Raw genomic sequence first — 105,922 nt, 5'->3', positions numbered from 1 at the left:
ACAATAGAAAATTTTTGTTGAGAGTGGAAACATTACTATAGCCATGACTGTAAACATGATTTCTAGTATAAATATCATAACATGCAAGGTTTTTCTATGAATACTTTAAACGAAAGACGTGTAATTGTTGTTTTCTCAACCGGACCCCGAGGATTTTGACCCCTCTCCCCCCAATCACGATGGCCCTGTTCATATTTAATAGCTGTACAACACATTAAAATAAAATTGTATTCTCAGATTTCTAAAAATTAACTGTGTCGGAAACTTCTCCAGATACTAGGATGTCTTAAGAATGCTTCTGCATGAAAATCACATATGAAATGTTTTTACATGCTAAAAGAGATGGGAAGTTTTGGAAGACGGAAAAAAAAAACACAAAGTTACACATGTGGTGATTAGCTGCGACAAACATCACACAGTTTGTTTATCAGCAGATAAACGACAGGAGATAAGGCACAAGCGGGCATACAATTTATTTTTTCTCATAAGCACATACAGCAGTAGCTTCTTTACTTCTCATTAAAACCTAGCCTTCATTAGCTGTTTTTGTTGTGTCATTACTCATTCTTTAGTGTAACTTTTGTTAACTGCCTGACGATGAATGGTATTATCCACCTAGTTTCTACTTCGCCCGCAGTACACGCTGGAACATCGTCGTGTGCCGTCACCACTTGATGCATCTTCTCTCGGCCGTCCGTTCCACACGCACGGCAGCACGCTCCATCATGCACCAGCCTAGACTCACTCATGTTTGTCAATTATTTATTTATTTCTGCTGGTGAACAGCTTCAACGAATGAATTACACAAAAACACAATACAAGAAACTGTGTATAGTTCAGGGATGCAACAACAGGGGGGGCAAGGGTATTTTGCCCCCCCCTCCCCCTCTGAAACCTTGAAGTGGGGGCAAACGGGGGCAAAGAAAGTGCTGTGCAATCAATTTTTAGATAATAAAACTGCTTAAATAGCACCATTTTCCACCTTGAAATACAAATTTTCCCGGGGGAGGACCCCCGGACCCCCCCACTTCAATAGGGGGGATCGATGTTTCTTTATAAAAAGGTATATCGACCCCCCTTTGGAAATTTAGTTGTTGCGTACAGTTCATACTTGAAAGTAGGAATCAATGACCCATGACTATGCAAAGAAAGTCTTAATATGGGCGGGAACTAAAATCTTATATAGCAGGATTCGATCCACATGGGTAGCATCTGTTTGTGCACAAATTTATGAGTCACAGGGAGTTGGTTATGAGATCACCACTTACCACATGAGCACGATGCCTTGGAGATCACAACTTGAGACTGATTTTTCGCAAGTGGTGAACTTGGTTGGTGTAGTTTTTAACTGGCAGGCCTGCATCCATTCTCATTACATCATCCACTCATTGTTTCTAACGACAGTGTTGACAAAATGTTAAGACCTAATTCATTCATTCATTCATTCATACAACTTCCGAGAACCCTTGCATACAACATAGAGGACCTTTATAAATTCTCCTACGGTCATCTAAACATTAATAATTTCACCCCAATTGACTATAAAATGGTTTTTGAAGAATGTAGTAACTACTGTCTCTGCACCCATGTTTGAGCAGTCTATGAGACGCCACTTTACAAGGCAGATTGAAAATACTTTTGCTATGGTGTATCTCAGTCTTAGTTTGCGGCCTCTTAAAAAGCCACGGAAAATCAACTGTGTATTTATTTATCAGTAAAGAAAATGAGATTTGTCTATGCCCGTTTTTGGCAAAAGATGCTTAAAGACATTTGATTAACTGCAGACTAAGTAATTTGAGTTTCAATAGTTTATAAATCACTGATTATGGCCTTAGCACTGGCCACTCACTCAGAGTTTGGCAGGAGCACGCAAACATGACCGGGCGCGGAAAGGGCGGAAAAGGTCTGGGGAAAGGTGGCGCTAAGCGTCACAGGAAGGTGCTGCGTGACAACATCCAGGGCATCACCAAGCCGGCCATTCGTAGGCTGGCCAGGCGCGGTGGAGTGAAGCGCATCTCGGGCCTCATCTACGAGGAGACACGAGGCGTGCTCAAAGTGTTCCTGGAAAACGTGATCCGCGATGCTGTCACCCACACAGAGCACGCCAAGAGAAAGACCGTCACTGCAATGGACGTCGTGTACGCCTTGAAGAGGCAGGGCCGCACTCTGTACGGCTTCGGAGGGTAGGCCAGCTGTGCCACACCTGCAAAAGTTTTTGCTTACTTTAGGGATAAAAGGTCATTGATACCCTTTAAAGTACCAAAAAATTAGGCAGATGTCAAATACTAACAATAAAGTTTAATTAAAATCCAGTTAATATTTTGTCAAATTCAACAAGGACCAAAGTATATATTAGAAAAGAGCTTGTTTGAGATCTTTCCTAGGTCCATGCAACTTCAGAATGTACATTAACTAAAGATTATTTATGATTTGTAATTATAAGGGGCATTGCCTCAATTGATCATCACGAGTTTACTGTACCAGTGACTCAATGAAGTACAGTAATACCTTGACTTATGCTACCCCGCTGGAGTTACGTGATTTTTACATTTTTACATCTTCTTGTCGATTTGTTTGTCTTTTGTTTTAACTTCCCACAACTCTCAATTCTCCACTCTGTCCACACGTGCTACAAGGAAAATTTGTGAGAAGAAAAAATATTTGATCCGTCAGACGACTTCGTTAAATTTTATGAAGCCTTCTACGAAAGTAACAACAGTTTACGTTTTTGCAATTCATAATAATATAATTTATTTTATTAGTTAACATTTCTTAGATTTTTTCTAAATTATATATTTTTTAGTCTCCGGTCCAAACTTAACATAATTTATAGGTATGTATTTATGTGCAAAATTGTATCCAGACTTAAGCAAATTCGACTTACATGGTTATAACTCGGACCCACCTATTGCATAAGTTAAGGGTATTACTGTACCTTACATTTGAGCTTGGACAAAACAATTACAATAAATATCACATTCTAACTACATCTTTGTATGAACCAAGCTTCGGACATACAAGAGTACAAAAAAATTCATGTTACAACAGGCATGAATGACACCTGATTCATACCATAATATGCTCATAGTTCAAAATATAATAGCTTTCTGAATCAAACAGTTAAAAATAATATTTTTACTTTGAACACAAATCACATCTACCATAAGAATGTTTGTTCATCAAGAGACAGCCTGATGTTTTTGGCTATGAGCTGCTGCTGTCACTGAAAAACACCTCCACCTTTATAAATGGCTGATATATTGAAACATGATTGGAAAGAATAGGACCTTAGGTAATTGATGCACTTACATAACTGCATTTGAAATGGAAGAATTTTGAGACTCACACAAGTTAATTCTGAATTTTAAAGTCAGGTCGTCATCAAGTAAATCTTCAACCAATTCAAAGTCGACACAACAACATTTTTTGCTGTCGATAATTTGGTCGAAGCTCACGGTGTCTTTGTGGGTCACGTTGACAAAATCGACCCACTGCTTGCCGTCGGGAGAGAAGAGGAACACCTGGTACCTGTACTCGGAGGCACGCTTCTCGTCGCCGACGAACTGCACCGCCACGAACACCCTGCGCTTCTCCGCGTCGCGCCTGAAGTGGTACCAGAACAGCTGCCCAAACGCGTCGATGGCGTCCCGCTCGTAGAAGTCCGAGGACAGGTCGAAGCGGTCATAGTAGAGGTGGGGGTTCTGCGCGGTCATCCAGGCCATGCCGTGGGACCCCTTGAGGTGCTGCAGCATCTCCGGGGCCCGGCCCCGCCAGTCGCAGTCGGCCCCCAAGCAGTCGTACAGCCGGCAGGGACACTCGGCGTTGTGCCGAGCCATCGCCCGCAGCTGGAGCTTCGCCCGGCAGCCGGCGTCCTCGTTCACGCACGGGTACATGAGCTTCTCGGCCAGCTCCTCCGCCACGTAGTTCCTGAGGTCCAGGCAGGTCTCCTTGCAGGTCGGGCACACACTCAGCTGCGGCCGGCACCTGCTGCACAGCTTGTGGCCCGTCTTGCACTGGAAGATGGGCGGGCTCATGTACTCCGTGCACACGGGGCACTCCAGCACCGCCAGGATCGCGTCGTTGAACGAGTCCAGATCCCCCATTTCGAACCAGGGGGGGGGGGGGGGGGGAACTGAAACACATCACCACCTAGTTGTCATTTAGAGTCCCTTTACCGTAACATATTTGGAGGAGAACTTAGATGGAGAAGGTTTACTTTTTAATTTTGGCAGCCCTGCTTACAAGCTACTTATTTTTATATCATTACCTTTCCACACACACTCATATAGTATTAACATACACTCTTAAAAAAAATTGGTTGTCTGTAAAGTCGGTTTACGGACGATAGTTTAACGTGACGTCATAACAAAACATTGATGAAATGATTGATCCAGAAGAAAAGGAAATATCATATTCGGCCTGAGACTGAGCCGTAATAGGTTTTTGCAACCAAACCAGTTAGGCATTAAAAATATTAGGTATATTCTTTGAGGAAGAATTTTTTATTAAATTTTCTATCTTTTGTATGATAAAATGTACCTCTGCATACTTTTACGAATAAAATGGAATCATTTTTATTGAATTATCACTATTTTTTATGGATACAAAGGAGTGAAATGAAATGTATAATTTAATTAATAAATTTACTTTTATTTGCATTCGTTAATTCAAATATATTTATTACTTTTGAAATGTTGCGTGCGCCGTATTTAATTTTACAAGTACTAAAAAAATTTCGCAGCTGCCGGGACTCGAACTAACAGCCTTTCGATTGGAAGATAGCAACGCTGACCGCAAGACAGCGAGGCCATACTTCAAGAATAATAGTTTCAGATGTTATATACATATTTATATAAATTTTGTTCACGGTAGGGGAATAATATTATTTCGTTTTTATAACACGATTTTATAACAAATACGCATCCCAAATACACCAAACTTATTTATAATGTGTTACAATATTTTTTAAAACATTGTGTAAAAGATCCCGGGTGTAATTTGAATTATTATGTGTGACCGTAAAACACCATTGTTGGTTCAAAACGGTTTTGAATATTCAACATTACTTTTAAATAACCGTACCGATTGTGCTGAAAATCGATGGACGATCGTTAAATTACATAATATTAATAGTTCAAACGACGAAAATATGATTGAAAAGTCAAATCGATGGTTGTTCCAATCGAGTGGAAGAGAGATGCCACGCATGCGTACAATGAGCAAACAGGACACATCCGTAGTGGGACATCCCTAGTGGGAAACTTTTTCGTGCGTGCAGCCGGCGTTCATCGATTTATTAGACGTTGTCACGTCAAAATTTTTTTACTCCTTAAACTTTTTTGGCTGTTTGATTGGTACAATAATGGTTTGAAACAGCCATCAGGATAACATGCAAATTGTTTAACAGTTTCAGATATGAGATCAGAATTATGATGCAGAAGTCCATTCAATATACAGTTATTCTCATAGACAAACTTTGAAAATGGTGGAGATATGCTGATCTTCTGGGAAGGGAAGGGACATAAAAAAACAGTAAATCAAAAAAAATTTTTGTTTTGAAACCAAACACTAATTATTTCATTATCTGGTAGGTTGTGATATTCTTAGTAAATTTTCACCTATCTATAACTGTTAAATATTTCACAGTTGTTTGATCCTGTATGTTCACCTCATGGATGATACTTATAAGTGAAATATGAAGTCCTTCACGCCTATGGTGAGAAGTCAGTAAAGTATTAGTGCCAACACTTGCAATAATTTCAGACCTTTTTGAAATTCTTATGTTATTTCTTACCGAGGTCATGCTAGTATAAAGGCAATATTTACACTTTATAGAAAGTAGCCTAAAAATTTAATTTCCTTTAATATTTATTTTGTTTAATTACATTTTATTCCGTATGTTTATATTTGTAATCTATGATTAATTCAGACTGTAAATTTCTTTGGTTATCGTTTTGTCTATGTATTACTCTATGTTAATTTTTATTTTAAAATATTGTCAAGGCTAGCATAGCAGTATTTTTTGAAACCACTATGTCAGTAATGGTTAGTAATTTTACTAGTTTTTGTTTTAACAACAAACTAAAGAAAATCGTTTACTAGTGACGGGGAAAATATTCTTTTAGAACGAATTGAGCCTTGATTAAGACAACAGCTAGAACGCAACGATTTTGACATTAATTTATAATTGAATATTTTATAGAAGATTGAAAATGGTTATTAATGCCCATATTAACTGAGATTTTGAAGAAAATAATAATTTTAATCGACGAAGATAAGACTCAGACATCAAGATTTTAAATAATTACTTAAGAAGAGAAGTCGACAAATATCCATGTTCAAGAGATCGTCAAATGACTTTAATTTGCTTTGAAACTACGAAGATTAAATGCCGTTTACAATTCTGAAGAAAGAAGAATCCTGTCGAAGATTGAAAAGTCGCAGTTCGAGCCCGGGAAGGATGACCGTCGCGCAGTCTAGCCCAGTTGCAGCCCATAGTCTGAAGGATGTAGTCGTGACGGCGCGTATTCCTGCCGCACGCTAGAGGACGGAGGAGCAACACCAACATCGCAGTCCTGAATGAGTCGAACCAAGGAGTCTCCGAGAACCTACACGTCTCGTGGGTATCCTGCAGCAAGGTTTGGTCTCTTACCCCATCACCCGAAGACTCGCTGAATATAGAAGTACCCTAACGAATTACAATTTAAACAAGACGAACATTTTTCGCAGAACTAGAATTTGTTATAGTATATAGAATATTCTTTGTAAAGGAAACTGAATAACTTGTTCATCTTTAGATTTACAAATCAAATTACGGAATCGCGATCCCGAACTAGATAGGTAGTAGTAACTAGTATAGATGGAATTTGATATTGGAATAACGTATTGATATTTTGGTTGACTGGTACTGCAAGTTTCGTACCCAGTAGTCCAAGCTCTACCGGACTGAAGTTAGCTAAAAAATAAATAACATCCAAATAATTTACATTTGATAGTAAAGATAATTCACTCAAGTGAAAGAATTGTTAAATGCTTTGAAGTTGAGAGTAATAACAAATTCCATCTGTAGTCTAAAATAAATTATTTTAAGTTAAGTTTACTTATATAAAGTGTGATTTTGTGCATGTCGAAGTGTATTGTCACCGTCGTCACAAACATTACACACAAATATAAACCGTACAGTTGAATTTGTTTACATTTTATTCCAAGGTCTAGTCACGATATTAGTATTTAACATACTTTTGACACACTTTACCTTGACTTACAGACACAAGCTTCTAGATACAATTCTTAAAACTGAGAGAGGTAGGCTAGAGAAACCAAAATTATTAAATACATTTAATAATTTCAATATTTGCACCAGCTGACTCCACACTAGTTCATATTTTGCATTTTGTAAGCTTCAGAAATGCTTTGACTGCTCCTCAGGAAGTTATACGCAGTATGTTTTTAAGAGCTGTGAATAGTATCTGCTTCTCATTTTAATACAAACTGTGTAATTTAATATTAATTGTCACTATACTATTTAATGCTTGCAGGGACAATCGGGGAACTGTGGTTACGTAGTCTTTAAGCTACATTATTTGTTTGGTTTTAAGTACACTTTATTTCTGTCTATGTAGTATTGTAAATGGATATACATTTTTAGATTTCATCTGTTATATAAAAAAATGTTAAAAATGTACCTATACTTTTATAGCGAGACTGTGTGTGTGGACAGGCGCGTGGTAAGGGGGCTAACCACTGTTGAGCCTAGCTCCAGTGAGGAGTCTGAACTGTGGATAGAACAGACCTTTTTAAGTGCGAGTGATTGGTGATCAGACATTGATTAGTAATGTAATAAAGCTTAATTGGGCTATCCCTTATGACCCAGTTACCCCACATTATACTCTTAACAATACTAAAAATGTCTATGCTCAACAAAAAAAATATTATATAAATATATATAAATAAAAAACATAACCATTTAAAAGTTACATAAAAATGAACTATGAACTGAAATTAAAAGTCTCTCTTTCTTCACTCTTCCAGATCATTCCAGAGGGTTTTCAGTTACCTATTACCAAATTCATATATTAAGAGCCAAATTTACCATAAGTAAATAAAATTTAATAATTAACAAATTAACTAAATAAACTAAATTATAAACATAATTAACTAAAACTAACACGACTAAATAATCACAAAATAAGTGCAATAATTATGAAATAAAATACAGTGGCAGGCCCATACCACAAAGCTGTAAACTTTTTTTTTTGTAAATAACATGTTCAATATGCTCTACATGACTATTATGCAGGGGTGCCCACAAGGGGGGGTAAAAGACGAGAAAAATGTATATATTATTTACATAATTATAGCTTCTAATGTGAAAATATGTTTCTGGTGCTTTGATAATTGAAAGGGATCTTGTAAATCAAATTGGCAACCCCACACTTTCCTCAACAAAAGCAGTTTGGCATCTGTCGGTTCAGGATGGAAATATTACCTAATATGACCAAAATTATTATTAGAAAATAAGTTTTAATTAATGCAAAATGTGATAAAATATAATACTAAAAAAGTATAATATTATAAAATAATTGAGTAAATCATTGAGAAAATGGCATAAAAAATTTCGCGGGGGGGGGGTGAGTCATAGTGTTTGGGGGTGGGCACCTCTGTATTATGTATACTAACAAAGGTATTAATTCGGTAAATATTTACTTGGGCGGTATTTCCGAAAAAAAATGTTAAAAATCCGAAAATACCTTTAATTTATGCTCTTCAACTTCCTCTTTTCATTAAAAGTGGCGGAGGTAAGAAATTCCAAATACTTTAGGAGATATCAAATTTTTAAATGTCATCATATGTAGTTGAGCGGTATTTGCGAAAATAAATGTTAAAAATCCGAAAATACCTTTATCATATGCTCTTCAAATTCCTCTTTTCATTAAAAGCAGCGGAGATAAGAAATTCCAAATACTTTAGGAGATATCGAATTTTTTAATTTTGCAATACAAGACCTGTGGAACCATTCGAGCGGCGCCATTTTTGTTATTTTGCCGTGTGTTCGTGAATACGTGAATTGTGAATGCGTAATTAATAAAATGGTTGATTAGGTCAGGTCAGTTACATTATTAATACTTTCAAACTAAGCCAACATTAAAAATTATTTTGTGAATTAATTTTAATGGCTGTTTAGTTTTAAAATATTTATAATGTAACTGACCTGACCAAACAAACCCGGACAGAGGGTAAACAGTAAACTAAAATGGTCGATTAGGTCAGGTCAGTTACATTATAAATACTTTCAAACTAAGGTGATATTAAAAATAATGTGAATTAATTTTAATTATTCTTTAGTTTTAAATTATTTATAATGTAACTGACCTTACATAACAAACCCGTAACAAAGGATGTACAGTAACAACTCACGTAAATTTTTTTGTTACTTATTACTTGCGCAACAATATCAAAATAACAAATAAGACTTTAAAATTAGAAACGTTAAAAACTCACCTAAGTTGGAGGCGGTAATTAAACACCGTTTTAAACAATAATTGAACTAAATAATCACGATTAGTTCATTTGAATTCTGGCCTATCACGAACAATCACGTGACATCATTATCCAATAAAAAAATAGATACTCGTATGTAAACAAGAAACAATGGTGCACGCACGCCACAGGAATGCGCTGGTTTTGTGCTGAAATTTAAAAATTCGATATCTCCTAAAGTATTTGGAATTTCTAATCTCCGCCGCTTTTAATGAAAAGAGGAATTTTAAGAGCATATAATAAAGGTATTTTCGGATTTTTAACATTTTTTTTCGCAAATACCGCTCAACTACATATGAAGAAATTTAAAAATTCGATATCTCCTAAAGTATTTGGAATTTCTAATCTCCGCCGATTTTAATGAAAAGAGGAAGTTGAAGAGCATAAAATAAAGGTATTTTCGGATTTTTAACATTTTTTTTCGGAAATACCGCCCAAGTAAATATTTACCTAAATATAAATTAACTAAATAAAAATAAAATATTTTGTTTATAAATATTATAAATATTAAAGTTTGTTAGTAATTAGTGAGTAATTATCTTTACAAGTTGTACTATGTACTGGATTCTACAGTTCACCTAGCCTAGCGTCGTCACATGCGGCTAAGCACTCCCCACTCTTCGAGCTCAATCTCAAGAAGGGTTAAATGTATAAAAATATTGCCCAAGATCAAATTTATAGAGAATTATATGCTCTACAACTTATCTTGTAACTTTAAAAAGTCTCGAACAGCACAGAAAACAAGATATTGACAAGAAAAAAAAAAGTTTTTGCGACCTCGATACCCAATAACCAAAATGTACGTACCAAAAGAACACAAGACAATAAACCTTTCGATACGACTGCTACTTACATAATCTGAAGGGGAAGTCCAAACTACAAACCACACTACTGTTGTATATTTTTTTAACAAACACAATATGGGTGCATTTAACTAGCAAAATATAATTAGCAATATTGGATCCATGCGTTTTTGATACTACGCTAATAAAATATAAAAGATGCCGTAATATAATAACTTTCGTTGAAGCATTTACATACAACGCTCCATCTTCTACCCCTCCCTTATCAAAAACATACCTAAATGTCGCCAAATTTGTAAAACTAAAATTCCCAAGACCAAATAAAAAAAACCGCTATTAACCACAACAAAAACAAAAATTTTTTACCTAAAAGCTGTTGTCCTAACATACATTTAAATGGTCGCTAGCAACATAACATCTAAATATTGGATTTTTTTTTGGTGATTATATGGTTATCGGCCTTCGCCCACAACCAGCACTAGATGCACACAAGGTCGACAACTTCGTAGAAAATGCTAACCATGAGTTGTTAAGGGCGCGGTTCAAGTATGAAAAATCATCACTCTTTCATATTTTAATTTTACTGTTACAGGACGATCTTCAAACAAGCACTTTCACTCATAGGATGAGGTCATGACCAGATACAACCTATACTGAGCAACGAGCAATTTATTTTGTATATATATAAAAAGGGAAAGTGTATGGATACCTGAAGAGAACTAACGATTATCTGTGGAGTGGGATCATTAGTATATAGAACTGGCCACTATAGAGGGGGGTCGCAAGGAAAAGTCATAAATTAAATATGAATGTCATATTTTAAGAAATAAATAGAGAGTACCTACTATACAGACCTCATGTGTGGACCGGAAGAGAATTGAGGGGTACCCAAGTGGAAAATACAAAACGAGAGCACCTAATATAGGAAGAGGTTTTGTCTGGATGGGACAGTAGGACATTCAAACCTCAAATGATTAACATCAATCAGGATGGTGTCACAACCACAGGCAGGCGGGTCCTGGATGCCAAGTTTACGTAAATGATCGGGGATGTGTTGTGTGTAGTCTGGAAGTGGAACGATAAAGCTGCAATAGCGCGGGGCTGATGGTCAAATATAATGTTACTGCTCATGGCGCTATCCCCACATAGTTCTGTATATATTCTGTCGTACTGGCGTACTTATCCTTGCCACATCATAGCCCATTCCTCCATGAGTAGTGTCTCTAAATAGTGTATGAGTATGTTATATGAAATTGCCATCACCCGACCTCTGATTAAGGCCCAGGAGGTACCTGACAGGCGCTACGGGCGTCGTGGTGCTGCTGATGTCCGGGGTGCGCCAGGCTAGTGCGATACTAGGCCGTTGATTGTGGGTCGTGGGTACTCTGCCCCTGCGTGCCCCGCCAGGTATATGGCTTGAAACCTGTTCCTGAGTTGCGGCGCTCGGCCGTGTGGAGGACGGAAGGGTGCAGAATTACGGTAGACAACACAGTTGATATTAAACAGTGTTTAATTCATGTACTTTCCGGTGGTACGCGTGGGTACCTTGTACGCCCTACACGTACACTATGCGGTACAAAGTTGCTACACAAACCACGCTAATGTGCTGTGCGGCATCTACGCCGTATTACATTTACACTTTAAAACAAAACACAACACTACAACAACCCTTGGATTTTACCGCTGCAGTCTCGCGGGAACGTGATTGATGTTTGCTGGAAACGGCCAGCGCCGAGAGTTAACGAGTCTGGGAGGGCTCGACGAGCGTGACCCTGAATTAACTGTAACATTGACGTCGACCCAAGTGTCTCCTTGGCTCCTTCAGGCCATTATGCCTCGTCAAAGTCCTCTCTTGCAATACCAGTGCAACCTAAGTGCAGTGCTACGAGCAGGGACGAACCTGCGTGCGCCCTGGTACGTCAGCAGACATCACAGTGTATAAATAGTTATGTTTTTATGCCTTTTCTTTAAGTGACCACGAGTAACCACGAGTGTGTAAATGTTGTGTAAATACTTCTTTTGTATTAATTCTTTAACTCATCCAAGTGCTGTGTCATATCATGTAGATCGGCAAACCTAGCCGGTCGCGCGAGTCGCGTCTTCCCCGCCGGCCCGTTTCCCCTTCCTCCCCTCCGCAGCCGGCGCGGGCGGGCGGCAGAGCGTCAGTCAGTTGCCAACTGGGAGTCGCACGGAGCGGACCTCCTTCGCTCCGCCACCGCGAGAGGTAGTACGGGATCCGGGTCGCAGCATGGATGAAACATTCGTCTACCGACGTGGTCGTCCAGGCTGTGACAGGATTCCTCACGATAAGCCTCGTTAACAAGATCGCGTCTTCGTAACTCCGCAACTCATTCCGCTCGAGATGCACGCGGTGCTCGTCTGACTTTTCTACTTTCTTAATCTGTATATACCGTCATATAGTCGTTTACGCATATGTCACGAGTCGCGTACGTGCTACGAAGCACCAGTGAACTTTTCGTAACCGGTACGATTCGCTATGGGTCTGCATTCGTTTTACGCCAGTTCTCATTTTGTCTCCAAGTGTTAGTTTCCGGGAGTCCGGGTCACGGCAGAGGAGGACGCTCGTTTCGCGATGTGCCGGCCAGGCTGCGACAGGCTCTCTGTACGGAAATAAAAGGAGCTGGTGAAAACGGACATCATCGCATTATCCTTACTACCATCTACCATTCCTTCCACATACGCATAGTTCCCTCCTGGTCCCTTACTTTCCGGTCCCGGCCACGTTGGCCTGAACTCACTTTCTCATCGACGAGAGCTACATGGGCAAAACAGGACATTTTCGCAAACAGAAAATCAGGGACCATAGGCCGAGGGACGTCAACATTTAAGTGACGTTGGAGCCGGCATGCGTATGCGCGGAGAATTAACTAAAAAACACTGTGGTTGGAGTCGGCCAGTACCATAAGTGGCGTGATCCACGATGCGGTGCGTAATCACTAAAAAGACGTCGGGATAGGCCCGGTTCTGCGGAATACACGCCGAGTCGACGTGAGCAGCAGCGAATTAGAAGGTTATGTGATTACATTACTTACAGAAGGAGCGATCGGTGAGCACAAAGGTGAAGGCTGCTCACGGACGAACACGTCTTGACCCGGCGCAGAGTGGTTCGAGACTGCCGAACATGGCCGCCTCGCAAGAGGGGGGGGGGGGGGGAACTTTCACTTCCCTTGTGAGACGGCGCCAAAAACTTATATTATATTGATTGGTTGAATTATAACAATAAACACATTCCAGGAGCTTAAATAAAATCTAGCACCTGGTAATTGGGTGCTTAAGGCTTAACAACTGTTTTGTATTATTTAATGATTTGAAATGTCGCACCAAGTTGACGACTGTCAATATAGTGACAAATTGTCTCCGTGTAAATTTTTTAGGTTGGATTTCTCATAACCTGACTTGATCAGGTTCACGGGCTCTGTAATTAAGGACAGTGGCCGCGGAGACTGGTAATGAGGTTCGTTGCCCACTCCGTGCTGCAGTGCTCGCACGGATTACCTACGACGCACTTACTTAATGCTTATGAATAATTACTATTGTTTAGTGTCTCATTCATTGATTGTTTTATGAATCGAGTCCCCGGGGTTTCGTGTCCTGAAGTTTATTCGAGTTTATTGAGGTCACGCCCGGGGCGCTCGTTTGACTCATTCCGGCTGGGCTAAGGGTGCGCTCCGAAAACGGGATCTGGTACTGGCGGTGCGGAGCACGGGCTTAGAGGCCATGGTCGGTACGACGTCAAAATTGCTGTCACCACCGTGCCTGTGTAGAGCCATCTCATTAATCCGAATTCCAATATGACCTGGTATACATATAAATTGTGCCACAATATGCAATTTGGACAATTCCATACATATGTGGATTAAACTATACGAGTCAGTAATAATGATGGGGTGTTGTATGTTTTCCCGCCAGACATACAGCAAGACTTTATATACCGCATACACCTCAGCATAGTAAATGGTGGTTATAAGCGGCAGCTGATATATAACACATAAGTTTTTTTATAACTATCATAAAAGGCTGCCCCAACACCAAAGTCCATTTTTAATGCATCTGTGTATATTGTTATACATGAGGGTCAAATTCACCATCCTATGGAGATATTGTATGGTGATACCGGAAACTGCTCGCTGTGCATAATTACCTAAACAAGTATGATGTTTATCATACAATATCATTTATTGCGAGGTATTAATAAAATCCAATAGTTGTTTCCCAGCAGCATCACTATATGCATTCTCCCAACTAGTGTGAAATGATTACCAGGGTCCAAAAGTGGCCAAAAAAGGTCTTCCAAGTATCAGCATGCAGGTTGGTATTAGGATGGACATACAGTGAAACCATAGTACACACAGAATGTAAATAATGTACCGATATAGCTATGGCCTCAATATTATCAGCCTCCGGCCGATAGTCTACATCAATCGTCTCGACAATGTACTTCTTATGAATGTAAATAGCTGTAACCTGGTAAACACTATCGGATCTGTAGGTACAGGACATAATCTGGAAACCTATTCGGAGAAAGTCGTGTTTCACAAAGCATGATAATATCTACAGTATGTTGTCGTAAGTACAGTTCAAAGGGAAATTGATTAGCCCCCAGAGATCTGGCATTCCATTGAATCCTAATAATATTATAAACGCGAAAGTTTGTAAGTATGGATGGATAGATGTTTGTTACTCTTTCACGTAAAAACTACTGAATGGATTTGAATTAATTTTGGCCTACAGCTAACTTATAACCTGGATTAACACATAGACCCCATATTAATATGAAATTCCATCCCTAAGGGAGTAAAAAAGAGATAATTTCATTTTATAACAGAAAAAAATCATAGGTCATAGACATACAAATAGTGAGTGAGTGTCATTTCTCTATGTCTGACACACGATCATACACATAGTAAGGTCTGGCAAATTAATATTTTTCTCCTTGGTGAGACCAGCCCGCTTAGTGGAGCTCGCAGCGGCTAGCAAAATAAAGACGTTAATAACAGTTTTTTTCTTAAATTCGTCAATAGATAGAGTTGCCTTGAATTTTAAACGCACCATCGTTTGGTGCGTTTGTCATGTCTTTAATTTTCGTTTGTTTGTGCCGTATGCGTTCCTATACCATTCATCCGATTGCGATGAAATTTTGGTGATTTGTTATGCGTATGCCCATGAAGGTTACTGAGACGGTATAACCAGTGGCGTAGCCAGGATTTGTGTATGGGAGGGGTTAAGACGCATGGTTCCTCCCCCCCCCCCCCCTAATAAAGTGAGGGGTCCGGAGGTGGAAAAATTTGGATTTTAAGGTGTAAAATAGTGCTATTTTAGCAGTTTTTAGTACTTAACTTTAAATATTGTAATGGTAAAAATATTATTAATTTTTTAATAAAAAAAATTGTTTGAGTAATTAAGTAAGAACATAATTAAATATATTTTTATCAATAAAAGTGCCTTGTTTACGTCCACTCAAAATCATAAATCATGCTCGAAGCTCGACAATACAAAAAAAATGAATAAAAATGGTTGGGTTTCGGCAGAACTGATCTATTCCTGGAAACAATTAGCTTTAGCTTGAGGAGTTACATGACACCATGTCGTCTCAATTCTATACACACACAGCGATCCTTACACTTTTGGAAGCCCAGTCACCACCTGCTTATAATTACCGCGCTGGTTAAATACAGTAGGTGTAAGATATTTGAAAACTTGGGACCCGTCACGGCGTCATAACCTTATAGCTTCTGCTCGCGACAGGAGTAGGGGAAGGGAAGGAGAATCGGTAGGGCTCGCTTAATCTTCCCCTTCAGTGCAGTGGCCGGTGATAGCTTTTAGCTAAACTGCTTTCAGTTAAGAAACAATAATTTGTGCTCAGGGGGGGGGGGGGGGGGGTTAGAACCCCTAACCTCCCCCCCCCCCCCTGGCTACGCCCCTGGGTATAACTATTTTTCAATAGTTGGAGCACGAATCGTGTCAAAAAATGTGTTTATTTCATTTTATGTAGCGGCACTTCGTCTGTTTTTGTTGTATAAGTGCGCACGCATGACACAATTTATTTAAATATAAAAAAGAGACAGAGATAGAGTTGTGTGTATAGTGAGATAGAGACGGAGAGATAAGTTGAGATAGAGCGAGGTATAGAGTATGAAATGGGTTAGATAAAGAGATATACCTATAGATGTATAGAGCTATATAGAGACTTATATATAGAGGATATAGAGATAGTGGGAAGTAAATATGTAGATATAAAGAGATAAATAGAGATAGAGAGATACATAGATGTGTATAGATGTAGATAGAGATAAATATATATAGAGAGATGGATAGATGATTTGTATATGTGGAACTACATCAAACATATTACAAAACAAAAAAGAATGAGTCATTGCAATGCATGCCGAGCATTAGCTAGATAATGGAATCTTTTCAATATCAGTAATCTCTTATTTTTCAGCTTTTTTCTATATTGCTTTATAAAGTCTAAATTACATACAGACCAGGTAAATAACTATAAACTGGCAGAACATCGTCTGTCGGGATCTGAAAATGATATAAATAAATTTTCACACTTGACATTCAAATTAAGAAGACAATTACTTACTACACCCTGTGCTCAGCCCGGGCAACGCCGGGTATTGCAGCTAGTTATCTATACACAGGAAAGAAGAGGCATCGTCAGAACAGAATTACTTCAAAATTTGGAGAAGTACCTTCAGCAGTGTTTCTTTATTTACTAAAAACGTGTGATCAGATTTCGCTGTACTAACCAATCCTTCTATCATGCCTGCTTGTCAGTGATGTCAGACAAGATGATACCCTGTCCGGCAGTAAGTCATTCGTCGATGCCGTATGATGAAAAGTAACAGGTCGCGTTAAATTCACTTTTGGGTATCTCTTATTATTGGGCAACACTTATTATAGGGCATGAAACTATCACATACTTAATGGTCAGTGTACATGTAGGGAACTTTTCAAAGGGAAACCTTACAGCCAGTAAATACGTATTTTAAATTTTTAAGGTTTAATAAGCCACATAGTGTTTGGGTTATTTTTTGGTCCCATTTATTTTCTATCAAAGAAAACTGCAAAATTGAGAGATTTGTGAAGAGGATAAACTATCACTATATGATATGACGATGCAAATGTTGGAATGCCTAGTGTGTTACAACACATGAGCCCAGCAATCTTCCAGTGTAAAATAGGCCACGAGATATGCAAGAACTGCCAACCTAGACTGAGATGGTGACAGACTTGTGAGCAGGAGGACCAGGACTCGAAGAACGCATGATAGTTTTGCATCCCGCATGAAAGTGTCCAGGGTTTTCTCTGTATCCATGCAGGTTTTACCTGGGCCCAACTTATTTGGTTTTAGTCTAGAACAGTCAGAGAGGGGAGTTAGCCATGTCTGGCCAATCCCCTCCTAGCACATGATGCATATGTTACCCTTCCTGCATGGCTAAAACCCAGCATGAGAGCGGATAGGCTTCGGCCTGAGACGCACTTAGGTCCCTCCCTAGCACGGATCCCTCCCGCATATACACTTAGTTTTAGTTAGGTTAGAAAAAAGTAAAAAAAAACCTCGGCCTATCACTGCGCATCTACCGAGGCTATACACCAGTATTGTTTTTAGCAGTTTATATTTACGATACAATCCCGGGTCATGATCACCGAGTGAAGAATTATATGGATACACACTTAATGCATATTAACCATAAAACGTTCCATCACTCTTGATACAAAAATCCTTCAGGAGTTTTCCCTGACCGGTGAATTCAGGCGCATCCATATCCGGTGAAGAAACAAGAAACTCGCCGATCACTTCCGAGCGATTCCGATCTGCGCCGAATTCTCCCGTCTAATCCCGACAGCAAAAAAAAAAAAAAAAAATTGACGTGATAATGTCTTATAAATCGATGAGCGCCGGCTGCACGCACGAAAAATTGTCACGTTCCGCCTGATCCGAGCGTGAAAGAACCGGCCAACCACCGTGCGAGAAAATCTTCTATAATATCAAACAGGTTAAGGCGGGCTTTTTAATTAATTGTTCGTAATTATATTAAAACAATATATTTAAATTAAATTTGCAAAAACTGTAAATAATATTTGAAAATTAAAAAGTATGCAATTTTTCATCAATGTTTTCTTATGACGTTATCATGTAAAATTATCGTCCGTAAAACGACTTTACAGACCACCCCCCCCCCCTTTTTCTTTAGTTGCAGATCGCTTGTTTGGCCAATGAGGTGAGCGCCTGGACACCGGACACTTGTAGCCCCGCGGCTCCCCCCACGCTGCGACGGGCCCCAGGCGGGGAGACGCGGACCGCTCAGTCGCGCGCGGGGCAGACAGCATGAGGCTGGGCGCCGCTATCCCCGACTTTCCCGCGGACACCACCCAGGGGCCCATCCGCTTCCACGACTGGCTGGGCGACTCGTGAGTACACCACACCTCACCTCCCATTATTGCGAACATAGGACTGGTTCTAATATACATCTGTCTAGAGAAGACGGAACTGACATCCGCCACAACGATATTCTAAATGACGAAGGGCACACGGGCGATTAAAGAGGTTACAAGAGTTAAATAACTAAAATAATGTTTATATGAATGTCGTGTGTGAAAACATTTTATGTGTAAAAATGAAATTATATTTGCATAACTTAAAAAATAATCACTCATCGTTTATTACATTATGAAACAAATATTATTGTTCATTTAGATTTATATTCATTCAAAAAATTTAAAAATGCACAAATATAACAAGTTCAAAAATTCCATCCAGCACTGTTTAGTTTAAATATTGAGATAAACATTTGAAGAGTTTGAGATAGCTTTGGCCAAAAAAAATCTTTGATAGCGTGACAGAACTTAAGACATTTGAGGTGATCTGTTCAAATATCCCTATGTGATGCAGAAAATTGGAGGCAATTTTCCGTCCACTACTACCTCTCCAACTCTATTGTCAAATACATCGGAGACAAACATTCGACAGTGCGACAGGGCCTTTACTACCAACACCAGTTATTGTCCTCAACATCGACATGTGCATTTGTATACCAATTTACCCAACATGGGCGTGGCCAGGATTTGTTGTAGGAAAAAAAAAGGGGGGGGGGGGCAAGAGAAAGGAAGCTGTAAGAATAAATTGCTAACGGCCTTTTTTTTTTTAGGGGGATTTGCACCCTCAAGACAAGAGGGCTTCCGTGGTCCTATCTGATGAAAGTCGATCCTTACAATATGATTAAGTTCTTATACGTGATTAAAGAAGAGGCTACTCTCTAGTTTTGTATATTAAGTGGCCAAAAATGGGGGCGTAATTAGTCCATTTAAGTTTGTTAAGGAGTTGCTTCAGAGGAGAGCCGTTTCCCCTCACTGCCCCTCTCTGACTATATATGCCCTTAGAATTGTTGAACGTTGAGGAGTGATTTGACGCAGAGCATATATGTGGACTGCGTGTGAATCTGTTTGAATTAGAGATAATCTTATCGCAGCAGTGTTTACTGGCGTATACCAACTTTAGAAACCAATTATAACGTAGGTTCCTACATTACGTAATTTATATTTCCTGACATTTCATACTTTTTTCACATTTTAAAACAATGGTAATTTTTAACAATGTAAATACTATTTACATGTGATAAAATTAAACGTGTATGGAAATTTCGCCATGTCGGAAATGTCCCGATTTTTTTTTTCTGAACACGATTCTAGTTGATTGTCGTGTTAAACATACGGCAAATGTTAGATCCTATTCAATGCCCCTCCACCCCCCAAAGAGAACTCATAGTATTGAACCTTACACATACATACACACACAAACACACACAAATACACAGAGGTGCCCACCCCCCCCCCCCAACACTATGACTCACCCCCCCCCCCCTCCCCAATCTAATGTTGACCCCTCCCACCGCCGGAAATTTTTTATGCCATTTTCTCAATGATTTACTCAATTATTTTATAATATTATACTTTTTTAGTATTATATTTTATCACATTTTGCATTAATTAAAACTTATTTTCTAATAATAATTTTGGTCATATCAGGTAATATTTCCATCCTGAACCGACAGATGCCAAACTGCTTTTGTTGAGGAAAGTGCGGGGTTGCCAATTTGATTTACAAGATCCCATTCAATTATAAAAGCACCAGAAACGGATTTTCACATTAGAAGCTATAATTATGTAAATAATATATACATTTTTCTCGTCTTTTAACCACCCCCCCCCCCCTGAAATTTTAATGACGCAGTCTGCGTCGTTACCCCCCCCTTGTGGGCACCCCTGATATACATATGGAGCTGTGTTAGTGACATTTTCAGCGACGTCAATACAAACTGTTTGAAGAGAAAATGGACATCATGGCAGAGTCTCAATGTTAGGCTCCATGCGCTATGTTTCGGGTAGTTTCAGAATTAAAAAAAAAAAAAAAAAACACTTTCAAAGTGAGATTACAGAAGCAAGTCTGTACGCGTGACCTAGCCGCGGAAGTGACGGACCGCCAGGTAAGGAAGACTAGTGAGCGACCGCGAGGCTAATGGCGGGCCGCCCAGAGAAGCCAGGGCCGGGAGCGAATCATATTGTCGGGGCCCTCCCTGTTATTAATAAAAACAGTTCATTCCGCAACTAAAGACTGTCAACGTGGGATCCCCCACCCGGGGGTGGCCCAGGCAGTTGGACAGGCTAGGCTCGTGTCTGCAGGTGTGTGTTGTTCGCGCCTCAGAGCTAGGCTCGTGTCTGCAGGTGTGTGTTGTTCGCGCCTCAGAGCTAGGCTCGTGTCTGCAGGTGTGTGTTGTTCGCGCCTCAGAGCTAGGCTCGTGTCCGCAGGTGTGTGTTGTTCGCCCCCCAGAGCTAGGCTCGTGTCCGCAGGTGTGTGTTGTTCACCCCCCAGAGCTAGGCTCGTGTCCGCAGGTGGTGCGTGCTGTTCGCGCACCCAGCCGACTTCACGCCCGTGTGCACCACGGAGCTGGGCAAGATGGCCGCCTACGACCGCGACTTCCGGGCGCGGGGAGTGAAGCTGCTCGCGCTGTCCTGCAACAACCTGCGGGACCACTCCTGGTGGCTGGACGTGAGTGGCCTGGTGGCTGGACGTGAGTGGCCTGGTGGCCGGACGTGAGTGGCCTGGTGGCTGGACGTGAATGGCCTGGTGGCTGGACGTGAGTGGCCTGGTGGCTGGACGTGAGTGGCCTGGTGGCTGGACGTGAGTGGCCTGGTGGCTGGACGTGAGTGGCCTGGTGGCTGGACGTGAGTGGCCTGGTGGCGGGACGTGAGTGGCCTGGTGGCTGGACGTGAGTGGCCTGGTGGCTGGACGTGAGTGGCCTGGTGGCTGGACGTGAGTGGCCTGGTGGCTAGACGCGAGTGGCCTGGTGGCGGGACGTGAGTGGCCTGGTGGCTGGACGTGAGTGGCCTGGTGGCTGGACGTGAGTGGCCTGGTGGCTGGACGTGAGTGGCCTGGTGGCTGGACGTGAATGGCCTGGTGGCTGGACGTGAGTGGCCTGGTGGCTGGACGTGAGTGGCCTGGTGGCGGGACGTGAGTGGCCTGGTGGCTGGACGTGAGTGGCCTGGTGGCTGGACGTGAGTGGCCTGGTGGCTGGACGTGAGTGGCCTGGTGGCTAGACGCGAGTGGCCTGGTGGCGGGACGTGAGTGGCCTGGTGGCCGGACGTGAGTGGCCTGGTGGCTGGACGTGAATGGCCTGGTGGCTGGACGTGAGTGGCCTGGTGGCTGGACGTGAGTGGCCTGGTGGCTAGACGCGAGTGGCCTGGTGGCGGGACGTGAGTGGCCTGGTGGCTGGACGTGAGTGGCCCGGTGGCTGGACGCGAGTGGCCTGGTGGCTGGACGTGAGTGGCCTGGTGGCTGGATGTGAATGGCCTGGTGGCTGGACGTGAGTGACCTGGTGGCTGGACGTGAGTGGCCTGGTGGCTGGACGTGAGTGGCCTGGTGGCTAGACGCGAGTGGCCTGGTGGCGGGACGTGAGTGGCCCGGTGGTTGGACGTGAGTGGCCTGGTGGCTGGACGTGAGTGGCCTGGTGGCTGGACGTGAGTGGCCCGGTGGTGGGACGTGAGTGGCCTGGTGGCGGGACGTGAGTGGCCTGGTGGCTGGACGTGAGTGGCCTGGTGGCTGGACGTTTGTGGCCTGGTGGCGGGACGTGAGTGGCCTGGTGGCTGGACGTGAGTGGCCTGGTGGCTGGACGTGAGTGGCCTGGTGGCTGGACGTGAGTGGCCTGGTGGCTGGACGTGAGTGGCCCGGTGGCGGGACGTGAGTGGTCCGGTGGCGGGACGTGAATGGCCCGGTGGCGGGACGTGAGTGGCCCGGTGGCTGGACGTGAGTGGCCCGGTGGTTGGACGTGAGTGGCCCGGTGGCTGGACGTGAGTGGCCTGGTGGCTGGACGTGAGTGGCCCGGTGGCTGGACGTGAATGGCCCGGTGGCTGGACGTGAGTGGCCTGGTGGCTGGACGTGAGTGGCCTGGTGGCTGGACGTGAGTGGCCTGGTGGCTGGACGTGAGTGGCCCGGTGGCTGGACGTGAGTGACCCGGTGGCTGGACGTGAGTGGCCCGGTGGCTGGACGTGAGTGGCCTGGTGGCTGGGTCGTGTCCACAGCACCGCTGCCAGCCCGGGCCATGTAGCATGGCCGAGTGTAACGTGTCAAACACTACATACTTCATCCCCACTAAACACAAGGCATTTGACTACTGTGGTTTTGATACAAAAAATATGTTAATATTGAGTACTGAATATTAATTTTAAAAATTGAACCAATTGAACTTAATTTTTACAAACCGTATTTGTAATATTACTGCATTCATTCTATTATTTTATTTGTATTACTTGTATATGCGTGCAGAAGTAAAGTGAGAGTCGGGAAGGGCTACAAGTGGTCGAGGTCGCTGACTCATTATGCCCGGGCGCAAGGGTGGCGGGTTCCTTTCCAACCCCTGGCAACCCTCAGTGGCGGGCCAGAATTACCCCCCCCCCCCAACTCACTTTATCAATGAAGTTATGATTAAAATACGCTAAACCTCGGTGAAGGCAGTAATGTTATTTCAGGTGATACAAGGCGAGCTGTTACAACACCTGGAATCACAATGCAAGTTGAGAATGATAATGTAACTGCGTTAACAAATGTCGATATAACAGACTAGTCGGTGACACGCGGGCCCTGGAGACCTCTGGACTCCAGTGTCTGCCACGCAGTTGCCCGCTAGTGTCTGCCGCGCAGTTGCCCGCCAGTGTCTGCCGCGAAGTTGCCCGCCAGTGTCTGCCACGCAGTTGCCCGCCAGTGTCTGCCGCGCAGTTTCCCGCCAGTGTCTGCCGCGCAGTTGCCCGCCAGTGTCTGCCACGCAGTTGCCCGCCAGTGTCTGCCGCGCAGTTGCCCGCCGGTGTCTGCCACGCAGTTGCCCGCCGGTGTCTGCCGCGCAGTTGCCCGCCAGTGTCTGCCGCGCAGTTGCCCGCCAGTGTCTGCCACGCAGTTGCCCGCCGGTGTCTGCCGCGCAGTTGCCCGCCGGTGTCTGCCGCGCAGTTGCCCGCCAGTGTCTGCCGCGCAGTTGCCCGCCAGTGTCTGCCACGCAGTTGCCCGCCAGTGTCTGCCGCGCAGTTGCCCGCCAGTGTCTGCCGCGCAGTTGCCCGCCAGTGTCTGCCGCGCAGTTGCCCGCCGGTGTCTGCCACGCAGTTGCCCGCCGGTGTCTGCCGCGCAGTTGCCCGCCAGTGTCTGCCGCGCAGTTGCCCGCCAGTGTCTGCCGCGCAGTTGCCCGCCGGTGTCTGCCACGCAGTTGCCCGCCGGTGTCTGCCGCGCAGTTGCCCGCCAGTGTCTGCCGCGCAGTTGCCCGCCAGTGTCTGCCACGCAGTTGCCCGCCGGTGTCTGCCGCGCAGTTGCCCGCCGGTGTCTGCCGCGCAGTTGCCCGCCAGTGTCTGCCGCGCAGTTGCCCGCCAGTGTCTGCCGCGCAGTTGCCCGCCAGTGTCTGCCGCGCAGTTGCCCGCCAGTGTCTGCCGCGCAGTTGCCCGCCAGTGTCTGCCACGCAGTTGCCCGCCAGTGTCTGCCACGCAGTTGCCCGCCAGTGTCTGCCACGCAGTTGCCCGCCAGTGTCTGCCGCGCAGTTGCCCGCCAGTGTCTGCCGCGCAGTTGCCCGCCGGTGTCTGCCGCGCAGTTGCCCGCCGGTGTCTGCCGCGCAGTTGCCCGCCGGTGTCTGCCACGCAGTTGCCCGCCGGTGTCTGCCACGCAGTTGCCCGCCGGTGTCTGCCACGCAGTTGCCCGCCAGTGTCTGCCGCGCAGTTGCCCGCCAGTGTCTGCCGCGCAGTTGCCCGCCGGTGTCTGCCACGCAGTTGCCCGCCAGTGTCTGCCGCGCAGTTGCCCGCCAGTGTCTGCCACGCAGTTGCCCGCCAGTGTCTGCCGCGCAGTTGCCCGCCAGTGTCTGCCACGCAGTTGCCCGCCAGTGTCTGCACAGTGCCGCCTCTAGTGCCACAGCCGCGAGAAGCACATTGTTGACGATGACTCGACTGAGTGAGGACCTTGAGTCTGGTTTGGGAAGTGGACGTGAGGCACTTTATCATCCCTCTCTTGGTTTTGAAATACTGCCGAGGTCATTCCAAGTTCTTACAATCCAAGTTCTTTTACGGAGAGCGACCTTGAAAATTTGCCGAGTCAGAGGCCTCAGTTCTTAAGTATCAATGTGGTCGGAAGACGTCGATTTTTTAATTTGATAAATTAATAGGGATAAATCGGAAATTGTTATTTTAGGGAAGCTGCTAAACGATATTTATGTGTTTTTCAATTATCCATGGTTTTGAGTTATCTGCGGCATTAAAGCTTGCGTTACTCAGATCTGAAAACTTGAATAAAACTAAAAATTTAACCGTGATTTTTAGTCAAGCATTGTTGTGGTTTAAGATACACCTACTTTTCTTGGAAACTTAAAGGTAACTGAAAGGGGAAAAAAAGCTATTTATGAAATTATGAAAATAGTTTGGCGGTTTCGATATAAAAAAAAAGTACAGAATTTTGTGGAGAGGGGAAGGACGAAATGAAATAACTAATTAGTAGGGGGCAGTTCTCCGCGGTTCGAGTCACTGGTAATTACACGTCTTAGATTGTTTCGGTGCAATGCGTATTTGTGGACAAACTCGATGATCATGTTATTTATGCTTTATGTTTTTGTGGTTACAAACTATTTATAAGAACATTTTTTTTTCAGTAAAATATTTTAAAGTGTCTAGTAACTTAACAACCATTTATGATAAAGATTTTTTTTATTCTTCTTTGAAACCTTACATGGACGATTTGTTTTATTTTATAGAAGATCAAAAATCTGGGCACTGGTCGTATGAGTTTTATTTTAATGCGATGAATATTAAGACATCTTAAAATATACAGCAGCAGAATTAAAATGGAAGATGAAAAAAAAAGGACAAAGGAGAACAGACACACTTATAATACACTTATAATATTCACATAACCCTACACAGAGACACACATAAAAAAATATTATCTCGGAAACCTATTTTTTCACCTTCAAACAATAGGCCGTTACCAAGCCCATTTTGAAATGCCACGTCTTTGAGCGTGAAGCGAGGATTATCTGAGATGAAGTGTGATCATATTGAGCCAGATTCTGAGAGCTAGATGCTTTTTACGAGGCGTCACATCATCAAGGTTTTATTTATTTATTTCTGGGTTTAAATTAATGACTGAGGATGTGAAACAAATGCCTTAACCAATTCACATGCGATGACGTATTGCAAGGTAGGAAGCTAAACAAAGAAAGGATTCAAAATAACCAAGTCGCTTCTCTTTAACAGAGTGTACACATCTTGACCAGGCACTTCACTGCCAGCAATACCATCACCACGGCCGTGTCTTGCGTCAGCCACTCGTCTCTCGCTCGCGGCTCTGACCTTGAACGGCTCTGATCTTGAACGGCTCTGACGGCACGTCGCTCTTGTCTCTCGTCGGCGTCAAGGGGCCCGCCTCGTCAGGGGCGTATCTGTGCTAGCGAGGCGGGACTGGCTGGTGCTTCTAGCGCGGTGTCTTCTCTGGACTGGCGCGCAGTCTTCTCCCAGTGCACAGGATAACTGTGATATTTGAGCGGTGACCGTAACATTATATGGCCGAGAAATTATGATAAAGGTGTAATGCAAGTCCCTTAGGTGCTTTCAAGAATCTGCACTGGTTGTTTTACGCCTAAAAAAAAAAAAAAATACTCTGAAAAAATCCGTTTTAGCCATTTTAACTCTACTAAAAATACAGTTTAAAAACTTAATCCGGAATCAAAAGTACTTTTCGGCCCTCGGCGAACTTTAAAATGCTTTTCGTGAGCAGACCCCACGCGGACATCTCGAGTGGTTGTTCCTGAAGCTCTGCGCACCGCGTGTGCCCGGGTAGCTCCGTGCTGGTAGCTGTATCACGCTGTTCTCGACGGGCCACTGAGTAGTTCCCCTCGTGTCTGTTCTGGCTGCGAGCCCGCCCCGTCGCCATGATTACACGAGTTTCCAACCTGCCTGCCAGGCACCTCAGGGAACTATACTGTACAAAATAAGTGTGTCTACTTCTGTAGGCGAGTTTGAAGTTATATATACCTATATATTAATTTAAGACATTGAACTCTTTTGAAATTTAATGTAACAAAAATTAATTAAATATTCAATTCATGTGTATAAAATAATATTATAACAATACCCCCCAAGCACCAAAACCTTAAATAATTTCTTATTCATCACTCAAACAAATTTCATATTAAAATTAATAAAAATAGCACTATTTTACACCTTAAAATCAAATTTTCCCGGGGGAGGACCCCCCCACCCCCCACTTTAATACGGGGGGCTATGCTTCTTAACACCCCCGATACACAAATCCTGGCTACGCCACTGTATTTACTTAAAGAACAATACGTATAATCCAGTAATCTGTAAATTTAAAACAGTTTAAAAAACCACCGCTGCGAGAGATAGATAGAGATAGAGAGGGATCCGTGTCTGTGAACTTTGCGTGGAATTGAGTAGATCTGTTGAGTAGACTTGGAGCAAAGCGAGCGGAAACAAAGGCGGGCGTCCCGTCGGGATGGGATACTTGTCGAGACAGAGAGTGTCTGAGTGTTGCTATGACAAGTTATTATCCTCTGCAATTCAACAAGCTCCGTTGGACAGTTTTTTTTTTCTGGATGTTGTAACAGATCGATCAACAGACAGACATCAATTTTAACGATTGTGTATTTGGCCTCTGCATCACTTCTTCTTCTCAATTCTACCACTATGTTGAAAAGTGTTTCATGTACACACAGGAGTCACCAGACACGCCAGGAATGACCAGATTAAAAAAAAAAAATGGCAATTTTCAGTTAATAAGATTAAATAAATAAGGAGCTAATTATTAGCTGGTATAGATGCTGTTTCGTGTAATTTTACTTTATTTCATTTATATTTGGGTACAAATCATTTCATTTGTATTCTATCAAGTCATTTCGTTTGATGAATAAGGTTTCGATTCATTTCGGTTTATCTGGTTGTATTTCAGATCCATTTGTCAACGACAAATATGCCATTTTTTTACTTTCCCCCCTGGGTTTCGGAAATTTTGATTTCAAATGACAACATTAATCCATAGTCGCTGTGTCGTGACCAGTGGCGGATCCAGGATTATGGTTTGGGAGGGGCTCGACCCAGCTGAGGCTAGGCTTCATCAAGGCAAACACTAAAACAATAGTGGAGGGGGCTTGAGCCTGTATGCGCGGGCGGACTGCCGTGCTGCAGGACATCAGGACCTACTGCCTGGACATGCCGGAGGAGTTCCCCTACCCCATCATCAGCGACGAGCGGCGCGAGCTGGCCGTGCTGCTGGACATGGTGGACGAGGAGGGCAGTCGCGACCCGGAGACCGCGCTCGCGGTGCGCTCGCTCTACGTCATCGGGCCGGACAGGAGGCTCAAGCTGTGCATGCTGTACCCCAACTGCACCGGCCGCGACGTCGAGTGAGTGGCGTGGCCTCTGGCCCAGCACCAGCCCAGGACTGGGGCCCTTCAACTGCATTAGGCTTTCACAGCCACTGTCTGAAGTAGCTTGGCTTCTGGGTTGTAGCCGCGTCCTTGGTTTCGGGTCGAGACATTGCAGTCGCCATCATCAGGGAACAGTTACCTGACAAGTACCTTACAGGTAACTGCTCCCTGACGATGGCGACTGCATTGTCGACCGAAACCAACCAAGGACGCGGCTACAACCCGGAGGCCAAGCTACTTCACTTGCCCTGCTGTTTTCTCTCAAATTCTGTCTTATTGTTGCTGGGAATGGTTTATTTGTTAGGATTAGGGTGTTGGTTGAAGAGGGGGGGGGGGGTTAAGGTAAAATCAAAATCATAAATTCTTTCGAATGATATTCAGTCCACGTCATTTATTATTTAGGTGATAGAAGTTGGTACTGAACTGACAATGCAGAATGTCCCAGTTATAAATTTAAATAGCATCAACTATAAGAGTTTTTGAGCTTTGGTTCAAGATCACAATTAAACAGTTTTATAAAAGCGCATGCGCGAGCACTGCTTTGTTGTTTGCTCGCTCGCAGCGCCACCTACGCAAAATGGCGATAAGTAGAGAGTGAACCTGTAAACTTTATTCGGCAACAGTATAGAGTCCCTCCCCATTGGAATCTCTTTGCACGAGAGTGGTTGAACGTCCAAGTCCCTGACCGTTGGATTGGTCGTAATGGTCGAGACGACAGAGCTCTTTTCCGCTGGCCTCCACGTTCACCTGACATAACTCCATGCGAGTTTTGTTTTCCTTTGAGGGTTTATAAAAGATCGTGTCTACGTAATGCCGCTGCCAGAGTCGAGACACAGAACCAGGGTCCCCACATGGCCGGTGCTACCGTTGCTATGGCAACGGGGCCCATGGGTCTAGGGGGCCTTCGAAGGAAAGAAAAAAAAACTTAAAACAAAAAAAAATAGACAATTATAAATAAATCATGGAAAACAATTAAACAGTAAGGCCTAAATTTAGTTACCGATGAAATATTACACCAGAGTAATATTATTCGGAATATGCTGTGCGTACAGAACGTGTCTGAATCTACAACTGTGAGTAACAAAACCACCACCACCAATTGACGTTTCACCATGTTGACAGTGCAGAACACTTACACTCATTTATTTGCCATTATTCAAAATAAATTTACGTTGACAATCGAAACACTGACTTAAAACTAGTTTTAATGTGTTTTAAAAACAATTGTAAAAAGGTTAAAAAATATATATAACTAAAACAATGTACATAAAGGAAAAAACGTTTTTTTATCTCTGTTAGGAAAAAAAAGGCCCGGGGGGGGGGTCCATCATGACTTCTAGCAACGGGGCCCACAGAATGACGTGGGGGGCCTGCACAACACTGAAGGAGGCTACTGCTTCCATTACTCCGGACTTGTTAACCAAAGTGTGGGAAGGTTGTATGTGCACATGTCGGACATGGACATGCAGGCGCGACATGCTCGTTGTTGCAGCGAGATCCTGCGCGTGGTGGACTCCCTGCAGCTGACGTCACGCCTCAAGGGGGTCGGCACCCCGGCCGACTGGACGGTGGGTGCGATCCGGCAACACCGCACCGACACTGTCTCTGCTCGTGGAGACAGCTGTCAGGTTTCGATGGGGAATCCTTCTTTTCACAGACGAGAGAGACAAACGGCCGATCGTGCATCTACGGTTTTTTTTTGTTCATTGTAAATAAATATGGTGGTGTTGATAAAAGGATACTAATGGTCAATTAGGTTAGGTTAGCTACATTATAAATACTTTAAAACATTGTGGACGATTGATTTGGTTAGGATAGCTACATAAAAGATACGGGAAAAAAAGCATTAACTTCGGGTTTTGGCTCTCTCGTCTGTGAAAAAAGGGCTTCCCGTTATAATTGAGGATGTGCAAGGGCGTCGCCAGCCGATGGCCATGGTGGGGTTGGGGGGGGGGGGGCAAGTTGTGGGAAAGGAGTGTATTTTTTTTGCATTTGGCTACATTTTTTTGAATCTCCAGGGCTCTGGGGGGGGGGGCAACTGCCCCCCCTACTTCCCCCCCCCCTGGCGAGCCCTTGAGGATGTGTGGTGACCCTGTGGGTTGCAGTCAGGACCCAAACCTGCGCCGTGAAGCGTGGTGGCAGAACGTAGAGGCCGGACCGAGCCCAGGAGTAGGAGTGTGGACAGGGCTTGTCCGTCCGCCATCTTGGATTGTGACGTCCCGGCTGCCATATTGGACTCACAATCCCTCAAAATTACGAAAAACTTCCCCTACTTCAAGGGAAAATTTCCCGTTTTATTCTTTAAAAATTCGAATTTTGTAATACCGCAGATTACTTTTGCCTTGGAAAGAACCAAAATTCCTCATGACACCAATCCCAAAATTTGTTGAAAAGAAAACAAAAATTTATTATTTTCAGCTGTGGACAGGCTTAGAACCCACGAACGGTTAATCCGTGGGTTGACGTCATCGAAGACCCGCGCCTTAATCCGCTCGGCCAACAAACCAGCTGTCGAGGTTGTATTGTAATAATACTAACACCCCGAGTGCTCGGGCTGGAAAGTAGGTAGACGGTACGCATGCGCCGACTGCACGGTTGTCTCACTTACTCTCACACAGAGGCTGGGCGAGGAAATTATTTAAATCTGTCGATCCTAATCAGGATAATGAGATAAACTTATTAAATTATGGTATTGTCACCGGTCCTTGATAAGTGTACGAAGTTTAGATTAAATCTGTCCTTTTAAAGTGGGTCAAAATCGCACCTAAAGGAGTCGGTTACAAACATACAAACAAACATACAGGTGAAGCTAATATAAAACGTGTAATTACATTCATACCATATCCAATACGTACATTGAAATTAATAACGCAAATTTTTCACACTTAATATCAAGCTAAAATCTTTAAGCTGTGAAGGCCTGTGTAATTTGGAAATATCTACACATTTGAGACTATGAAGTGTTGTTTTAATTAATTTAATAAAAATAATTGCATAAAATTAGCTGCATCATGCTATAAAATAATAATCTACATCAGCTATACTAGTTAGAAAATAACTTTAGAATCCCTACTAATACTGATAATATTATAATAACCCATACTGATATTATAAATGCGAAAGTGTGCTTGTTTATCCTTCTTTAACGCAGGAACGGAGCCACGGATCGACATGATTTATTTTTTCATATAGATAGTTTATGGGCCAGAGAGTGATTAGGACTACATATAATTATTAAATACCATCCCCAAAAGACTGAAAAAGGGGTAAATTAAGTTTTATTATAGAAAATCATAGGAGGTAGTATATAGACACGCAAACCGTGAGTTTGTGTCATTTCTCTATGTCCGCCACACAGTCATATAGTAAGGTCTGGCAACTTCCTATCTTTCTCCTTTGTGAGACCCATCCGCTTAGTGAAGCTCGCGGCTGCTAGCGAACTAAAGGCGCTAATGACAGTTTAGTTTAGAACCTCGTCAGTAGATGGCGTTGCTTTGAATTTGTAACGCGCTATCGTTTGGTGCGTCCGTCACGTCTTGCCTAGGGGTTACCTGCCTTCACACGAACTGAAGCTGAAGATTGGCGTCCCGGTTTTGCTGATGCGTAGCCTTGATGCACCGAGATTGTGCAATCAATGGGACTTTTAAAAAAAAAGATATATATATATATATATATATATATCCAGTCATGGGGACTGTCAACAGAAGTGAAAACTTAAAACTTTGTTTTTAAATGTGTAATATGACATCATTTCTACGTCAAATTTACGTAAGAAAATGATTTTGGTATTATATCAGTACGATGTCAGCATGATATCATTTATCCTTACATAATTTTTTAGTCACAACAGATTTCAGTGGTATGTCAAAATTACGTAAAAATCCATTACCTGGCTATGGCTTACCAGTGATGTCAGACCTAGGTCATGTATGTATTCACGTGGTCAAATTAACTTCACTCACTGCTACTACAGCGTGTCGGCGATGCAAACTCACAAGATTTTTACCCGTCCAAAAAACGAAAGTCCAACACGCAAAGATACAGTCGAGTATATACATTGTATTAGTGTATGCATGCGTATACGTGTACACAGGGCCGCTGCGATTCGCCAGTCTGGCGCAACACGTCACTAGCATGTCGGTGACGCGAACCCATTAAGGGGCCCGCCTACCTGGGCACACATACGGTGTGCAGAGCTTCAGGAAAAACAACGCGATTTCAAAACTACTCAAGATATCCGAGTGGGGCCTATTTACGAATAGCATTTAAGAGTTCGCTGAGGACCGAAAAGTACTTTTAATTTCGGATTAAGTTTTTAAACTGTATTTTAAGAAGCGTTAAAATGCCTAAAACGCATGTTTTCAAGAGTAATTTTTAGGCGTAAAACAACCAGTGCAGATTCTTGAAAGCACCTAAGGGACTTGCATTACACCTTTATCTTCATTTCTCCGCCATATAATGTTACGGTCACCGCTCAAATTTCACAGTTGTCCTGTGACGACGAGAAGACTGCGCGCCAGTCCAGAGGAGACACCGCGCTAGAAGCACCAGCGAGCGTCGCGCTTATCATCCCGCCTCACTAACACACATACACCCCTGACGAGGCGGGCCCCTTAAGTTTCGCCCCTACCAAAAAAAAAATCGCTCAAAGCGGCTAAAGAAGTTTCCACTTCAAGAGCTTGTCCCGCAGACGCGGCAGTGCCGTGTTTGGCCCGGGCGACGCCAGTGTCTGACGGGGAGGTGGTTGTCGCAGCCGGGAGCCCGGGTGCTGGTGCTGCCCGAGGTGGATGACGAGGACCTGCCCGCGCTGTTCCCTGGGGGCGTGGACACGGTGGCTCTGCCCTCGGGGCGTAACTACCTGCGCACCGCCGCCGACCCCTGCTGCCATGCGCACTACCTGGTGCCGCGCGGCCCGCCGCCTCTCTGATCACCACAACAGCACGGCAAACAACTCACGACGCTATTGTGTATTATTGTTATCATGGTATTAAATTTAATGTTTTCCTCGATGGATTTTTTTATTTTGTGGAATCTCTGTGAAAAAAAAAAAAAAAAACTACTTACTTTCTTGAGGAGTGTGTAAAATACCGGTCCGAGCTCTGCAGTCGGAGATAGGGACCCGGAGCCAATGTCCGCCATCTTGGATCGTGACGTCACTGCGGCCATCTTGGTGTCAAAATTTCCTCAAAATTCCTCAGAGATAACTGAAAATCCCTCAAAATTAATATAAAAATTACATATTTCGGGAGAAAAAATTCCATTTTAAAGGGGATATTAATTTTTTCATTCCTCAAAAAATCCAAATTTGGAATGCCCCAAAGGACCTTTGCCTTTCAAAGAACACAAATTCATTAAAAAAATGGAATAGACTCCTAAAAGGAAGTTGCCATAAGCCTCCGAGGTCATGACCTTGACCGTAAACACTTAATTAATATTATTTTTTGACCAAATAAATAAAAAAAATGTGTACTTCAAATGATATATACTCAATCCATTCCAGTCCTCGACTCGATTCCCGGCGAGAGTAAACACGTAATATTAATAAAACTTACAAAAAAATTATTAAATTTAAATAAAACTATAATAAAAATTTGCTTATGTCACACCTGCCATCTTGGATTCTAGAAATGTTGCAATTTTAATTACGCCCGCCATCTTAAAAATAAGTTTAAAACATAGCATCTCGTTAATGACTTGATGTAAGTTTTTGGACATACGCCATTGCTAAGAACTTTTTCTGTTGAAGAAAAACTAATAAATAAAATAAATAAATATTTATTTTATTTATTTTATTTATTAGTTTTTCTTCAACAGAAAAAGTTCTTAGCAATGGCGTATGTCCAAAAACTTACATCAAGTCATGCACTCCCATTGCACAAATCTTTTAAAGATAACATCTCGTTAATGACAAAAAGCCGGGATAGGAAATAAACTGTGTGTAGCACCGTCAGCGTTTCACGCGCCTGTTCGTTCCTAGTTGGTATTTTCTTGTCCAACCTTTTTTTTCCTTTTTTTTAAACATAGCTCAGGCAAGCGCGAATAGTCTATAACGTAGCCAATGACAGTCTCACACACCTGATTCAAAACATAAAATATCCAGTATATTCCGAGGAAATATTTCCATGTTGATGTGAGCAGGGAACACGACCTTAAACCAGCGGTTATTATTGCGTTAACAGCTATCGAATCACAGACCATCCGGATGTTAATTACGGCTTGTAAATTTCTCTGTGTGATTATCGCCGGCGCTGCAAATTACGTTCGGGTCGCCTTCCTGCCCTCGGCTCGATAGGCACGAGCGTGCAGCGCAGCGAACGGCAACTGCACCGACTGCAGCGCGCCAGTCCGTGACGCCACAGGGACCGAACTGCAGCCTGACTGCGCAGTGAGTTGCAGCTGCACTTGGCAACACTGTGCTCACGTCTGCCTCGCTTTGCCGTGATTGCTGGCTGCCGGCTGCTTGCCGCTATGTGACGCTATCTGTTGGGTGGGTTTAGGTTAATAATGTTAATTTATGTACTTGACGATTAACTGCTTAGTAATCGCTATTTAGATTTTTTTTCCTAACCTAACTTAAAGCTATGAGAGTACGCGAGAGGTCTGGATAGGGAAGACTCTAAGTGCGTCTCAGGCCGAAGCCCATACGCTCTAATCATGCAGGGTGTTAGCCATGCAAGAGAGGTAGCATGCATCGTGTGCTAGGAGAGGGATTGGCCAGCCATGGATGCGATTGGCGCCATTACTAAGTCCCCTCACTGACTATTCTAGACTATAAACTAGATAAGTTGAGCCCAATGCCATCTGAGGTTTTTGCTGGCAAATGTTTATATAATTTAACAATTAAAAATTGGGCTGTGTTTGAACATAGAATGTAATTAGGAGAATGCTGTGTTATTTATAATGTCGGACAGCTACAAATAGTTTCTCCTTTAAAATAATTATTGGTGTTTAGCATTGATTATTTTTTTCCTTCAGAATAACTACACGTGTAATAGTACTTCAATATACACCATTTTATGGTCTTAGAAAATTAAAAAAAATAGTAAAATTAAAAACACTAAAACTTATAATAACTAACGATGGTATACAAAATAAGATGTTGGATGTCGACAAGCCGAGCAGTGTCGACTTGGCAACAATGGGCGCAGTCTACTGCACACTACGCGTGAGACACACTATAGCCCGTATGGCGACCACTGCTACGCGACAATATAATCCGGGCAAGCCAATAATTAAAGTATCTATGTACTTCATCGCTAATTTAATTTTCAACAGCAGAAATGACACCAACGTCTTATTTTATTTAAGTAAACATAAATTAGTGTACATTTCGATTGCTGTACAATTTTGAGTTGCCTATAAAGAGTTTTTAAGTTAATAGCATCTAGTTTTATTTTTATCCGTTATTTTTGACGTGACATCGTCTAATAAATCGATTAACGCAGGCTGCACGCACGAAAATGTGTCCCGTTACGCACATTATCCCGTTACGCTGTGTCCCGTTACGCTCATTGTACGCTTGCGCCGCATCTATCTATCTTCCACTCGATTGGAACAACCATCGATTTGACTTTTTCGAGGCACATTAAACTTGAAACACTCCCATTCGTTTCCTACTTTTCCTATCATCGTCTAATCCTTAACAGAATAACACAGATTGGAAGAAGTTAAATAGCAAACATGTATAAAAGTTATAGTTAAAATATTCTCTTTGTTAAAGTAATAAACATATTTGAATTAATTAGTGCAAATAAAAGTAAATTCATCAATTAAATTGTAGATTTAATTTCACTCCTTTTTTGTATCCATAGAAAATAGTGATAATTCAATAAAAATGATTCAAGTTTATTCATAAAAGTATGCAATCATTTCATCAATGTTTTGTTATGACGTTGTCACGTTAAACTATCGTCCGTAAACCGACTTTACAGACAACCAATTTTTTTTTCTGTGGTAGTGCTGTAGCGTTAGTGTGATTGGGTGATTCATTTTAATTAATTTTTATCTGTTATTATTATCATCACCAAGTCAAGATTCTTTGACGGCATAGCCACATTAAAAATGGCACAATCGCCCGCACTACAGGACTGCCACGTGTTCTTGCAGACATGGCGGCGCTGCTGCTGCTCGGGCTGTGCCTCGGGCCCGCGCAGGCCGCAGGGACCACGTGTCCCGTCACGTGGTTCTCCCCGCAGGGCGCCGACTGCTCCCGCCGCGGGCTGCGGGGGGTCCCTGCCTGCCTGCCGCGCAGCCTCACTGCGCTGCTGCTGGAGGGCAACTCCGTGGCCCCTCGCGAGGACCTCTTCAGCAGCTTCAGCCACCTGGCCGAGCTGTCCCTCGCCAACAACAGCATGGCCGCGCTGCCGGAGCGCGTGTTCAGCGGTCTGCAGCTGCTGTCCTTGAATCTGTCCCACAACAGTCTCAAAACATTACACTGCAATTTGTTCAGTGGCCTGAATCAGCTACGACAACTTTCCCTGGCACACAATCAACTTTCCTTTCTGAATCCTAAACTGTTCAATGAACTTAAGAATATCAAGTTGGTCGACGTCAGCTATAATAAGCTAATTATCCTCAAATGCAGAGTTTTATTTCAGTCATGTCCGTTACTGGAGACTCTGATTGCTTCTTTTAACCACATAGCTTCTTACAGTCTTCCCAACTCTGCATATAATCTGAGGCGTATCGATCTGAGCCATAATAATATAACCACTGTTTATCAACTTAGATACTGGTATTTAGAATACGCTGACTTTTCATACAATGCCATCAGCAAAGTGTTACTTTACATTTTTGGGGGAGAAGTTAAAGTAATTAATTTCAGTTACAATAATATAAGTTTGATTCGTGTTGACCTTAACCTAGACTCAATAGGTTCTAATCCAGTTTCGTACTTAATGTCGACTGCAAATCTCCTGCTAGCTGGAAATCGCCTTGAAGAAATAGACACGATGCTTATTGCTTCAGCCCGAAATTTTATAGAACTATCCGGTAATAACATCTCAACTATTCATTTACGCTCTGAACAACAGGGCATGGGAATAAGTGTGGAACACATTGATCTCTCTGACAATCCCTTCTTAACGGTGTCGGCAGATGTGCTGAAGGAACTGGTGAACATCAAAAGAATCGACTTGAGCGGAAACAAAATAGGTCTAAATAATCTAGCGATGTTCGGAGATATCGTCGGTTCAGCAAGTTTGAACCTCTTGAACCTCGCTGACTGCCTTCTTTGTGAGTTTCTTCCTGCGAACTTCTTGGCCAGGTACTACAATGTCACGGACAAAGTGCTGATTTCTTGTTTTTCTGGTGAACATTCCCGTGGCCATATGGGTGACCATCGTAAGGTGAGTTATGACTTTCCTCCTGACCTGTCGCTGAACAGCAGTGAGACGACCGACTGTCAACCAGACGCTGACGTCGACGCTTCACCACAGACCCTGTCTTGTCCGGGAGAGTGCATCTGCGCAGTGTGCGGCAGACGAAGTGGGGTGTGTCTGCACTGCAGTCACTCTGGAGTCACGACCATGACACCGGTCACCACAACCTTCACGATCGTCTATTTCAGTTACAATGACATACGGAGAGTGGACCAGGAGTTCTTTGTCAATCAACAAGGCTTACTCGAGCTGCACCTGAACCACAATGCCGTCGAGGCTTTGGCCCCTGGCATCTTTGGAGGACTTCACGACCTGATGGTCCTGTCTCTGAGAAAAAATCAGTTGCAGACGATACCGGAGGGTTTGTTCTCGAGTTTGAGCAACCTGGAGTTCATCGATCTTGCCGAAAACAGGATTAAAACTGTCGAAGCAGGCGCCTTTCGTGGACTTGTGAAACTCAGTGTGTTAAACATGGGCAACAATAGCATCGCAAGTCTCCCAGGTGAAGTGTTCGAACATACACCGCACTTGACCGGCCTAGTTTTGGAAAACAACAATTTGACGTCACTGAGCGCACACCTTTTCAGAGGCCTGCGCAGACTTGTAATTCTGTACATGTCGAACAACCCTGCTGGTGACATTCCCGAAGACCTCTTCAAAGACCTGAGGACACTGCTGGAGCTGCGCATGAACAACCTGAGCCTGCGAGCGCTGCCCGTCGGCGCGCTCTCCCCGCTGCGCGGCCTCAACGTGCTGGACATCGGCCAGAACCAGATCCGCTCCCTCACTCGCGCCCACTTCGCGGGCACGCGGAGCCTCATGGACCTGTTCGTAGACGTGTTGCCCGGCGTCGACGCCTCGCACGAGGCTGCGCTCGCCTACAAGAACATCACGCTCGTGGACTTCTGGTTCCAGAGGCCATGGTTTCAACATCTCTATCTCTCCGGACACCCGCTATGCCGGAGTCCAGAGCGAGAAAGAGTTGTAGATTACCTGTTCACCTCGGAATACCAAAACGTGCTGTGTTACTAGCATCAATAGACCGTAGCCAAAATTTTGTGAAGGACCAAGATTTTGTGAAGAAGGAGGTTAAGTATACCCAATTAATATTTTTTTGTAATTTGTCTTCATGACTGAGTTATAAAAGAAAATCGATTGTCACACTAACATCTCATGGAATAGTATACTTTTAGAACTCCAACGTTAACACATAGAAATTTAAGTATTTATATTGCCTGAGAAAAGAAAACTGAACATTATATATTTGTTTTTTATTTAATTGTCTTAAATACTTTGTTCTTCGATACAGTGTTCTATTATTTCTTTAAAACCATTCATCAATACATAAATGTATTAATGTTATTAAATACAAGAAACACACATGTCAAGTATGTATGAAAAACATGCTTATAGAGTAAAACGTATGTAAACTGGTATTACACACAGACTTCTTGTCTTGGAAACATAATTCCTGCTGATTTTGTGTATGAGGCATGTCGGGCTATAATGGGGGAGAAAATACATTATTGTAGCCTACTGAGGATTACAAAAATCCTTCAAAATTAATTTTTCTGTAACATTATGTAGCTATTAATTTTCTTACCCTGTCTTCATTTTTTTAATCCTGGAGGGGAGGGTACTACCCCATGAATCTCCCTCTGGCACGTCCCTGATTTAGGTAATTAGTTAGCCAATTTTAACTATGTTAAAAAAAAGGTCCCATTGAGAATGTTAGTTAATATGCGTATCCTTCCGCCGCTGTTATTTTACCAACAGTGCTTGTAAAGAATTTCCAATGTTCGTAAGCAAACTTCATGTGTTGATCTGCAGTGTCATTGGAAAAGTAAACTATCGGCACTACATCGGAGACAGGTCACAATAAAAAAACACTTTAACGATCATATGTAAGCAGATTGAAAAGTATATAAAGGAAAATTTATAAATTAAACATTTTCCCGTCTTGAAGTGTGTATAAGAATTTTTTTTATAGTTTGTAAAGTACAATAATTTTAAATTATAAACTCAACCTATTGACATAGAAAAATTCAGTTACATGATATACCACATATTGTGCTTACACGGTTGATGCGAGAGACGCACTCGAGCATAGCCCAACAGATTAGCTGCTGCGAGAAGTAAACCCAAGCTGTGTTTGAGGTTATGTCTGGCCGGGCGGGCTACAGCTGGTTCCGGGTGACCTTGTAGATGAGGTCGAAGGCGGCCGCCGGCTGGTCGCTGGGCACCATGTGACCAGCGCTGCGCACCAGCACCTCCGACATGTTGCCGGCCGTCTTCACGTACCCGGCCACTCGGCCGTGCGCGCGCCACGTCCTCCTGGGCGCCATCTTGTACTCGCCCGCCGCGCCGAAGCTCAGCGCCTCCGCCATCTTGACGGTGAGCGCGTAGCCGCAGATCACGTCCAGCTGGCCGTTGTAGAAGACGACCCGGTAGCCGCTGTCCAGGAGCCGCTCCACCCACGGGCTGACGGACTGCATGATGTCCGCCTCCAGGTGGTCGTAGGAAGCCACGCCGTCGTCCATGAAGGTCTGGTTGCCCACGTGCAGGGCCGAGCGCACACTCGCTCCGTTCAGGAACTCCACGTAGCTCTCTTCTGACTCGCCGGAGGCTTCGAGGATGTTGTACGCACTTGCGCTAGAAGCCTTTTGGTAAATATCGATGGCTTCGTTGGACGCCTAGTTGTGAACAAAAATAAATGTCAATTTTCTTAGCTACTATAATAAATTTAATGGGGTTTTACAGAAAATTTTGGAATTCACATTGGCCTGTTATAGATGGCAAAAACTAGACAGTGAAAGAAAGTAACCTCTCACTGAATAACATGATCACATTAAAAAACTTTTTTACTCCATACATCCAGACAGTTTGAGTCTCGCAGAATTTTTAGTTAATGGCTATTGTGACGTGTTTGTTAGAAGTGCTGATTAATATATTACTTAGTCTTCAAAGTCTCATGGACGCCACATGGACCAGGGATGCTGCAGAAGGAGCCTCTCATGGCCTGCGATAGTGACCCATCCCATCGGATCTTCGGAGTGGCTATGCAATACCATGGGAAACCAAAGGAAACCAGAGAAAACGAGGAAGACCGGGCGGTATTCGAACCCGATACCTCCGGAATGCGAGTTGTGTGATCACCGCGACCCCTCACTGGCTTGAGAGCGCGTGTCAATAAAAAACAAGTACCTAGTACATATTGCTCTCTGCTGCTTATGAGAGTTAAATTAGGTGATCCACATTTAAAAATTAAAATATTTTGGAATCAAATGCAAAACAAAACAAAACCTACATATCAGTATCAAATTCAGAATTTTTGCTGCTACTAAGTTGACTAAATAGGTAACATTAATTTAGGAATATTGGGGTAGGTGGTCAGGCCCTTGGTCTCTTTCCATGGCTCACACTACCACTTTAGTGACACACATGAATCAGAAAGAAGAGAAAATCACCATCAAAACTTATTGGCTGATAACATATGATCAAGCTGTAACTGTTTGATTTGGGACCCAAAGATAAGGATCACCCATGTGTACAGGAATCGACAGTCTAGTAATTCAACAAACTACAGCGCAAATTTGTACAGGTTCTTACTTAATAAACATGTACTTGCATCATTTGCAGCAACGAACTCCCCCGCGGCAACCAAATGCAGAGCAGAGTCTTCTTGTTCTTGCATGCGCCTCCACGTGGAGTTGTCGACCAGACCCCACTGGTACACTATGTCGCTGTAGCGTATCATGTTCACTGGGTCCACGTAGCCGTCTCCTATCGCCATACCTGCGGAGATTACATAGGAATTTTCATAGCTGTTCTCATTTATTATCCATATATGAGTTGAAACTGTATTACCAAGCGCAGCTATATTGCAATAGAGATTACGAATAAATGAGAAGAGCGCCTGAAGGCAAGTAACAGACATTGCGTATAGCTGCCCTGGAGTAAGACGTGTTGCTCAAGGGCGTATGTATGGGGGGAGGGGCGGGTGAACACCCCTTCCCCGCTACAATTAAAATAAAAAAAAATTAGCCAGTCATGGGGACTGTCAACAGAAGTGAAAACTTCAAACTTTGTTTTTAAATGTGTAATATGACATCATTTCTACGTCAAATGTACGTAAGAAAATGATTTTGGTATTATATCAGTACGATTTCAGCATATCAATTATCCTTACATCATTTTTTAGTCACAACAGATGTCAGTGGTATATAAAAATTACGTAAAAATCCATTACCTAGCTATGGCTTACCAGTGATGTCTGGCCTAGGTCATGTGTTCACGTGGTCAAATTAACTTCAATTACTGCTACTACAGCATGTCGGTGATGCGAACTCACAAGATTTTACCCATCCAAAAATGATACAGTCGAGTATATACAATGTATTAGTGTATATATGCGTATACATGTACACAGGCCACTGCGATTCGCCAGTCTGGCGCAACACGTCACTAGAATGTCGGTGACGCGAACCCTTAAGTTTTGCCCCTACCAAAAATCGCTCAACGTGGCTAAAGAAGTTTTCACTTCAAAAATTAAAGTAATAAGTACCCCTGCTGCAACAGTAAGTAAGCAAGATTGGTCTCAGAACCCTGCCATGTTCCTTGTTGACCTGGATAACTGGGTACCTCACTCTACAATCGAAACAAGAACTAGTGGTTCCATCTCAGCCCCCGGCGTGACTGCTGCTCATGTGTGGGCTCATACATGAGCGCCTTTGCTGTATGCAGTGCTTCGCAATCCACTGTAGTCATAAGCGATTGTTTCTAATGGGCAGCAGTGGCTGTGGTTCACATTGAAGCTGTGGCCTTTTATCGAGTTTACTCGTCGTTACACACAAGCGATCACGCCAACGCGTGCCTCAAACCACATATTGGGTGCTTACAGAGTTGTAGCTCACCTTTCAGATTTATCTGAAGACTTGCAGTTGGGTTGTTCATGTGGATAGCATGGCCGAGAGCTGGGATGTATTTACCTGCAAAACATGTGTACACTTATCAATGAACGAGGATCAATATAATTGTGGCTACTACTCACACCGCCAGTAAGTAAGCACAACCCCACACCCCGCCAGGAGCAGCATCTATTATTTGCGACATTAATCAAAATCACTTCAAAACTCTGAACCCGCTTCAATTTCTGGACTCTGGGGTCCTTGCCTATGCCACAACAAATCTAGAGCGGAATTAATGTATTTTGCTTTAATTTTTTGTGCTTTTAATATTATTTTTGTAGTTATTTTAATATGTTTTAAGGGCAGCTCTAATAAGTTAGTAATTTAAGAAATGTTTGCGGCAACTTTTTAAATAATTAGGTAGATATTTATTTTATTGTGTATTTTTAGCGATGGACAACAATGGAGAATGAGCAGGAAAGTATGTTTGGCATCTGCAGGGACGACACAAGCCAAACATGATTTTTTTTACATATCTTTAAACATCTGATTCATTCTCTAGTAACGGACTCTTGTAAGAAAGTTCATGTAAGAATAAATATTCAGTATGCATGCAGATAAAAGCACCACTTTCACCATTAGAGAACCAGTAACCTAGATCGAAGGAATAGAGTATAGATTTAAATAAAATTATTTATTGAAACAATTTATAATTTTCAATAGTCAAAGTATGGATGTCAAAGACTACACTGAACAGAACAGCTTACTTTAAAATACCTCGTATTACAGTTACCCTATCAGCCCGCGAACAAGGCTATTAGAAAAACAACAAAGTTAAATATTGTACTAAACAATGTCAAGCGGAATGCACAACTCACCAGCATAAGACTCCCCGGAGATGAAGAACTCGTGATCCTGCAGCTCCGGGAACAAAGTGAAGAACTGCAGCATAGCGCTGTACAGGTCCCGGCCGACATCTTCTTCGTTTTTCGTGTAGCCGAGGTAGTTCCCGGTGTAGCTGAACCCTGGGGCGAATAACCTCGAGATTGGAATCATGGCACGAACGTAAACTATTAAATTAAATAAGAACGAACTTACAGAATTCAAACAATTAGAATAAGATTTCTGTATGTGAATTATTATGGTTTATTACAAATGATCAGACACATGTCAAAATTTGGCTCTTGCACAATTCTGGATTTGTTCTAGTTCCCACACCACAATTGCTTTCCTGGAAGGCTCCTTCATCTTAGGTTTTCATCTCACGATAATGGATGACCAGCACACACTGAGGTAGGTGTTGAAACATGCACATGGCTACAATCCCCAATCGAAACTTCTTTACCATACATCAACCAACCCTGAAGTGTCCTAAAAAATATAAAATTTCACACTAACGACACTCGTGAAGCAACAACCACTAAAAAAGCTTATAATGACTTTATTATAAATTATTTTAATTATGATTTTATGAAAATTCTTTTGTTGTGGAAACATGCAGCAACAAAATGAAAATAGAGTTTTGTGAAGAATGCTGAGAAGGATAATTTATCTTTGTGCTTACACTTGTGGCTGTAAAAAATAATATGGCATAAAACATCAAATGCAACTCGAAAACATTTCAGAGCTTTTTGATTATAAAACTAACTCTGGACCACATAAAACTCAACTAATGAGTTGCCTTTATATGAAAGTGGTTTACTTTTGTACATTGTAGGACTGCATTTTTAAAACCATACTTCAGAAAAGAAAACGAATCTAGCGTCCATAATTATTCTTTGAGAATAACCCATTGCTTTGTATTTATTGAGAATATGAATATAAAGCCAGTTCTGACAGTTAAAATAACGTGCCATATTCCAAGTAAAGTAGCAGTGGTAGGTGATTGCCAAACAGAAAGTAAACTGGTCTAACCATGTAAAAATTCTGTTTTCCAAAAGCTACAAATTGGACCAAAACCATAATTTAAGCTGGTTAGGAACTCACCAATTAGGGACAAGGCTGACTACAGGACAGTGATCACGAACTTACATATCAAGTGTAGAGCTCTCTCAAGAAGTCCTCATCCAGCGATGGTAGACCAGAAACCAATGAACCCAGGAGGGTTTAGACTGCCGACTCACCTCTCTATAAAGCAATCTGTGTTCATCACCACCGGCCCTTCCCAGACTTCCAGAAGGCGACATTGCTGGGATTCTCGGGGTGCTCTTGTTTTCTCCACCCACGGATTCCTTGAAGCCTTCTCCTCCTCAGTGGTTCATTTCAAATTTAGGGGCGAAGAATAGGTGCCAACTTATGCTAGTCTTAATTCGTCATTAAGGTGCAATAATCATTCCATATGCATTCATAATACATCAAAGAAACTCTGGAAAACTTCACATTAGATTTTATTGATGAATCTGGGAAATTTATATATGTGAAAAGCACGGGGCTGCTACTCACCTGTTCCAACAGGATTGTCGATGAAAATGAGCGAGTGGTTCTTGTGCCAAGAATAAGGATTCTTGACAAGAGTGCGGCTGTCATTGGCCACGAAGAATGGACCCATCTCCGTGAAGAGGCCAAACATGGATGAAGAACCAGGGCCTCCTTGGAGCCACAGAAGGACAGGGGCATTCTCGTAGTCATGCTGGAAACACAAATTTAAAAAAAGCTAAAACTAAAAAGAAGTCTTCATAACTATTAACTTAGTTAACGGACAGATCATGGAGATGTATCCAAAGAGGGTCAAGATAAATCGAAACAATGTGATTAAGAACAATTAGGAAAATTTGTTCTTAATCAAAAAAGGAAGTATTTACTACCAAAACTTTATTATTATATAGTTGCAGGTCTTATTCCAAGTAATTATAAGTTATAAGTTTGATATTTTATTTCAAGTAGTTTCTATGTATTTTGTATTGTAGTTTTTAAAGGCTATCATCTCACTTTGTGTGAGGATTTACAATCCAAAGTTTTAACGAGGTGTTCAGAATGGTTGTACATAAAATTTCCGCGATGCCTGCTGCATTGTGAAGATGAAAGTATCGAATCGACACCCAGTCCTGAATTATATGAATACAATTTTACAAAGTGAAAATCCCGAATCCATGCTGAAAATATAACCAGCTGGTAATCACCAGTATGAGTTTAAAAGGTATGTGAGTGGGGGTTCGTGTGTATTCTGGACAGTGGCGGTGGCTACCTCAGCAGGGAAGAACCAGAAGAAGATGTTGGAGTCGTACTCGCTGTTGACGGTGAAGAACCCCGAGTAGCTGGGGATGTCCTCTGGGAAGGGTCCTCCCGTCACCCTGGAGAGGTTCCTGGCCTCCTCCAGCCTCCCTTCCCCCAGGTAGCCGGTGAGGATCAACCTCTCGCCGACAGCGCCCCGCACGTCTGGGACCTGCTGCTGGTGCTGCTCGCTGTACCGCCGTCTCAGCCTGAAGCTGGGGTACCTCCGGGTGAGTACCGGGCCGGCGAGCAGCAGCAGCAAGAACAGTCTCTCAGCGGCCATCGTGCTCTGCGAGGAGTGGCGAGTTGGGAGCACATAATACCTATTATATAACGGGATGATAAGAGTTGTCTGGCTGATAAAGTGGACATACTCGATATGCACGTGTGTGATGATGATACGCAATAAAGTTGAGTTCTTTTTATCTTGGGGCTTATAACCTTTGCTGTTAGAAATGTTTATAACAAAAAAACACTCTCACGTCTGGACGCTCGATGGCTGGTTTGATTATCAGCCGTGTTAGCAGTTTTGCGGGTTGAGATACTTCCATCTCGGTATAGAAGACAGAATGAAATAATGTCATCCTTCCACATATTTACCACGGAGGACAAGGATAAACCATCTTTTCAGGCTAGTTGACCAGGACTTTTGAAAGTTATGGAATTGAGGAAATTCTTAAGGAACTACTTCATCGTTCGCCTGAAATGTTTACTTAAAAAAAAACACTTGGTAAATACACACCCCTAAAACCACCATTACTTCTTAAAGGCGTATATTTGTAAACAACCTGGGTAAAAACAACATACTGGTTTGGTCAAATAATATTTTGCTGATGTAAATTATACTACTCAAAATCATGTTTTACGAGTTATATAACATAGAACAGTGTATCAGAACATAATTCATATAAAGGGAAATAAATATAACATGGAAACTTTCATCAACTGAGGTGTAATTCTTTGGCTATGTTTCTTCAAGATGCAGTAGTTATAGCAAGAATTATTGTACATAAGTAAGACTGCATAACATAAAATTTATTAATCAAATGTTGATATAAGTTATCAATTCGTAACATAAGGTTATGTTGCATTAAAGATTCAAAATTAAAAAAAAATTGTAATTGATTGAACACTAGAATGTTACCAATCAACATCGATGATGGGATTGCACCCAGGAAACCCACTGATCACTGGAAACGACCGCTACGTTTCCCGCCAATGAGAATCAGGGAAAACCGCGCTGGAAGACAAGCCTTACTGCCTTGAGCTCATTCTGAATACTTAGATTTATATACTCCTAAAGCTTAACGCATTAAATTTTTAAAATGCCCATTTAGTGATGCTATAAACTCAATCAATAGTCCTTTTTAAGTTTTATTAACCACTCAAGTGTGGTTATTTAGTTAAGAAGAAAGGTGTTTTTACCTCTCTGAACCTCTGTATTTATTCAAAATAACATTTTAAACATAATTATGTCATAAGATATCCGGCATGTAAAATTAAAAACCTCTACATTATTTCTCAATGTAGTTTATGTCCACATTAAAGTTTACCCACGCTTTTAAAATTTAACGATATCTTTTAGCCTTTACACTGTATCTGATAGAGACATTTCCAAGATAAAAAACAACTTATGTGATAATATGAACCTTTCGTGATTGCAAGTCATCGTCCGAAGAATGTTTTAGTGAAGCTCACTCAAATATTTAAATAGTAAGAAAATGAAACACAACACAAACTTTTTTTTTTTGCCATTTTTCATTCGTTTTCTCTTCAAAACTTCTCAAGTTTACAAAACTTAAATGTTTGATAAAATTATATGTTAAAAATCTTCAAAAGTAATGTCGGTACTATACCTACTGTGTTGCGTTGTGTTGAACAAAGATAATTTCTAAGGAAAATAGACCAGATATGCAAGTAGAGTTATGCAATTAGAGCTATAAAAATAAAGGATCGATAAAGTGGAGGGATTGAGTGACTTAAACAAAAGTCATAAGTGTATTCGGTTGCAGATAAACATTCACAGATGGTTCCATAAAGGGATCCCAACTGTAAGCGTGTTTTTTGGAGAAGGAATGGGTTGTACGGAGGGACTGATGAATGAGGCACCGAGGGGTTGAGAGACTGAGTGACTGGTGGATTGAGGGACTAGGAGACTGATGGACTGATGGACTGATGGACTGGGGGACTGAGGGACTGGGAGACTGATGGACTATGGGACTGGGGACTGGAGGACTGAGGCATGGGAGGACTGGGGGACTGAGGGACTGGAGGACTGGGGGACTGGGGGACTGAGGGACTGGAGGACTGGAGAACTGAGGAACTGAGGGACTGGTGGACTGAGGGACTGGGGGACTGGGGGACTGGGGAACCAGGGTACTGGGGACTGGGGAACCAGGGTACTGGGGACTGGAGGACTGAGGCACGGGGGGACTGATAAACTGAGGGATAGAGGTTTCGAAGGACTGAGGGATGTCTAAAAACAAATTGAATGAACTTGGAAAATAAGTATTAAGACTTCACAGCAATCTGACGATCTCAAACAAGGACAAAAGGTGACTTTTAATATGCTTAAACCACAGGTTGCTAATACGTTAATTCTGAGAACTTTTGCTTATCAGAACAAAGGCCATATCGTCAGAAAAAACTCTTGAACAAAAGGTATTTGCGAGGCCCGCGGCATTAACACCAAATCCCTTCATGAATAATTCATGAGCACCGAGATAATTCCAAAGTCGTCCAAAGGTCAAACTTTATTACCATCACTTTGTGTTAATCAGCAATAATAATGTACCTATATGTAGTGTGTCATTTTTACCTTCTCGTATCTGAGCGTCTCGACACAGACAACACAACAATGATGGGAACCGCAGTGTAATTAAGTTTGGATTGGCTTAGAGACTCCACCGCGAGTTCATAATTTTTGACGTCAACGACGGGGAGGTGGAAGGAAATCATATAATCATGTCACCTGAAACTACTACGATTATTATTTTAATTATTAGTTTCGCTATACAAATCTTTAATTTTAATGTTCGGTCTTGTTTTTATTTTTTTTTAAGGAGTTTATGTTTTGTTTAGTTGAGTGTTGGCCGGACACGGCGCTGAAACGGTCAACTCGCACAGACGTGCGACTATCCCGCTCAAGTGCCTCTAATTGCGTGACGTCACCGCCCTGAATTGGCGAGGGAGGAGGCCCACGCTCATTGGGGCAGTTGGCGCCACAGGCAGGCAGTTTCTCCCGAAAACAGCTGCTGGTGGCGCTGCCCGCGGCCAGAGCAGAACTGACCGCGCCTCGACTGCAGCGGGGTCGATGTGTCTGGTCTCTAGTCCACTGAGCACTGAGCGAGTTCCCGGCCACTCGCTTCATGCAGGGGGGCAACTGAACAGGGGGGACACGGCAACCAGACACAGCACCGCCGGCTACTGGTGGCGTTTCTATGGTTTGGAGAGCGCCCAATAACCTCATTGATGACTGTCATTCCTGTCTAGTAAATATTACTGGAATCAATCGAAACAACCGTTTCAAGTGGACTTATCCTGGTTTAGTCTCTGCAAGACGACCGGTCCCTCACTCAGAGGAAGTACTGATCCCAGCATTTCGCAACCTTTCTGAGGACGAGTGTTGTCTCTATAACACTCTTCTGATACTAATGAAGGTGACAGTGATTATGAGATGGATGTCAACAATTCCTCAACGTTTCAACCAGTATGAGTTAAATGACCTCGTCAGAGATTTTATCCTGACAAAAGAAGCTTCTGAATTACTGGCTTACAGGTTTAAGGTAAATAATATTACTGGAACAAGGAATCAAAATTACTTTTTACATACATGAGAAAAGGTTCTACTACCATTCTTCACTCAAGAAGAGAATCTTGTATGTTGTCACGATATTAGAGGACTCCTTGAAAAAAAAAAGTCTTCCTGAATATTTTCCAGCTTATTGGTGCCTATTTATTGATAACTCAAAGCAAGCTCAAATGTGTTCCTCTACACAATGGGAACAAATATGATTCAATACCAATTACTCACTCAACGACAATGAATAAACATATACCACAATAGCTTTAGTCTCGGAGAAGATAAAGTATATTTAACATCAATGGGTGATTTGTGTGGACTTAGAAAGGTAAACTTTCTCCTCGGATAGCAAAGGGGCCACACCAAATATCCTTGTTTCTTATGCCTCTGGGATAGCAAAGATAAAACACACTACTGACAAAAGTGGCCTAAGAGAGAAGATATGGCCGTTGGGAAAAAAAAAAAAAAAAAACATTATTAACGAACCCTTAGTTGGACGAGAGAATATCATCTTTTCTCCACTGCATATAAAGCTGGGCCTTATGAAGCAGTTTGTAAAGACTCTTGATAAGGACGTATCATGCTTTGCATTTATAAGGGGGAAATGTCTCACTTGATTAAGGAAAAAATTAAAGCAGGAATATTTAACGGCACAGAAATAAGAAAATTCATTAAGGACCAAGCTTTCGTAAATTCCACGAATGAGGCTGAGCGAAAATCCTGGACTTCATTTTTTTCAACTGTGGGAAATTTTCTGGTTCAAAGAAAAGCAGAAAACCATGTTGAAGTGGTGAACAATATGCTTAAAAATTTCAAATCCCTTGGGTGCAACATAAGTATTAAGGTGCACTATTTACACAGCCACCTGTACCGTTTTCCTGAAAATTTAGGAGACAGCAGGGAGGAGCAAGGTGAAAGATATCGAGATATTAAAATTAAGGAGGACCGCTATCAAGGATGATGGGTTACGCACATGATGGCAGATTACTGCTGGAGTTTAAAAAGGGACTGTTCCAAGATATATTCAAGAAGTCACGAAAAAGTAGATTCCGAAGAGTTGAGTGACTAGTTAGTTCCATCGATGACTTGGTGGTATCTTTGTGCATATATATATACTACTATCATTTGTATAATATAATAATATCAATGTATATATTTGTGTAATTTAATAATAATAATTTCATGTTTATTTTTTAGATTTGATTCATAGATTTAACATAAAATAAACACAAAACGTACATTTCACTAAAACGTAATATCTTAGAAATTTGACCTCGTAGGCAATAACTAATGCCACATTTGAATTCAGGACAGCAAATTCATATGAAATCAGCTCCAAATACCCCGGCACCAAAACTATTGTTGACCTGTGTCATAGGCCAGATTATTTTCCTTCGAAATCAGATCATCTTACAATGCTTTGAAGTTTGTTTAGTTCTTTAACAGCTTCCGTTAATTTTTTTTTTGACGTGATAACGTCTTGTAAATTGATGAACGCCGGCTGCGCGCACGAAAAAAAATGTCACGTTCCGCCCGAGCCGAGCGCGCAAGAACCGGCCAACCACCGTGCGAGAAAATCTTCTAAAAATATCAAGCAGGTTAAGGCTGTTTTTTTAACTAATTGTTCGTGATTATATTTTAAAAAAATATTTAAATTAAATGTTTGCAAAAACTGTAAGTAATATTTGAAAATTAAAAAGTACGCAAATTTTCATCAGTGTTTTCTTATGACGTTATCACGTGAAATGTATCGTCCGTAAACCGACTTGACAGACAAGCCCGGAGACGCCGGAGAGCAGTGCGCAGCGCGGGGAATGTCGCGCCGGCGGGTTGGCAGCGCCGGACCGCGGCAATTGGCGCGGCGCTGGGGCCGGAGGTCGCCCAGACGCCAGAGATGAGTCCGCGCGCCGCGACGCTGCTGCTGCTGGCGGGACTGGCGGGGCTGGCGGGGCTGGCGGGGCTGGCGGGGCTGGCGGGAGCCGCCTCGCACGACCCCGAGGGCGCGCCGCTGCTGCTGTCGCCGCTGCTGGCGGCGGGGCGCGGGGCGCAGGCCCGGGAACTGGCCCGGGTGCGCGGCGGGCCCTTCCCCGCGCACGTGGCCAGCTACAGCGGCTTCCTCACCGTGCAGCCGCGCTTCCGCTCCCACCTCTTCTTCTGGTTCTTCCCCGCGCAGGTGCCCGCCACTCTCCACCAGCCTGCTTCTGCCATTGGTCCGCTGTTCATCTTGGAGGACTGGGGGGCCAATTAGAGACCCTCACTCACAGGCCACCCAGTCGAGACGACTCACAAGTCAGCAGCCAATGTACAGTTGGCATTTGCCCGAGTGTGTAGAGGATATTGGAGTCCATCCCGGAGGTCATTGAACCCGCGAATTTTTCCTGGTCTCTAACTTATTAGTATCCACATTAACAAAATATATCTAAATAAAATACGCATGCTTTCAATAAACATGTCATTATTTTATATCATTGTTGACTTAATGTTAGATTTATTTAACTACGTCTTGGCTTTTTTTTTTGTTTAGAGGAGGGGGGGGGATGAGATTTCATTCGAAGAAATAATGAAGTGCCCCTCCTTCGGAATTGGTCTCAACCCAAACAAGTTGGAAAATCTCTGGCCCTGAAAGCTCACGATCTAGATTTATTTAATTGACGTATTATTATTGTTTGGTTCGCCGTGAAGAGGGCGGTGTTCCGGCGCCTCTAGCCGCACGAGCGAGCGACCTTGTACCGCGGTGACCCGTGTTGCAGACCGGCTACCCGGAGGCGCCGGTCATCGTGTGGCTGCAAGGCGGGCCCGGACAGCCCTCGCTGATCGGCGTGTTCATGGAGGTGGGGCCCTTCCTCGTGGCCCCCGACGGCGAGTCCCTGGAGGACAACCCGCACTCGTGGCACCGCAACTACTCGCTGCTCTTCATCGACAACCCGGTGGGGGCAGGTGGGCGCCCCCTTGCCTGCAATCATTATAATAGAGTAGTTGGGATCCACGAACCTCTTGGACGTCAACAGCACAGGTGGTAACTCGTGTGCACCTCTTGTGGATGTTTACGCGAGAATACAGAAAAAATATCGTTCAATGCTGTCACATCGAGAACTGCACATATTTAATTTTCTTCTAAACTGATTCAGGTATTGCAAAATAGTAATGACGTAATGAGAAAGAAAAAAAGTTAAGTATAATTTTTTTTTACTTTGCTGCAGTCTAGTCTATCTCGATTGGCCCATTTTCGCTTCAGCCATGTTGCGTGACCACGCCGCAGCTAGTGCTGGCGGTCGCAAGATGGCGGGTGTGCAGGTTTCAGCTTCACGGAGGACGAGCGGGGCTACGCGCGCAACCAGAACCAGGTGGCGCAGGGCCTCTACAGCGCCGTGCTGCAGTTCCTCGCGCTGTTCCCGGAGCTGCAGCAGAGCCGCCTCTACGTGGCCGGCGAGTCGTACGGAGGTAACCGCCACCGGCTCTGACACTGTTACCCATTACCTTGTCCTGTGAAGAAACTATTGTTTAGGCTATATATGTACTCCATAAAAACTTTACAAATGTGCAGATCGATGACATTTCGGCTGTTGTGGATAAAGATGTGTCGATTGATGCGAAATGGGCAGGGTTATCACATACACAAGGAGTTGAAGAGGTTTGCAAATATGACAATATCTGAACCTTTGGGACACTAAATGTAGAGTTCGAAATGAAAAAAAGGGGAGTTGTCCGTAAAGTCGGTTTACGGACGATAATTTTACGTGATAACGTCATAAGAAAACATTGATGAAAAAATTGCATACTTGTTATTTTTCAAATATTATTTACAGTTTTTTTTTGCAATTTTAATTTAAATAATTTGTTTAAATATAATCACGAACAATTAGTTAAAAAAAAAAAAGCCCGCCTTAACCTGTTTGATATTTTTAGAAGATTTTCTCGCACGGTGGTTGGCCGGTTCTTGCACGCTCGGCTCAGGCGGAACGTGACAATTTTTCGTGCGTGTAGCCGGCGTTCATCGATTTATAAGACGTTATCACGTCAAAAAAATATTTTGGCGCTCTATATTTACTACGCTCTGGTGACTGCGTTGGAAATAAGTAGATACGGACATCATACATGCAAGTATGCTGTTTTCCGTGCAACAATGTAGACGGAAGGCTTTGTCATACTAGCGGAGTGATACACCGCGGAGATACAGACACAAACAAACTGGTTGTAATATGTGTTCATTTAACATGACCCTGAATATCTGCGCAAATTAGGCTAGAGATAGCAGTGAAGTGAAACTGTGCAAGCTAACCCATCTTTGTTTTAATGTTCATCTCTCTCTCCCTCCAGGGAAGCACGCCATTTCGCTCGCTCACTACATACACAAAGGAAATCCTTCCGCAAACATCACCGTTAACTTGAAAGGTAAGATTAAATTTCTTAATACCTAATCCTTTCAGTATTCTTGTCCACTGAAGTGGACAATTTATATCTCAAGAATACATAGAGTTTATCAAATCTTGAGTTGTGGGTTAACGTGTACCTACATTCTACTAGACATCATAATCTGTGGCTTTAAAATAAATTTTATGTTAGTTTTATTAATAACTATAAAATAATTATTCATTAGTATTATTGTAGTGTAAAATTATTACCACACAAAAAAGCTTAGTTACAATAAAAATAAAATCAGGTATATTTTAAGAATCAACAAAGTATGGCCGAAAGTATTACATTGAAATTAATGTTATGATATTAATAAATCACGTTTAACCAGTTTTTTTTATCAACAGTTACTTATTAATGTCCAAATATTCTTGCAAACATTTACTGTTCCCCATTGTAAAAAAAATTAATTTTTTTTATTGACTATTGACTTTTGTTTCATTTCACTATAAAAAGGTTTCACATTTCAGAGCACTTTGTAGGACAATCAATATATATTCGGCAATATGCATATGTAGGCCTAATATAGCGAGAACATCAATGTGTTGGCTCTCTATGCTGTTTTATGTTGTTGTCAGTACTCGTACACAACATCGCATGTTTGATTACACATTTGTAAAACCTGTCTTGGTTTGGAAAGTATTTCCAGGATTTTTTTTTTTTTTTTTTTTTTACTTTTGCTTGGCATAAACAATTTTTACATGTTAAAAACTATTTTACGTTGACTACTTAAGAATTATCAATAAGAATTTATCTTGTCGTGTTTAACGACAAAACCATTACATGCACTTGTATACACAGTCATGTTTTGGGGATAAGACTAATTTTCACCATTAATTTTAAAGTAATCGTAGACTAGCCTTCAGTCATTTTATAAACTTATTTTTCCATAGGTAAGATATAAATTTTAAAAAATAATTAGTGAAACATTTGTGTGGTTTGGACCTAAATATTTTTACGTTCTTTAAATGATTCATGCAATGGAGAATTTTTATTTAACACAATTTCTTGGACATACGCCATTGCAGTTTTGCACGGTTTGCCATGGGAAAAATTATGAAATAAAAATAAAAACATAAACCCATTGAAGAACAAGCCTAAATCAGCTGATGCCAAACAGATAAACCCCAATGACGAAACCAAACGGTTCCCAAAATGTCGCAACAGTTTTTTTTTTTCATAGTAAACCTACTGTGTTCGTCGGTGTTGTTTTTTTGTGCATGATATCCGTTTATCTTCATTGTTGTGTTCTTATATCTGTCCAGGTTTTGTTGTCGGCCTGCATTCACTGTTATTGTTGAAAATGTGTAATCGTTGTTGGCCCACTGTGCTGTTATTATATATTTTCGTGACTAAGTTCCTCCCACGGAATCCTGGTTCTGTCTGTGCTGTTGTCGTTGTGACTTGATGTAAGCTTTTGGACATACGCCATTGCTAAGCACTTTTTCTGTAGAAGAAAACTAAAAAAATACCCAAAATACAAAAACACAGATTAAGCAAAAAATTGCTGTTGTCAACAGGATATAAACACCACATAATATTCCATAACAGGAATATGGTCAATAAACAAAGAAAAACAAAGAAAAATGGACTAAGAGAACGAAAAAAAAAACCACAAATGATGACAGCACAAAAATATTGAACCCAAAAAAATTCAGCACAACAGTTGAAACGAGACAAAAACACGACAAAACGAAAAGACGAAACAAACACAATAGTTTTCCAAAACAGAGACAAGCGACGTTTCGGGAACTGCTATTTGCTCCCGTCCTCAGGCAGATACGCACATGGTACGAAAACACAGGTGCGACTGAGTAAGGGCTGGAAAAATGAGGGTGTTATGGAATATTATATGGTGTTTATATCCTGTTGACAACAGCAATTTTTTGCTTAATTTGTGTTTTTGTCTTTTTTTTTTTTTTTTTTTTTTTTTTAGTTTTCTTCTACAAAAAAAGTGCTTAGCAATGGCGTATGTCCAAAAGCTTCCATCAAGTCATGCACTCCCATTGCACAAATCTTTCAAAGATGTTGTCGCTGTGTTGTTCATAATGCCTGGTTTGGCCCGCGCTTGCCCGCAGGTCTGCTCATCGTGAGCGGGTTCGTGGACCCGGTGAGCTGCCTGCACTACAGCGACTTCCTGTACCAGGTGGGGCTGGTGGACTTCCGGCAGCGCGGCGAGATGCGCGCCAAGGAGAAGGAGGGGCGGGAGCTGATCCGCCGGGGGCGGTACCACGAGGCCCTGCGCGTGAGTACCGCCCCGCGCGCCGCCGCCGCCACTCGTTACCGGGGTGGACTTTGTCACAAGCACTTACACCGCATCCGGTTCACTCGAAGGAAGTACGAATAATTACAATGTTCCGGAACAATAAACAATACGGTAGATGAATCCTTTAATGATAAAAAATAACCTTTAAAATTACATTTTATAATTACTGAACGATTTTTAAAACTTGATGGTAGCATAGAATAGGGGCTCCTTCGCCTGGCTTCTGATTAAGGTGCCGACCGCCATCTTGGATTCTGATGTCACGGTGGCCATATTGGATGGCCTTGACCTTGACCACGGCGGCCATCTTGATCCAAATCAATCAGTATATTTTTTGCAGATTTTTAAAAACAAATTTTGGGATTTTTTTTTTCGAATTTATAGCTAAATAATAACGAATTTCCAAGATGGTGTCCAAATTTCAAGATGGCGGGCGCCACAGTAATAATAAATGATTACTGAACTCTAGCAGGTAAAACTTAAACTAATATGGCGGTAGCGCACTCTATTTGACGAAAACAAGATATTGGCCTCCAGCAGACGAAAACAAGATGGCGGGACATGATGTCATACTAGCTGGCGATGGGAGGTCAGTTTGCCGGCGGTTTCCGTGGAGAAAGGATCGGTCGCCATTTTTTTATTTATGCCTTCACCGTGTTCGAACCGATGAATCCATGATGTAAGTGCGTTATTAAATAGTATTTTATGAAATTTTGATTAATTGGATTTTTTTTATAAATTTTAAAGTATTTCCCACAAGAATCTGATAATAATTACCGATTTACAAGATGGCGAGTGTGGCATCATAATCGAAGATGAAGTGTTTTTATTTGCATTTTTATTCAATTTTATAAATTTAATTATTTTTTTCGATTTTCTAGTATTAAAAATATAGATTTTCAAGATGGTGACCAAATGTCGAGATGACGGGCACCACAGTAATAATAAATTATTACTGCACTCTAGCAGGTAAAAATTAAACTAATACAATGGTTATGCACTCTAGCAGATGGCATGTGTACTACATGACACTAGTGATCCTTGTATTGATTACTGAAAACAAGATGGCGACATCGCTCTCTAGCAGACACTATGTGTACTAATAACACTAGTGCTCCTGGTAGCAAGTATTGAAAATAAATATGGTAACTCGGTCTCGAACAGGCAATGCTATTATTCCTTCAAATTAAAAAAAAAAAATACAAGTTCGATAATGTGTGTTATTTTTATATACCTTATTTAATTCTCATTCTGATAAATGTCTCAATGGCTGAGCGGTTAAAGGTGTATGTTTTCCAACATAGAAGTCAGAACTGCGATGGTTCGAATCACAGCACTTCCAATGTATTTTGTATAAAAAATTAAATTAAATACATCGATAAGGACCATATCAGCTCTGGTAGGTAAAAAAACATCGACCTTATGTGATAAGACAGAGCGACACTAGCGCTCTCTAGGCATAAACAACAGAAACGAAGCTGTCAATATCCAAGATGGCGGCCTCCAGCGGAATTTAAAAACACAAGATGGCGGATGTGTCGTTATACAAGATGGCGGATGTGTCGTTATACAAGATGGCGGCATCCAGCAGACGAAAACAAGATGTCGGACATTATTTCAGAATAGAAAAAGTGGCTGTGAATTCAGATCCAAGATGGCGGATATGTTATTATAATTCAATATTTCGACCATAACGAAAATTACAACGTTCTATAGTCCAAGATGGTGGCTGAAACGAAAATTTCAAGGATGACATCCTTCACACCCAAAATGGTGTGCATAGCAAAATGTGCAGCATTAGTGAGCGGGGCATTTTATTTAAATATGGCGGATACAAGATGGCTCCTGTGGTCAAGGTCAAAGATCAAGGTCATCCAAGAGGGCCTCCGTGAGAGAATCCAAGATGGCGATCGGCTCCTCGGCACCTCAGCCAGAAGCCAGGATCAGAAGCCCATATTCTACACTATTCTTGATGAGTATATTGCCTTATTTCCATTTATTTTTAAAATGTTATTTTTTTTTATAATTGTGAGTCCCTGAAAGTATATTTAAACATTATAATAGATCTAATTTTAAAATACAGTAACTGGAATTTTTTTCTTTTGCGTATGGATAGCATCATTTAACCAGTAAACTCTCCTTAATGGATACATTATTCTAGAAAATGCCCTAAAATGCTGATAATATCTATATTTATTTTGGTAGTAGTTCGTCAATACTCGCAGTAAACATGTGTAAGCTACGCCACCTGAGTACTGACGCCAGTGGGATGGAATTTGATTTTTCAGCACTGGAACGCCATCCTGAATTTCTGCCAGCAAGCGATGCGCGTGGGCCAAGTGTACAACTTCCTGACGGAGACGTACCCGGTGCTGGACGAGGCCTCGCCGTACTTCCAGCTCGTGCAGCGCGCCGACGTGCGACGGGCCCTGCACGTGGGCTCGCGGGCGCCGCTGTACGTGGGGCGCGTGTACGCCAGCCTGGGGGGAGACATCGTGCGCTCGGCGCGACCCTGGCTCGAGGCGCTGCTCGACTCGGGGTACCGCGTCGCCAGCTTCAGCGGCCAGCTCGACGTGATCGTGGCGTACCCGCTGGCCGAGCGCATGTACCGCGCGCTGAGGTTCGCCGCGGCGGAGGAGTACCACCGGGCGGAGCGGCGGCCGTGGTACGTGGGCGGCGAGCTGGCCGGGTACTGTAAGACGGCGGGCAACTTCACCGAGGTGCTGGTGCGCGGCGCGGGCCACATGGTGCCCTTGGACCGGCCCGGCTGGACGCTGGCCTTCGTGCACCGGGTCATCGCCGAGGCCAGCGACTAGAGACAACCTCGTCGTGTCTAACAGCTGTCACATTGCTTTGACGTTCACTAACTTGTATGTACTAACATTTAAGAAATTAAATGCAGTTGCTTCTAGATAATCTGTTATATTTTTTTCTTTTAATCCAAACAGACATCTTAACATCTTCCAAATGCAAGAAAATTCATACCGTAATACGAAGTTATAGTAGTATACAAATGTTCCTCCGGGGACATGGCGCTGGCGCGTGGTGCTGGTGCCGGGTCAATGACCGATTACTCTGACGTCACGGCGGCCATCTTGGACTCAAAAATTCAAAAATTAATATTTCTAAAAACCTCTAAAGTCTTTTGCCTTAGGAAGAACACAAATTCCTAAAAGCGGCTTAAAAGTCCTAAGAACTAGCCGCTCTAAGCCGCTGATGTCATATAGGATTGATATTACGTTGCAATTTCCGTTACGGCCGCCATCTTTAAAATCTTTATTTATTACCCGATTTTAATGAAAAAAATTAAATAATTAAAAAAAATTAATAAAATTTTAATAAAAAATATTTATGGAAACATACATTTACGACATGGAGCTCGGATTCCTCGGTTCTAACCCCGGTGAAGGTAAAAAAAAATAAAAATGGCGACCGATCCTTCCCTCACGGTGGCTGCTGGCAGACTGACCCCCACCACTTTTTCCATAGCATATATATCATCAGGTATTATGACGTCATGTCCGCCATCTTTTTAGGAATTTGTGTTCTTTCTAAGGCAAAAGACTTTTGAGGTTTTTCGAAATCCTAATTTTTGAATTTTTGAGGAAGAAAACGAGAAATTTTTCCTCAAAACGGGAACTTTTGAGTCATTTTTGAGGAATTTTGAGGAATTTTTGAGTCCAAGATGGCCATCGTAACGTCAGAGTATTCGGTCATTGACCCGGCACCAGCACCACGCGCCAGCGAACGCCGTGTCCCCGGAGGAACATTTGTATACTACTTACAGTATCAGTAATATTTGTGTAGCAGCACTAATGGGCTTTGTTCAAAACCCCCACATGAAAGGCTATTCACGGGCCTCGTTTATCTGGGAATTACCTCACCAGCCCCTTCTGCGATCGGAGAAGAGAATTGTTGGTCATGGGGAATGAGGTGGACATTTCCAAAAGTATAAGCTTAATTGGAATTTTCTGAGAAAACTGTAGTTTCAGCATGCTGTATGTAACTAGTAATTTTAAATTTGTTAAAGGTACTGTCAACTGAAGGTAATATGGCAAATTGATGAACCAATAGGTATGTACTACACGAAAACGATAAGGCATACCGAAGCTATAAAAGTTGCATTATAGTACATATTGCCTTAGGGCTGCTCACATTTTCATTAAAACATCCAGAAACAACTCGGGAAATCAAACTACCATTACAAAAAAGCAATTCTAAAAATAATATTTTCAATTATAATTAGTGGATTATATGTTTAGAAACTTATGGCTAAAATACAATATTAATTAATAGGGCTTTGATCGAATAACTAAATTATTTTTTGTTTTATTTTTATTCATTCGTTAATTCGTGTCTAATGAAAATATAATTTCGGAACAGAACCCCAAACACTTTCTAAATACATATATATTTTTTTTTAAATAGATATTGTAGAATTGTTTTTCTAATTTGATTACATTCACAATACCTGCAGAAATGTTATAATGTTTTTTCAAAGTGGATGACCCACTGTAAAAATGACCAAATTTGTGTACAGTACAATTTATTGAAATAAATCTTTAAAATGAGGGAACTGGACCTGCTGGCAAATGAATGTGCTTAAACACAATCGACTACATTTGCAGTTCTATTGAAAGGGACCTAAGACAATAACTACAGCCATGTCTTGGTGCTTAGTAAAAAAATAATAATAATATTGCTTCATTAAGTGCACCAAGAAAATGTCTTTTTTTTTTGTTTTATATCAAAATGACAATTATTTTAATTCCTCAACAGAATCAACATTACAAGTACTGAGACAGAAGCAAAGCAAAGTAACTATTTATAACTCGAAAAAATATTTGCTGATGTAATGACATGACTGGAATATCTATCACAGTGCATGAAGAAGACCCCTCATCCCCGCGTGGAGACAGCAGCCAAGCTGCCACCCCTGGACGCAATGAGGACCAGCTGGTGTAGGAGTTACCGAACAAACCACCGCCAGGGGTGGGGATGTCTGAGGACAACTTGACGTAACAGTGTTTCAACACAAGCGACGTGAATTGCGAGTGTGGACAAGAACAAGCCATCGATCCACATGCATTGGTGGCCTTTGTGTCCAAAACCTTGCAAACCACTCCGAGTGCATTGGATACTCACATAGTTCACAGCACATGGATTATGAAGACACAAGTTACAACTCATGTATTCTCTCTAAAAAAAAAATTGTGATGTTTTTAAACACATATTGTAAGTTGTTAATAACCTATGAAACTATTGTGAATGAAATTTATCATACTAATATGTAGATACCTGAAAAATTCGCGGATTCATTTCGTGTTATGCTAAAATTTAAATAATTATACCTTAGTGCTGCTTCTGCCATTGGTCACTGTTAATCTGGAGGACTGAGGGCCAATTAGAGACCCTCACTCATAGAAGTTCCGAATCACAGGCCACCCAGTCGAGACGATTCACAAGTCAGAGGATATTGGAGTATATCCTGGAGGTCATTGAACCCGCGAATTTTTCCGGTCTCTACTAATATGGTATATCCAGGAAGTCAAATGCATAATAAATTTTACTTTATTTGTGTAGTCAACATCCCATACAATTATAATTAGTGCCTACATGTGACCAAACACAGTTCCAGAGTGAACACGTGTGCTCGATGTGTACTGGAGTGTGGTCTGCCCAGCTGTCGGACGAGGTGCTGGCCAGCTACATGGAGGCCAGCGGCATGCCCCAGGCCGAGAACTTCGCGCTGCGCCACACGCAGCCCTGGGACTCGGGCGCCCGCTACGCGCGCCTCGTGCAGCGCGCCGACGCCAGGCGAGCCCTGCACGTGGGCGCCCTCGTGCCCACGCTGGACGTGTCCCTCAGGGTGTACCACGCGCTCGGCCGCGACCAGATGCGCTCGGCGCGACCCTGGCTCGAGGCGCTGCTCGACGCGGGGTACCGCGTCGCCAGCTTCAGCGGCCAGCTCGACGTGATCGTGGCGTACCCGCTGGCCGAGCGCATGTACCGCGCGCTGAGGTTCGCCGCGGCGGAGGAGTACCGCCGGGCGGAGCGGCGGCCGTGGTACGTGGGCGGCGAGCTGGCCGGGTACTGCAAGACGGCGGGCAACTTCACCGAGGTGCTGGTGCGCGGCGCGGGCCACATGGTGCCCTTGGACCGGCCCGGCTGGACGCTGGCCTTCGTGCACCGGGTCATCGCCGAGGCCCGCGACTAGAGACCACCTCGTCGTATCTACCAGCTGTCACTAGGGTTACTGTCTGGTTTGTTCTGACAAGTTAACATAACAAACCTATACATTTTCCATACAGACAACAATTACAATGTGTGTAGTTTGATTAATATATCATTAAAATGATTTGTGAATTGTAACTGGGTGTTTTTATTAACAGTTTTATTTAGGTTATTCATCAGGGCATTAGTATTTAAGTTGTACGGGACCTGTACATTGCATTTTTTTTTAAAGTGCTTACATTTGAATGTTAGTTTCACACTTGCCGTCACCCGCGGTCTCGGGATCGAGGCCCGGGCCGGTCCTAGTGGTTCTCAGCGGCTCTGAAGGAGATCTCCGGCGGGCGCCAGGTTAGTTCGAGGAGTAGCCGAGGTGGTCGTGGGTTTGTGCCCCTGCGTGTTCCACTAGGATCGGCGGCTGTTGATGGTGGGAGGGAGTCCCTACTCCTAACAAGCACTGGCCCTAAACAGTGTAGAGGACTGTTTCCTTATTGTTCAGGAGGGGCTTGCGAAATAAAGAAACGGTATTTAGGTGCTGTTTTTTTAATATCGCATCTCGCATAGTGTGGGTGGAGGCACTAGTTACACAATTACACTGGACCAAAAAAAAAACACGTTGGCACTACATACACTCGCACTGATAATTAATTACGTATTACATGGATGTCAAGTTGCGGCACTTGCAAACAAGGTCCCTACATTGATTTGGGGGTCGACGAAGAGTTTGGGTGGATTAACGGCCACATTATGTTTTGTTTGCCATTTAAAAAGCAAAGTTTAAATATTCAACATTTCAAACTGTAATTTTCGGAGTATCATTGTGAACCATATAGGTAAGGATTTACAGTTATTTGATTTATAAATAAAAAGAGAGGATCTAAGTTTGAAGAATAATGAAGGAAACAATTTTTTTAGAACATTAGTAAGAATGATTTTGGATAGGAAAGAAGACTGATTCATGAATATATAGCTGATTTAAAATATGTTCTGAAAAGTATTTAATACAAATTATTAAGAATATTGATTGAAAGAGAAGACATAAGAAAATTATGAAAGGTGAACTAATGAAAGAATAAATAAGATATAAATAATAATTTTTCGACATTGAATACCACTACAATAGTTCCCATATTTTACAAATCTGCGAATTGAAGGATGCTGTACAAGTTTACCATACTACGACTACAAGAATAACCTCTTACCTGATAGGAAGGAAGGAAGGAAGGAAGCCATACGACATCGCGATCATCAAAAACCCGGAGAAACAAGAAGAACACCAACTAGTCGTGGTTCCAGTTATAGTCGCCGACTATAATAATTTAAATAACAGACATCAGTTTCCAAGTGTCGATCCAGGACAACATTCTAGAACTGCAGGACAGTTCGTATTCAACAAGTGAGGTTGGTTAACTACGTCCATGCCCCAACGAGTTTAATCCTGTTTATTTCAAGTATCATCAACATTGGTAAAGGAATTAAAAAAATTGAATATCTGTAAAAAATCATACAATTTAAAGATTTATCAAAAGACTGTAAATTCTTATTTTGTCTTACCTGAACTGTTAAATTACTTACTGGAGAATTGACCCCTGTAAAAGTTAGTAATTACTGCAGGTGGAATTGTTTTAGTAATTTAATATCAAAATCATAATATGATTGAAAAATCTTCATTCGTATTTTGTTCTGTGTAATTTTGTTTTAATAAAACCCAGAGGTCTACGCTGTCTAACCTTGAGTTTAGCTGGCAATTAAGTATTTTCTTGAACCCATTAAGATAGTAACTTATACTACCTTATTTGATAATTGATAGCTTCTATTAAATAAAAATCTTGAGAAAATGATGAAAATCTTAAATCAAACCAAACATTAAACGTAATTGAATTGTTAATTGACAGAAAACTAAACGAATTCCATCCATTATAGTTATTAAGTACCAATTTAAACTAGTTAAACAAGTTAATATTATTGGTTGAAAAATATATAATTTTCGAATGTACTTAGTCAACGTACATACAAAATGAAGTGGTAAATACACTTAATTTTACTTGGAAAGTTAAGTCGTGTCAGTGTACATAAGTATCAATTTAAAATATGAAAACATTAGTTTAACTTAAAACTAAATCTGTCAAATCTATTCTTTTACATAATTGCTGAGATTAAAACTGGTGAAGAGAAAATTATCAAACTCTACTTAATAATTTTTTTTAAGTCACTAGTTTGCTCTACACCACTTTCTTACGTTTCCATCTTATCTGGAATCCTGAAACCGATTCGGATAGACGGAGTTCGGATGATTGGAGTTCTACTGTATTTCAATTTAGAAAAAAAAATAATATGTGTAACAAAAAAAATTTTTTTTACTCCAGTTAAGTGGCAGGAAGTTGTGTGTGTTATTAACAGAGTTACCTGTACCTGCCATTTGATTATTACCAGGTAAAAGTAACTTGTAATAATATTATCTTCTTTTGCGATAGTCTCGTTTACGTAACGTTTCTTTTAAAAATAAAAAAAAAATAATGTATGTATATTTCTCACATCAGTTTTAATATCTCTTACGAGTAGCGCATTGCTACAAATTAGATTAAATATTAAGTGTGTTTTCCAGACAAAAGTAACATCCTACGTGTTACACCAGTCAACGAGTTTTAAAAACTTTTAAATCAGACACGTCTCCCCCAACCACAGAAGGGGAGGCAGGCGACACCAGCCCGCCCTAGCCCGCTCAAAAAAAAAAAAAAAAAAAAAAAAAAAACACACAAAGCCCTTAGACCACAGCTGCGACCCGCGCAGCCCCTTCCCACGTGAACATCTGCGCTGCAGGAGTCTACCACACACACCTGTCTCACCCCATTCGGTGGTTGCCTGGAGTGGATCGTGTGAAGCTTTCACACATTCAACATTCCTCGACGGGGGCAACCACTCGTGGAGTGTGCCGTGCACCCCGGACGTCTGCGACATCCCAACAGCGGTCGGCTCCGACGACGAGGAGGAGGACGGCCGCCGACCTGTGGTCCCGCCCGTCTTCGCCAGTAACAGCTCCGGTGAGTGACGTCCGCCATGTTTCCACCCCGTCTGGGGTAGGGACCCCATCAAGACCAAGAGGGACAAGGCTAGAAACATCCGCGGGCCGTATCCCGCAGCCTTAAGACTTGCTTCCGGTGAACATCTGGACGTTCCCATGCCGCTGTTCGAGGATGTTCGTTATTTAGACAACGAACCCAGAACAATGTTAAGATGATGGTTTTTAGTGATAATCAAAGCGTCCGAAACTTCTATGACATTCCTATTTCTTTAGCTTCGCGCCGATGGCGAGAAAAAGCGAAGAAACACAGAATAGCAGATCCTAGGTTAACTGACACTTTACCGCAGATAATGTACGACTGTCAAGAAACTAGATACCTTTACGTGCATTCTAGCCTGCACTGTGTCGAATACCGTGTTAGATATTACGACAGATTGTGAACGTCTGCCTGTATACTTTGAATCGTGTCGCGATAATATCCATTATCGCATGTGCTGGGATAAATCATTCCCATATACTAGCATGAGACTGTTAACATCGTTTCACTGTGAAGATAAGAACTGTTACGTGCACTTATGCCATCCGCTGGCTAAACATCCAACAACCGTTCATGAACTTAGGACATCTAGGGTTAAAAATGATGAAACTTTTATAGAGCGCTGTACCGGAACCGATCATTGTCCTATTTACCGTGCAAAAGTAATAAAAGAGCAGGGGCGAATATTCTACGTAAGCATTGTAAGCAGTGCTTACAGTTTGAAAATGTCCTACACATGTGGTAATGCATTCTGAAGTGGCATCTATCAACGATGAACGCTTGAATAGCTAACACACAGTCTGTTATCATACCGCCTCATTGACGCCTCTACTACTAGCTGCCTACTCCCTCTTTCCCTCTGCGGCGCGTGAAAAATGGCTAGTTTCCCCGTCGTGGACACCCCTCTGTTAGCACTTCTCCTCTTGAATACAGGCGGCTGTGAGCTCTTATTGGGCAGACCGTCACCCCCTCCCTCGAATGTGCGTGCCAGAGGGAGGGCGGAGGTACGCTCAGCTGGGCATCTCGTTACCATCCGCCTGTAAGTTGACAACCCAGCCGTGCACGCTGTAAGCAGATTGTTTCCTGCTTGCAGCCACTATCAGCCGACTGGAAATTCAGACACCACTTCGCTTATCGAAACGGGGAAAGGGGAAACTCTCCTCCACGACGATCTTAGCGCATGATTGTCCTGACAACAACTTTCTTGTTTTAATCATGTAACGTACAGCGATTATCAATAATTGAAACGTGGTTAAAGTGCGAGATATTATAAACGCATTAGGAACAAGGTTTAGAAAAATCTTTATTTTATGTGGTGTTAAAAATGCATTGAAAGGGTAGAACAATTTCAGCAATATCTTGAGAAACTACGTGACAGTTTCGATGATTTCTGGTGCAAAATTGAGGATCAATTTGGTAGCTTGACAGAAGATAGTCAGCCCAAAAAAAGACAACGGATAGATAACATTTCGGATGACAAGAAGACTTGTTATAGACGATTATATTTTGAAATCATAGACATAATTAAAGAAAAAATAAGTTAAAGATTTGGTGATATTGGTAGTCTCTTCTTCATTGGTTTGCTCAATTTCATTGAGTTTTCTGTTTATTCACGATTATTTCCCGAAAAACTATTCCAGTCCTTAAAATTTTCTTATGGACAATTCTTCGATTTTGCCAGACTGAGAAGCGAACTTTCCGTGGTTTATTCTTCAAAAGAATTTCACAAGAACAGCGTGGCCGAGTTACATAAATATTTGTACTTGAATGATTTGCACGAAACTCTTCCCGAAGCATGGAAACTTATTTGTTTGGTGTTGACGATTCCGGCCACTAGTTCATCTGCAGAACGATCCTTCTCTGCCCTAAGAGAATAAAAACATATCTCCGTAACTTTCAAGGGTAATCGCGGGTCTCAGCATTGTCTTTGTTATCAATAGAAAAAAGTTATTGCAAGTCCTAACAAAAAATAATTCGTTTTACGATGTTATGAACATGTTTGCGAAGAAGAGCCATCAAATTCAACTTATGTATAAGTAATGACTGAACACTTGGGTAATGTTTGGTATTTTTAGAACAAAAACAATTAGTGCACAGCTTTCCTTTCATGATGCAGAGAATTAAGTTGATGAGCGTCGTCCATCTTGGCGGAGCGAGTCACCACTAGGCTCATCAAATCTGAGGGTGAGTTTACATCTACTAAGGCAGGGATTTACATCCACTCGTGATAAATGAGTAAATAAACATTATAAAATTTTTACTAAAACAAAATTCTCTATTCCTTATGCACATTAGTTTTCTGAACTGTCTCCTAGTAGTAAGTTTGTAATGTTTTAGTAATTTAAGTTAAAATGGTTTAATGCATTGCTTACACGTGCAATCAACCCACGCCTCGCCACTGTAAAAGAGTCAAACTTTTCAGTTTCTAAAGCATTCCTCTTGTGCCATATGTCGGCTTCAAGCTATCGACGAAACGTAAACTATAAAAAAAAAGAAAAAAAGAATGAACTGTTGTAAGTCAACGTGTGAGTCAGCGTGTTGTAACACTCCTACGTGTTGTAACACTCCTACGTGTTGTAACACTCTTACGTGTTGTGACACCCTCTGTGAATACATTGCAAGTTTATTTATGGAATTCATACGTATAATTGCTAAAAGACAATCAGAGTCTCAGCTCAGTGTGGACTGAGCCTCGGTCGAGTAAACATGCCGTTTAATCCAGGTAACCAGTATGAAAACCTGTCTCGTGGTGTATCTATGGTGGAGTACTCAATCTGGAATAATGGCATCCTGAAGAACTATGTTGAGAGTTGTGATGGTCACTTGCACACTGTTCAGATTATAAACCCGGACACTAACGATCTACCCCTGGAAGTTATTCAGTGCAATTCGTACGGACGTTGTGCAGTTAATTACATGCGAAAAGACACCCCATTACCTTGCAGTGTCGACGAAGTCTACAATCACGCCTTGAAATTGCCAGAACTGCATTCACCCGACTGTGCATCAGCAATCATCGAGCCTGCGAAACCAGCGCGCAAGAAATGTCAGCGGAGAGACCCCGCAACGTATGCACCGCGCAAGACTCGAGCCCGAGACCTCAGCCATCTGGGACCCGACAGTCAAGATGGTGATCACAACGTTCAGCAGAACCAGCACGAAAGAGACCTAAACAATGCCAAAATAGCCCTATGTACTGTACTCATCGAAATGTTAAACAAACTGTAAGTCTTATTACTTGTGTAAATTCCACGTAACTTTTTTTTGTTCATTTAATACGTCGTTTGTGGAAAAAAAGTCATATATAATATTTATTTCTAATTTAAAACACACGTAAGTGTGGTCTAGTATCACAGCATTCTACGTAAATATATATGTGTAATTATTTTTTTGTGTGTATTTGATTTTTTTATTAACTAATTATTGTATGAGGGGTGGTTTGAAGAATGTCTGTCAAATAAAACTGTATATAATCGAATTTCTATATATTATTTGAAAACTAGCCTGATCATTGTGTTTGAGTTAAAACTGTTAAGTGCCGAGATGCACGTTCTAGGGTGACATCCATCTGGAGGGGTGGAGGGGTGGTAAGTTTAAAAATAACCAGACGCGACGCGCTGCGGCGAAAAGGCTTGCAGTGTAAAAATAAAAAAAAAATACACTGGCAGCCATTTTGAAAATGTGTTTTGAGATATACGGGGCACGCACAGACGGTGAAGGGTGAACCAACACAGTCGCCTGGCTGCTTCCGTCTGACTGACAGCACTGCCTGCGCCTGACGTGTTCTCCAGCTAAGATAAGATAATGTAACTGTAAATTTATTTACTAAGCTGTTTGTAATGTTAGGATAATATTATTATATTTTTGAATGAAAATATTCTTTTTTCCATTTAACATGAAAATAATATTAAACTTATCCTTTATAAAACTTTCTTCACATTTTAGTAACACAGTGTTTCGCGTTTACTCTTATTAATTTCTTATGTATTTACCGTCTATAATTTATTATTTTATTAACGTCTCCTATTCATTACGTAAATATTTTTTTTTTAGAAAATATTGCCATCTAGAGATATTCTCGTTTACTTTTTTTAATATCTTGCAAACGGATGAGAGAGAGCTACAATTCAGTTCCGTATACAATCTAACTTTGTGTTTGAAGCATAAAAAAATATTTAATTTTAAATGATGACAAACCCATACTCCATACATACGTTTACTACATTTTCTATACAGACAACAATTACAATTAATTATATAAAAATATATGAATGTGTGTAGTTTGATTAATATATCATTAAAATTATTTGAATTAAGTATAAATAATTTGTTTATTGTAATTAGTGTAATGTGCCCCTCTGTAATAATTATTTATTTACCATCTAAATACATGGGTTAGCTCTCATATAAAAAATAATAAAATTACAAACACAAAAAAATATTATTATCTGGAATATTATTACGTTTATTACTAAAATTAAAATTTAGGTAAATACATAGAGTAGCGATATTTGCGAAAAAAAAAATTCTAAAAATCTGAAAATACTTTTATTATATGCTCTTTCACTTCCTCTTTTCAAAACAACAGGCGGAGATAAGAAATTCCAAATACTTTAGGAGATGTCGAATTTTTTAATTTTCATAATTAGGCGATATTTCTTAAAAAAAAATTAAAAATTCCGAAAATACTTTTATTCTATGCTCTTTAACTTCCTCTTTTCATTAAACCCGGCGGAGATAATAAATTCCAAATACTTTAGGAGATATCGAATTTTTAAATTTTCAGCACAATACCTGTGCATTCATGCGGTCATAATTTCTTGTTTACGAGTATCATTTTTTTTTTTTTTTTCCCGCGGCGTAAGTGAACGACTACATCATTTTCTACTAATAGCAAAGGAATTGTACCCGCCTTTAACTTAGGTGAGTTTTTAACGTTTCAAATTTTAATGTTTTATTTTTGTTATTTGGATATTGTTGCGCAAGTAATAAGTAAAAAAAAAATTACGTGAGTTCCTACTGTTCATCCTTTGTCGGTGGCTGTGTGCAAGACGAGAGGTGACATATGATGTGATCAGCGATAGGTGGTTGGGGAGGGGAGGGTTGTCTGTCCGTATCTTCTTCCTTCGTTGTCGTAAGCATAGAGTAAATAAAGTACTAGTGTCGTAAGCAGGTGCAGCGTGCGTGCAGATCGATTTATTTGTTACGGCGCGTCACTCACATGAATTTTATTGTCGGCTGTGTTATATTTTTGACGTGACGTCTAATAAATCTATGAACGCCGGCTGCACGCACGAAAAAGTGTCCCGTTTCGCTGTGTCCCGTTACGCTCATTTTATATTGCTCTTTGATAACCTGAACCTCCTAGCACTGCGACCGAGTCCGTGGCGTTTCTGTTTTCATGCATTGCTGCAGAGTCCGTGGCGCAAATATATTATTTTTGACATCTTGGTGTTGGGTAAGCCATTTTCCTTCACATCATCCTTGATTGGAAGAAGTTAAATAGCAAACAAGTATAAAAGTTATAGTTAAAATAATCTCTTCGTTAAAGTAATAAACATATTTGAATTAATGAGTGCAAATAAAATTAATCATATCAATTAAATTGTAGATTTCATTTCACTCCTTCTTTGTATCCATACAAAATAGTGATATTCAATAAAAATTATTCAATTTTATTCATAAAAGTATGCAATCATTTCATCAATGTTTTATGACGTCACGTTAAACTATCGTCCGTAAACCGACTTTACGGACAACCAATTTTTTTTTATTTCAAATTAATTGAACTCTTGGTATCTGTTGTGCCCAACATAATTTTACAGTTAGTTAATATTTAGTTTGGTAAATATGTAGAGTAGCGGTATTTGCGGGAAAAAAATGCTAAAAATTCCGAAAATACTTTTATTCTATGCTCTTTCACTTCCTCTTATCAAAACAACCGATGGAGATAAGAAATTCCAAATACTTTAGGAGATATATAATTTTTTAATTTTGCAATACATGACCTGTGCAACCATTCGACCGTAGACAATTTTGTTATTTTGCCGTGTGTTCGTGAATGCGTAATTAATAAAATGGTCGATTAGGTCAGGTCAGTTACATTATTAATACTTCAAACTAAGCCGACATTAAAAATAATGTGAATTAATTTAAATGATTGTTTATTTTAAAGTATTTATAATGTAACTGACATGACCAAACAAAGGGCTTCGGGGCATGACTCATCCGTCATCCAACTTCATGGAATTACGCTATAACGACACGCAGTTCCTTTGTTTTCCACACTTGTAGAAATGCTACAAATCTTTCTACTTTCAACTTGTAGCCTAGTTTAAGACTAGCTAGTGTAGTAATTTAATGTTTTAATTGTTATTTTATGTTAGTCTATGTTTTTGAGTAATTTTTTCATTGTTCTTATTATCGAAATCAGGTGATACCTATACTCTGAGGATTAGCAAAACCGTCGCCGCGGCGCCCCCCCCCCCCCCCTGCCACAGTGCCCCTGGCGGGGGCCATCCCTGCTACCCGCTTGCTACGCCACTGGTTGTGGGTGAAATGTAAGTAGTACAACATATTGTTGTGAAATTGTTTTGCTATTCAAAACAAAAAAAACCTCTATCAAGTTGTCACATAAATGCTAATAATAAATGCTTTTTAACTAAGCCCAGTTTGAGCTTTTTAGTGGTACTTGTTTGTCTGTTGATAGAATCATGAACGAATAACTGCCATTAAATTTCCCAAATATGCTGTAGTATTTCTCCTGCAGCTTTTTAGTTTAAGCAGGTAGGAATGGATAGCCGAACATGCTAAAGAAGACTTTGGCTAATGCATTTGTGTACCTACATTAAATTTGTATTTTGATGTAGTTAAAGTTAGATTAATTTTAAATATATCTTTTAACTAAATACATGTAAAATTAAATACAGGTACTATTAAAGCTGCTTATAATTTCTCTACATTTCAGATAATGGATTGGTGGAGTGAAGACGATTTTGGTAACGAATGCTGGAGTATTAGGCTACAGAAATGGCTGCAGGAACCTAGTAGAACTATTAACGAAGCAATAAAACAAAGAAATGAACTGAATGTAAGTTGTAACTCTTGTCATTTTGTGATCATGACATGGTAGCATCCAGTGATATCTTGTGACCAGTTCAGTTTTTATGTATCATCTTCAGTTCTTTAAAAAAAAAAAAAACACACCCTCTATTTCAAACATACCATTACACAAACATTCTTATTAACTGGGGACTGAAAAATTTCGCTTGTGGATTCGGCGACAGTATAAACTTATGCTGCTTCTGTATTGGTTACATACGTTTCGGAGCTCTGAGTTAATGACAGACCTACACCTAGTGAAGTGCCAGTTTTACACTTGTCATTTGCCAGTGAATACGACATGAGTAGTTGCGTGTTGCAATCCTCGGAAGGTGACGAGGACTGAGGCATTGGTGGGGAAAGCATGAGTACCTCTAAAACCCATTGGACATTGGCAGTATCCGCCATTTTTCCCGTTTGTAAGTACGCAGAGCGAGCCACAGGGAAGGAAGCTGTGTCTGCTCTTGTTGGACGTCAATGTACAGACAACGCGACCACAGCCAGGCAGTTGTCTTTCTCGCATTTCTGGACCTCGATAGTTCGGGCCAAGTGAAGTCTGGAACTCTATCAAACCAACACTGGGGAAAAACATTTGGTTAGACAGAGGTGAATACTTAATGAGAGTTTCTGTACCAAGTGCAGCTGCAGATTTTATGAGAATTTTCTACGTTTTTATCTTTTTAATCAGATGTTCAAATTGTATGTACTTAGGTACAGTATTGTAAAATTTCATAGTTTTGATAGGCCTATTGTGTTACTAATTATTGTACACTGCCATGATAATGTATTAATAAGTGGAAGGAGTAAAATTTTGGCACTTTTCAATAACATGATTTGTATCAAGTCAACTTCTGCAAATATGCAAACAGTAACATAACCAGTATGTGCAATTCCACTTGATTTTATTTTACTGTAGGTATTATGTTTACAACCACATTCTCATCTGTAAGTTTCCATAACTACATCTATAACTTGTCAAGGGTTTTTTTTTTTCTGTGATCAACTGAGCTGAGGACCTAAGATTCATGGGATACAAAATAAAAATCCTCCTATAGTTATTAAAGTGTCTGAAAAATTATCTAAACAACTCATACATTCTCAATAAAATCTATTGAAAATTATCTCCCGCACTTGAAGTGGATGTAAGTTTTTACTTGAGCCTCCGATAGCCCCGGGTCCACACGAGACACTGCGTGTGGTCATGACTATAACTGGTGTGCCACGATGGAGTTTTCCTTGGACGGTTCCTGGAAGCTTCTATGGTCACTGCTATGGGGTATTTTGTGTAAGCTTATGCGGTTCTTTGACTGTTTTCAGTCAATTTTTATAAATGCGCAGTTTTCTCTGGGAGGGTAATGGAAACAGAAAGTTCCAGCCAAACAGATGTCAACGTTGATGCTTGTACTTAAAAATGTTGTTTGAGTGATCAGTCTGTTGTTAAATACACAAAAATGTGACCTGATTAAATTAAAACATGCATGTGCAAAATATTTCTACTTGGTTGTGATTAAAACTGAACTGACTATAGGCCTAGTAGTATGTTTTCTTAGATGACAATTTAGAGATATTAGACTGGTGTAAGTACGCTTTACGAGCAATCTAGTCTTCCTGTGGCTTCAATAGCTACGTTACGTACATTTATATTTCATGGTCTTGTGCATTTACATAGCCATTCACTCATTTCACACATGTGCTTATTACAGTATGTGCTAATAATGTTCGCAGGCTTTCATGGCCATTGTCTGAAGTAGCTTGGCTTCTGGGTTGTAGCCTACTTGAGTAGGTAACTGCTCCCTGATGATGGCGACTGCAGTGTCGACCCAAACATCAGTGAATTATTCGCCGAGGACGCAGCTACAACCCAGAAGCCAAGCTACTACAGTATGTGCTGTTTTCTCTGCTTTAGTCTCTTTGAGTGTTGGCTTGCAATCATATCCCAGTGTGTATGTGTGTGAATGCAATGGTCACTTTGAATTTTCAGAGTGGTAGTTGTCATAATGAAGAGAATGATGGTCAGAAGGATGACCTTCAGCAAGATGATGACAGCAGTGAAGACAACAGCAATGCAAGCGTTATCATTCTAGACTCTGATTCCTCCATGGAGCCTTGTGACATCACATTTCCTATTTTCAAACCAGAGGTAAGAGACATATTTTGTGCTAGTAATTAGTCAAAATTTTCCTGCATTGTATACTGGAAATGTGCTATGGATCTTGTTTACAGCCTCAGTTCAGTCGAGAAACACTTTCCAACATGCCATAATATTAAAACCTGTAATAATATTTTTTTTTTAAAGGTGCTCTTTCTGAATATAATGTTCTGCTGTAACTGTATGTTAGTCACAAAGTCAATCCGTCTCGAGTGTGTTAATTTAAAAAAAATTGTTTTATGATATTTAAATTTATTTATTTATATATTTTTTTCCGTTATGTATTTCTCTGTACTGTGTTTACGTATTGATAAAACCAACAAGTAGTGTGCAGGTCCTTCACGACAAAGTAAACTTCCAGCCTCTGCGTGACTCACGGTCACAAGTCTTCTCGGCCGGTGTACGTCTCGCAAGTTGGGGCTGAGCAATGCTTCTGATGCAAACTTCTACAACTACCTCAAATTTTATCAACGTAGCAAAAGTATTTCATTGACTTAATTGGAGGCAGTAACACGTCTCAAAAAATGTGTGGAAAATAAAGGTTTTTACCCCTAATTATTTCAAAGAAATAGTTTTGCTACGTCACAAAATTTGCAGTGGTTGTAGTATGTACTTCGTTCAGTTAAACATAATCCAGATGCTCGGTGTTATTTACAGTAAAACTGCCGTCCAGTCCCAACTTGAAAGATGTGTACCAGGCTTGGAATGTGTACCGTCTACCTGCGCGGTGTGTGTTCCTTGTGGGCAGTGCTCGTCCGTGTGTGCCGTGTCTGGCTAGGTGCAGCACGGGCCACCATGTCACCGTAGGCGCGTGTTTTGTGCTGATTTTATAGTTTTAAAAAGTGTAGTACGTTCCTCACGTGAAGTTACAACTTCGGGTGAAAATAAAAATTATAATCGCGGTGTCTCTCGAGTATGCGTGTAAACAACTCTCCTGGGTTGGTTTTTAATAAGCATGTTATAAATTGTTTAGTTAGTACATCTGAGCAGTGTGCGAATGGCGTTGTGCTCGTCTGCCCGGTGGTTGGCGAGTGAACACTTGCAGGGCTGGCATTCTGCTGGAGGAGGGGATATTTGAAAATGAACTAGCCTGTGTGAGTGAGAGCGTGTGGGCCAGGTAGTGATGGTGACGGGTCTCCCTTCCCATCCGCACCTCCCTCTGCCCCACGTGTCTGTTTCGACGCAACTGTGACCCAGCATAATTTTTTTTATTTTTTGTAATGTTTGCTTTCACATGCGACATTCCATGTCAAAACTGCAGCCATCGTTGGTGCTTTGAAAAACGCAGTCAAAGCCTGGCTTTTTATGTTCTTCAGCTCCCACACAAATTTATCGCAGACTGTAATTTTTTTCCCCTTGTTTGCTTGAGCCCACAAATTTCTCGTAGACTATAATTTTATACACACACACACACATATATACACACACATATATATATACATATACATACATATATATACACATATATATATATGTATGTATATATATGTGTGTGTGTGTATATATATATATATATATATATACATACATACATATATATATATATATATATATACATACATACATACATACATACACACACACACACACACACAATACATGCATACACAGGTATAAATAAGAAGTCTACCTCATTGTTCATTGTATTACTGTCTTTTGCAGGTCTGCCCACTGCTGAAAGCAATATAAGCATATCATAATAAAAAAAACTATTTTTTTTTTAGTTTTTAATATTAATATTGATTTAATATTGACTTTTCTGGGTTTTTTTATGCCCTCCTCAAACCCTAATTATATGATTTAAATATATAAATTCATTCCAACACTTAAGGGTTATATTATGTGAATTTGCAGCCAGTGCCATGTGTGTTTGGAAATGTTCTTGCACGCAGGTGACTGAGAGTAATAATGAAGAGAAATGTAAAGAAGTAGCTTCTGTTGAAAAACAACTTGTATGCAGCTCTTCTGAAGAAAGCAACAGTAAGTAAAGAAAATATTTCTCTAAGCGTTTCTTACATGACACGAGTTAATAAAACATAACATGATTGTAGACCGCAGGCTCTCGTGGCCAGTACAAACCGCATCTTGACTTCTGCGTTGAGGCCACGACTTGTGGCCTGTTGCAGCTGTTACCAGGTGTGATCATGATACTAATTAAGTTTTATAGAAAAGAATAAGAACATGAAGTGGGCGGATAAACAAATTAATGAACAAGTCCGAAGTAATGTCACTGAGCAAAGAAACACTCTGCGGGCAGATTCAACAAAAGTAAGTATATTGGTTGGATACTTTGTCAAAAGAATTTGAATTCTGAATGACCTCATTGGAAGGTAGGTAGAAGGAAAGGAAGGCCGAGGTAGAAAACAAGTATATAACTAATTGAAAATCTCAAACACCGAAGAAGATATAGACATTCAAGCAGCTTAAACAAGAAGCTGTGATAAGGACAAGCTTGTAACAACCCAGATTACAGCCTTCATCATACAATCCAGTAATAATAATTTGTTATAAATTTTTTTTCTTTTCAAATTTCAGGTTTGATGTAAAGTTTTTTTTCCTTTTAAAAGTAATTGTAAATGTAACTCTCCGGGTTTATTGTTTTTTATTTTTAAAATTCATAAGTTTATTTTTCTAGTAATTTTTTCGCTGGCTTCTTTGTGTGGGAAGGCATGCTGACGTGATTTTCCGTCGTCATTTCCACGACAGAGGCTTTGTTTCACACGCTAGGCGTGTGAGTCACGATCACGGGAGTGTGAGAAAGAGACAAAATCGCTGCGTCGAGGGAACAGAAGTAAGCATTTCGTGGAAGCCTCTGTTACCATGTGCCGTGATTGGCTGAGAATTACGTCAGCGAGCCCAGAACACTGCCCGCACATAGAAGGAAGGCTGTAAATACAGTCATTGTCCGAGCACTGGCCGAGCGGTCGTTGTTCGAGCGGCGGGCCGAGCAGTCTGTTGCCGGGCGATGGCTCGGTGTATTATTATTTTTATGTACACTTAGTTTTTTTTTTTTTGTGTTATCTGTTGAACGAAATATAGATATAAATAAATAAAACAGGTAATACATCGAACTTAGTGTAAAAATTTCTTCTTTCTTCGTGACCTGCAACCTGTATGTTCCACTCATCGCCTAATTTGAGCTAGCCAGAGGTGGTGAGTGGTGACAAGCTGATCTGTTGTTCATTAAAGCAATGGATGTTTAATCCTATAATAAATGTAACAATATATGATTGTAGATTTGCAGATGTTATTCATAAAAAGATTTAATACACGTGTAGTTGCAGTGACTTAGGACAAACAAATGCGCACCTGGCAGAGGACTTGCAGAAACTGGAGTACTGGTCGAGAGAAAATGAAATGGGTATAAACGTAGGGAAAACAATGGTGGTGATGTTCACGAGGAAGAGAAGGGTGGAGGGAAAAGTGTTCTGCTGGAAGGGACAGGTGATCCAGGAAGCTGGGAGTGATCCTTTAAAGCGACTTGGGGTGGGGAAAGCAGGTCAAGAAGGGCAGGAGGGGGTTGGGGCTGCTTAGCAGGACACTGAAAGGGACAGGTAGGAATGTAAAGGAAAAGGCGTACGCGACATTGGTACGGCCAGTGTTGGAGTATGCCGCGGCGGTGTGGGACCCCTATGTGGAGAAGGAAATTGAGGAGTTGGAGAGGGTGCAGCGCAAGGCAGCGAGATGGGTGACGAATATGTGGAGGAGAAGGGAAGGCGAAGGCAGGATGGGGGAAACTCACAGACCATCGGTGATGATGAAGGAGCTGGGGTGGGACATGCTGCAAAAAAGGAGGAAAGTAAAACGGCTAGTGAGAATCCATAAAGTCATTCGGGGGGGGGGGGGGGGGGTTGGAAGCTGGGAGCTAGTTTGAACAGAGGGTTGTATCATGAGTGGAAGATTCAGAGGGAATGGAGACGGACAGAGAGGGGAAGGCAGGTATTCCTTGTGAGGACGGGCGAGAGTGGAACGAGCTTGAGGGGAGGACACTGGATGTGGGAGGAGGGAAGGAATTACGAAGGAGGCTCCAGAGGGGGGAGGAGTGAGAGTAGTTGGGGGTGGGAACTCCTTGCCACCGGGCGGATACCCAATTGCAGTATTGTTGTTGTTGTTGTTGTTGTTGTTGTTGTTGTTGTTGTTGTTGTTGTTGTTGTTGTTGTTGTTGTTGTTGTTGTTGTTGTTGTTGTTGTTATTATTATTATTATTATTATTATTATTATTATTATTATGTATCATGTGAAATCTTCCTTGGGGTCGTCCATTAATCACGTGATGTTTTTTTAGCAAATTTTTAACCCCTCCTCCCCCGTAGTGATTTGTGGTGAGGTTTTAGACTAACCCCCCCCCCCCCCCCCCCCCCCCCAATAAATCACGTGTATTTTTTTGGTACAAAATATTTTTAAAATTTCTGAATATTATCTTTAAATATAGGTATAATCTAATTTAATTCTGGAAAATTAAGCACAGTGATAAAAATGTCCAGACACACATTAAGGTTGCAGGTTTATTCTCACTGGCATAAAAATAATAAAGGAAAGGCTTATATGTGATTTACGCATGTATTCGGCGCCAAAATCACAGTCTTTACTGGCGACTGGCAAGCCGAGCCGGGTGGTTCATGTTGCGGCGGGCGGGGATATTGTTGCATGGCTACAGCGAGTCAAGGTCACGCGTCGCTTTTCGTTTAGTAGAAATTGCGCGAAAAAAATTAATACACGTGATATTTCTCTACACCACCCCTCCCCCCTTGTAATATTTCGTGATTTTTCCAGACCCCCCCCCCCCCCCCCCTTCAAGCCTCACGTGATTAATGGACGATCCCCTTGTAATACTGGAATTGTTTTGAATTTCACAACTATAGCAGTATGGACCATTTACTAATGTGTATTTGATTCGTGATAAAACCTAAAACTATGTACCTTTAGTGATTCTGTCCCTGCCCGAACACGCCCGAATATTCACCTTCGGCCAACCTTGGGTTCCTTTATATATATTTATATTTCTCTGTTTATTTTAATGTAACTATTAAACGGGTTACTTCCGTCAAAACATTTATCGATTACTATAAAGTGGTTTGACTTCAAATAGCTCGAATATACTTAGACCCATTCTAATGAATTTATAAAATAAAATCAAAAGAAAGAATCATTTAAGGTTAATTTATGGGCGCCAACAACTTCTAAGTAGTTGTAATAAATTGAATATTTATATGAATTAAAAGGAAACAAGAAAAGGGTGTGAATGTTTTGAATTAAATATGAATGCCACAATATTAGTATAGTGAACGGAAAACAAAGGTTATTACTTTTCAGTGTCATTCAATTAAAATAACGTGATATAAATGGTTTACTTCATACCAGTAAAATATAGTCAAACTCATTGCACCTATTTATTAAATGTCTTCAATTATTGAATGAATTATGTACAAAGTGAAGTAATTTTCATTATCATAGCTATTCAATAGGTAGAGCAGGGTATGTCGTAGTGGTATCGCTAGATTTATAAATTGTATGAAACACTATATTTAAATAGTAACTCAATTGATAAGAGACGTCAACATTCTGGTATTAAGAAAACTGGTGTGTAAAATGACTTTAAAGATTTTTAAATATTCCGGGGTTTGTTCTGAAAAGTTTGTGAATTATACGAGATTCCTTAAGAAAGATACAACCGACCTGTAGTAATAGTTCAAGGTAATAGAACTATCTAGTACGGTTTCTGACTTCTTAATTTGGGAACTCCGCATCGAATTATCCGCATCTTCATCCTGGGAACACCATCGCAGTAGTTCCACGACTTCGTCCTGGGAACACCTCTCGGTGGTTCTGATGGACTCGAACTGATGATTATACCGTAGATTTTCTATTTATTCGTTCTGGGAACGCCTGAATAATTCTTGAAATTCTTCGTATAAATTACCTATTTTCTTCGTATTGGGAACGCTTGAATAATTATTATAGTCTTCGTATAATTTGTCTATTTTCTTCAAATCAATAAATATTTTTCAATTCTCTGTAGAATAAATTTCTCATATTATTTTATACTATTCTTCTAAATAATTAAAATACCATAATTTACAATTTCTTCTGTATCACAATTATATGTCGAGCTTCTACGATTGTTTGAATATTAATTGTTGTTTTTCTTTTCCCAGTAAAAATTCCAAACAAAATTTTTATTTGCGAGTAATAGTTTTTGTTCGACTGTCTTCATCCAATACCAGAGTTTTTTTTACAAAATTTAGTTATATAATATTACGCATGAAACTTGAAAATACATTTCTTATTGGCTTAACAAAATATCTAATTACTTGAGCAAAGAAGTTTAATACTAAAAGATAAACCTGCAAAAATTATTAACTTATGGTTCATAGAGAAAGAAAGACACGTACACTGAGGTGACAATATAAAATATAACACATTAATTTTGTTCCTCCATCTTGTCTATAAAGTTTTCAAGTTCAACCTTTATACTATACTAACCTAACTAACCGTCCATAGTGTTTTAAAGTGTTTTAAAGTAGCTAACCTAACCAACCACTTTTAAAATTTGAATTCATTTTTCCAGCGCAAAAATAAAACAAATCCCGAGGTTGGCCGAAGGTGAATATTCAGACGTGTTCGTGCAGGGACAGAACTTGATGTACATCTACGGCTTCTCGTGATGTGGTACACCTTCAGTGAATGTTGTTTTTGTTTTGGTTGATGCACTCCTGAGTTTGTGAATCTTATAGTGATTTTTTAAATTTTTTTCTAGGATTTCCAAGCGGCAGTATTACACCAGTGTTTCAACACTCGGATAATTCAAAAAGCAGTATTTCTCCAGTGTCATCAGAAGATTTACAAAACAGGAGTCCCTTGAAATCAGAAAATACAAATATAAGTTTGAATGATTCTTCATGCTCAGTGGGTGACAATGTATTATTAAGTAGAAAATATGTAAACATCCTGAACATCAGCAAAACTACCCATGTAAACTTTTTTAATTGCACGAGCACAACTGAAGCTAATGTTTATAGTCAGTCTATGGTGGGGTCCTTTTCTTGTTATATTTGTAAGCAAACGTTTACAAACAGAGGCACCTTGAAACAACACATTCGTGTTCACAGGCCACGGAAACAACCCTTATGTGCAGCACGAAGTGCAGAGTTTATTTGCAAAAGCAGCCAGAAAAATCAAATTAAAAATGTGAAAAGTAATTTATTATCATGTTTGTTTTGCTACAAAAAATATACCAAGTATTATCTCAGACAACACATGCACACCCACACAACTGGGAAACCATTTTCGTGTTCAGTTTGCAGTGCAAAATTTATTACAAAACAATCTTTGAAACGTCATATACTTACTCACACCGGTGAGAAACCATTTTCATGTTCAGTATGTAGTGAAAAATTTCGTTTAAAAGAAACTTTGGAAAATCATGTTCATACTCACACTGGTGAGAAACCTTTTTCCTGTTCAGTATGTAGCGCAAAATTTTGTACAAAAAAATCTTTGAAACGTCATATACGTACTCACACCAGTGAGAAACCTTTTTCCTGTTCAGTATGTAGTGCAAAGTTTAGTACAAAACAATCTTTGTTAGTGCATATACATATTCACACAAAACCATTTTCATGTTCAGTATGTAGTGCAAAATTTAGTTTAAAACGATCTTTGATAGTGCATATACGTATTCACACCGGTGAGAAACCATTTTCATGTCCTGTATGTAGTGTAAATTTTAGGTTAAAAGGCACTTTGGGAAATCATATTCGTACTCACACTGGTGAGAAACCTTTTTCCTGTTCAGTATGTAGTGCAAAATTTAGTACAAAAAAATCTTTGAAATGTCATATTCTAACTCATTCTGATGAGAAACCTTTTTCCTGTTCAGTATGTAGTGCAAAATTTAGTACAAAAAAATCTTTGAAATGGCATATTCTAACTCATTCTGATGAGAAACCTTTTTCATGTTCAGTATGTAGTGCAAAATTTAGTGTCGAAAGGTACTTAAAAAGTCATATTCGTACTCATACTTATGAAAAACCATTTTCATGTACAATATGTAGTGCAAAATTTAGTATCAGAAGGTACTTAAAAAAACATATTCGCATTCATACTGATCAAAAACCATTTCCCTGTACAATGTAGTACAAAATATAGTGAAAAACAATATTTGATACGACACATGCGTACTCACACTGGTGAGAACTCTTTTTCCTGTTCAGTATCAGGTGCAAAATTTAGTACAAAACAATGTTTGAAATGCTATTTTAACTCATAACGTTGAGAAACATTTTTTGTGTTCAGTATGCAGTGCAAAATTTTATAGGACAACAATTTTTGAAATGCCATATTCGTACAAACACTGGTGGAAACATTTTTCATGTTCAGTATGCAATGCATATTTAAGTGTCAGAGGCAACTTGAAAAGGCATACATGTATACATACACACTAGTAAGAAACTATTTTTTATATTGCTATGCGAACAGCAAAATTTTCTCAGGAAGTTGGTTTATGAAACACACAGATGACAAACCGCATTGAAGTAATGGTTGGCAGTTATAGTTTGTTATACGAAAGCCACCTTTGGTCATATGTTCTTACATACTTTTTAAAAAACACCTTTTTATGTGCTTTTTGTTCAGCTAAGTTTCGTTATGAGGCCCACTTGAAGAAACAAAACCAATAAATATTAATGAATTTCTTTACTATTATTGTATTTTCTCATTAAAGCAGGTATTAATAATGAGGATTTAATACTGAAAACAACTGTGTGCTGCTACTTTAGGTATAAAAAAAATTGGTACTTCTTAATTTAAACATGAGATGGTTTTTATTTTGTCATGCATGTCTTAGCAGTGTGCTTCGATTGCGAGCAGATGTTCACGGTGTTTCTGTCGTGTGCTCATGAGCAAATACAGGCGCAGCTGCAGTGTTGCCACATCTCTTAGTCCACAGCGGTCCAAACATCCAACGTGCGGTGTTAACAAGAATGTTTGATTTCTTCTGTTCGCGAAGTGGCCACAGGCATGAACAGCTGTTTGTTACCTGCTGACCTGTGACACAGCTGCCATGACTTTTTACTGCGTGCTTATTTTCTCAGCTCACAACGTGTACAGCTTGGATGTGCACCAATCGTAGTCTCTACGTTTTCCTCAATCACCAAGTCAACAAACTTGAACCAGCTAGTTCTTTCCGTGAAACTTCGCCCCATTCATGTGCCCCTGACATTTCACTAATATTTTCCTTGTTATCCCGTAAACTTACTAACTTTCAGAATACATATGTTTAGTGATGGGTCGAGTCACCCTATTTCAGCATCGAGTTGAGTTCGAGTTAAACAAAGAAATTTATCTTCGAGTCGAGCTCGAGTCGAACTCATAGAAATTTGTCTTCGAGTCGAACTCGAGCCGAACTTATGGAAATTTGTTGAGATGAGTCAAACTTAGCGAGGTTCAAGTGGCAGAATGATGAGCGAAATAAATATAAGTTAAATATTTCTCAATATAATATATGTAATTAAATATGAAAACTTTGAATTATTGAAGGTTTCCCTACACATTTTGATTTTTGTATTTTTTTTTAATCTTCATACTGACGCTTTAAGTGAAAATGCACATCCAAGTGACGAATCAGACGTGAATTTGATGATGACTGAGTCTTGTATTTTTTGCAGCACTTGCATTTAGCTGTCTGATGATCAAATTTTTCAAAAAATCCCCAAATCTCTGCTTTTGATTTCTATTCGTCACTTTTTGACGTCCCAGGCCGTACAAACATATCTATTCCACTAATACTAAGGGCCGGTATTATGACCTCCGGCTAAATTTTCAGGTTAGCTAGCCTTCAGGTTAGGCTAGCCTCCGGTTAACGAACGAGGGGTGTATTATGACCCATACTTAGCCTGAGGTTGGCTAACCGGAACCTAACGAAGCGTGTGGTGTAATAATGGGTGTGTTGGTAATGAAATAAACCGGAATTTAGTAACATTTGTTGCGAGACAGTTTTTTTTTTCTGGTAGAATGTTAGTCAGCTGTTTGTTTGTATTGTGAATCGTAATGTTTACAACTGCAGTAAAGAAATATGCCGCGAACTTTATCTTGCAACAGATATAAGTAATTAAATTAACCAAAAACTACTTCGACGTCAAACTTGCTTTGTATTAAACCATAAAATTACAATTTACGATTCAAAACCGCGTGTTTTCAACTTTACTCTTGTATTGAAACTCATGATTTTGTTAGGTTAAGCCAAAACTAACGAAGTAATTCTATACAAACAAATTAATAGGGATGACATTTTTGCTAGAGAACACTTATTTCTTTCATAAATTTATTTCATAATCAAATAATATAGACCCTGTTTCGGGAAAATACTTGTCGATTTTCATTTCACTGGTGTAGGTTTCATTTTTCTAATAATAGTTTCGTATCACGTATCCAAATTATTCCGATCCTGATGGAATTAGTTGTGGTATAGGATGCTTGCTGTTTTAATTTAGTAGGTCGAGAGATCCTAAGACATATTCACTGGGGAAATAATTATGATTGTAAAATGTATACGAAAGAAATACATTTTTACAAGACCTGACATAATTTGTTTGTATTGTGATGTGTTAGGTATTTTGAGTTATGTACAGGATTTTTCAACATTCTAAATTAAAACAGCAAGTTTAATGTAAAACAAGACCAACATATAAAGGGTCATGCCGATAGGATCAAGGGATAAACTTGGATACGGGAAACAGAATAATTCCAGTGCTGTTTTCGTTTTGAACTTGCGTGCCAGGTAGATAATAAGTACCTAAAGGTTTGTAAGATAGGGAAGGGATAATTGGGTAACATTTATTTTCACATTCAATTGTATTCATTGAATTAGAACCACGTCTGAAGTCGTATGAAGTGCATTTCATTCCCGGCATGTCCACTGTATTACGAATAAAAATTCACAGATACAACTTCCACGAAAACACACATTTTATAGGTAATAATAATAACCCTCGTTTTGCAGTTTTAAAATTCACTTATTTACACATATTCTTAAGCAGGAACATTTAAGTTTATATACATTGCATACGTTTATGTACTTCGTGATTAATTAAAGTCAAATAATAATACACACTCGACGAGAATAGAAAAGCATGACTACACTTTCATGCCATGTAATTTTTAATAAAACTTTGTCGAATACGGCGAAGCATTTTATATTTAGTAATACATTATTCCATCGCATCCTGCAAATATTCAATAGAATTCCTCAAATAGTCATCATTACTATCAACAACTAACCCCCCCTGATACATCGCCATTTTATTTTCTGTTGCTTAGCGTCCGGTTAACATGCTAGCGGCCGGTTCATCCACCCGCTAGGTTAGCCGGAACTTTAACTGGAAGGTAGACGTTAACAGGGAGTCATAAAACCGAAATAAGAGCTAGCAGAGGTTAAATTTTAGCCGGAGGTCATAAAACTGGCCCTAAACCGTTTATGATTAATACGACTCCGGCGAAGCAAACTCCAGTGTAAACATAAACTTCAGTAGCCTCAATTTTCCGTTCGGCCATGGAAAACTGGTTGGAGATTTCAATTATTGTTGATATCAATTTGCCAAAGTGGCAACTTTCCCTGGCTGTATGATGACTTACATAGGCCATTGGCCCGGAGTTAAAATGGCGGCTATCTAGTGTTTAGTAGTAAATATTATTTACTTCCAAAGCTGCCCAAATATTAACGTGGTCTTGTTCATGACTGAATCTAGAGAACATTTTTTAAATTCCGTTATAGTTAAGTTAAATAAAGGTATTTTGTTGCAGTTATAAATATTAAGTGCATATTGAAGGATGGGATACATGTTTGCGGTTACACACGATCAAAAATAAATAATCTTCCGACTTCGTTTTCAAGGTTTTCAGTGTTGGATCAGAGGTTTTCCACTAGGTAGGCCTAAATAATACATTATATTTTATTTTAAAGTGCATGGTTTCGGATAAGTACCTACCTTCACTATTGGAAATTGTGCAACATTATAGTCGAGCCAAAAACTAAACTTTGACGAGACTCGAGGACACGATCTTAATCAACTCGATTTTCGAGTCGAGTTTAGTTTCGCCGGCTCGACTCGCTCGATTTTTCGAGTCTCGACCCATCACTACATATGTTATTTATTTACTTAATTTTTTTTTACATGGAACAGGACTGCAGATAGGCTAGTACCACTTGTAGGCACTATAGTGCGTCCCACTCTTAGGTTGCAGTGTGGAAGTAAATGGGCGCTTACTCTCTCTCTCTAACACACGCCGACTGCCGTTAGCTCTGTCCTCGTTACTTCGTGTGCTGTTGGCATATGCCATACAAATTTGCAATCGTATTTTTTGGACAAAGCATTTTTGCATTTTTGTTTTTAAAAGCAACACCAGCTCAGTTGCTCCTGCAGTGTTCGTGTCCGTAGCTGTGAAGAAGGAAGTGTCTTGTCGGCGCAAGAGCGCACTGCATTAGAGGCTCGCTCCCAAACTGTTGTTGTGAGAGGAAACACGGCAGTGGGTTTGGAGAAGTGAGGTTCTGTCCTGCAAGCAAGTCCTTGGTTCAGCTGTTTCCTTCGACACGACACACATTTCTGGATACCGGCCAGCCAGTCAGTGTCGTGTCTAGCGACCACACGACGCGTTGTGCCTGGTGACTCGTTACATTTTTCTTTATTCACATGTGTGATTTTATGTTCTGCCTTTGTGTGGACTACATGAATGTAGAACTATAAAATGTGGAACACTGAAAAGAAACTACTTTAGTAGGCTATGAAGGAAGGAGCGTAAGATAATGTTGAAAACATATTGAGTATTTTTCAAAAAACCTCAAGAGTGAACGATGTAATTAAGGAAGCTTGGGTCAGCGGTAACAATAGTGACTAAAAGGTATGTGTCAAGTTCACTTTGCAATTATTGTATGAATTTGAGCCAATGGATGTGTTTAAATGATTTCTTGTTGTAGGTTAGAGTAAAAAAAATGGGTGCGTGTACGTATGTATGCCCGTGAAAAGTTATACTCCTTTGGCATCATTAAAAAATAGGTTGTTAATTGCATGCAAATAATTAATTACAATAAAATAATAAAAGGGCTGGAAAAAGACAGTCAACACAGTCAATAAAGTTCAGTTTAAATTTGAAATATTAAATAAATAAATAAAATGATAAATTCAAAAATTTAATTTAAGTTTATTAATTTTTTAAGTATTTATTAGTGTCTTAATTTAATATTAACTTTTCATTTTTATCAAAAAGTTTTCATTAAATTTGTTTATTTATTTTAATAAATATTTATTATTTATTCAATTTAATAATTATTAAAAATTAATATTTTAATTTGATGTCCAATTTTAATTTTTATCACAATTTTTTTATTAAATTTATTTCTTTATTTTGTAGATATTAAATAACCAATAATAAATATTAAAATTAATAATTTAATAATATTTAGTATTAATTATATTAAATAATATTTTAATTTATATCAATAAATAATACATACAGATAGCTAACCTCAATTATATTGGAACACTTGAAAAAGTATAAAGGCACAATTTTTTTTTACTATTATTTACGAATAGTAAATAATATTAATCAAAATATTCAATTTAAACTACTGAATATAATTTATTAGCACATATATAATTCACACTTGTATGAAACTAAAACACGTGTTGTGAATGTAGAAACTAGAAACATGTGGATAAATATTATAAATATGAGCGTGCCAACATGCGCGACTAATAGAGGTTATATTTCTATTTTGTTGGTAGCTTTTTTTTTCGAGACTTAATGAGCGGTTTAGCGGGCAGATTCAACCTGTTAATTTTGTGTTACAATGATGCGCGCGCATCGTAAAATTTCACTCATAATTTTTTCATAACGCGCCTAAAGAAGTACCCTCTTTTATCGCATAATTGTCGCACTCACATAATCGTCGCACCTATGTTTTTGGCCCACAAAATTGGGATAAAAAAACTTCTCGCTTAAATGTTAAATGATGATGTTTTTAGTCCCGCTATTAGATGCTGAGCGCCTTGTGTAGGTATCTTTTTCGTATAAAACAATGTATTTTAAAGTATAAATCTAATATTTATTTGGAAATTACCACTTACTTATTTAATTAACAGAAATACGAAGTTGTCTGACATGTAAATTTTCTTTTAAAGACGTTTTTAAACGTTATTATCTTTATCTGATCGTCTGCGTCGCCGCGGTGTATCGGTGTAGAAATCTTTTCCATATGAAACTATTTATTTTAAAGTAGAAATCTATTATTTATTTGGACATTACCACTTATTTAATTAACGGAAATACGAAGTTGTCTGACGTGTAAATTTTTTTAAAGACTTTTTAAACGTTATTTCCTTTATCTGATCGTCTGCGTCGCCGCGGTGTACCACTTATGGACATGTAGCCAGTGCTAGTTGGCATAATTCGTGTTTGGTTATGTTGCTTCTCGTATGGAGCGTGCACACGTAGTTGAATATCGATATCACGCCAATTGCATGCAGTGGGCGCTCTCTGTCGAGTGCCGAGTTAATTACATTTGATGGTCCGCATTCTTTCGTGGTAAATGTGTACTATGGCAATAGTTACGCGTTGGTTCACGTCGCAGATTTAAGTGGCTTGCGTTCCCGTTACAGTTTGGTTTTTCTATTTAAAGTTCAAGAAAGGTTTTTTTTTTAATGAATTATTAATATAAATTGTTTGGTGTGCTCTTGTATACTCCACCTTTTTTAAAATAAACGTTCTTTCCATGAACGGGTTTTGTTTTTATGAATAACTTTACCTAACAAAATTTTTTTTTACGCATAATCGTCGCACCCCTACTTTTCAAACTAGATTTTAGAATAAAATGTGTGACGATTATGCGAGAAAACACTGTATAACTTCAAAAAGTGGCTATTAATTACAAATTTATAAGCATAATAATATAAAGTATTATAAATTATAATATGAGTTATTAAAATTATTCTTGAGCAATTAGAATTCCAAAAAAACACATGTCCTTCAATTTGTAATATTTATTTGTTTATTTATTTATGGTTGTTACATGCCTACATATGGCATCACACGTCTAGGTTTATTAAGAAGTTGCTCTCGTGTACATCGTCCTTTAAACAGTTAAAAAGCCCGAGGCACGAATCAGTTTATGTTGCGATGTGGTCCACATACGTGGCCACACAATAATTACGTAAGGGTGATTAAATACTCTTGGAGAATGATAAGAATAATTATTTAAACAGCCCGCCAGCCAAGAGTAGCCCCAAGGAGAAACGTAAAAAGATTTAAAGACTTATCAGTGAATACAAGTGGTGAAGTCCCCGGGGTGCTGGTGTGTCTGACCTTAGCCGGTGATGACGAAGGACTGGGGCGAGCGAACGCTCTGGACGGGCCACATGGCATCTCTCGCGCCGAACCAAACTGCCGTTACGTTTTTATGATTGCGTGCGTAGGGTTATTAAAAACTAGACACACTAAACACTCCTACAATAATTATTGTGTGCTTTCTTGCGGCTAGAATGATTAAAACATATAGTAATTTAAACAAAGTCTAGCTTCGGCCCGACTCGGTAAATGTCTGGTACTTTCTTTATTTTATGCAAAATTAAATGTAACATTTATTAAACACAACCCTCCCGGCCGATCTGCTATGCCACAAAATGCTTAGGATAAAGAATAAAGGTTTACAATTTAATTTATAATTATGTAAGGGGACGGAGCAGTGAAGCTACGGCACCCCTCGCGGGAGTCTGTGGCACCACTCCTTATCAATAGTGGTTGGATTACGTGCGGTAACTTTCATAATGTGCTCTTTATTGTGCCTTTTGTAACATTTGGGAAGGATGCTTCCAAACTGTACAGAATGTTATGTGATTGTACCCTGGCAAAATAAAACCTATCAGAAAATATATTTCAAAAAAGTTATCTTCTTGAATCAGATAAGTATTTTGGAAAAATCACAACTTAAGCAATAATGATCTAGATTTCCAGGATTTAAAGGAAGGAAAAAAAACAAAGCAAACAGAACATGAAAATTACAGCAAAATAGTATTTTGCAACAATTGTAATACTAAGTGCACTGTAATAATTTATCCCCCCCCCCCCCCTCTACTATCATCTGACAGCCTCACACATAAAAGCCACAGGAATCATGTTTAAGCAGTCTATATTTAATGCCAGTGTGCACATGTGTTACTGTAAGTTTGTCTTACATACTTGATGTGTGTGTTTCATGTATTAAATAACATTTAGATATGTATATATGTGCATATATGGCTTGTTTTAATAAACTCATCAAACAATTGTCTAAGTAAATAAAAAGTAAAAACAATAAAATAAAAAGCAAAATATATATTGTTCAATTTTCTTGTCTCAAGCAAAAGTATTTCCGTGTATAAATGTTGAAGCACTAAAAGTCTAATAATCCTTGAGATATTGGCGTGACAATCAATCTTTTAAGCTGCCCACAATAGTTAATAAGATTCAACACAAGTTTAACAAAAACAAATTTAAGTTTATTTAATTTTACAGTGAAAACATAAATTTTTTACTCTTTGATTTTCTCAGGATAAACAATCAGTTATCACATAAAAAATAAGTTTCCTTATAGTTTATTAAAACAATTCATATAAGATTGAAATGCCTTGTAAATGCTCAATAATGTATTGTGATGTACTATAACGTGCTGTAAACAATAAAATTATTTATGTTTGTTCTGCATTACAAATGTATAATATTATTGTTAAATTTTCTTTGTACATACTTATCGATTGAATGAATTTAATGTTCACTTTATATTACAAAAATCACTTGCCAAACCAAACTGTATTGAGGAAAATGAGAATGTCATAGGTGTAGTCAATCTGAACCATTTTTAATGTGTGTGTATCATTTTAAGCATAATTGTATTTATACAATTTTATTAATTTACAAGTAAGTTTCATTAAATTTTATTGGCTGTATATCTTGAGTAAATATTGAATTTCTTTTTTAGTTAATAAGTAACTTGTAATTATATTAAAAAAATATATATGTATATATATTATTTGTTAAGTTTATTTTAACATCAGCATCCGCACGGCCCTGTTCCAAATATTTTGATTTTAAGTGCTTTACCTATTTTGTTTTTACGTGTTGGAAATATTATGTATTTTAAGCCATTATATTGTATGTATTGTATTATTTATTTATGGATGCATGCATCTACAATGAAACCTCTCTACTACAAAAACTAACATTGACAAAAAATGTTTTTGTAACTACAGTTACACTTGTAATAGCAGAACAACTATTAGAAAACAAAGTCGGAAAGTTAAGGTTCCTGGACACCTACAAAAATGTCTATATTTTACGCCATATCTCAAACAGCGGGTTGTAGAGAAAAAGAGCTTACGATAAATGATAAATCATTAAGTACGTAATTAAAAAATTAGAGGCAGTAAAGTAATTATATATACCATAAAACGAAAACCTAAGTAAAAATTTTCCAGAAGTCAATTGAACCATGATAGTAACGGCTACAATAGACAGTATTTGTTCGTGGTTCTGCGTTCCCAATAAAACAAACCACAGTCCTTCACATCACCTTGTGACAACAGCGAAGTAAGGCTGGGATGTCAAGTTCTTCTCCAAACATTATAATAATTAAGTTCACTTATGACAAAAGCAACTGAGGAAATTTTATTAAAAAAACTTTTTAAAATATTAACTTTGGCATGAAAATAAATAAATCCACCTTGCACCTATGTTTGGCACCTTGATTCACACCACAATGTTTGAAACCATATATCCTATTTTAAAATGCAGGACCATCTTCACACACCTGTGTCTGTTCAGGGAGGCTGGTAAATTATTTTTACAAACATCTGAAAACAAAAAAGCCCCACAAATGGAAAATAATTTATTGACGAGTACACACGACAAAGAACTGCACCCCGCATGTGCACGCACGTTACAAATGCGAGAGTATGTGTTCGCTCAGCTGCGACTTCAACGAGAACTTGGCCCGACAAGCCGGACAGGAGAACGTGGTACTGGAATGTTCCGGCACATGTTTCTTGAGGGTCATGTTGTCAGCAAACTCCATGGAACACACTGAACATGGAAAAGTTTTCTTGGGAGTATGGCAGAGCATGTGTTTCTTGAGGTCGTCATCTTCGAAAAACTTACCATCACAAACTGAACAGCAGAATTTTCTATCCGAGTGCTTTCGCATGTGGCTTTGTAGAGCTTTCTGTCTGGTGAACCTGGCTTTGCACATGGAGCAAGGAAACGCTTTCTTATTGCCGTGGGTCATTATGTGTCTTTTGAGATGATCTTTCCGTCTGTAGCCGACGTTGCACTTGGCACAAACAAAGGGTCTTTCCGAAGCGTGGTCAAGCATGTGACTCTCGAGGTGTTTGGCCCCGGAAAACGTCGTGTTGCAGACGGTGCAGCATTCCGACCTCTTGCTGGAGTGGGACCGCATGTGCCGCCTCAGGAGGAATCTTTTGGAGAATTTTGCCGGGCAATTGGAGCACGTGAACAAGTCATCACTAGAGTGCGTGGAAAGGGCCATAGATGTTTCTGCTCCGTTAACACAGCCGTAGCTGGAAGGAATCCCTGCAACATGAACAAACTATTGTTGCATGCACACAGATACACAGTTCAAGTTCAATTTATATTTTTAGACCATTTTTTTTATATGGTAGCTGAAAAAGAGCATTTTTAAGTATAAAATCTAGGAAAAACAAAACAAATTACAATAAAAAGTAAGTAATGAAAACTGAAAACCTCTGCTAATGAACAGAAAACATAATACTCGTTTCCGTGAATCAATAACTTACTGATCACACATCATAAATATTGATCTGAACTAGAATTGTAAAAATACGAAGTAAAAACCAAAAATTGGTGCTAATTATTTTCATGGCCAAATTTTAAAAGAAAGATTATTTTCTTACAACGAACTTTTAGGTTATTATACAATAAAATCATACTGTGAAAACCATAAATTCAACTAATTATGAAAAAAATATGATACGCAGATTCAATTTTCATATACGTATATTGCCATAAATACAAGAAACATCAACTCTAACACAGGTAAAAACAAAATGCCATTGCTGTGAAATTCAAGCTGCGTATGATGACTTCAGATAATGAAACAAACGTGTGTTGTTGGATGTGAGTTTCGGAGAGTTGACGCTGACCAGGCCAGCCGTCTGCCTCGACACTGTGGCAAGCCCCCCGCGGCAGCGACTCACTCCGCATATGTAGCGCCTGTGCCATGGACCCACTATATTTATTTAATGGAATGCTCAATATTTACAGTAATTTTTTACTTTTTATTCCATGCCTCAAGTGTCCATGTTTTTTTCAGGTCAGTATGACAAGGATGGAGCAGAACACACCCTCGTTTGACCGGTTTGGTTTTGAACTTAAAGACCAAACACGAAACTCTGCATGTAATCCATGATTTGTAATTTAATTAGCAAAACATAGAAGGATTTATGCTGTTTCGGCCACAGCAAGACCTAACGGTATATGGGACACTTCTGTGCGGCTGTGACACCGTGACCACTGCCCGGTCTTGATGGATCATCAGCCGGAGTAGGACATCGCTGTTTCACTTGATTATTTTTTTTTTAATTTTTGCTTGTGAATTTTTGACATCATTGGCAAACTGCTTTTTCAGTCCAGGGGGACCACGCTTAAACAAAATGTGTGCCAGCAGTAAATTTCTTTTCAATGTTTTACTTTAATAATTATGTATAACGGTTACGGGAAATAAAAATCATCTTGCCAGAATACCGACCATCTACTTTCGAGCGAGAGGCCACGCGAGTACCGTCGAGAGACTAGAGTGTCCGGGCCGACTAGAGCCCATCAGCGAAAAACTGCCATCGCTTGTAAGTAGCGTGCCCGACGCTGAGAGCAGATGATGTTTCATGGTCAGGTACTGGGGAGGGATCGGGCCCAGCCCTCACACTGTAGCACCGTCTCAGCTGGGTCCGCATGCCCATCGGTCAACGTTATACATCCACAACCCCTCTCCTGACCAGAGTCAAAACTTGAAAGTAAATAGTCATAATGTGGTTATAATGCAACACTTTATTCTTTCAACTGCAACTTTTCATTTTGACGGATGTCTTATAAATCGATGAACGCCGGCTGCACGCACGAAAAAGCATGACTCATTGTCACGTTCCGCCTAAGCTGAGCGTGCATGAACCGGCCAACCACCGTGCGAGAAACTCTTCTATAATATCAAACAGGTTAAGGCGGGCTTTTTATAAGCAGCAATTTAAAAAATTTGATATTACGTTATCACCTTATCACGTAAAATTATTGTCCGTAAACCGACTTTACAGACAACCCCCTTTTTAATTGAATCATGAAAAAGTGCCATTATTCATTTTTTTTATTAAAATAGTTATATAAGTCATGCTCTAAATTTTTCACACATGTAAAATTATCTTTCTGCAGCTTTAACTAACCTTCCCCAGTTAAAGCTACCACTGCTAAATTAAAGCTTATCATGATGTTCTTGTATTTTTCTCTGCATTAAAAGAACATCTGCCTCACTGCGAAATAAGTGAAACAAATATGTCAAGGTAGATTTTCACATTACGTAGCACAGAGGCAGTTTCTGCTATGGCTGTGCACATAAAGTAGTGCCAACTGTTATTTGATAGCTTGTAGTTAACTGTAACTATTGGCAGGTACATAAATCCTTAACAAATAAAATGTGTGTAATGTAAATTATGTAATGCACCCAAAAATTTAAAGATTGCACAAGTGTGGCCTCACATCATATATAAAGATGAAAATTTTATTTTCAAATTTTTATTACTGAAAAGCTGACCTGCAATTAAATGGAATGGCCGTAACTACGGCAGTTCTCGACAGCTAGACACAGTGGATGATGGTCATGTTTAGATGTGTCGACCAATCTTTCGCTAGTCCTCCCGTGGTCAGTGACACAATCAATGTGCTCACCTTGAACAAATGTCCCTTGGTCTTGTATGGAGTAATCATCTGCCTCAATGTCGCCATTCGCCACTTCAAATTCCTCTACAACCAATGTCTCTTCCTTCAAGGTGTTCTGGAAAATCTGTGAAACAGAGAAAAGACTCTCGCACAGTTCTGGAGCATATTTCCGAGGGTGGCATAAAAGGAAATTGTAAATATATTTTTGAACACAAACGAGGGAAATTGGATGATTTAGGTCTTATATCTCGCACACAACAAGGTCATCAGAACACACATACCAACACCAACACCAATTGGAGTGTGTTAGCTAAATAATGCCCATTCAGAACTGTAATAATTCTGTTGCTACAAAGACAGTCCCATGTTTTCAAGCAACTGGATGTGGACAAAATAATTGGGATAATGAGTGTAATAGCTACCATTACATTAAAAAAAAATATTATACAAGTGTAAACAAACATTACATATGCTTAACATGAATAGTCTTTGGTCTTGTGATTTAGTTTTTACAATTTTTTGCTTTAAAACAAATGAACTTTAATATTTTTGTTGGGACATTTCATTAAAATGGTAACTATTTTAATTCAAAAGCAACACGAATTCCTTTGATTCTTTGTTAGGGAAACCTTGGATAAATCAGGGATATTTTTGATCCTTACTCTGTGGCTACCACGAGGTTGTATGCTTTAACTCTGCAGACAGGATTACACGTTGAATGCTTGCCAAACATTTAAAAAATATATTGCTGTGTGATAAAACTTGGAGTGTACAGTTTATATGGGCTCCCTTGATCAGACGAGCCAACCGCCCGCTGCACTCTTAGTTCTCCGTCAGTCAGCGGCAGGCAGCAGTGGCCACCGAGAGCACATCTCGGTCGAACATCCTGAGCGCAGAGTTGCAGCGCGAATCTTTACCTAGTCCCCCACTGCCCTTTTTCAGCCTCACTTACTTCGACAATGGTAACGAGGTTCATGCATCGAAGCGATAGGCAGGCACGGCTACAGGTTGAAACTCAGGCTTAAGTTTGATTTGTAGAAGTAGCCGGCAGTCCCACCAAATCCTACCTCACCCCATTTTCATTCTGATTACTGATGTGATTTCCCCCAGTAGCTATTTTGATTTTAAACTGTAATTTTATCTGATGTGTAGAAAAAGCTGTCTTACAGCCTGTAGAAGTCCCACTGTTAGATGAGTGAGCCGAGGTGTTTAGGACATTAAAGGTTTTGCACGATAGGACAGCAAAACCAAATCATGAAATGAGAGTGAAAAGTTAAATATGAAATGATTATCAATTTATCATGTTTACTAAGACCCCTGAGAGAGACAGAAAACTGTAGGCTCTAACACGAGCAACTTCTCATTATGTTTCCCCTTACCTGACAACTTGTTAAACATTTAAACCTTTGCAGCTGCATGCAGCATGCTACATTTCCTCCACTACTCTCGCAACTAGCCCTGAATTCATCTACCTCGTTGCTGAAGCAAGATTATCTACTAGCAACATTATTGTTTCAAAGTTATAGTTTAGTTGTGTCATAGCTACGGTTCCCAAATGTTGCACCTTTTATGACAACCTAAACACGTAATCACCATTTTAAATAAGCCTTAAATGTTTTTTTTTTTCCTACTGTATTTACCCGAAAATAAGACAAGTTTTTTTCATTGAAAGACCACCCAAGAAATTGGGGATCTTGAAATGAGAGGGTTTTTATAATGTTGAAAAAATAGCTTTAAATTACATAATTACAATTATTTATATTGAATAGAAACATTACTAATGATATTAATAATTAGTTAAACATTTTTAATTCTCACAAAGGATTGAGCACAAAAATAAAAAATTTAGATTTTTTTTATTATTATTCTGCGCAGTGACTTCTACTAAGCGAAGAAAGGAAAAAAGTTAGTTAATAATTTTTGTTGGAACATTGACTTGCATAAGTGGGAGTCATATTACATTCAGGGTCAACTTATTTTTGAGTGAATATAGTAATTTGTATGCAGCTATCCAGTAATAGATATTGAAGATATCAGGAGTTCAATATAATATACATAGTTAAACATGCACATTGACAGCTTCCTTTAAAAATAATCTTGAACCTTGGATCATCATATTGTGTGTATAAACACATTTAGGTTTTAAATATATTTTTAAGCGAGTTGTACAAGCAACAAACCTATATTTGACCAGTCAAAAATTATTAACTGCTACAAACAAAAAATATACAAATTATTGACTTAAATTTTTTTTATGATGCTAAAGTATGATTACAGTACAGTTCCTTTGCGTATATAAACACGTAATTAGAGCACATATAGAAATCGTCAAAGTTAACAAGAATACTATCACTGCACTAGCATTGCATTACGAACCAGAGCAAGTACTACCACAGGAGTAATAAGTGGGCCCACACTTGTTAGGTACGATGCAAAGAAACTGCATTCAGTACTGAGGAGCATGAAACATTTATTGTTCCTGCTGTGATGAACAGACTTACTGGGTGTGTAGCGAGTTCCTCCACAATATAGTCAAAATAGCCGCAGGTCTGTATGGCTACAATCAGTTCCTTCAGCTTGGCATATGTTGTTCCGTTTATTTCCTTCGCTTTGCCATTCACGAGAGCCAGCAAATGTTCGGCACTCTGCTGCAACTGGTCCTGAAATGTCAAAATGAGAGCATTCAAAAACAACTTCATGACGAAAAAGTATTTTAAATAATATATATTAGCCTCCGAGTAAAATGTGCAGTTAGTGAGACAAGGCCGTTGGGGAAGGTAACTTACTTCTGTCTTACAGGCTGTGGGTTTTGTCGGAAAGTTAACACATCCGGTCTCACAAAAAAAAATGTATTTACACTTTAATTTAAGTAAAGTGTGGTATGTATCTGTCACACGTCTTTTAATTTTCCTTTTAGCTGTCACTGAGTACATACTACATATCTGTACCCCATGTGAAAAGTAAAAATAAGAGATGGTCGATCTTTGAAAAAAAAAAAAGCTTTCTTCCTGTCCTTTCCATCATTCCCTGTTGCTAGCCCAGGTAGAGGTAGAAAGATAATACTCACATAACATAGGCTGTATACAGTTTTAAAATCAAACTAACATAGTTTAGATTTGTCTACTGCAAGTACTAGAGTCCTACAGAACTTTTCAATATTACATTATTTGTATATTCCTCTTTTAATTGAACTCTGAACATTAACTTCATGGCTACAGCATCACTCTCGTGTCTTTTTTCCTTGTAGACTTCTAGCTGTCTCATCCTCAAAGTTTTAGTTTCAGTGACACTGCGACACACTAAAAAACCAAACACAAAGGAGAAAAGGTACAGGATGGAATAAATAATGCTCATCTGTTTCCCGCATCCATAATAAACACAAGATTATCTCTCCCTCTTTTTCCCACACACGAGCGTGTCAGAAATAATGTGGGCATTATGTTAACAGTTGTTGCTAATAGTACTAAAGACTTTTTCACTGGTAAACACAAATCTGCAGTATACAGAAGTGTTTTAGGAAAGGCTTGTACTAAATATATAATGAAGAGTCTTACGCATCACAAACTTGGCTACCGTCTGTGGCTTGAGTCTTGTTGAAAGATGAGCCTGCCTCGCCATACATCGATGATAAAGTAGGCTTTACTTAGTACCTTTTGAATTATTCACTGGGATGTATCCTTATTGTTATTGTGCACTTCTCACATACATATACAGAACTGCCAATATCCAAACACTAAATACTATATTTACTGTAATCTCAGAGGCCATTGATTCTAAGCTGATCTCTTCTTATGGACCTCAGGTCCTCTGAAAACATAATGTCTATGAATTTGAGATGCCCTTCAACCTGAAAAAGGTTGAATAAAAAAGGTGCATCTAAACTCGAGTGTAAATGTGATGACAGTGCTCTCATACCTGAAAAGACGGCACGTCGTCTTCCGTGTCATTCATGAGGGAAATCTCCACGTAGAACTCATCCAAGCACTCAAGATCACTCTCAGTGAGGCATATCGCACCATTCTGGCCCGTCAGGAAGTCCTCACGAACCTTGTCTTGGCGCATGTTTTGGAGCACATACTGAAAAATTATGCATTATTCAACATAATTTATTCACCAAAAATGAAGCTTTTAAAAAACAGCTTGTTATTCTAAAAAAACCTAACTGCAAAATTATATTTTGCATTGAAAATAAATGAATTCATTAACAAATAATGGCTTCATCATTGATCTTACTAACAACTAAAATACTGTTTACATAATTATTTTAAACAATTTTTAAATGAAGCATTGTTACGAGTATAATGTAAGGAAAAAACTGGATACGTAAGGTATAGCTAGGGATAGGAAAAATTCGCGGGTTCATTTCGCGACAGGCTAAAATATAAATAGTTACACCTCAGTGCTGCCTCTGCTATTGGCTCACAACTCACCTGGATGACTCTGGGCCAATTAGAAACGCCCGACTAAAGCTTTATCGAATCACAGGCTGCTACGTTGGGACGTCTCACAAGACGGCAGCCAATGGGTGGGTGGCATTTGACCGAGTGTACGTAGAACTATGGAGTTCATCCTGCAGGTCATTTTACCCGTGAATTTTTCCTATCCCTAGGTATAGCCCAATTAATTGGTTCAGTTATTACCAATGTCTATACCATAAATTTAAATTAATGCACTCAAGATCTCTGTCCACAACAATAATTAGCCTTCAACTGGTCATTGAAACATTAACACTGTCCACTGGAGCTTGGCTCGACAAGTGGCTCGCTCTTTCTGTCCGCGCCGCAGTACAGTCCCCAACTATCGCTCGTCGCACCTGATCGGCCCGCCAGGCCTTCTCGCAGGCATCGCCAGTATCACACTCTCTACTGCTCCGCTCTACGCGCCAAACTCTTGCAGAGGCTGGCATCGCTGCTTTTATATATACTCTTGGCAGACACTCTGGAACTTACATGGGGGGGAGGGGGGTGCCAGGTTGATCTATATTTCGGGCATGAAAATCTAACAGTTTAAGTTAAGGGTCGCCCTGGAACATGGGTATATCTATGGTCACTAGGATTGTTCTGGTGTGCAGCCACGCACCTGGATCATGAGCACGTCCCTGATCTTGGCCAGGTCCTGCTGCGTCCCGTCGGGGCCGCGCGAGCTCCCTGGCAGCTCGGGGGCGTGCGAGGCCTGCGCGATGCTGCACAGCTGCCCGTGCACCTCGCGCAAGTCCCCCAGCATGCGCGTCACCTGCCCCAGCCGGGCCAGCGCCGACTCCTGGCCGCCCGTCAGCTGCCGGCCGCCGCGCTGGGCCTCCGCGTACGCCTCGATCCTCGCCTGGCCGACACACAGCACTCCTGACCAGCTTGTCTCCACCCGCCACCGCCGGCCAGCTCCAATCAGGCGGTGAGTGCGACTTACAGGTGGCAGGTCACGCAGGAAGAACACATTTATACACAAAGTTCCATGTTGAATTATCACCATTTCGTATGGATACAAACAAGGAGTGAAATGAAATCTACAATTTAATTGATAAATTTACTTTTATTTGCACTCATTAATTCAAAAATGTTTATTACTTTAACGAACAGATTATTTTAACTATAACTTTTATTCATGTTTGCTATTTAACTTCTTCCAATCTGTGTTATTCTGTTAAGGATAGGAAAATGATAGGAAAAGTAGGAAACGAATGGGAGTGTTTCAAGTTTCATGTGCCTCGAAAAAGGCAAATCGATGGTTGTTCCAATCAAGTGGAAGAGAGATAGATGCAGCACAAGCGTACAATATGCGTAACGGGACACAGCGTAATGGGGCAATGTGTGTAATGGGACACAGCGTAACAGGACAATGTGCATAACGGGGCACTTTTTCGTGCGTGCAGCCAGCATTAATCAATTTATTAGAAGTCACGTCAAAAAAACTAACTGTACAAAAAAAAATTATACACTGAGTCATCGCCCGGCCAAGGCCTGCTCGGCCCGGCGCCCGAACAACGACCACTCGGACAATGACTGTATTTACAGCCTTCCTTCTATGTGCGGGCAGTGTCCTGGGCTCACTGACGTAATTCTCAGCCAATCATGGCACATGGTAACAGAGGCTTCCACGAAATGCTTACTTCTGTTCCCTCGACGCAGCGATTTTGTCTCTTTCTCACACTCCCGTGATCGTGACTCACGCGCCTAGCGTGTGAAACAAAGCCTCTGTCGTGGAAATGACGAAGGAAAATCACGTCAGCATGCCTTCCCACACAAAGAAGCCAGCAAAAAAAAAAAAAAATACTTGAAAAATAAATTTATGAATTATTTTAAAAATAAAAACAATAAACCCGGTGAAATACATTTACAATAACTTTAAAAAAAAATTTACATCTAACCTAAAATATTACCAAAATTTATAACAAAACTTTATTATTGTATTGTATGAGGAAGGCTGTAATCTCAGTTGTTTCAAACTGTTCAACTATTTCACAGATACTTTTAACTAACCAACCATCTACACTATTATAAAAGTATTTTATTGTAACTAAACTCATCAATCATTCTCACAATGAATGGTTTGTTAAGTTCGTATATACTAATAATGTACAATAGTAAGGACAATTGGTAAGGTTAGGTTGGGTCAAAAAAATACTGTTAATCATGTGTGTGGTTAGTTAGGTTAGCTACAATAGAAATACTATAAAATATGTGTGGACTGTGGGCAGGGTTAACCATATTGAATACAGTTATTGCTAACCTGACTAAATGTTCCAAACTATTTTACTGTACATTAAATATAGCTAACCTAACTTCATTTCAACAATTGCCACTCTTTAAAACGGTAGGCCTACGTTATTTGAAGAATCACAACGCCCTCTTACAGAATTATTGAAAAATATGTCAGTAAGTAAATAAAATTCATTTTCAATATTTTTTTTTCCCCATGGAACAGTTACTATGTTATGTGCAATGTGTTGTACTTGTGAAATGCTTATAAGTTTATTTGTGTCCGGGCGGTCATTGCAGTCAATAGATTTGTGTCTCTAAAATAAACTTTTGCTACCGTCAAATTCATATTAAAAATAATGTTAGTAGATCTTGTCACGTTTGAATCAAGGACCACCTAGTACATACGTTTAGCTGAACACAAACTATTCATTAAGAGCATTTAATCATTTAACTTGCGTCAAACACCTTGCACTAAACACTACACACGTTTAACAATATAACTCTGATTTACCTTCTTTTGCTCTAAAAATTTCAATTTTTTCTCAACCACCACTAAAGCTCTACGAAATGGTTGGGAATTTTCTGACGACACTAGGTTTCTAAATTCCTGACTTTTAGCTGCCGTAGGAGACATTTCTATATTCACCAAAAACAGCGCTTGCTACAACTTGGCTTGCTGGTTGCTGGCTTCTTTGTTTATTGACTTTCTTTGTAAACAAGGAAACAATTTTTTTTATTATTGTTATTAATTTGTGGTGGCCTAAGGCTGTACACAATGGCCATAAGGTTATTTTCATTCTTATTCGATGCCTTTCATTATCATATATATATATATATATATATATATATATATGTGTGTGTGTGTGTGTGTGTATGTATATGCATATATATATATATATATATATATATATATATATATATATATATATATATATATATATATATATATATATATACATACGCACACGCACACACACACACACAAATCATAATTTTTAATATTTTTTTTCTTCATTATAATAGTAGTTGTGTCTATTGATAGAGATTTTGTTTTCTCTTTGCAGTCTATAACTTCACAATCCCACCATTATCTCTGCATTAATCATCAGGGCATATTCAACTTCATTTTTATTTGTGTCAAGTCACGTACTCTTGACATTACATAATATAATAAAATTTGTATTATATTGACATATCCTGTGTCCTTGACTCTAGATAATGGCTACAAAGACTTATCTCAAGTCAATCCAATTACTAGTAACCAACCATTGCGAGGCGTGAGGTTTACATGAGGGGAAGCAACAACTCCGTTCACCCTGCCGTCAGCTGCGGTCTCGTGTTCGATGTCGGGCGCAAATCCTAGCGGGGTGGCTGGCTTTTTTAGAGATTTCTGTTCCGGGGGGGCGCCAGGTTAGCTCGGTGTCTAACCGTGTGATGGTCGTGGGTTCGTTGCCCCAACGTGGCCCGCTAGAACCGTCGGTGGTGATGAAATTTGGTTCCTAATTAGGTAGGGTTGCTTATGTTAATTTACATACACTGTTCTGGTTGTTTTACGGGTCGCACGTCGCGCACGGGAGGTGCGGGGTGGACGTTTTATTGTTCACGATTTACACTGGTTCATTACATTGGGCGCGAGATCTACTCGGCGGTACATGACTGCCAGTGAGGCGTCGGAACATGTAGAAGTTTTGGTTACACTATTACACTTGAAGAAACTGCACACTGTGGTGCTCTTATGTACACGATTAGTCGATTACACTCCACACGTTATCTAAGAGGGACACCTGCGTGCCTCTACGTGTGTTTACTTATTAAGCCCTCACGTCAGTCGAGGGTGGGGGGGGGGGGGAGCTTGATTGTTTGTCGGCCAATCCCGTAAATCGTCTCTACATTGTGGGCCGGGCCACTTGCGTGGGCCGCGGTCCGTAGGCTAAATTAGGTTCACAAGCGAAGTGTCGTTGTGACCAGTGCCAGTGCACACGGCCTTTAGTTAAAGTTCTGCGGTGGCAGGAGTCGGCCCGTGCCGTACGTTGAACTGCCCCGCGTAACCACTGGTGCGGGAGTTTATTAATGAGCGGCTGGGTTAGTCCCTACACCGGAAAAGGACCGGGGACACACGGGGAGTTTAATTGTAAGAGAAAAGATTGATGTTTTAAATGACTATATTTACCAGAAGTGCTCGGTCGGTGAACAAAGGGTGATGACTCCCCGTGGAACGCATGTCCGCCCCGGCCCGCGAGCTGCTCTCAACTGGCGTGTGACCCTGGCGCGAGGGAAGGGCTCGGCTGTTCTCTCGCGCCAAAGTTTCCCAAGTTCCGTTATTCGGAAATTACTATGTTTACAAAAGGCTGAAGGCTGCTTAAAATTCCTAATATTATTACTAATGACAAGTTCTGACAAAATACTCTCTTAAATAATTGTAATTTAGTGTTTCACGTAATAAAGTTTGAATTTGTAACGTCACACCAGAGACTGTCTGTCTCTTGTTAACCGCTCTGGGGCTAATCAATTATGTAAGCACTGGGTTGCACACTGATGTTAATTAGTTGCTGTATTTAAGTTAGGCTGAAGGCCGCAAGGGGGGCACTCACACACGTATTGTTTACTTAATACGTGTGAGTGACCCGGGCACTCCTACATCGCACTCTATTAGTTAGGGGCTTTTGTTTGTTTCTAATTAATTAATTATTGTGTGGGGAATTTTTTAGGCACGGGGTGGCTCACGCCACTGTGAGAACCAGACTTGCATCACGCGATCCTTAGAAGTCCGGGTACCGAACCCACCTCGAGTCCGAGACGTACTCATAATTATTTAGTGCCAATTGCCATATCTAGATTAGTGTGTGTCGTCATTATCACGTCCATGTATAAATCAGTATTAATTGTAAACCCGCTCAGAAAGTAGCAGATTCACGTAGTAAGTGTATCACGAACTATCACGTGCCACGCACCAGACTTGCCGCGCCACGAGCCGTCATCACCGCAGCTCGGGCTAGCCTGCACCCCTCTTTGGAGTAGTCCTCGGAACACCTTGAGACGTATCAGTGCCGCCATTCGAGGGCCGTTTAGGCGGAGTGAAGGTTGACGACGATACGGCCAGTCATGTGCCAGTGCCTTGTGTGACGTTCTGTAACGTGTGCTACCGGAATAAAACACTCAAAGTTATGTGTGTATTTCACTAATACGGCGTCCTGGGAGGCCATATCAGCCCGGGGGCCCTTTGTCGACGTGTCCCTGCCTGCAGCCACGAGGCCAGGAACCCCGCCCTTGGGACCAAATTCCCTTGATATTACTTTAATTAACATAATTTCAGGACAGGCAGTGGGGACAGCATCAGTGCCATTATTCCAATTTTATAATTATAATTAGTCATTATTTCTAGAACCCTCGTATCA

At 40.4% G+C, this 105,922-nt stretch overlaps 7 protein-coding genes across 12 annotated transcripts; 4 read left to right on the top strand and 3 right to left on the bottom strand.

The window, feature by feature from the left end:
* Positions 1-449: 449 nt before the first annotated feature.
* LOC134537326 (probable E3 ubiquitin-protein ligase sinah) lies at positions 450-10,633 on the bottom strand. 2 transcript variants are annotated; one of them, XM_063377642.1, is made up of 2 exons: positions 10,394-10,633; positions 450-4,132 (listed from the first exon to the last, which is right to left on the bottom strand). In XM_063377642.1, exon 2 carries the CDS (start codon positions 4,101-4,103, stop codon positions 3,306-3,308), a length of 798 nt encoding a protein of 265 aa, XP_063233712.1. In that variant the 5' UTR covers positions 4,104-4,132; positions 10,394-10,633; the 3' UTR covers positions 450-3,305. The 2 variants fall into 2 exon arrangements, with proteins under 2 accessions (XP_063233712.1, XP_063233713.1); XM_063377643.1 differs by lacking the exon at positions 10,394-10,633 and adding an exon at positions 10,348-10,360.
* A 1,878-nt stretch (positions 10,634-12,511) lies between these two features.
* LOC134537323 (peroxiredoxin-6-like) lies at positions 12,512-33,342 on the top strand. 2 transcript variants are annotated; one of them, XM_063377626.1, is made up of 6 exons: positions 12,512-12,567; positions 18,569-18,785; positions 21,264-21,420; positions 28,092-28,309; positions 29,826-29,901; positions 33,087-33,342. In XM_063377626.1, exons 2-6 carry the CDS (start codon positions 18,703-18,705, stop codon positions 33,258-33,260), a joined length of 708 nt encoding a protein of 235 aa, XP_063233696.1. In that variant the 5' UTR covers positions 12,512-12,567; positions 18,569-18,702; the 3' UTR covers positions 33,261-33,342. The 2 variants fall into 2 exon arrangements, with proteins under 2 accessions (XP_063233696.1, XP_063233697.1); XM_063377627.1 differs by lacking the exon at positions 12,512-12,567 and adding an exon at positions 14,754-14,930.
* A 1,269-nt stretch (positions 33,343-34,611) lies between these two features.
* Positions 34,612-39,678, top strand: LOC134537316 (slit homolog 3 protein-like). 2 transcript variants are annotated; one of them, XM_063377618.1, is made up of 2 exons: positions 34,612-34,718; positions 36,440-39,678. In XM_063377618.1, exon 2 carries the CDS (start codon positions 36,442-36,444, stop codon positions 38,743-38,745), a length of 2,304 nt encoding a protein of 767 aa, XP_063233688.1. In that variant the 5' UTR covers positions 34,612-34,718; positions 36,440-36,441; the 3' UTR covers positions 38,746-39,678. The 2 variants fall into 2 exon arrangements, with proteins under 2 accessions (XP_063233688.1, XP_063233687.1); XM_063377617.1 differs by having other exon boundaries at positions 34,620-34,820.
* Positions 38,977-46,127, bottom strand: LOC134537317 (venom serine carboxypeptidase-like). The gene is made up of 6 exons (XM_063377619.1): positions 45,805-46,127; positions 45,063-45,249; positions 43,499-43,645; positions 42,627-42,701; positions 41,342-41,508; positions 38,977-40,406 (listed from the first exon to the last, which is right to left on the bottom strand). Exons 1-6 carry the CDS (start codon positions 46,111-46,113, stop codon positions 39,891-39,893), a joined length of 1,401 nt encoding a protein of 466 aa, XP_063233689.1. The 5' UTR covers positions 46,114-46,127; the 3' UTR covers positions 38,977-39,890.
* A 3,356-nt stretch (positions 46,128-49,483) lies between these two features.
* On the top strand, positions 49,484-62,683 carry LOC134537226 (venom serine carboxypeptidase-like). The gene is made up of 7 exons (XM_063377491.1): positions 49,484-49,489; positions 51,470-51,805; positions 52,383-52,569; positions 52,927-53,073; positions 53,950-54,024; positions 56,124-56,290; positions 61,995-62,683. Exons 1-7 carry the CDS (start codon positions 49,484-49,486, stop codon positions 62,526-62,528), a joined length of 1,452 nt encoding a protein of 483 aa, XP_063233561.1. The 3' UTR covers positions 62,529-62,683.
* Positions 62,684-69,320: 6,637 nt separating this feature from the next.
* LOC134537315 (gastrula zinc finger protein XlCGF57.1-like) lies at positions 69,321-88,012 on the top strand. Of its 3 annotated transcripts, none has more exons than XM_063377614.1 (6): positions 69,321-69,407; positions 72,035-72,161; positions 72,569-72,691; positions 74,684-74,842; positions 76,744-76,831; positions 81,608-88,012. In XM_063377614.1, the coding sequence occupies exons 3-6, from the start codon at positions 72,572-72,574 to the stop codon at positions 82,984-82,986; spliced, it is 1,746 nt and encodes a 581-aa protein (XP_063233684.1). In that variant the 5' UTR covers positions 69,321-69,407; positions 72,035-72,161; positions 72,569-72,571; the 3' UTR covers positions 82,987-88,012. The 3 variants fall into 3 exon arrangements, with proteins under 3 accessions (XP_063233684.1, XP_063233685.1, XP_063233686.1); XM_063377615.1 differs by lacking the exon at positions 69,321-69,407 and adding an exon at positions 70,761-71,059; XM_063377616.1 differs by lacking the exon at positions 69,321-69,407 and adding an exon at positions 71,076-71,695.
* A 4,735-nt stretch (positions 88,013-92,747) lies between these two features.
* Positions 92,748-103,240, bottom strand: LOC134537313 (zinc finger protein 391-like). The gene is made up of 6 exons (XM_063377611.1): positions 103,039-103,240; positions 100,912-101,151; positions 99,748-99,909; positions 98,334-98,492; positions 95,842-95,956; positions 92,748-93,462 (listed from the first exon to the last, which is right to left on the bottom strand). The coding sequence occupies exons 1-6, from the start codon at positions 103,159-103,161 to the stop codon at positions 92,813-92,815; spliced, it is 1,449 nt and encodes a 482-aa protein (XP_063233681.1). The 5' UTR covers positions 103,162-103,240; the 3' UTR covers positions 92,748-92,812.
* Positions 103,241-105,922: the final 2,682 nt, after the last annotated feature.

The sequence above is a fragment of the Bacillus rossius genome, chromosome 12 (genome assembly GCF_032445375.1).
Source record: "Bacillus rossius redtenbacheri isolate Brsri chromosome 12, Brsri_v3, whole genome shotgun sequence".
Lineage (NCBI taxonomy): Eukaryota > Metazoa > Arthropoda > Insecta > Phasmatodea > Bacillidae > Bacillus > Bacillus rossius.
Note: the sequence above shows the minus strand (reverse complement) of the source record. Positions and strands in the feature narration are given on the sequence as shown.

Bases quoted from the DNA above. Each gene is read 5' to 3' on its own strand.
- LOC134537326 (XM_063377642.1), bottom strand. From the start codon at position 4,103: ATGGGGGATCTGGACTCGTTCAACGACGCGATCCTGGCGGTGCTGGAG.
- LOC134537323 (XM_063377626.1), top strand. From the start codon at position 18,703: ATGAGGCTGGGCGCCGCTATCCCCGACTTTCCCGCGGACACCACCCAG. The intron at 21,421-28,091 runs GTGAGTGGCCTG...GCCGTGCTGCAG, and splicing joins ACCACTCCTGGTGGCTGGAC to GACATCAGGACCTACTGCCT. The intron at 29,902-33,086 runs GTGGGTGCGATC...TGGTTGTCGCAG, and splicing joins GCACCCCGGCCGACTGGACG to CCGGGAGCCCGGGTGCTGGT.
- LOC134537316 (XM_063377618.1), top strand. From the start codon at position 36,442: ATGGCGGCGCTGCTGCTGCTCGGGCTGTGCCTCGGGCCCGCGCAGGCC.
- LOC134537317 (XM_063377619.1), bottom strand. From the start codon at position 46,113: ATGGCCGCTGAGAGACTGTTCTTGCTGCTGCTGCTCGCCGGCCCGGTA. The intron at 43,646-45,062 runs GTGAGTAGCAGC...TATTCGCCCCAG, and splicing joins CGACAATCCTGTTGGAACAG to GGTTCAGCTACACCGGGAAC. The intron at 41,509-42,626 runs GTGAGCTACAAC...TAATCTCCGCAG, and splicing joins TCTTCAGATAAATCTGAAAG to GTATGGCGATAGGAGACGGC.
- LOC134537226 (XM_063377491.1), top strand. The intron at 52,570-52,926 runs GTGGGCGCCCCC...GCGGGTGTGCAG, and splicing joins CGACAACCCGGTGGGGGCAG to GTTTCAGCTTCACGGAGGAC. The intron at 54,025-56,123 runs GTAAGATTAAAT...GCTTGCCCGCAG, and splicing joins CATCACCGTTAACTTGAAAG to GTCTGCTCATCGTGAGCGGG.
- LOC134537315 (XM_063377614.1), top strand. From the start codon at position 72,572: ATGGATTGGTGGAGTGAAGACGATTTTGGTAACGAATGCTGGAGTATT. The intron at 72,692-74,683 runs GTAAGTTGTAAC...TTGAATTTTCAG, and splicing joins AACAAAGAAATGAACTGAAT to AGTGGTAGTTGTCATAATGA. The intron at 76,832-81,607 runs GTAAGTAAAGAA...ATTTTTTTCTAG, and splicing joins CTCTTCTGAAGAAAGCAACA to GATTTCCAAGCGGCAGTATT.
- LOC134537313 (XM_063377611.1), bottom strand. From the start codon at position 103,161: ATGTCTCCTACGGCAGCTAAAAGTCAGGAATTTAGAAACCTAGTGTCG. The intron at 101,152-103,038 runs GTAAATCAGAGT...TGTGTCGGCCAG, and splicing joins AATTTTTAGAGCAAAAGAAG to GCGAGGATCGAGGCGTACGC. The intron at 95,957-98,333 runs GTAAGTCTGTTC...TCTGTTTCACAG, and splicing joins AGGAACTCGCTACACACCCA to ATTTTCCAGAACACCTTGAA.